The sequence below is a fragment of the Polypterus senegalus genome, chromosome 3 (assembly GCF_016835505.1).
Source record: "Polypterus senegalus isolate Bchr_013 chromosome 3, ASM1683550v1, whole genome shotgun sequence".
Lineage (NCBI taxonomy): Eukaryota > Metazoa > Chordata > Cladistia > Polypteriformes > Polypteridae > Polypterus > Polypterus senegalus.
The window spans coordinates 11,079,778-11,222,508 of record NC_053156.1 but is presented as its reverse complement, the minus strand read 5'-3'; the positions used below and the strand labels follow the sequence as shown (position 1 = coordinate 11,222,508).

General features: G+C 47.7%; 6 protein-coding genes across 7 annotated transcripts in view; 4 read left to right on the top strand and 2 right to left on the bottom strand.

The window, feature by feature from the left end:
* Positions 1-10,281, top strand: part of os9 (OS9 endoplasmic reticulum lectin) — a 113,823-nt gene extending 103,542 nt beyond the window's left edge. Inside the window, 1 exon segment of the mRNA XM_039749597.1 lies at positions 9,288-10,281. Within this exon segment, the coding sequence (XP_039605531.1) occupies positions 9,288-9,434 (147 nt within the window). The 3' untranslated portion in view covers positions 9,435-10,281.
* Positions 10,282-22,899: 12,618 nt separating this feature from the next.
* c1galt1b (core 1 synthase, glycoprotein-N-acetylgalactosamine 3-beta-galactosyltransferase, 1b) lies at positions 22,900-41,131 on the top strand. Its single transcript, XM_039746598.1, has 4 exons — positions 22,900-23,356; positions 37,602-37,853; positions 37,944-38,608; positions 40,474-41,131. The coding sequence occupies exons 2-4, from the start codon at positions 37,634-37,636 to the stop codon at positions 40,714-40,716; spliced, it is 1,128 nt and encodes a 375-aa protein (XP_039602532.1). The 5' UTR covers positions 22,900-23,356; positions 37,602-37,633; the 3' UTR covers positions 40,717-41,131.
* Positions 41,132-41,286: 155 nt separating this feature from the next.
* tac3b (tachykinin precursor 3b) lies at positions 41,287-52,157 on the bottom strand. Its single transcript, XM_039749596.1, has 7 exons — positions 51,926-52,157; positions 50,759-50,883; positions 47,840-47,939; positions 41,941-41,973; positions 41,796-41,849; positions 41,631-41,715; positions 41,287-41,547 (listed from the first exon to the last, which is right to left on the bottom strand). Exons 1-7 carry the CDS (start codon positions 52,155-52,157, stop codon positions 41,529-41,531), a joined length of 648 nt encoding a protein of 215 aa, XP_039605530.1. The 3' UTR covers positions 41,287-41,528.
* Positions 52,158-81,242: 29,085 nt separating this feature from the next.
* Positions 81,243-84,771, top strand: apof (apolipoprotein F). The gene is made up of 2 exons (XM_039746597.1): positions 81,243-81,350; positions 82,288-84,771. The coding sequence occupies exon 2, from the start codon at positions 82,308-82,310 to the stop codon at positions 83,523-83,525; it is 1,218 nt and encodes a 405-aa protein (XP_039602531.1). The 5' UTR covers positions 81,243-81,350; positions 82,288-82,307; the 3' UTR covers positions 83,526-84,771.
* Positions 84,772-97,344: 12,573 nt separating this feature from the next.
* stat2 (signal transducer and activator of transcription 2) lies at positions 97,345-134,697 on the top strand. 2 transcript variants are annotated; one of them, XM_039746596.1, is made up of 23 exons: positions 97,345-97,734; positions 129,546-129,677; positions 130,402-130,549; positions 130,639-130,737; positions 130,814-130,906; positions 130,990-131,068; positions 131,143-131,210; positions 131,288-131,439; positions 131,525-131,683; positions 131,758-131,847; positions 131,930-131,989; positions 132,078-132,098; positions 132,181-132,274; positions 132,357-132,404; positions 132,486-132,569; positions 132,648-132,746; positions 132,824-132,959; positions 133,046-133,098; positions 133,180-133,274; positions 133,354-133,493; positions 133,581-133,769; positions 133,858-133,915; positions 134,009-134,697. In XM_039746596.1, the coding sequence occupies exons 2-23, from the start codon at positions 129,547-129,549 to the stop codon at positions 134,460-134,462; spliced, it is 2,550 nt and encodes an 849-aa protein (XP_039602530.1). In that variant the 5' UTR covers positions 97,345-97,734; position 129,546; the 3' UTR covers positions 134,463-134,697. The 2 variants fall into 2 exon arrangements, with proteins under 2 accessions (XP_039602530.1, XP_039602529.1); XM_039746595.1 differs by having other exon boundaries at positions 97,346-97,582.
* Positions 134,698-134,790: 93 nt separating this feature from the next.
* Positions 134,791-140,312, bottom strand: LOC120524823 (polypeptide N-acetylgalactosaminyltransferase 6-like). The gene is made up of 11 exons (XM_039746594.1): positions 140,049-140,312; positions 137,315-137,836; positions 137,037-137,209; positions 136,803-136,952; positions 136,492-136,726; positions 136,289-136,406; positions 135,997-136,197; positions 135,788-135,919; positions 135,574-135,675; positions 135,339-135,491; positions 134,791-135,191 (listed from the first exon to the last, which is right to left on the bottom strand). The coding sequence occupies exons 2-11, from the start codon at positions 137,797-137,799 to the stop codon at positions 135,078-135,080; spliced, it is 1,863 nt and encodes a 620-aa protein (XP_039602528.1). The 5' UTR covers positions 137,800-137,836; positions 140,049-140,312; the 3' UTR covers positions 134,791-135,077.
* Between the last annotated feature and the right edge of the window lie 2,419 nt (positions 140,313-142,731).

Sequence of the window (142,731 nt, the reverse complement as noted above, 5' to 3'; positions counted from 1 at the left end):
GTCTTGGTGGGTTGCCAAGGTCTGGGGTTTTGGCAGGGTGAGGAGAGATTAGTTAAACATTCTTTGGATGTTTGACTGTGGGGATGGCATTCTTTGGGTCACACTCGGCATTTCTCTTCCTCCAAACATGTTGGGTCAAGTTGATGCTCAATTTTGGTTTCATCTGACTACAGCACTTTCTCTCGAACCTTCTCTGAATCATTTAGATGTTCACCGGCAAACTTAAGGCAGGCCTGTGCAGTGTGTGTGCCTTCTTGAGCAGGGGGACCTTGCAGGCACCATTACAGCGTAGTGTGTTACCAATGGTATGTGTTGTGACTCTGGTGGTCCCAACTGCCTTCAGATCATTAACAGTCTCCCCCCGTGTAGTTTTGGGCTGATCCCTCACCTTTCTCATCATCATCCTCGCCACCCCATGAGGTGAGATCTTGCATGGACCTCCAGACTGAGGGGCGACTGATGGTCATTTTCTATTTCATCCATTTCTGAATAATCACACCAGCAGTTGTCACCTTCTCCCCGAGCTTCTTGCTGATGGTCTTGTAGCCCATTCCAGCCTTGTCCCTGACGTCCTTTGATAGCTCTCTGGTCTTATAGTGGAAGAAATGGATTCTGTGGACAGGAGTGCTTTATACACATCATGAGTTGAGATCAGGAGGATCTGTGATTGATTGGTTGTAATCTGTGGGAGCCAGAATTCTGCCTGGCTTGTAGATGATCAAATCCTGATTTCACTCAATGACATGCAAATCAATTGAAAACTTTGGGGTGATGTTTTATTTTCTGGATTTTTGGTTGATATTCTGTTTCTCTTTCTCTGTTAAAATGAAACTACTATAAACATTAGAGACTCTTCATTTCTTGGTAAGTCAGCAGGGGATCACATACTTCTTTCCCGTCCACTGTACTATGTCCTGTTTCACGTAATGCAGTGTGCCCGTTGCTGTTCTGCAGAGTGGTTTGTCACAAAAATGACCTTTTGTCACCAACATTATGCACAAAAAGTGCACTTTATGTCCCAGTGCTAAATTGCCCACCCCGGCCTTGTCTATTCTGGCCCCCCTTCAATCACTGGAAGCGGTGCTGATGTTTGTCTGAGTACGCGGACTCGGCTTTCACTGCAGTTATAACAGGGACTCTGTACTCTCCCAGCAACCCCTCACAGAATCGGTCAGACAGCTTCTCTAAGTCCACAAAAGACTGATTTTGTGTGGACTCCCGTGCCCCCCTCCAGGATCCTCATGAGGGTTCAGCATCCACACCACCTGCACTTCAGTTGAGATCATCCACCTGAAGCTAAGTGGCCCGGCCAGTACAGTGGAACCTCGGGTCACAAACGTCTCGGACCACGTACAAATCAGGTTACGACCAAAAGGTTCACCAAACTTTTGCCTCTGTTCACGACCACACGCTCGGTATGCGAACAAGCCAGTGATTTCCACTCGTGTTCAGTCTCTCTGTGCAGCGAGCGTGCGAGAGCGAGCGCGAGAAGGCAGTTAAAGAAGGTACCGGGCTTGTTTTTAAAGAGACTGCAAGATTAGTTCTCTCTGTTCAAGGTTTTATCAGTTGTTGTTATTCAATGTTTTTATGTTTAGTTTACTATTACACTGTGCATTCTATGGTATGATTAACTGTTTTTGTGCTTAAAAATCTTTAAAAAATATATATTTACATACAGTTCATACGGTCTGGAACGGATTAATTGTATTTACATACAATCCTGTGGGGGAAATTTACTTTGGGTCACAACCAAAGAGTTTTGGAGCAAATTACGGTCGTGACCCGAGGTTCCACTGTACTTTGGTGGGAGACCAACCAGGAAAAGACTGGGATTGCTGCATGGCTGTTGGTGAATCCAGTTTGGTGCCTACCCTTTTGTCTGAACAACAGCATTTATTTCTATAGCACATTTTAATACAAATAATGCAACTCAAAGTGCTTTACATGATGAAGAAAAAGAAAAAAGACAAAATAAATAAAATTAATGAACACTAACATAGAATAAAAGTAAGGTCCGATGGCCAGGGAGGACAGCATAAACAAAAAAAACTCCAGACGGCTGGAGAAAAAATAAAATCTGCAGGGGGTCCGAGGCCACGAGACCACCTGGCCCACTCTGGGCATTCAACCTCACATAAATGACCTCAATCAGTCCTCATGGTATTAAGGTTTCTCATGGAAGGACTTGATGATGACGGTCACGTGGACTTCTGGCCTTTAATCCATCAATGTAGGACATCACGGTGCTTTGATCAGGTAGTGATGGTGCAGAAAACCGGGAAAAGAACAGAAGAGAGAGTAGGGGTCAGTACGGATTTTAGAGTCACCATGAATAATTATGATAATTAATTAAATATGCAGAGCATCAGGATTAAACTAAAATGAGGTTATGAGAAGGCCATGTTACAGTAATGTGTTGTCAGCAGTTCTTTAATGTGCTCCACTGTATCAGCCTGGTGAGTTCCTATTGGCAGGCTATTCCAGATTTGAGGTGCATAACAGCAGAAGGCCGCCCGCCTCACCACTTCTTTTAAGTTTAGCTCTTGGAATTCTAAGGAGACACTCATTTGAGGATCTAAGGTTAAGATTTGGAATATAAGATGTCAGACATTCCAATATATAAGATGGAGCAGATTATTGAAGGCTTTGTAAACCATAAGCAGGATTTTAAAGTCAATTCTGAATGACACAGGTAACCAGTGTTGTGACGCTCAGACTGGGGTGAGGTGCTCAGATTTTCTTTTCCTAGTTAGGATTCTAGCAGCTCCATTCTGCACTCGTTTGATGTCTTTTTTGGGTGGTCCTCAGAGGAGTGCGTTACAGTAATCGACTGAAAACAAAAGCGTCAACTCATTTCTCAGCATCTTGAAATGACATAAGAGGTCTAACTTTTGTTATATTTCTTAAGTGAAAAAATGCTGTCCTAGTGATCTTATTAATATGCGATTTAAAACTCAGGTCACAGTCAACAGTTACCCCTAAATTCTTTACCTCCGTCTTGACTTTTAATCCTAATGCATCAAGTTTATTTCTAATAACCTCATTATATCCATTATTGCCAATCACTAAAATGTCAGTTTTTTCTTTATTTAGCTTGAGAAAGTTACTACTCATCCATTCAGAAACACAAGTAAGACGTTGTGTTAGTGAAACAGAATTGGGGTCATCAGGTGCTATTGATAAGTACAGCTGGGGGTCATCAGCATAGCTGTGGTAGCTCACGTTGTAACCTGAGATAATCTGACCTAACGGAAGCATGTAAATCAAAAAGAGCAGCGGACCCCAGATGGAGCCGAGTGCAGTTTCTGTGCTGTGAGTTTTTCTGAAACTTATCAAGAATAGCAGGTTTATTGAGATGGTCATTTAGCTGCATAATGACTGCCTTCTCTAGAATTTTACTTAAGAAAGACGGTGCTAAAATTTTCAAAAGCAGAGGAGTCAAGATTATTTTTCTTGAGTAGGGGTTTAACTGCAGCAGTCTTAAGACAGTCTGGGAAGACCCCAGTATCTAATGATGAGTTCACTATGTCAAGAATACTATCAATTAGCACGTCGAATCCCGTGAACGTGGATCCCAATGCCCCCAGTGCAGTGACGGGGACCCGTACTGTAAACATGGTGCTGTCCTTCAGATGAGACCTAAAGCTGAGGTCCTGACTCTCTGTGGTCACTAAAAATCCCTGGGCATCCTTTATGAAGTGTAGGGAGTATTCCAAGCTTGGCCCACCACAGCCTAGACATGCTGGCCCCCTAATCAGCCCCTGTATCTGATTGGTTAACTGTCTCTCTCACCCCTTCACCACCTAATAGCTCATGTGTGGTGAGAGTACTGGCACAAAAATGGCTGCCATCACATCGTCCAGGTGGATGTCGCACGTTGTTGGTGGTAGAAGTGGCTCCTCACTCACTATGTAAAGTGCTATATACATGTTAAGAATTATTATTATGATGATGATGTTTTGAAGTGGTTCTTGTTGTCTTCAGTTACCAGGTGTGAGTATTGGTCGAGACTCGCCGCTGCTTTATGCTTACAAGTTTAAAATTTTTCTGATAGAAATCACTAATGAATATAAAAAAGGGAGTGTCCAGTTACTGTAAGTTGCAGCCTGCACAAATCAAAGGGTTCAATGGAGCTCTTCAAAAGTGGTTTACTGTAGAGGGGATTTCACACTACTGAGATAAATATTGGGCATCTCAAAATTATTTACAGGCCCTGCGATTGATTGAGCTGTCATTCAAAAAACGTTCTGCATGTAATTCCTTTCAAGGCCTGCAGCTAACCTGTGGTGTGCAGTCGTGGCCAGAAGTTTTGAGAATCACACCAATATGAATTTTCACAAAGTTTGCTGCCTCAGTTTTTATAGGATGGCAATTTGCATCGACTCCGGAATGTTCTGACAAGCGATCGGGGGAATGGTAATGAATTGTAAAGTCCCTCTCTGCCATGACATCCCAAACACCACCGTGCATCAGCCCTGCCACCAAAGGACCTGCTGACGTCACTTCAGTGGTCCTCTCGTTGGCACAGGTGAGAGTGACGATGAGGACAAGGCTGGAGGTCACTTTGTCACGCTGATGGAGTTACAATAGCCCTCCTCTTGTGTTAGCTTTCTGTTATCATCTCTTATGTTAACGGGTCGGTTTTGACCCATGTATTAAATCAGCTATAAAATACACTAAAAACAATAAGCTATCATCCAATTTGTTTCTCATCTCTTGGTTACCTTGTTAGGCTTCCTTAGCCATGAAAATGTTGGTTTTAATACTTTGGGCCTTTTTTTGTCAGTATACCCCTTGATTTCAATTTAAAAAAATGGTAAAATGAACCTCAAGAGAATCATATTAATAAATAAAAGGTGGTTGTGTTACCTGACTAATACTGAGGGGTATAGAACACATCTCTTAAATAAGTTTGTTTTATTTATTTTTTCATTTTAATATTTTTTTTTTTATTTTTATTTTTATTAATTTTATTACAATCCATACAAAGCAATCAAGATTTTACAAAAAGAGAAATTGAGTTAAGAACAGATCGATCCCCACCCCTGAGAGAGAGATCAAGCCAAATAACGTTAAATTTAAGGCTTGTAAACATACCTAATTTAAAAAAAAATTCTCTGTGCTTTATGAATTTATTTTAAAATATTACTGATTAGATCCTGCCATGTTTTGAAAAATGTCTGTACAGATCCTCTAACTGAGTATTTGATTTTTTCCAATATCTAATAATATAACACATCGGTTTCCCACTGACTTAAAAGAGGAGAGTTTGGGTTCTTCCAGTTTATCAGAATAAGTCTGCGTGCCAACAGTGTAGTGAATGCAATCACAATTTGTTTGTCCTTCTCCACTTTAAGCCCCTCTGGAAGACCCCCAAACACAGCTGTTAATGGGTTAGGAGGGATTGTGAGTCCAAGGCTATCTGAAAGGTAATTAAAAATTTTTGTCCAGAATAATGTTAATTTGGTGCAGGCCCAGAACATGTGACCTAGTGAGGCTGGGGCTTGGTTGCAACGTTCGCAGGTTGGATCATGTCCTGGAAACATTTTGGAGAGTTTTAGTCGAGACAGATGTGCTCGATATATAATTTTGAGTTGTATAATTGTATGCTTTAGCATATGGAGCTCGAGTGAATTCTCTGCATTGCTACTTTCCACTCCTTTTCTGATATATTAATTGAGAGATCTTTTTCCCAGGGTCCTCTTGGATCTTTGAAAGGGAGGGACTGTAAAATGATTTTATATATTGTAGAGATGGTGACTAACTCCTTGAAATTGAGCACTATTTTTTCCAGCGTGGATGAGGGTGCAAGATGAGGAAAATCTGGAAGGTTCTGTTTAACAAAGTTCCTGATTTGAAGATAGTGAAAGAAATGTGTAGCTGGAATGTTAAATTTGGAATGTAATTGTTCATAGGATGCAAAGACGTTGTCTATATAAAGATCTCTAAGCAAGTTAATTCCAAATTTTTTCCAGATATTAAAACTGCATATGTTTGTGAGGGTTGAAAGAGGTGGTTCTCTTGCAGAGGTGCCACAGATAGAAGCTTCTCCGTCTTAAAATGCTTTCTACATTGGTTCCAGATTCTAAGTGAGTGGAGCACAATTGGGTTATTAGTGTACTGCCGATAACGTGTGTTTGTTGGAGCACAAAGCAAGGAATACAAAGAAGTACTGCAGGATTTTACTTCTATTGTGGTCCAAGCCTGTGTATGTTCTTCTATTTGTGTCCAGGTTCTTATTGCCTGTATATTTTCATTTTAATATTAATAACTAAAGTGACATCTATGGTGTTACGGGTCAATTTTGACCCATAGATCTTTACATCAAGAAAAGGCAAAAAAATATTTTTTTAACAATAGAACTTTAATATAAACTGAAAAAATGAAAAGCAGAACAGGTCATGACACAAAATATATATTTGCATGGTCAAATAAACAAAAAACAATCAAGAAAATCAAACAAATAGAAATCAATTACAAGTTCCAAAACTAATACAAAGCTAAATCAGAGGAAAAACCTGCTTGTGTATGTGTGTGTGTGTTTAGAGGCATGTGTGGCAAGAAGTGACACTTTCTGTGTGTTCTCTGCTGAGATATTTCTTGCAGTTGAAACTCAATCCATTTGTCTTTCTGTCCTTACTGCTTGGGCAGACCTGACACCTCTTTCTGAGGACTCTTGATATCATTTGAAATGTCTGAAGTGACATTGTTGCCCAGAAAATATTTCTGCCTGTTGATGCGTCCCATAGACTATCAGTGGCCTCATTGCAGGATCTGTACACTCCAACAAGAAGGACACCAATGAAAGCATCCAGGTATTCCTCATCAATGTCTTTCCACATGTCGCCATGGACTTTTTTTCCTTCAAGGTTCGTCATAGTAATGATGATTCTTTTTAGTGACAATGGCATAAATAGCTCAAAACATGTCTTGATGTCACGGACTCTGGTCAGAGCAAACCTTGTGATTCCAGGGGTCATTTGGATGACATTTGCAGCAGCTGCCCTGCCATGTACATCACGAGGTACTGAGCTCCAAAAGATCTTACCATTTTTGGACTTGAATCTTTCAGCAGGAGCAGCTTCAGCACCAGTGACCTCCTCATCCGACTCATCAGATGTGTCTGTGTCTTCTGGATGATAACCCCACATTGTCTTCCTTCTCAGAAACCTGCTCATCTGAATCGCTATGCTGCTCTGTGTCCTCTCCTTCATTTTCACCAAAAATATGATCCAGAACTTGGCTCACTGGAAATCTTCTTCTCATTTTTGCATGCTGCAAATTGTAAATGTGCACTCTGCAAGTCAAATGGCCACTCAAATGAGTGAATTCACCTCACATGTCTGGACATGGCCGTCTTTGTTTGTTTTGTTTTTGTGCAGGTATCCTGGAAAGCCACGCAAAATGAGAAAACTCACATGATTAGGAGAGGAGCTGCTTGTCAGTGTGTCAGCTGACAGTGCATTAGTGGCTCTAATTATTGCTTTATCATCGTATTATCATAACTGGGTCGAAACCTACCCTAACAACACAAAGGTCATAATTTCAACCAGAGCATTTTATAATTTAGTAAAAATATTTTTTTTTTGCTTTATTTTGTTGAAATAGAAGTTCCTGACAAAGTCACCAGGGCAGAGCTGGCTCAGGCAGGCAGGTGTGAGTGAGGCAAAGACTTTTGGAGGATGGCCTGGTGGGTATCAATAAGGGCAGCAAAGAAGCCATCAGGGACGTACTGATATTCTGGGATTGGACTGCTGGGGTCAAGTCATTTTCTCAGGTGAATCCCCTTTCCGATTGTTTGGGGCATCCAAAAAAAAAAAGAAAAGGTGAGCGGCGCTACCATCAGGCCAACAGTAAAGCATCCTGAGAACATTCATGTCAGCCAAGGCAGTGCAGGGCTCAGAACACAGGCATGGATAAAGAATGGGAGCAAAACATCAACTGAGAGCAACTTCTGGCAACCATCAAAGAACAGTCTGGTGACCAACATGATGGAGCACCGGGGCCATAAGGCCAGAGTGACAGCTGAGTGGCTCAGGGAACAAGACATCAACATTTGGAGTCCATGGCCAGGAAACTCTCCGTTGAGAACTTGGGGTCAAATCTCAAGAGGACAGGACTGTCTTAACGTATGGGCATGCCTGGTAGTTGTCCCGTGGGTCCCATGCTAATCTACATATGTTGTGACTGGTGGACAAAAAAAAAATACCACCAGTTCTGATTATACAAGAATGGGCAGTGCCATCAGTCAGGATTGGGCCCAGAAGTTGAGTGACAGCCTGCCAGGGCGAATCACAGAGGTCTTGAAAAAGAAGAGCCAACACTGCAAATATGGACACTCTGTGCATCAACGTCATGTCCTTGTCAATCAAAAGTGACAACTGAGTGGCTCGGCCATCAAATCATCGACATTTGAGGTCCATGGCCTGGAAACTCCCCATTGAGAACTTGGGGTCAATACTCAAGAGGCCAGTGTTGCCTTATGCATTGGGCACACTGGGCAGTTGCCTGGGGGTCGCATGGTGTGACTTGCTGTGTGGTTGTGTAGGTAGGGGGGCTTCAGTGCACTGCTTTGCCTGGGGGGTGCTATAATGCTGTTAAGATGGCCCTGAAAGAGGCGGGTGGACAAACAAAAAGCCACCAATTCTGATTATGCAAGAGTGGGCGGTGCCATCAGTCAGGATTGGGCCCAGAAGTTGAGTGACAGCCTGCCAGGGCGAATCACAGAGGTCTTGAAAATGAGAAAAGGGCCAACACTGCAGATATGGACTCTCTGGGCATCAACGTCATGTCCTTGTCAGTCAAAGCCTTTGAAACTTCTGAAGTGCTTGTCATTCTACTTCAGTATCTCATCTGACATAAAGCTCTAAAGACACTGAAGTAGCAAACCAACACTGGGGTGACTCTCAAAGCTTTGGACCCCCACGACTGTAGACTTGTGGTGGTATTGCCACCGGGCTCTGGGACACCCTGTATGCTCCCTGTAATGGCCGCAGGCCCACAGAGGTTTCGTTATCAAAACCCACCGCAGTTTCCCTCTTGTTGAATTTTGGGAACTCTTTCATTGCAAGCTCCTTGTGTACTAGAAAGGCGCTATATAAATAAAATGTCGTCTTCTAATTGGTCTGCTCCTGAGGTTTCATAGTCAGGTCAGGCCCACGTTTGACGTGGCTCAGATATTTCACTGTCCTCTCTGGACGGCTCAGCGGTTTCTGTCCGTTCCTCCTCACTCTAATGGCCATTCTTGTGACTTTTGTGTTTTTCTTTCTTTCTTCTCTTCTTGGCAGACGAGTGGCACAGAGGAGGTTTACAAAGAGCAGCAGAGGCAGCAGGAGCTGGAGAACAACTACCAGTTTGTGTGGGGAGAGAAGGCTCAGGAGGAGGCGACGACGGGAGCGTCGAGTAGCACGGACCCCGATGACGTGGACTTCTGAGACCCCGAGCTGGTGCGGTGCGCTTTTGGTTTTTTTTGTTTTGTTTTTTCCTCTTTTTTTAAATAAACGTTTCGGATGCGTCTGCGGAAGTGGCCTGCTGCCAATCTGAGGCCGCCTTCCGGCTCCCGAGGAGGTCTTACACTGGATACGTGAGCAGACGACGCTGAGCCACCTCCACGTGAGCCAAATGTCGACAATATTTGCACTTGTTGTGATTTCCGGAGGGGGCAGCGGCAGAAATTAAGGAGAAATTTAGAAGGCCACCTCTTGAAGAACACAGTTGTCTGTGATGAATTGATTTGCCCAAGTGGGCGGACCTGCCATGCCAATCACTCACTCGTTGGATACCCATACCCTTCGGTTGCTGTGGTCGACGGGCAACTGAGCCAACTCTTGAAACTTTTCAGCTCGTGGTGAAGGATCCCCCCCTCTGCCAGGCCTGTTGCCGCTCTGTAAAGTTTTGTGAATGTTTGTGCGGCGCATGGACTTGTGTACATATACCGCCATCCTCCTCTTCCTCTCACCAGTAGCCTGTGTGCTAACAGAGTCGTGAATTTGTTATTTAAAAAGAGATGGCAGGGGAGGGTGTCTCTAATATTTGTCCCCATCTTCTTCAGTACACAATTTGGGCTGAGGTGCCACCTGGACTTGAGCTTACCCCAAAAAGGAGCAACGTTGGCACACTTGGCGAGGGCAGTGGCACCGCTTTCATACATTCCCGCTAAGTGAAGCTCTTTCACATAGAAAACCTCTGCAGCAAAAAAAAAAAAAAAAAAGTGTCACATGGAGTAAATGATGGCGAGGCCTTGGCACTGATTAAATGGGTCACATGTCGCCCTTCCAGTCTGCAGGCTGGCTGCGTTCTCAGTTTTTATTTATGTAATAACCAGGTTCAGATTTCTATTGAAATTACATTTGTCGGTTTATCAGAAGTGTTGGGTTTGGGGCACCGCAGTACCTCCTTGGGCCTTTTTGTCATCCAAGGGTGTGGGTGGTTTGACTGGCATCTCTTAACTTACCCTCCTTATAGCAGTGGTGGCCTTATGCGATGGACTGGCACCTCGGTAGTGGTTGGAATTTTTCCGTTGAAGTTGGTGGTCCCCCGTGGCCCTGAAGTGGATGAAACAAAATTAAAAAAAAAAAAAAACGAATAGAGGAAGAGACGCAGGTGGAGTGAGATAATGGAAAACTTGCCACCCCAGAAGGTGTACCACCGTTGGGTCACTCGGATAGAAACCGCATGAGTCAAATGACCAGTCTGAGGCCTCGACACGTACAGTAAGGTGTGACGATGTGGACGTGGGATCAGTTTTTGACAGAATGTGCCCAGACAGTACTGTTGGCACCTTAGCCGTCTTTGCCCCAATACGCTCGCCACACTTTTTAGTTTGTCACTCCAACTTCTTCAACCCGTCAAAGCAGATCTGTGAACCACTCACTCGGCAGCTGCTTGAATTCATTTTTGTCCCTTCAGGTATCTTTTTTTGAAGAGGTGATCATCATGGGGGGCTCAGGCCAGGTCAGTAGAGCCTTGTGACAAACAGCGTTCTCCTCAAGTCGCCCTGTGAATGCCCTCCTCCATGGTGGGAGAGCAGCTCCTGAGTCCGCGAGTCCAGAAGTGGTCCGTGTAGCGATGGTTGCTCTCATTTCCAGGTAGTCCAATGATGAATTCTGATAAGCAGGCGAGGTGATGGCTTCTGACGTCTGTGGACGCGGGGGTACCGTGTCTTCGTTCTTCAGGTCGGTCTTGTCGCTCTTGTACATAATGGACCCAAGTGTCACCCGTAGTAACAAACTGATCCCTCCTGAAAGGGTCCAGAATGGCTTGTGAAGCAACCACTCGATTGAGTGAGACATTTGGGACCACCCGTCTGGCTGTCTGTGGAGATACATGAAGGGGTCTCTCTTCAGCAGGCATTCTTCAATCCCCCATGATCACGGAGGGAGTGACATCCTCGTTTTCTGGTTCTCGTCCCTTCACTTGGTCTCCCAGGATGTTCTTCATCTTCTGTGCTGAAGTGTCCCATCCTAAATCAAGCCACCCAGTTTTTGACTGTGGACACGTCACCTGATGTCACTTCCCTGACGTGTCATTTTAAATTTGTACAGCTGAATTCCCTTTCAGGATCCAATAAGCTGTTGATGTGGCATTGCCATTGTTTGGTGACACTTTAGTCACAATGGTGACATTGACGTGTGGATGTGACACACTAGGTCAGGTTATTCCAAAAATGGGTCTGATAGGGAAAGCCAGAGCTTCATGGCAGCAGGGCTGGCCTCGTTCTTCGGGCACATTTAAAGAGCCGATCTCCCACCAAGAGCAGACCACCCCAAGTCCAGTGCCCTCTGGGAATCTGGAGTGGCTCTTGCCAGGTGGACCCTCCAAGACCCCAAAGCACACACACTACACAGCCATTACTGAGTTTAGCTCCGAGTCTTCTCACTGGCAGCCCTCATTTTAAACCCTCCCAGACACCTTTTAACAACCAAGAAGGAATAAGTGGCAAAGAGAACAAAGGAATGGAATAATGGAGGAGGAATCTGAAAAATGCTCAGGCTTTGCCTTTTGATTGGCAGTAATTTACCCATAATGACAGAGGGCCATGTCATTATGCATTATCAAGTGTGCAGGAGGTGACGGGTTCTCCAATGTCTTCATCAGTCAGAGTATACAACCCTGGGCAAAACTGATGGCGTCATCCCACCTGCAGGGCAACTTCACAGCAAACGAACAAATTGGAGCAGCGACACAAAACAAGGTGAAGGGCATCAGAAATAGTAAAGGGAATTGAAAGATACCGACCAGGAGATGGCGGACGCCCTCAAGTCACATTTTAATGAGTTCCTCATGAGTGAGGAAGAGGATAACCTCAGAGCAGTAACAGGGACTACTAAGGAGCTACTGAGAGAGAGAAGAGCTGCGCAGATTAAACAGGCTGACATCAAACACAGCAGCAGGACCTGATCAGATTTACCACAGCCATCTCAAGGAGGCTAGTGGGCACCCATAGAGACCCTTGACACGTACGTATAGGAAGTTACTGGGCACTGGAGAGATTCTGAAGGACTGGAAAATGGCAAATATCATCCCATTATATAAAAAGAGTGACGGGGCAGATCAGAGCAACTAGAGGCCAGTAAGCTTAACATGAAACATCACAGGACAATGAATGGTAGGATTTATTAAGGAGAAGATTGAGCAGCACATGGCAAGGACAGGACAGTCAGTGTGGGGTCAGACGAGGGGGTCGCGTTTCACTAACAGACTGGAATTCTATGAGGAACAAGAAAAGGAGACGACCAGAGTGGAGCAGATGAGGTTACTGATCAGGACTGTCAGAGAGCATCAGATGAGGTGCCACATGAGAGGTGGGCATCAAATAACAAGTGGGAGTGCAGGGTAAGGTGTGCAGAGTCGGCTCAGACACAGGAAGCAGAGGGTGATGGTGCAAGGAACCTCATCAAGAATGGGGTGACATTAAGGGTGGTGACCAGCAGGGGGCAGTGATGGGGCTGCGTCTATTTTTAATAGATAGGAATATAAAGAATAAGCTGGTTAAGTTGGCAGATAATGGAGAATCCATTGAATCATCACAGAGGGACTGAGACAGCAGCCAGACTTGGGCAGGTTTGTAATGTCAGTAAATGTAAAGAATTACACACGGGAAGTAGAAATGTGAGGTGTGAATACGCAATGGGGGTCTGAAAATCGAGAGACCACCTAATGAGAAGGATTTAGCAGTTGTAGTGAACTCTAAGCTATGGACTGGCAGACAAGCCATGAAGAAGGCTAACAGAATTTTAGGTTATTTAGCTCCCTGATGTGTGGAGTTCAAGTCACAGGAGGGTCTACTCAAGTCTTTATAACACACTGGTGAGGCCTCATCTGGAGTCCTGTGGTCAGTTTGACTCCATAAAGACACAGCAGCACTGGAGAAGGTCCAGAGAAGAGCGACGAGGCTGATTGAGGGTACAAGGGGGTGAGTTATGAAGATGAAAAGAGCTGAGCCTTCACAGTGATGAAGAGGAGACCTGACTGAAGTGTTTAAAATGATGAAGGTGATCAGTGCAGTGGATCAGACGGTGACTTTAAAATGAGAAGAAATCGAAAGTCCGCCTTATGAGTAGAATTTAGGAGTCACAGTGGACTCAACTGTCAGTCAGTGTTCAGAAACCATTAAGAAGGGTGACAGACTGACTGGTTATATAGCGCCTTGATGTGTGGAGTACAAGTCACAGGAGGTTTTATAACACACTGGTGAGGCCTCATCTGGAGTCCTGGGGTCAGTTGATGACCCCATAAAGACACAGCAGCACTGGAGGAGGTCCAGAGGAGAGCAACGAGGCTGATTGAGGGGCTACAGGGGGTGAGTTATGAAGATTAAAAGAGCTGAGCCTTTACAGTGATGAAGAGGAGACCTGACTGAAAGGTTTAAAATGATGAAGGTGATCAGTGCAGTGGATCAGACGGGGACTTTAAAATGAGGTCATCAAGAACACGGGGACACAGCTGGAGACTTGTGAAGGGTGAATGTCACACCAACATTAGGACGTTTGTCTTTACAAATGTAGCCCTCCCACCATTTAACTGGCACGTTACCTATGACATAGGATGAAATTTCACTGGTGGGATCCACATTAAACACCTGCCAATAAATTACAATAACCAATGGGTCCAATGAAAACAGTTATTATTTATAATTTTTACACTAGTTCAAAGTAATGCTTTATAAACACTCACTCCTTTTTTTATTAATTATTTGAATGCAACCACCATGTAAGCACTTCACACAACAACAACAAACAAACAAACAAAAACATAAAACACATTTATATAAACACACCGCTTATGGGATATTATCACAGTTCAACTTAAATTTGTCTGAGTTTCAGCACTAGTAAGGTTCACACCTAGAAATCAAAAATAAATATATAGATAAAACTCGTTGGCGCACTTAGTTGGAGCTCCTATGCAGGACATAACTTCACGTGTACTCACGGTGTCCTTGCAGAACTTGTTCCTCACACTTCTCACTTTCCTCCTTAGTTAAACACAGGAATCTCACAGTTCAGTCTGGGATGACGCCAGCAGCCTCGTCTTGATGCGCGATTTATTTGCGTTCCCTGATTAGTTGTTGCCTCCTGTGATATTTCTGACACTGCTTATTTGCATTTTCTCCTTCTGGGATAAATCATGTCGGACGTATTGCGTGCCAGCTGTGCCTCTCGGAATGCAGCTGTGGCGGTCCTGCAAAAAGTCTTTATCACCGAGCTCTGTATCGCTTAAAGAAGGGAGAGCGCGCGACTGTGCAGCCGCGTTTTTTGTTTTACAAGTCAGACGCGAACCTGCTTGGCGCGCAAGTTCCCTTCCCGCTCGAACGTGGCACCGAAAATCGCGCGCGCACTTAGCGTCAAGTAAACACTTCTGAGTTTACTATACTGCTCAAAAGAATTAAAGGAACACTTTTTAATCAGAGTATAGCATCAAGTCAGTGAAACTTCTGGGCTATTAATCTGGTCAGTTAAGTAGCAGAGGGGGTTGTTAATCAGTTTCAGCTGCTGTGGTGTTCATGAAATTAACAACAGATGCACTAGAGGGGCAACAATGAGATGACCCCCAAAACAGGAATGGTTTAACAGGTGGAGGCCACTGACATTTTTCCCTCCTCATCTTTTCTGACTGTTTCTTCACTAGTTTTGCATTTGGCTACAGTCTGTGTCACTACTGGTAGCATGAGGCGATACCTGGACCCTACAGAGGTTGCACAGGTAGTCCAACTTCTCCAGGATGGCACATCAATACGTGTCATTGCCAGAAGGTTTGCTGTGTCTCCCTGCACAGTCTCAAGGGCATGGAGGAGATTCTAGGAGACAAGCAGTTACTCTAGGAGAGCTGGAGAGGGCCATAGAAGGTCCATAACCCATCAGCAGGACCAGTATCTGCTCCTTTGGGCAAGGAGGAACAGGATGAGCACTGCCAGAGCCCTACAAAATGACCTCCAGCAGGCCACTGGTGTGAATGTCTCTGACCAAACAATCAGAAACAGACTTCTTGAGGGTGACCCAAGGGCCCCATGTCCTCTAGTGGGCCCTGTGCTCACAACCCAGCGCAGTGGAGCTCGATCGGCATTTACCATAGAATACCAGAATTGTCAGGTCCACCAATGGCACCCTGTGTTTTTCACAGATGACAGCAGGTTCACCCTGAGCACATGTGACAGACATTGAAGGGTCTGCAGAAGCCATGGAGAATGTTATGCTGTCTGTAACATCATTCAGCATGACCAGTTTGGTGGTGGGTCAGTGATGGTCTGGGGAGGCATATCCATGGAGGGACGCACAGACTTCTACAAGCTACACAAAGACACCTTGGCTGCCATTAGGTATCAGGATGAAATCCTTGGACCCATTGTCAGACCCTATGCTGGTACAGAGGCTCCTGGTGCACGACAATTCCTGGCCTCATGTGGTGAGAGTATGCAGGCAGTACCTGGAGGATGAAGGAATTGAAACAATTGAATGGCCTTCACGATCCCCTGACTTAAACCCAATAGAACATCTGTGGGACATTATGTTTCGGTCCATTAGGCGCCAGGTTGCTCCTCAGACTGTACAACAGCTCAGGGATGCCCTCATACAGATCTGGGAGGAAATGCCACAAGACACCATCCGTCGTCTCATTAGGACGTTGTCAAGCATGCATACAAGCTCGTGGGGGCCACACAAGATACTAAAAAGCATTTTGAGGAGCAGAAATTAAGTTTTTGGAAAAATGGACTAGCCTGCCACATCTTCATTTCACTCTGATTTTAGGGTGTCTACACAATTGAGCCCTCTGTAGGCAGAAAACTTTTATTTCCATTAAAAGACTTGGCATCCTTTTGTTCCTAAGACATTGCCCTGTCGTTATTTGTATAGATATCCAACTTCATATTGAGATCTGATGTATCTAATGTGTTTCTTTAAAGTGTTCCTTTAATTTTTGTGACCAGTGTATTATACCCAACTAGCAGGGTGCTACACTCTCCCCCCCACCAAAAAAAAATTTGTTGTGTCCTCATAACGAAGGGAAATACATTGGATAACACTTAAAACCAAATATACTATAAGCAACATTATAGAACATTTCACAAGTTAAACAAACTAAAAACTATTTTACAGTTAGCCCTACTAAATGATGAAAGTATCATCTGTATTTAGGTGCACCTAGCAGGGGTATTCAATTAAAAGTCACTGAGGTCCAGTTATTCAATTTCGTCCAAGTAGAAGGTCCGAACCAAACTCTGTCTTGTGTCTTGTAGCCTTCCCCTTATAGCAAATAAATTCAAGGCTTTTATTTTAGATTAAAGAACAGAAACATAATAAAATAATTTTTAAAAAGTGCAAACAGAGTGGAATAACTCCTTTTCTCTTAAATTAAAGAGGTCCCAACCTGAAGAATTGAAGGCCTACACTTCAAGTAAAAAAGTCAACTCAGAAAACAATAACTAAAAAGTGCAAACATAGCATTGACTTCACATTTTCTCTTCTTTGTTCTTAAAATAAGGAGATCCCAGCCTAAGATAAATTGAGGGATTACTTTTCAAGAAAAAGAAAAATATTTCTGACTTTCTGGTTGCTGTTGTAGCTGACATCGGGATTTGTTTGATTTTTTCGCACCTCTCGTCTTTTTGTTTTCCCTCAAATAATGTCTCAGCAACGGCGTTTAAGCACCCCTTCACAACTGTCCCATCACTCAAAGTTTTTTTATGTTGCCCCAAAATCCACGCTACTTTTATTAAGGAACATTCGTTTGCACGTTGCTGGGTTGTAAATGTATGTGTGACTAGCATATGGAGGAATATTTCGGACAAAATGAAATAAATAAATGCGTAAATAAATAAAAGTACTTTGAAATGAGAGCCTTAATAAATAAATATGTCATGAAATGAGAGCATAAATAAATAAATGTGTCATGAAATATGTTTTTCGTTGCTTATTTATTTATTTCATTTTGTTCGTAACATTCCTGCAAACCGTCATGAAATAAAAGTGTCACTTTTACTCGTCAAAGTTGAGAGGGTGGGCTCTAACACGCCCTCTAGTTGCTGATTGGTGAATCGATAGCACAAGAATTAATTAGAAAAATGCTTACTACTGCCGATGAAATGGATTCTGCCGAAGATATTACGTATATTTTAGAGAGAATTGAAGATTTATCGGAAGAAATTACAATGCTGGCGGCCCTTTTAGAACTGAGTATCTGACTCTTGTTTTACGAGTAGAAAGTCAGTTGCATATTCGCAGCTCTTTTTCAAACAACTGTACAGCTCTGATCAGTGGTAAAGTTGTTCAGTTCAAAATATTAGTTGGAGCTGCTTTGGGTATTCCATGTCAAAGTACCTAAACTAATAGAGCCGGTGCAGCTTACCGTATATCAAACTGGCTCATTCGCCTTGTGATCGTCTTCTCCGATACACCATATAGATCTGCAATCTGTTGTACTTTTAAACCGCATAACAGAAGGTGTTCTATTGACTCAGCTGGAATGTCAAAGGATGGACGTCCAGAGCAGCGAACTGCGTCACCAGAACTGGAGTGTAGTCGAGTCCGGTCCACCAGTTCTTCGATAATTTCAAAAACAGTTTCATCTATATTGGAGTCTAAAAGGGCCGCCAACATTGTAATTTCTTCCGATAAATCTTCAATTCTCTCTCTGAAATACGTAATATCTTCGGCAGAATCCATTTCATCGGCAGTAGTAAGCATTGTTCTAATTAATTCTTGTGCTATCCATTCACCAATCAGTAACTAGAGGGCGTGTTAGAGCCCACCCTCTCAACTTTGACGAGTGAAAGTGACACTTTTATTTCATGACGGTCTGCAGGAATGTTACGGACAAAATGAAATAAATAAATAAGCAGCGAAAAACATATTTCGTGACACATTTATTTATTTATGCTCTCATTTCATGACATATTTATTTATTAAGGCTCTCATTTCATGACACATTTATTTATTTATGCTCACATTTCACAGTACTTTTATTTATTTACGCGTTTATTTATTTATTTCATTTTGTCCGAAATATTCCTCCATACTAGCAGACCTGGCGCGCTTCGCTGCACGTTTAACCGGCCAGTTTCGGCAGCGGATCGTGGTTTTTCCAATCTAGACATCCTGTCTTTGTCAGATTCTTTTAACCGCCTGGTTTCGGCAGCCAATCGTCCTTTTCCCAATCTAGAAATCCTGTCTTCTTTAGATTTGTTTAACCGCCTGATTTGGGAAGCAAATCGTTTTTTTTTTTTCTAACGTAGAAGTCGTTTCTTGTTGAGATTCGTTTAATCGCCTGGTTTTGGCAGCCAAGCGCTTTTTTTCCAACCTAGAAGACCTCTCTTGAGATCCGTTTAATGGCCTCGTTGATTGCATGTCTTCCAAGGTAGATTCAATACTTGCACGGAGTCTTCTCCCCTTTTATGAGTGACTGTGTGAGTACCGCGTGTACTAAACAGTAAATTAGTAAAAGGAGAAAGGACGGCAAGACCACGTCAGCTGCGGAGCTCAGCTCGGAGCGAAATGAAGTGAATGAAATGACGTGAATGGGAAGGGAGTTGATCACGTGACTCCCCCACCCGCCTTAACTCTCAATCCCTCCACAAACACACAAACACAGTCCCTCGGATCCCAACTCTCCTTTTTATATTATATATATATATATATATATATATATATATATATATATATATAGATGAGTCGGGTAGATCTGTCATACTGGGCTTGCAGTTCGGTTATTTTGCGTGCCCTCAGCTCGGACTTCAGGGGATAACTTTGCTCAAAAGAGCTGTGCTTTGTTTCGTTGTGGCGCTTCACGTTGCCGCTTTTAATTAATGCCACGTTTTCGGAGCATATGAGGCACACCGGTTTTGAACTGCTCGCCGGAAGAATGAACACATATTTCTCCATCCATTCATCTTTAAAACAACGATTTTCATCATCTACTTTCCGCCTTTTGGAGCGCGCCATGTTGTCTCTTAACTTAACCCTCGTCCTCTCTGCTGTTGTAAACTAACGATTTTATTGGCTCAACTGAGTGAAGCTATTGTCGTATTAACTGGAGTAGCAGCGCCTGCTATCAATAGCCACGACCGTCCAAAACAATGCTCCATGAAAATGATTTAATGTCGTGAATTTACCAGACTGGTCACGGGTCCGGATCTGGACCGAGGTCCGCCATTTGGTGATGCCTGGTGTAGAACAACATCGCACTGGACACTTAGTACCTGTGTCTGGCTCTCCATGGAAATCCTATTCTAAACGGTTTGGAACTTTCGTGATTCTCTGAGATCTTCTGTACGTTCCAACCTCTTCATTAGCAATTTGTACTGCCCCTCCATTTCCCACAGAAGAATCAAAGATCTCTGGGACACTAATTTTGTGCTCCTTGGGGAAAATTCCAGAGACCTTACTGTTCATCACCCTTTTTTTTTATGCTCTTAATCTGTTATCATCCCTTCAGGGTTACTTTTGGAGCTTGTTAGGGATTTCGTTCTTGGCTGTCCTGTGGCAACACTCTGAAGGACCCCTTTAGCCCTTTTATTTTTAAGAGTAAGATTTACACTTAAATGAAATACAGCAGTGTTTCTTCTTCTCTTATCTCTGTTTTGCATTTTCTTTTTGATTTTTCTTAACTGTACTTGAATGCTGGCAATTAGCAATCAGCAGAGCAGACGTGGGTGCAAATGGCCCTGTGTGCTAAAGGGCTGCCAGTTTAGCCACTTGTGCGCTGATTAGCAATTTTCTCAAATCACGTGGACATTAACTTGGTCAATAACTAAAATAACATTAACAGCCAGCACTGAGAGTTACTTTACTGTCCATCTTATTAGCTTATTGAACAGATAATCAATGAACAGCAAGATAAAACCAATGAACCCTTCCCTCTTCAAACCCACCTGCTCGTTTGCTTCATTCTGTCGAATGTCAGCTAAACCACTTGATGATTTTGGGGGTTTGACCCAAGCAAACAAAAACGGACGCAAGGTGTGTGTGAACAGCAGAGACCCCCTTAATGAAAGGGCAGGTGTCTCCATCTGTCATTCTGGGGGGGGCTTCGGTCCTCAGCACCTCCCTGACTTCCCCAAACAGCAGCGGCCGCCTCTCCCCCTAGAAAGTAACGATTCTGCAGTCAGTGTGGTGGGCACAAGTCTCAAAGAAACCCTCAGCTGGGCCTTCACTAAAAACGGCACCGCAGCGATGGCACTTCTCACGCCAACTAATAAAATTCAGTACTCCCAGCCAATCCTCATTCAGTTTTACAAAGCCACAAGTGAAAGTGTCATCGGATTCTCCATTGTATGAACCCCATAACAAATGGCATATGACAGAGACGTATGCATTGCGTTTGTCGTTCCAACAGATGGCGCATCACAAACATTAACACTGCTTTACAAATGAACTCTGAATACATCCAACAGGCAGAAAGCATAATATCTGTCTTAATAAAAGGGCAAGTGTCTGTATGTTCATTCTGTTACCATGTCTCTGTTATTTGCTGTTTGGTATTAGATTCATAAAATCAGTGCTAATGATTGTGATGTGCCATCTTGTTGAAATGAAAACCATTGGGATGGTCAATGCAATGCATTTTATTACCACAGATGTGTGTGATGCGCCATCTGTTAGAATGATAATAACTGGGGAGGAGGTGCCGAACCGAGCTGTTCAGAGAAGGGTGGTCAGGCACATCAACCCACACAGAGGAAGAGGAAGAGTTACAAATAGAGGAGCGAGTCAAAGGTTTTGTGTCTTGACTCCAAGGCCCTGGCAAGATGGAGTCTGGGCTTTGAAAAGTTTTAGACAGGCTGTGTGTAAAGGCAAGGCCGTTACTGTCCGTCACTCCTAAAGATGTTCATACATTTGCATTCATAAAACATGATCTGTTGTTTCAATGTCTTCATCACAAAAGGTGCAAACTGGTAGTCAGGATGTTTTCCTTCACGCAGGGACGCACAGACAGGTGGAACAAGCGACCAAGTAGGGGCCTTCAAAACTCGACTTGATGGTATCTTAGAGGAGTTAAGTGGGCAGGACTGGCGAGTTTTTGGTGGGCTTCCTGGCCTGTTCTCCTCCAGATTGCTCGAATGTCCTAAAATCATTGCAAGCGAGCCCATTTTTTTTTTTTTATTCGAGAAATGAATTTCGATTTGATTGAAGTGGGAATCATCTAACCATACAAATTGTCCGAGTTGTGCTATTTGAGGGTTTGAGGTCACGTCTCCCCAGTAAAAGCTGAGGAAGTCATGGAGTTGAAATTACAAAGCAATTTGTGAAGCATTGTGAAATATCGGGATTATAGAGCGATTGATTGATTGACACTATAGATTATCGAATAAGGAATCGCTTTAAGAATCGCCGTTAAACTGTTTACGGTAAATCGGTGCGTTACATTTTAAAACGCCATCTGTCAACGTCGTAATTAAGAGGCTGAGCGGAGGTCTAAACTGAAGTCGGGGACAGCTGGCGACTCCCACGGACAGGTCGATCGCCGCAGGGTGCGCCACGTGTCGTCACCTGGGTGGCTCTCGGCTGTCCGTCAAGCGCTAATCCGATTTAATCCGACTGGCAGGTCCGTCTGCCACACCTCGCGTCCTGGTCACAACTTCACGGAGACTGAAAGTTCTTGACGGAGTGCAAACTCGGCGCGCCTACACACATTTACAGTACAACAGATGTTTAGTAGGAGAACAGCCAGTGGCGGTCGCAGCCCATATGGAGCCCTCTGGTCACCTCCTCGGTGTCTGAAGTTGGCGAGGGGCGACGCAGGCGCACTTCCCGTTCGGTCGTCACGTAGTTAACAAGTGACAGTGTTTAGTCAGAGTCGCATTCCTAATTATGCCACAGCAGAGTCCGCTGCTGGAAGACGAGTTGTACCTGCTGTTACTGACTTGAGTTGACCAAAGTGGCGCGGGAAGGACGAATGTAATCTCTGCAATCTACGTGAGGGGCAGACGTGTCTCTCCGAATCTGATGTCATTTTCTTCGCCCGGTGTTCTGACGATTTGTCCTACTTTGTTTATTTATTGCCCGAAAGAGAGCCTGATGCAAAGATTTCACAAGACGGCCATTACTCGTGCATGGATACAATGGCCTGTACAAGATTAAAAGTCACACGTGCAAAATATACAAGTTATAAAATGTTGACAGTAAATACCTATGCAGTAAACTGTAATAAATGCATTAATCTAGTAAGGCTAAGAAAATCATACATATTACTGAAATACAGTAACACAAGCTCCGAGAAAAGCTGCGTAATTTTGGTCTGCGCATGCGTAGTATCCCTGAGTAGATCATTTCGATGGGTTCGTTAGAACACCGGCGTCAAGTATAAACTAAAATGTAGACACGCCCCTTTAATTACCAAATAAAAACGGCGCCCCCTGAGGTGTCGATCTCGCCTAATGGATTTCCTAGTTCAGATGACAACAAACGTTCTAAAGTTATGTTTTTTTAAGGCGCCCCATCCTTCAAGCTGCAAATCAAATCGTCACGAGCGCTAAAACTGCCGCACTGATTCCGTTCAACTGCAGCTGGTCTCGGCACACAGATTTCCTCGCCTCCAGGTTTCAAGCGAGTGCGCATGCGGCACCCTGCAAAGCCCGTTATCAGATAGTGGAGGCAGAAGCTGAAGCCAATCGGCGTGCGAGATTGAAAAGCGGGGGTGGATGGGGACGGGGCGCCGAGCTGTGATCGACTCCACTCTACACCAATGAAAGTCGCGTTTAGGATTGACCGCGACAAGACGGAGGGAGCGAACCGCCTGTGAAGGGGCCGACGGCGTCTCGCAACGGAAAAAAAGTGTCAGTGCGACGGAGTGGCGAAGCGGAAGGAGCAAACAGGCTGTCGGCTAAGAAAAGTGAATCGAACGCGGCACTTCGTGACCAGAGGTAAGCGCGAAAAAAAAAAAAAACAATGCCCCCCGTGCCGAGGCCATTGCAAACAGAGAGGCATCGATGGCTGCATCTCGTGTGGGGCAGGCCGCGTTTTCAAACACAGCAGCCGGGGAGATGTGTGTGTTTACCGCACCGAATGGACTAGCGGGACGAGGCGGCGCACTGTCTGTGTGAGGGATGGCTAACTTTTCGTGAAAAGTCCAGGGTACGTGGTTAAATGTCAGCCCGCGGATTAGCAGCGTGGACCTCTTTAAGCAGACGCCATTCCCCCTTTTTTTTTTTTTAAAGGCGCTATAGAAACTTTAAAACGTCACGGGGTCGCCTCGTATTCTGTCAGCTGAACTGGAGTGGCCAGTAGTGTGGACCACTCGTGCTGTCTGCGCCCGTGAAAGCTTCATATTTGAGAATGGCGACAGCTGCCACAGTTGTGTGCTGTTGTTGGCCGCCCCGGGGACCACTGTTGTCTCCGTTTGACTTTGCTTGCCGTAGGCGGTCGCGGTCATTTAACACTCCGTTTACCTGTTCATATCGGCCCAGGGCACCCCGAGTACTCCTTTAAGAAATGGAGGTTTTCCTTAAGAGTCTGCGAGAGAGAAAGAAGTGGACATGTGTCCCAATCCAACAAGCGTTTGCATGAACCTGGAAGACCGAAAGGAGTAACGAGCCACCGAATTAAACACCAAGTGTCCCCGTCATGGAGGAGTTGGCGGCTCATTGTGACACATGGCCAGTCCAGGAGCGAGTCGCGGAGGACCCACGGGGTTTAGGGAACTGTGTGAGGTTGGAGCGCTCGGCTTTCCGTTGTCTTTTCTTTTGAGGGGATTTTGGGCTTTGGTCCTCCTTTTTTTATTTCGATCTTCTTCTGGTTGGGCCAAGAGGCACAGATAACTGACATTTATTTAAAAATGTTTTAGAAGTGAACAGTGTGAAGGAAAATGTGAGCTCCTCGCTTCATTGAACAATCTTGACAGTTAAAGCAGGGATGGGCAAAAACGGAAGGAGGGCTCCAGGAAAGCCAACAAGTCACGAATCTGGTTATTCAATAGCAGCTGATCCTCCGTGAATTTGATCCAAAAAAAACAAAAAATGAGTGAATGTCTACGAGAAAAAGGTTGCGGGCGAAGACGTGAAAGAGAAATCCAGAGTGTCGTCTGCAAAAGTAACGCTCGATGAGGGTCTCCATTCTGGCGGCTACCCTCAAAGTGGAGGTCCGTGGGGGCCGCACAGACAAAAATGAAATGCATCAAGTTTTAAAAAATTAATTCTTGAGCGCCAGGAATAAATGTGTGTGTGTGTGTGTGTGTGTATATATAGATAGATAGATAGATATATAGATTCAGCATACGGTGTAAAAAATACACACACGATGATTTGCTGTATTGCATATTTAATGTCCCATATTGAAACATTAGCTGCGCTATTTTATTTTTTTTAATAGTTTAAAAGTTTATTTCTGTTCTCCACTGCAAGCAGTTCCTCTTCTGACCTTTCCGGTCTTCCCCCGAGTTTAGTAATCTCACTGAACATGAACAGGCTGTCCAGATTTGAGACTTTCGTTCTCATCGAGTTTTCCAAACATCTCGCCGATATTTGCAGTTTGTTTTTTTTGTTCTCGTTCGTCTGACTAAATCCTCTTTCCCAGTCGGTGCCACAAATGTCCAGAAGTGAGGACCCCCCAATAAGTGGTTGCAGTTCCAATTTCTCATTTTTCCTTAATTGGCGTCTTGAACCTCGTCGAGCTGTTTAAACGCCTCTGCCGCTCGTCCTACGAGTTCCGCTGCCCGGGTGCGGGTGCCGGGTGCGAGTGAGTCCTTCAGAGGGTCTTCGTCCCCACGTTGTGTTTATCCACACACAGTTTAGTAATCCACGTTTACACACATGGGTGGTCTTCTGGAGTCCCCCTTTGGCTGATGTCCGTCGTGAAAGCTTTTATAGGTTAGCGGTGGACTTTGATATTCAGTGCTGTGAGAGAGCAGGGTGCCAGTGAAGGTGCAGCAGAGGTGGGTGTCGTGTGCCCGCTGTGTGAGTTTTGGACTTTCTGAGTGTTTAACAGTACCGAGTTCTCCTAAGAGGGGACGAGTGGGTCAGCATCGGGAAAGGAGCACACGGGGGTCTGTTACAGCAGTTTATGTGTGTGTGTCACAAATGACCCCTACGAGTCCTTGCAGGGTAATGCCAGCTTTTCCGTGTGCGTTTTACAGTACGTGTGGTCTCGTTACCGGAGTTGTTCATTTAAAACGTCAAACTATCGGAGTAGCCAACAATACAATCAGACACTGCCATTGGGTGTGGGTGTGTCCCACCTGGCCCTCCCAGCACTCTGATTGGTCAGTTTGGCTAATGGTGGTAAGGATGACGATGGTGATGGGGACTCGAATAAAAAGTCCAATTCCCGACTTTTGTACGAAAACGGGAAGTCTGCAGCTTGAAGTTCCTGGGAGTCCCCATCACAGAGGACCAGTCCTGGCACTGCCCAATGGCGCCCCTCCTTTCTGAGGTGGCTAATGGGCGGGCAGTTGGGAGGCTGACCTCCCCCAGTGGAGATGCTGGTCAACTTTTTACAGATGCAGCAAAGCCACATGGCAGCCTGGTACAATGATGGAAACGGCACAGGACATCATTGGCACTGAACTGCCGTCACTTGAACGTCTCGCCGTGTGAGGAGGGGTAGAACTCGTTTAAGTGGACTCCGTCTGTCCGGCGGGCGCTTCACAGCATCCATCCATTTTCTAACCAGCTGAATCCGAATACAGGGTCACGGGGGTCCGCTGGTGCCAACCCACCGCAGGACACACACAAACACACACACGGGCCAATTTAGAATCGCCAATTCACCTAACCTGCATGTCTTTTGGATTGTGGGAGGAAACCGGAGCGCCCGGAGGAAACCCACACAGACACGGGGAGAACATGCAAACTCCACGCAGGGAGGACCTGGGAAGCGAACCTGCAGGTCTCCTTACTGTGAGGCAGCAGCGCTACCACTGCGCCACCGTGCCGCCCCGCTTCACAGCAATTCATACACAAATAGATAAAAAATAAAATAAAAAATAGCACTGCGCCAAGTGCCAGAAAGTCCGAGGTCCGTCACCGTGCAGCACATCCAGTGAGTTATGGGAGTGGCGTCCTTTACCAGCCTGGGTCGCCATAGTAACGTCTGCTGCTGCCCAGCACTTGGCACTCCATGTGGCGCCTTGCTAATATTTTTAGCGCAGGAACTTGAGCTCTTATTCTGTATTTATTGTACTCTTATCTGTACGGGGTTGTTACAGAAGTTCCTTTTTTATTGTGTTACGCAGTGACGATAAAGTGCTTGATGGATTAAAAAAAAAAGTTAAAATGGAGAACAAGGACGACAACAATGTGGGTAACGTGCTGAGCGATGTGAAGTCAGACAGGGCTGAAGTTATGAAAGGTGACCAGCAGAGGGCGGTGCTGTTTATCTCTCTGTATAGAAAATCCAACGCCCGTCTGTCTGTCCGCTTTTCACGACACAACTACTTCACGGATTTAGATTTATTTTATTTTTTTTTGTAGAATTTGCTGGAACATTCCGCATGATTTTGCAACTTCACTCATCGCGCTCAGAATCCGTTTGCCTGCGGGAGCGAATCCGGGAGACAGGGGGCGGGGCCTCAGGAACAGGGAGCTGGGCGGGGCCTGCCTCAGCCTCCGTTTGAGTCGCCGCATGTTGGAGTGCATCCTGCCTCCGCTCAGCTAGCGCTACCTGTTTGTTCGGCACACGTGCTCATCTAGAGATTAAGGAGTGACGTTTTAGACGGCGAGAGAGATAAGAGCCCCGCGTGTTTTAGATGGTAGCTGCTGATTGGCCTCGTGCTCTTCTCTCCATGCAGGGGGACGCTTTCCCATCAGAGCTGAACACGATCAGATACCCGCAACGTTTGACTTTGGAGCGTACCCACCTTAAGCAAGCTTGGCACCTTGCCAACTTTTTTTTTTTTTACATTTTTGGTAAAGCGATCACAGCTACATTCTCGCAAAACCAGAAATATTGTAAATGAAGAGGCCCTTGGATAGGAAAGCTAGCAATATTGATTCTTCTGAATGCCATTTGTTTTTTAAAATTGATTTTTAAGGTTTGTCTCCTTTCATGACTACACGGGTGGAGCCGCGAGGGACTGCTGGTGTATAATATAAAAGATTTGGATAGGAATAGAAGTAAACAAGCTGGTTAAGTTGGCAGAGGATACCAAGAGAGGTGGACTGGCAGATAATCAAGAATCTGTTAAACCATCACAGAGGGACTGGGACAGCAGACAGGCTTGTGGAAGATTTGTAATGTCAGTAAAAGTAAAGAATTACAAAAGTAAAAGTAAAGAATTACAAAATGGAGGGGTCTGAACATCGAGAGTCCACCTCATGAGAAGGATTTAGGGGTCACAGTGGAGTCTAAGCTATCGACTGGCAGACAAGCCATTAAGAAGACTAACAGAATGTCAGGTTATATAGCGCCTTGACGTGTGGAGTACAAGTCACAGGAGGGTCTGCTCAGGCTTTATAATACACTGGTGAGGCCTCATCTGGAGTCCTGGGGTCAGTTTATGACTCCATAAAGACACAGCAGCACTGGAGGAGGTCCAGAGAAGAACGACGAGGCTGATTGAGGACTACAGGGGGTGAAAAGAGCTGAGCCTTCACAGTGATGAAGAGGAGACCTGACTGAAGAGTTTAAAATGATGAAGAGAATCAGCACAGTGGATCAGACGGTGACTTTAAAAAGAGGTCATCAAGAACACGGGGACACAGCTGGAGACTTCTGACAGGTGAATGTCACACCAACATCAGGAAACGGAGAACAACAGACACTTGGAATGAGTGACCAGTAGTGTGGTGGACTTCAGGGACTTTTAGAACTCGACTTGATGTTACTTTAGAAGAATGAAGTGGACAGGACTGGCGAGCTTTGGTGGGCTGAATGGTCCGTTCTTGTCCAGAATGTGTGTTTTGTTTTTTTTTAATTCCTGTCTGCCCAGCGGTAATCGGTGTGTTTGAACAGCTCGTGTGACAACACCTTGGGTGAAAATGAAAGGCACGACAAGCCTGGGCTGGGCACGGCACTTCCTGCTCCTTTTGTGTTCAAATATTTCCTCACTGAGCTTGACGTTTGCAGGGGCTGTGGCGCAGCACGGAGGGGTGGCACACAATTCACTTCACCTCGTGTCCACCTGCCCACCTCAGGAAGTCGGCTTTTCACCATCTGTGCCGATCTGGAAGGAAGTGACAAGGGGCTGAACTTGGTGCTCAGCATGCAGGGTGGCATCGGTTGGACGTGCTGTTAAATGAAAAGACGTGAAGAAAACCTTCCTGATGTTTGTGTGACATTCACCCTTCTCAAGTCTCCAGCTGTGTCCTCGTGTTCTTGATGACCTCACTGTCTGATCCACTGCACTGATCACCTTCATCATTTTAAACACTTCAGTCAGGTCTCCTCTTCATCACTGTGAAGGCTCAGCTCTTTTAATCTTTCCTCATCACCCATCCTCTGTAGCCCTCAATCAGCCTCGCCGCTCTTCTCTGGACCTCCTCCAGTGCTGCTGTGTCTTTATGGAGTCATCAACTGACCACAGGACTCCAGATGAGGCCTCACCAGTGTGTTATAAAGCCTGAGCAGACCCTCCTGTGACTTGTACTCCACACATCAAGGCGCTATATAACCTGACAGTCTGTTAGCCTTCTTAATGACCTCTGAACTCTGTCTGTCTGATAGTCCACTACGACTTCTAAGTCCTCTTGATTTTCAGACCACCCACTGCTTGTTGCAGTTCAGTTCTGTGAGTCCATCCGGGTTTGTGGTCAGCTGGCACCTTTGATTCAATAAAAGGCTCACTGAACCTGGTATCTTCATGCCACCTGTGCCATCATGCAGTAGGAAACGACAAACTTTTGAAGACTTGAGGGAGCGGCCTGCTGTCTGATTTATTTATTTTTTTATTTTATTTTATATAAAGTTACGTTGTCCCCTGAACACGCAGTCTGGTAGCCGTGGCTTACTGCTGCTCCTCGTGTGATGGGATTGGAGCCCGATGTGGCTGTGCCCACTGGTCCAGTTCACATAACTGGCTGCTGGGGGTTCCCCTCCCCAATGGTGGTCTAATCGTAAACCAACTCTGCAGTCAACTGAAACCAATCCTCAACTGTGTGGCGGACGGCCAGGACCCTTGCCCAGCCGGGCCGCCTCTTTTGTGTATGGTCCAGAGGAACAAGCATGGACTGAACAGTACCTCCCCCGGGATGCTAGATGGCATCCACCTTGGGTGGCAGTGGTGCCTTGGAGTCCCGCAGGGCTCCGTGAGAGAAGGAGTTCTCTATGACCCTGTCCGGGCATTCCTAGTGTGTGTGTGATGGCGATTACTGCTTGAAATGACCGACTTTTAATTTTATTATTCCCATAGGACGGCAAAGCCCCATTTTCAGCAGCCATTCCTTCAGCGTCCTGCTGGTCACCTCGCTGAGCTTCTCCTCCTCCTTCAGTAGTCCTGTGCTAATGCTAGTTGGTTATTAGAGAAACCTTTGGCACTGCATTACCACCCCTGACATGTTCACCTGGGTACTACGGAGAGACTGGCGCCGTGTATTTGCTTACTAAAAGTGTTTGTGCTGCGCCATCTGTTGGAGAGACTGGCGCGTGTAATTACTAAAGTGTTTGTGCTCGCCATCTGTTGGAGAGACTGGCGCCGTGTAATTACTAAAGTGTTTGTGCTGCCATCTGTTGGAGTGACTGGCGCCGTGTAATTACTAAAAGTGTTTGTGCTGCGCCATCTGTTGGAGTGACTGGCGCCGTGTATTTGATTACTAAAAGTGTTTGTGCTGCGCCATCTGTTGGAGTGCATGGACACCCTGATACACCGACTCTTCTCCTTTTTTACTAGCTGTGCCACCCATCTGCCCCACACAGGTTGGCGTCTCTCTAACAGAAGTGAGTCGACCGCCTTTCTGACCTGATTGTCACATGGCTCGGTGACGGCCGCCTGCTGTGAACCAATCCTGTTACTGCTAGTTTTTATAATCTTCTTAAGAGGGCTGATAATCTTTGATTCGATTGTCAAACCAACAATTGTAAGCAAATGTGAGGACAGGTTCTTGTAAAACACCTTTTTGTGTGTGTGTGGTGTCTCGATGGTTTTGAGTTTCCTGAGAAAGTAAAGCCGTCTCCGCTCTTTCTTACAAATTCATTCAGTGTTAAGAGTGATCGGTGATGAGCCTCACAACCCATCTAAGACGTGTTAAAGTCCGAGTGGCTCACATAGGCCTCAGCATTAACGTTTACAGTGCGCCATCTGTTGGAGTGCATGCTGTATATGTGATGCATTTCTACAAATGTCTGTGCTGCGCCATCTGCTGGAATGACAAGAGACATGACAACCAGATGGACTCTATTTTTACGAGCTATGCTACTCATCTCAAACATTTTAAAATCCGTGTGATCATTCTAAACCTCTGTTAACATTTGCTCTGCACCACCTGTTGGAATGTATGCTGTAATGTGTGTAATGATGAAATACAATGCAGTTTATTTTTGTATAGCAGCCTAAAATCGCACAGGAAGTGCCGCGGTGGGCTTTAACAGGCCCTGCCTCTTGACAGCCCCCCAGCTTCGACTTGAAATGCATTGTATTTGTCATTCCAACAGACGGCGCATCACAAGCATTTGTAGTAATAAAGTGCATTACTGCATTTGCTTGTGCTGCTCCATCTGTTGGAATGACATGCAGTGTGTTTTATTACTGGAAACATTTGTGCTACACCACCTATTAGAATAACCGAGACTTGGTAACCTGAGGGACCGACAGATGTACAGACCCTTCCTTCTCCTTTGACTAGCTGTGCTGCCTATCTAAGTAATCGGTGTAGGCCGTAGTGTTAACGTTTGCAGTGCACTGCCATCTGTTGGAATGCATTTTATAAATCCTATAGCAAGAAAATGCATTGCATTGGTCTTTCCCGCAAATGGCAAATCGGATACATTTGTAGTAATAGAATGCCTTATTACAAATGTCTGTGCTGCACCGTCTGTTGGAAATGGCAGATGCCACACATCTCTGTGATGGTCCACTTGGTATGGGATTCGTAAAAACTGTGATGAAGTGCCTTACTACAAATGTCTGTGCTGCACCGTCTGTTTTAAATGGCAGATGCAATGCATGTGTCTCTGTGATGGTCCACTTGGTATGGGATTTGTTAAAACTGTTAGTTTGTGCTGGCCCATCCATTGGAGTGATTGAGACGTAGCGACTGGCCAGACACACAGACACTTGTCCCTGTATGAAGGTGAATTGTCCCCAGATCTTTCTCGTGCTCTACCCTCTGCCCTTTCTCCCCTTTAATTACAGACCACGGGAGGAGGAGAGCACCACAGATCTAAACCCTTATCCTTTTTTTTTTTTCTAAATTTGTTCATCTAAAGGAGCGATCACCGTGTTGCACAGACTCCTCAATAACCGACCCTTGGCTGTCCTCCTTATCTTGCTGAAGACTCTAAATGACAAGTTTCAGGATCACACAGGCCTTTCCTCGTCATTGTGTCATCGTCACTTCCTCAGAAGACCCGCGCTCTGAATGTTAAGGACGAGTAGACCAAGAGAGTGCCAGGGGTGTGTGGCACATTACACGACTTGAGAGCTCCGAGTGTGAAGCCGAGTGGCCCGCCGCACTCACTGGTCTTCTGTCACCACCAGATCGTGAGCAGTTAACCCAACCCTGACAAGGAGGGACGTTCAGCAAGTCCTTTTGTTTCTTTCCCTGTTGTGTGGTCGGGGTGTTGTTTCCAATGAAATGCCCATCACTGGTGGCACCTGCCCTGTCACGTGGCTGGCTTTGTTGCTTGGCTGTGCTGAGTGCAGCCAAGTGAGACACTAGAGTGAGGAGTGTCACCGGCTGAGCTAATGTGTCACACGTGGCCATCTCCGCTCGGCCATTTTTTTGGGGGGCTGAATGAGGTGTTCTGCCTTAGAGCAGTCCTGACGAGGATGGGCCATTCGGCACAATAAGCTCGCCAGCGCTGCCCAGTCAAGATCTGAAGGTCCCTGCTGTCCACCAGAATTCTTGGTCGGTAACTGCATGTGTGTCTCTGGTTCTTTACGCGAAGGAAAAGCTTCTAACGTTTGTGTGAAATCTGCCATTAAAATAAAAGCTTCAACACAAACAGGACACGGCGACAGCACTGGAAACTGTTAAAGTGACAGCTGGGACTCGATGTGCAGCCTCTAAGCTCTTCAGTCAGGGCACCTCACAATGTCGGTCACCTGAAAGGTGCAGACCCCCATAATCCGCCTAGTCCGTCTCCTCTCTGGACCTCGTCTGCTGCGTCCCTGCAGGTCAAAACTGTACACCGACCTCGAGGTGCACTACTAGCTGAAGTGTCACCTCACCTCACTTGTCCTTTTATTAAGGTGCCCCCTGGGAGTGCAGTACAAGGGTGTGTCTGTCTGTCCGGTAGCTATCCAAGTGTCTGCTATCCAACAGGTGGCGCATCACAGACATCGGCGCTGCTTTTATGAATTCCACCTCAAACCACATGTAGCAGAGACCAATATGTTACCTTTGTCATTCCAACTGATGGTGCATCAGACATCCGCGCTGCCTTTATGAATCCCAACGGAAACTGCGTATCAATTCTAACAGATGGCGCATCATAAACATTTACAATAAAATGCATTGCATGTGTCATTCCAACAGGTGGCGCATCACAGACATTAGCACTGCTTTCACAAATCCCAGCCCAAACTGCATTGAGCAGAGACCCCTTCAACAGCTGACGTGTGCTGAGCTTTCAAGGTGCAGAAATGGCTGCCGTGACCTCATCCAGAAGGGTGCTGCCCATTAGTGGTGGGTGAAGTGGCTGCCCACTTGCTCTGTAAAGTGCTTTGAGTAGTGAGACCAGCATGATATAAATATAAAAAATGATTAGGATTTTGAGAAATGCTCAAATGTTTTATGTCTCGTTTAATCGGTGATACGTACTGTAGGCCCAGTGAGCAGCGAGCAGCTTATGTTTTTAAAAATGTCACCTGCTGCCATCATTCATTCATTCGTGAGTGGGTCGCCTGTGCCAGTCTCTCTCTTGGCCATGGGGTCATGACCCAGGCTGGCATCATTCATTCGTGAGTGGGTCGCCTGTGCCAGTCTCTCTTTTGGTCATGGGGTCATGACCCAGGCTGGCATCATTCATTCGTGAGTGGGTCGCCTGTGCCAGTCTCTCTCTTGGCCATGGGGTCATGACCCAGGCTGGCATCATTCATTCGTGAGTGGGTCGCCTGTGCCAGTCTCTCTCTTGGCCATGGGGTCATGACCCAGGCTGGCATCGTCAATTTGTGAGTGGACCTTGGGTGGGTCACCTAAGCGGTCACCCGTGCTGCAGTGTGTGTGTGTGTGTGCGTGTTTGCCAGCGTTTAAGGGGCCGTTTTCAGTTGCTGCTGGTGGGTCGTCAGGGAATTTAAAAATCCCAAACTGTGCAGCGGGGGGCCATTAAGGCTGAGAAGTGCGGGTGTAGGGTTATGGATGGATGAATTCAGACGAACCCTAAAGGACCCTCGGAGAGTCGGAAGACATAGGAGACCCTGTGCCTCCTGTCCGTTTCTAGAACATTCTTCACCCGTTTTGTTTTCCTGTGACGCTCGGCCGAGAGAGAATACGAGCCGACTGGACTGCGCTGGCCGTGAATTGGCACACGACTGCGTTGGCGTCGCCTTAGAGTTGCTGCGAGTCGTTTATTTTCTCAAGTGCTTCATCGATTAACCCTGCAGCGATTTTGAGCAAATAACAGATGTGTGAATACCAAGTGATTTTAAAAAATAAAAAATTGATGTGTAGAATTTGAAAACCTCAGGATATGAAAAGACCGCAACGACGGATTTCCAAAATCACAGGGAATGTCTCGGTGGGCTTTAACGCCCCCCCCAAGCCTTGACACCCTTTGTAGGCGGAAAATAAAAATGGAAGATTTCCTGCCAAAAAGGCAAGTCGGAGAGTGGCACCCCATACACCATGCCGTACCCGTCCCACCCCATGCAGTGGGCATCCAACAATTGGAGTAAACAGAAGTGTGAGGAACTCGTTGGGCCGGTGGGACAGACTGACAGACAGCGTGATGCGTATTGGAGCTTGGAAATTGGGGGGGGGGATTAAAAAACCAGTAGTGAGATAAAAAGAAACGAGTCGTAAAAGACTAAGAGCGGAAAAGTGAATCGTGGGGCGCAGGGGAACTGGGGGGCAGCCATTAAGAAGGACTAAAGGACATTTGGGGAGGAATACAGCAGATAAGCAGAAAGACGACCCAAAGAGATTCTTCGTGGTAGAACATCAGTCAAGGAGGAGGTGAAGAGCATCAGGAATAGTAAAGGAGGGTTAAACGACACAAACAGTGAAATAACGGACCCTCTAAACTGACATTTGTCAAACGTGGAGACCCTCGGAGCAGTAACAGGGGCTACTAAGGAGCTACTGAGGGAGAAACTGTAGAGAGAGAAGAGCTGCGCAGATTAAACAGGCTGACATCAAACACGTCACCAGGACCTGATCAGGTTTACCCTCAAGGTTAGCGAGGACAGATTGTAAGAGACGGCCGGGACCCCCCTGAGATGGCAGGACGGGAGAAGGCAGACGCTAGACGGCAGCTGCCCTGGAGTGTAGCACCCCGCAGGGCATCCTGGGACTTGGAGTTCGGTATCCCAATCCCTGTTGGGTGCCACCAGGGGGTGCTGTGAATGGACCTGGGGAGTCGTACATCCCTCGTAGCCACGAGGACGGACATCCAGGATGAAGAAAATAAACTCAAGTTTTCCATCGAGCCAGTCGTGTGGCCGGAAGAGCAGAAACACTCACCGGGTCGGGCGCTATAAACACAGGACATGCTGTGAGCCCAGCCAGCGAGCCGGAGGTGTGGAGGAGATAAAGAGAGAGAAGAACTGCGCTTGGGATTTACTTGTCTGTTTATCTGTGGCTGTGGTGCTTGGGGGGGCACAAGAAGAGGAAGAAGAAGATTAAAACAACTTCTTGGTACTTTCACCTGCTGCCCTGAGGGTCTGTCTGTTGGGTTTAAAGAAGCAACAGTGACCTCTAGTGGCCACAAAATAGAAAGTCTTGACGCGTATTATTAGGCAGTCACTGCACACCGGAGAGACTCCAAAGGGACCGGAAAATGACAAATATCATCCCGTTATGTTAAGAGGGTGACGGGCAGATCAGAGCAACTAGAGGACAGTAAGATTAACGGGCATCACAGGGAAATGAATGGAAGGAATTAAGGAGAAGACTGGGCAACAGCTGGAAAGGACGGGGCAGTCAGCATGGCGTCAGACGAGGGAGGTCGTGTTTTACTAACAGGCTGGAATTCTATGAAGGAGACGATCAGAGAGGAGCAGATGAGATTATTGATCTGGACTGTCAAAGCATTTGATGATGTGCCACATGAGAGGGTGGGCATCAAACTAACAGAAGTGGGAGCTCAGGGTGTGGAGTGTAGAATTGGCTCAGACACAGGAAGCAGAGGGTGATATTTAGTCAGAATTGGGTGACGTTAAGAGTGGTGACCAGCAGGGGGCAGTGTGGGGGTCCCCGTTATTTGTAATCTCTGCTCTCTCTTGATTTTGCTTGCGTCTCTTTTTCTTTTTTTTTTTTGTTCATTTTGCTCCTTTTCTTCTCTCGTTCCAACGGTGTCCTAATTGTGACCCATGGAGAGTCATTGAGGGCACTAGGACCAGTCGAGTACCACTGGCGTGCAAACAGGATCAGTGCCAGTCTCTCCGTTTTAAAGCCACTGGAGCCTCGGGGATCCCCCAACACACACTCAGTACCAGGGCTGCACCCTTTCAGATGCTCGGACCCCACACATGCGTCCCTTTAATCCCAGTGCTGTTGTCCCCCTTACTCCTGATGACATTCAGTTATAAAGCTGACCTCTGGTTTTATTGCCAATCGCCGCTGAAGTTTTCTTTCGGTTCCACCGGGTGACAGTTCAAGTGTCAGAATGCCAGGGTGACAACTCCACTCTGGAGGGCGCGTTACACAGACTGCCGTGTCGAGCTGACCGATTGTCCTGAAATGCCACCTCAGCTCAGTGCGCTCTCGAGTGACGATGACGGTGGTTGTGACATCTGCGCTCATCAATTTCTCGAGGTTGCCCACCTCACGGCACTAATGGGACCCTTCGTCAAACAGCGCTGTTGGTCTAACTAACGGCGCTGCTGACTCTCCCTGCCCCGTGTGCCCTCTTCGTCTGTTGAGCTTGTGCCAGTGCAGACCACCACCCGCTCTTTACCTCTTTCAGAAATCTCTTCAGCGCCTGAGTGACATTTGCTCTGCATTGGCAGCCACAGCACTGAATGCTCGTCGTCGTATGAATTGGCAGGGTGGCATTGTGGGTGGGCAGGTGGACCCCAGAAACGCACAGCCTGCTGGCTTACTAACCAGTGTGTCCCTGGGGGGCTCCACTCTCCTGCCTAACCGGCCTCCCGACTGTCCTAACTGCATGAAGACCACCTCGGTCCATGTGAGCCCCCCTAAGGAAGGGTGCTATATGAGAATTGGGTTTACCAGGCAGTTCTCTTAATGCCCATCTTGACGTTTACTCTGTACCAACGTGCACATTGGTAAAGCTGTCTGTATGCCAGTGCTGACCCATCATGGTCCTGTTAGCTGGCATAGTGGGTGTGTCCCCAATACTTTATACGGTGCCATGTAGCGGGTAAAGGCGCTATATCGGTTACAGGGTCTTATGCCTGCACTGATCTCTCTCACACAGTGAGTGCCACGCTCCTCTCCGGCTCACGTCCTTCAGGTTTTCTGATGTGCCAAATCCGAGGAGTGCCTGAACAGAGAGATGCCAGGTTTGATGAGGAGGAGGAGGAGGATGAGGGCACCGGCCATTGACCGTGCAAATAAACACAAAGTTGTGCCCCCTGCTTGGACCACTCGGGTGAATCCTAGCTTGTAAATCTTTGGAAATTCCGGGCTGCTGGCGCTCAAATGGGAATCGGCAGTCGGATGCACCCAACCAAAGCTGATCCCACGCGTGCTCAAGTGGTGGAGACTGCAGAAGGGGCGAGATGTTTGACCCCCGAGACGTTTCTGAGCCACTCAAGTGGGATTGGTAGGTCAGAAAAGGGTCGCAGGGACATTGTGACAGAAGTGGGGTGGTGCGTTTTTGGGGTCACCGGTGTCTCTACTCTCCTAAGGTGCCCCCTCTTGACCCGCCTCTGCTATTTTTTTTTTCTCCCTGCAGGTATGAAAGTGAACTGCACCTGAGAAGGAAGGATGGCCAAGATGAGCTCCAGGCGCTCTTTCTTCCTGGGCTTCATGGTGGGCACCTGCACTTTGTACTTCTTCCTGACGCAGGTGCCCCTTAACAAGAACTTCTTCCACAAGATGAGCCTGCCGGTCGCCTCCAAGAACAAGGCCGTGGTGGAAAACGAGAACCTGAACTGGAGGGTCGACGGGCCGGCCCTGATCAACCTGGAGCACCCTCACCTGAAAGGTAGGCACGACTTGGCTGGCGATGACCGCCTGGCTTAAACCCCCACATACAAACGGTGCCCATTCTGTCTGTCTGTCTCCCTATTGGCAGGCGAGGACAGCCGTGTGGCCGATGACATCTACAACAAGGTGCGCATTCTGTGCTGGGTCATGACGGGTCCGGCCAACCTGGAGAAGAAAGCCCGCCACGTGAAGGCCACCTGGAGCCGCCACTGCAACATGGTGATCTTCATGAGCTCCACCGACGACCCCAACTTCCCCACCATAGGCCTGGACACCAAGGAGGGGCGCGACCAGCTCTACTGGAAGACCATCCGCGCCTTCCACTACCTGGAGCAGCACCACTTCAACGAGGCCGACTGGTTCCTCAAGGCGGACGACGACACCTTCGTCGTGGTGGACAACTTGCGCTTGGTCCTCGCCAACTACACCCCCGACGAGCCCATCTACTTCGGCAAGCGCTTCCGGCCCTTCGCCAAGCAGGGCTACATGAGCGGCGGCGCCGGGTACGTCCTCAGCAAGGAGGCACTGCGCCGCTTCGTAGAAGGCTTCCGCACCAACGTCTGCTCCCACACCAGCTCCGTGGAGGACCTGGCGCTGGGGCAGTGCATGGAGAAGATGGGCGTGCTGGCGGGCGACTCGCGTGACTCCCTGCACCGGGAGACCTTCCACCCCTTTGTCCCCGAAAGTCACCTCACCGGCAAGTTCACCAAGTCCTTCTGGTACTGGAACTACTGCTACTACCCCATTGTGGAGGTGAGTGGGGTGGGGTCTGGGACCACCCTGTAAGAGCTAGGGGGGCAGTGGGTGGCAAGACGGGGGTCGGGTCTGTGACACCCACTGGGGGTTAGTGGCTGTCGGTGCACTCTGAGGAGACAAGCGGCTGTGGCGGGTGACGCCCTGTTGTATTGTGCCCCTGCCATTGTAGTGCTTTCCAGTCAATCTGTGATTTAGTGCCATGTCTATGAATCCCACCAGTATAGCGTCCCCTCCTGGCCATCTGTGTGATGGATGCTGCCTGGGAAGCATACCCACCCTGGAAGGACAGGCTGGCACAAGCCCCTAGATGGCAGCCACACCCCCATCCCAAAGGGGCATCATGCCAACTCGGGCCCTGTTGGGATCCATGGGTGCCCGCAAAGTGGCACTGAAGGGGACTGCTTGTGAACCCTCCTAGCTTGGGCTCCAACATCACCCAGAAGTGCCTCGGAGCCACCGCTTCAGGACACTGGGGTGGGGGTTACATGCCTCAATCCCAGGGGACAGCGTGAGGAGGAGGAGGAGGATGAAGACGGAGAGCCGCAGAGAGCCCTGGGCTGAAACTGTGTGGTTGGGCCTTTGATGCGCATGCGCTGGAAGTTAGAGACGCTCATCGGGCTTAGCGCTTGTGTTTGTGGAGCTGCAGCGCCCCCTGGTGACCGCAGTCTGTCTGTGCCTCTCCGCGCTGTACGCGTTATTGAGCACCGTCTGTCTGTCTGTCTGTCAGAGTCCCCTTCTTGGCTGTGTCTTTTTTTGCCAGTCTTGTGCTGCCTTTCCTATCTAACTTTTCCATAAGCGCCCTGTCTGTCTATCATATAGCGCCTTTCCTATCTGTCTGCCCCAGTCATGCAGTGCCTTTCTTGTCTGTCTGTCTTTTTATCGCTTCTTTCACATCGCACCTCCCCACCCCCGGACAGTCGTCGTCCTATTGTCCCGTGTCCGATGTCCGTCTTTCCTGCAGTCGGCACCTCGCCATGATTACCGACTCCTGTGCCCCCCGTGTTTGTGCATCGGTACAGACGAGAGAGGACTTCGTATCCCAGTTCTCTGGCTTACCGTTGGCTGCTCCGTGATGTGGTGCCCTCCGTGGTGGCACACACTTTCGATTAATGGTCGAGGGGCCCTGGGTCTGCCGTATGTTAGGATGAGGCTGCCACCTGCTGGTGAGCGCTGCACACTACAACTGCCCCTTTCAATTCACAGCAGAGCGGTTACGGAGGCTGTGAGGTCCGAGGGCATCACCAGTCAGTAAGGAGTAAGCCAGTATATGCCAGGTGTCATCACTGGGCTGTTTCCGTGACTGGTCGCCAATACTTACACCTGACTTTAGACTCTTGGCACCCTTGTGTCATTTCTGGCCAGGTGCCTGCGCCACCTTCACCTACTCAAAGCTTCATGATGCTCCAACAATGATGGATGGACTAAAAGGCAGACGTCCACGTGACCATCATCATCATCATCATCATATCATCATCAAGCCCTTCCGTGAGAACCCTAATCCAAAGAGGACCGTTTCATTGATGTTAGGTAGAATGCCCAGAGGGGACTGGGTGGTCTCATGGTCTGGAGTCCCTGCAGATTTTATTTTTTTTTTCTCCAGCCGTCTGGAGTTTTTTTGTTTTTTCTGTCCCCCCTGGCCATCGGACCACCTTAATCTTATTCGATGTTAATTAATGTTGACTTATTTTGTTTTCTTATTGTCTTTTATTTTTCTATTCTTCATTATGTAAAGCACTTTGAGCTACTGTTTGTATGAAAGTGTGCTATAGAAATAAATGTTGTTGTTGACTGAGGGTGCCATGTTCAATGCCCGTTTGATTTGCGGTGCCCGCTGCTCATCATCTTCTTCTTTGTCCCTTCAGGGTCCCCAATGCTGCTCTGACCTCGCCGTCTCCTTCCATTACGTGAGCGCTGAGCTCATGTACATCCTGGAGTACTACACCTACCACCTGCGGGCATACGGCTACCAGTACCGATACAACCCCGGACTGCCCGAGAACTATGCCAGGCTGCCAGCCCACAAGGACACGGAGCAGGTGCCACGGACAGAGCAGGAGTCTGCCAAGAACAACTCGCTGGATGCCCGTCTGGAGAAGAGACAGTGACACCACTGGCTGCCAATCTGCTGGCCAGGACCTCTTTGGCTGATTTGTGTCTCCGCTTGGCAGCAGGATGGGTGGCAGTATTCGGCGGGGACTCTCTTTAAAATTAAAACTACTGTTCACTAATGTGAGCTTGAGCCACAGGACCAAAGGAGCCGGTGCCCCACAGCCTGGCACATCCAGCTAAACCAAAGAGGGTGCCAGACCTGGGTGTTGGGGTTGAAGGAGGCCGCTGGCAGCAGCCCACTCAGGGCACACTATGAATGTAAAAGGAGGAGCCAATGAGGACTACAGGGCACTGTTTCCACCCCCCTCTCCTAGAAGATGCTTTGCTGTGCCCCATCTTGTGCCCGCAGGGTGCCATCATCTGGTTCTACTGATGATAGGTGCAAAATTAAAGTGATTTGTGTCAAAGGTGTGCTGCCCACTGCTGTGATTTGTCTCTGCATGCCGTGTGTGTGGGGTGGAGGACTGCCAGGCATGTTCATTGAGTGGGCACAGTAAGCAGACCACCCCAGTGGACCTTGATGCCCCACAAAGACCCCAGAAAGAACACACAGGACGACCATCTTATTTAAATAAAAAAAAAAAACTTTGTTGCTTCTCGTTCATCTGAAGCCGCCGAGTGAAAGAGCAAATGAAAGCAAGCGAGTGGGACGGGGGGCCGTGTCTCTTCTGGTGACCCTCGTGCCAGGCCCGCGGTGACGAGCGACGGCCTCGTTCCACACAACACGATGATTCTGGTTTACCGAAGGGGCGCGGCAGTCGTTCTGCTGGGAGTGAGGAGTCCACGCTGGAGGTGCCCATTGGTGGTCCTACACACTGCGACGAAACCTGAAACAAAAGGGGGTGTCAGGGTGCTAGAAACGGGCTGCTGTGCCCCACATGGCTGACCAGTGGCTGTGCCCACATCTCACCTGCCTTTGCACTTGCGGGGAAAGAGGATTTCCATCAAGTCCGGGTAGGCAGCGGCCTCCTCCTTCAGCTGGGTGGGATCCTCTGCTGTGGAGAGTAGAGGGGGGCTTGGATTAGGTCAGGGTGGGAGTATATAGCGCCTATGGCTGCAAGCAGAGCCAGCTTACCTGTATCTAAGTTGCGGCGACCCATCAGCCCCACAAAGAAGTCGTGCATGTCCCCTGGAAGAGCCACAAGAGGTTAAATGAGTGGGTGCCACTGGCCGATGCCCACAGGACGCGGACCCCCCACTAGCCACACACTTATACTTACTTTTTTGTTGTGGCAGTGACGGCTCATCGAGTCCTAAAATGGAAACATAACAGAGGGTCACAGGGTGGCACTGTCTGTCCTCTCACTCTTTGGCTGGCATCTGGTGGGTGGGTCATTATTTTTATACAATTATGACACTTTGGGGGGAGTCGCCTAATCACCTGAAAAGTGCTGAGTGGCTAAGACAACAGCCTGAGGTGACACGAGGGCACAATATGGCATTGGGACAAGAGAGCGAGTGTTGTGGTGGGCAGACCTCCGCATGTGTCCCACCAGACTGCACCATTGGCTTGTGGCTCAGCCCCTCGAGTAACCAGCCTTCATTTTTTTTTTTGTCACTTGCTGTCTGTCTTTTCACTTGGCACAGGGCACAGTCCGAATGACTGCTGTCCTCTGCTTCTTTCCTGGTCGGGATGCCAGCTCGCTGTCCTTTCCCTTAAACTACAGGCGACTGCTGTTTAAATGGAGTGCCACCAGACGGCGCGCCTGAGCTCTTTTGATTTTGAAAATCCGATTGGCCGATCTGAGACGGGTCTGAAGGAAGACCACCAGAGCCTTGTGACTCAGACTGGAATTTCGTTTGCAGCCCCCCATCTCCAATTCGATGCTTCCAGTGGTGCTGACGGTGCGGCTCGGGGACAAAACTACCTGAGCGACACCTGAAGTTCACTGCGAGACAGTGATGGACGCGCCTCGTGACATCGCCTCCCCGTGGGCTGCCACACCTCCTTTATGCCTACTCAAGTTGGCACAGTGCAGAGAGCTTGACAAAGTAAAGACGAGCCGGGTGAGCTAACGGCTGGCGAGGCCACCTGGCGTATGAAATGAAACCCAGCAGCGAGGGGGTTGCGTGCGTTCTGTCCTCCCGTGCGACACAAGTGTCCTCTGTAGGTCGCCATTGCACCCGCTTTAGTTATTTGTAGTACTGTAGTGGCTCAATATTGAACTGAGAGACCGACAGCGCCGCCTGCTGTTTGTTCGTAAATATCCTACGCCTCCCCGTTAGGCCTGACCCCGCGCCTGCGCAGCAAATAAAATCCCGGAAATGGCGTCAAACGACAGGCACTTAGCGGCTTTTAACATCAAGTGGAACCCGAGGACGGCGACAGGCGCCCCCTAGAGGATTTGTGAAAGTGAGCAGAGCCGGCCATGCGGCCCATCACGTCACCTCGTAGACCCACTGCTTCGCAAAGAACCACCTTAGCCTGTTGGGGGTCTTTTGTATCTTCAATGGGGCATTCGGGCTCTAAAAACGTCAGGTGGGCAAAAAAGAAATCTGCACTGGCTAGCAGGCGACGGAGCAGGACACGGCAGGTCAAGGGACCTGAACTGAGCCGGGGGGACCCCTGGCGTTTCACAAAACTGCTAGCGGCTACTGATGGACCTGCTGAGCTAAAGAAATGAAAAGGTCCATGTAACCTTAAGGTGGGGGGCACTAGGGGGCAGCCCGCTGAAAAACCGCAATGGCACCTTTAGGAGTTGGAGGACGAATGCTGCATCTGAGTGTGTGTCAGCAGCACTGGGACATTTCTGTCCATCGGTTATATAGCGCCTTTCACATCTATCTGTAGCGTCTTTCATATCTATTTGTCTGTTATATAGCGCCTTTCACATCTATCTGCCTGTCTATTATGTAGCGTCTTTCATATCTGGCTAGAGTCTGTCTGTTTTTTCAAAGCCCCCTTCCTATCTAAAGCCGCCTTGTTAGAATTCAACGGGTCTTTGTCAGCAATGGGACCACGCAGCCTACTAAAACGGCATTTCAGAGCCGTGCCCCACCTTGTGCCACCCCACTTTCTTACTTTCTTCGCTACTTCTGTAATTTGCGCCTGCGCAGAAGGGCCGGACTGCTGCTTCTGGCGGACTTCGTTTCAGCACCGCGGACAGCGGCGTGCGGGTGGGGCGGCTGCGCCACCTGAAGTCGGGCGGTGCTCGAGTGGCCCCCAAAGTGCCCAGGTGTGCACGGAGAGCCGGTCAGCACACATACAGTAAGTGTGCGCACCGACCATCAGGGTGCAGGGTGAGGGGCACCAAGGGGCCCACTGTATTGCTTTTTTGCCTGAACTCCTTCGCGCGTGAACATCACGGACTTTATGGACTTTGCTGCATTCAAAGAGTCCGAATAAACCCGAACGAAAGGCTCGTGGGACTCAATCTCAATCAGGGAAGGCGCTATATAAGAGACTGTGACATATATTGAGATGCATCGTTGTCTGTGTTGCGCAGTTGTCAAGGCTTTGGATTTCCGACCCTGAGGTCGTGGGTTCAAATCCCACAACTGACACTCTGGGACCCACAGCAAGTCACTTCACCTGCAAGTGCTTCAATTGGGGACAAAAAGAAATGGAACCAAAGGAATGCCGTAAGTCGCCTAGCATAACGGTGCTCAGTAAAGGGAAGTTTGAACTACAATAAGAGTTGAACTTTATAAAGTGCCCACCCGAGACGACCACCCTGCACGGACCATCACAGACACATTGATCGCTTCTTGTTTCCGTCTTGCCATCCAGACAACGCGACAAGACAAACGAAACGACCGTGTCCATGGAAACGCCTCCCGTTTGACGTTTTCGGCGGGACTGAGCCAATGTCCTAGTCGAAAGAGACGGAAGACGTCCCGCAGACGAGCGCAAGTGCCGGTGACCTGAGGGCGAGTAGTAAACGAAAGGCGGCCGATCGGTGGCTTCTCAGATTTGAGAGACCACAAGAGGGCGCTGCGTGTAAATCCATTCTCAGCGTCCATTTGGGGCTCTCGGTCTTGAAGTTGAGCTTCGGAAGACGGAGACAACCGCAGACACTCAACGGAACACAAAAGGAACGGGAATGAAGCCGACTGGGATAAAAGCGACGTCACGACAGGGACTCTCAAACGAATACAGGGGGGCAGCATGGAGCGCGTTACAAGCGCCCAGTCTCCATTCACAGCCCACACACACGCATGTTGAGCCACAAGGACCAGTGAGCAGTGGTAGATTTGGGTATGGGCGACATGGGCAAGCTGTAAATACTGACTGGGGGGTCACGGGGCGCCCGCACCCCAAAACCATTCAGAATAGCGAATGTAACCTGAGCTGGTCAATCCATAGGGAGTGCGCTCCGGAAAGCAAGGGGGATATTTGTACCTGCTATGAACACAGAGGGGCTCCATCATTGATCCAAGCCCTCCCACCCAAAAAAAAAGAAAATTGGCTCCAACTTGACCTGAGGATGTCTGGCCACTGCTTGTCATGCACTCGGAGACTGGATCGATAATCGTGATTTGAGCGAACTCTTCATCTCTCTAGCAGTGCCAAAGGGGCACACTGTGTACTGCCAAAGGACCATGGAGTTTATTCTTAAATTTGAAATACGGGGCGAGACACCCAATTCATTTGCTATTTTTATTATTATTATGACATTTAAAGTTTCAGGCACTCCGATGGTCTCGTTATCAGTGGATTACCGCGTGATTAACGCACTTCCACGGTATTGAGGGAGATTTCTTGTACGTCACCTAGCGTCTTACAAAACTTCTTATCAAATAACTAGACAATTAGTTTGTTACATTTATTTATTTATTTACTTATTTATTTATGTACTAGCTGTGCAACTCATCTGAGCAAATCAACACAGACCTCAGCGTAAATGTCTGTAGTGTGCCGTACAATACATATGTCTGTTTTGATATGAGATTCATAAAAGCAACACTAATGTTTGAGATACGCCACTTGTTGGAATGACAAATGCAATGCAAATATCTCTGTTTTGTGCCATTTGATATTGGATTCATAAAAGACGTGTTAATGTTTGTGATGTGCCATCTGTTGGAATGACAAATGAAATGCATTTTATCACTACAAATATTTGAGATGCGCCACCTGTTGGAATGACAAGTGCAATGTATATATTTCTGTTTTGTGCCATTTGATATTGGATTCATAAAAGAAGTGTTAATATTTGTGACACACCATCTGTTGGAATGATACATGTAATACATTTTATCACTACAAGTGTTTGAGATGCTCCATCTGTTGGAATGGGTGAACACACAGACGCTTATCTTTTAATGAAGATGGATTTATGTATTTGTTTATTTATTAGTTTCCAGCCTTAAATCCCTTGATCTTTGAGAAAAATGAATGCACGTGCCCCATTAGCCCCGATCTCCTATTAGCTCAGTCTGCTCCCGTTAATTGTTTGGTTACTGACAGCATGAAAACACCAAGTGGGGGGCAACACCCCAGACACGGACCTTCAAAGACGAGCCCTCCCTTGGTGTTCAGAGAGCCGGGACTAAGCCCCCTATCAGTACCCTGGTATGAAGTAAAACATTGAGTTCCATTGTGTTCTTCATCTCCAAGCCCTTCCTCGTTATATCATCTCCTTTGTCTGGTGGGGAAAACTACGGATTTCGAGAAGGTCCTAGTGGCGACAATAGGACTCGGACCTGCCGATCGACCTGTTTAGGGGGCTTATGGACTGAAACTACTAAATTAAAGCCGAGGACCTCAGCCATAGTAGAAAGTGGGTGCACCTCCGGCTCCACGTTGACCAAAATGGTAAGGGGCCATCATTTTTTAGGGGGGGGGCCCAAAAACGCAACACATACTAGTATAGCCGAGAGTGTTTTAGGGGCTCGACATGATATCTGCCTGGGAAGGTGGTGGGGTCAGCTAAATGACCCCCTAGAGCTGAGCCCGGGTGGGGGCGCCCGCGCAGTGTGACCTCCACGTCCTCTTGAAGGTCTCGGTGATGGAGGACCCCAACTCGTCTTCGTTTGTCTTCTTCACCCACAACATCTCTTATATTGGGACGTGAAGCGCGTGCGGTTTATACTTTCAGCTCTCCATCCAGTGAATAGTTTGGTGGGGTGGCATGGGGGCTTTATTCTCTTTTGATAATAAACCTGTCTCGTCTACTTGCTCCGCTTTTCTCTTTTGTCTTTAAAAACAATAAGCAATTGTTTTCCAAAGGCTATTCAAAGGACCGTGGCGCGGCGTCTTCATTTAGGATTCACCGGTCAGCCATCCCGCAATCGAGTAAATACTCCTGATTTTAAAATCGTTTGTCGGTGTTTTATGATTTAAAATCATCTCTCGGTGGTCTCAATCGTCATAGCGGGGTATTAAAGACCAGCCTACTATACAGCATGTGCGGCGCGATGGGCGCCCGGGCGCTCCGTGCGTTTCATTCGGCGGCGCTGTCCGTGGTGCTGAATCCGAGCAGATCAACATCAGGCTGGGGTGTCAAAGGGCACTTTACTGGGCTGGGAGGTCCCCCGAGGGTCCATTGCTTGACAAACACACAGCGACAAACGTTTAAAGGAAAACTTCTATCAGCTTAAGACGATCTGCCTGTCTGAAATGAAGACCCCCCAGAGCTGTACTGGTTACTTTAGGGGGATTTTCATTACACACGAAGTCGCTTCTTTGGACAAAACAGACGTCATTAATGTAAAGCGGACGTGAGTGACAGATCGAGAAAACCCGAACTGAGACCTTTGTGGTCGTGCGCTGTGAGGCCACTGGGATGTCACCAACCTGTCATCATCTGCTCATGGAGCCCGTTGCGCATCTAAACGAGAAGGTGTGGACGGACCCTCTGTGGCTTTGCTCTGAACGGTCGCGTTGGCACCGTCACTTTGGAGGGTGCCGCTAGGTGGGCCATCACAGTCATGGCAGGGAATTGTATGGGAGTCTCTTTAGCCGAGCCGACCTCCTTCGACTTGAATCGCCTTTTACTTTTTTATTTCTTTGTCATCTGCCAAAGCACATCTTTACATGGCGGCCAGTTACAGAAATAAAAGCTGTGGTTGTTGTTTTAAGTCAGCGGCCTGGAACAGCGCGGCCCATTTCACTCAACGAGTAAGCCGCTCGACCTCCGATGGTCCCCAAACTGGGCTGAACTTTCCTGTACTCACCCGCGTTTCTCCTTCCCATGAGGCCCACGAAGCCATCGAAGGAGCCGTCGTAGTATCGCTTCAGAAAGGAGCGGGGCAGGCCGTTGAGCCTCGAGCTTTCCTGCAGGGAAAAGGAGAAGACAAGACATGAGAAAGGGCGGGGTGGCAGGGGAGAGGACGGTAGGATCGTCTTGAAACTCCATAGAACTTTTGAGAAGTCCTCCTTTACGCTTGAAACGCGAGGATTCAATGACGTATGCTGCTATTATTATTACTATTAATATGAAAAATATTATTATTATTATCATCATCTGACTGACGCTCTGAAGGCGTCTTGTAACTTTTGAGACTCAATAATTTCGTGTTGTTTTTCCAAATGGAGGTCAAGCAGCTGAAGTAACTTGATCAGTCAGGGTCACACGGTGTCGGTAACGCGGATTGTGAGGATGAGCGCCTTTAATGGAGGCAGGCGCACCTGCAGGCATTTCAAAGGTGCACTCGCCCCCTCTTCACACAGCGCCTTTCACATCTTTCATGTTTATAATGTTGAAGTGTGACACTCGACTGACAGCGCGTGGTGGTCGTACGGAGGGGCTTCATAGCTCGCAGGAGAGCTTGCGCGTGCCCGACTTGTGCTGCCTCTTTTATCCTGGACGTGCGTGTCGTCTTTTCTGTGGGGCTATTTCGGTCCATCGATATGATTATGATTATTATTATAACTTACTATTTGGGTTTTTTCCCAGACGACCTGAAACCAATTGTATCTCTAAAATGTTCCATTTCTTCAGTTTTTCCTATTGGAGCCCAGATAGGTGAAGTGACTTGCTCAGGGTCACACAGTGTCAGATCTGAACCCACCACCTCAGGGTCGGAAGTCCAAATCCGTAACCATTATGCCACCCTGATGGCAATAGAATCTGATACAGATCAACTGAGGGTCGCATCGGGGGTCTTAATAACTAGCAGGAGAATTTGCGCGTGCCCGACTTTCGCTGCTACTTTTTTAGCGGACATGCATTTTGTCTTTTCTGCGGGTCTTCGTTGCTCAACTTCTAAGTCTGCCAGGTATTATTATTATTATTATTATTATTATTATTATTAGTTTGTCATGTGGTTGCCGCGGCAATGCGCTGTATCAGCACGCGTTCCTAACCTCTCTCTCTATTATTATTATTATTATTATTATTATTATTATTATTATTATTATTATTATTATTAACTCAGCCACAGGGGATGCACAAGCCAGAGTGTTTCTTCGTGCCGGTCCCAAGCCCAGATAAATGGGGAGGGTTACGTTAGGAAGGGCATCCGGTGTAAAATTTTGCCAAATCAATATGCGGACAACAGCACAAATTTCCATTCCAGATCGGTCGAGCCCCGGGTTAACAACAACCGCCAGCAGTACTGTTAGCCAACGGAAATTGGGCTACTGTTGGCCGAAGAAGGATTATTATTATTATTATTATTATTATTATTATTATTATTAGGCTTTATCCAAAGCGACTTACAAAATTTGAGATACAATTGGTTACATTATTTTGTGTTTTTTCAATTTGAGCCCAGGCAGGTGAAGGGATCTTCTATTCAGGGTCCCACAGTGGGATTTCAACCCGTAGCCTCAGGATTTAAAGTCCAAAGTCGTATACGCCACCCTGATGGATAAGCGCCTTTAATGGAGTCTGATGAGGCAGACGCAGCTGGGCATTTCAAAGGGGTCCTCGACCCCTCTCTATACCGCATCTTTCATATTTATAATTTTGAAGTCTGCGTTCAGCGGGCTGGCACTGTGAGGCACAGTCAAACCCACTGCGAGCCACTAGGCGGGATGGATACACGTCGCCCCTCGATATCCGAGCCATCGGTATTATTAGACTTCGACGAGCTATTGGGTCCCCCTCGGTGTCCGGAGCACGCGCGCCCCTTGGTGCACATAGCGCGGACTTTACGGAGCGCGCGCACCTAGGTGTACGGAGCATGCGCACTTTTACTTTTCATAAACGGCTCCCAGCGCGTATTGGTGCCCATTCAGTATCATCAGAGTTTAGGAGACCAGGAAGATTGAGGGGTCCACCTCGGTGTCCCCCCGCGCCCTTTAACTTTCATAAATGGCACCACTCAAATAATGGCCGCCCGTGTCGCTTCGTGGCTCTGCTGTGAGGGGCTTTCTAAGACAGTGAATGCGCATGTCGTCTTTTGTGTGGGCGCACGTTGGTCACCTTGTAAGATTCATTAGTATTATTACTTCTTCTTATTATTTGGTTTCATCCAAGACGACGAGCGCAGGCAGGTAAAACGACTTGCTCAGGGTCCCACTTGTAATGAGATTTGAACCCACAGCCTCGGGGCTCCTTAACTCACCCTTAATAAACGTGCGTGAGGCGGCGCTCAGTGAAAGGCGCTATATAAACCGAGCTGAATTGTATAGATACAATATAGCGCCTTTCACACACCTAAACGGTGAAGTCTCTGGTTGGGTGAATCGGTGTGGAGCTGCAGCTGCGTATCGAGGCGCCGCTTTATGTCCTTAGACATTAGCCATTGTAGTTGTGGATGTGCTGCCATGCATTTCTAAGAGACGGCGCCATTTCTCTAACTGGATTTAAACATAGCGGTTCGGTGAAGACCACCCATCGTCCAAACTCAAGTTCGATTTGTCATCTTTAAACTCGCCATTTTGCTTTAATTAAAGACAAGCGAATGAAAAACGCACCGGTGCTGGCCGGGTGACAATCCGCTTCAAGTTCGTCTCGCCTGTCACTTATTTGGGAAAGAAACCCAACCTTTGAGAACTCCACGAGAAGAGGATCAAAATGCGAATTTGGTGCGATTTTAACCGGAATGTCGGTTTTATTTTGTTTCATTTTATTATTTAAATTTTGAGACAAGACGCTGACACGACACACACGGCGGGGCAGTCACCATATCGCGCCCTCTTCTTACCTGCATGTCGTTGTTCGGGGTCTCCTGTACTTCTTCACAATTGGAGTGACACGACCTGACCAGCATCAGAAAGGACAGGACCGCCAGGACCGTACAGCCCCTCATGGCGCTCGTCTTTGGCACAACTGTGGGGGGATAGAAAAAAAAAAAGCTGTGGATCTGCCGCGCACATTTTCCATATTTTCCTAACAATCTGACGCCTTACACCGCCTATTGATTCATTTTCTTTAGCTTCTAAAAATGGAACGCAGACGAATGAAATGACTTGCTCAGGGTCACACAGGCTGAGGGTCCAACGCCTTACACACCGCCTGCCTAAGAGAGGGCATAGCGGGGGCAGCGCCCTACCCCCCTACTAAAGGTACGACAGTGATAATACGCGTTCATAGGATGATTAGAAAGCAGGAGTTTATTTATAGTCATTCTGTTCTGGGGGCGCTCTAGAGCTGATTTGTGGACCCCACCCCACGCATTTCCCCAAGGCACCAAGCGAGCGTTTCCTTAAGCTGCTCTCTTAAACGGCATTTCACCTCCGAGTGCTTCGTCTCCAGGTGGCTTTGTGAACGCGCGTGCGCGCCCGTGTCGAGACGCTCGCGCGCTGGCAGGTGCTCATATGTGTGCGCGTGCAGGTGATGTGTAGTTTTGTGTCCTTGTCTGTATGAATCCCAGATTGTGTGTGTGTTTCATTGTTTTATTTGTCTTTTTAGCAGAGCAGAAGCGGCTGACTCAGGGGGCACCGCGAGGTCTTCCTTTGCAGCTCACCGCGAAGCTCAACAGGTGCTGGAGATGGAGACTTGCGCGCTGAGCACCGCTCTTTTGCTCAGGTGCCCGGTGCCCTGGTCACTCATTTGAACCGTTTTAAATCCAGCGCCCTACATGATGCCAGAAGGCGCTTACCTACTAAAAGTCCCCTCTTTTCCCTTTACTAGTGTATTTCCAGTGTACCCCGTTTGTGCAGGGTCGTCAAGCCCCGCTTTATCGTCTCCTGTTCATGCGCTACATCCGAATTAACTCTTGCAGCTCAATGAGAAACTACACTACGAGATCGCCACCCCTCGCCCCGGCATTGCGTAGTGCCACCCACAGATGCTCACCTATACCAAGGTTACCTGCCAGGCATGGGAGCGCTGTAGCCCCAAAGCTTGTCTGCTGGTTGAAGCCCCTCACCTGTGAGTGCGGGGATCCGCTCGGCTCCGGGGATTCTGCCTTCCAATAAAAGCGGCTGGCAGCGCAGCGTGGCGTGGCTGGTTCTCTGTTCAGCCCCCTTCTTCTCTCCGTTCCCCCGCACCCTTGGCCCTATTTGTAGGGCTGCTGCCTTGACTGACAGCTGGGTGCTCCTCTCCTCCAATAAGAGGCGCAGCCGAGGGCGGGGCCTCCCGAAGCAAACCCCCACCCCCATCCGGCGCCGTCCGTCAAGGGCTTGTCTGTCAAAAAAACTTGGGCGAGGGGCCGGTCGCGATCTCTGACCGCGGAGACCACCGCGAGGCCGGCGAATCGCGGGCCCACACACGGCCAGCGTTACGTTGACGAGTTGCGAATCCTGACACAACCTTCGTCAGGCAGCTGGAAGCCACGCGGGAGCAGAAGGCGCCGTTTACCTGCGGCTCCACGTTATTACACACGCGCCGTCATTCATTTTCTTTTTATCGATTCGTACTTTTATTCTGCCGCCGACAGATGATATCTAAAGCAGCTGGATTCTTAAATTAGATTTAGGATTCATTTTCTTCTTTTTGATTATCAGGATTTGCTTGTGTGTGTCGCAAACGCCACACGCCCGAATACGCTTGACAGGTGAAGATGAAAGGCGCCGGATGGACACGCTGTATGTACAGCTCACCATGCCCCCCACCCAGTACTTCAGAGGCCCCCTTTATACAGTGATGGGCCCACACGTCTACAATGCATTATTACCAGTTAAGATTTCCATTTGAGAGGGGAAAAAATATATAGCGCCTTGTGTAGTGCAGAAGTGCTGAGCATTTGAGATACAACAGTTGCATTTTCTTTTGTTTTTCCAATTGGACCCCAGGTAGGTGAAGTGACTTGATTAGGGTCCTGAGCCCCCTTTATGAGCGTCTAGGTATAAAGAAAAAGTGGGTGGGCCGTCTGCTTATTTCAGAGCCCTTTGAGCTTGGGAAAGGCGCTATATCAATAAAATGTATTACTGCTAGGAATATTCTTCTTTGAGCCAGTTGATATAGTGGGCATGTAGCGCATGGAAGGGGGCTTGGAATTAACAATATATATTGGAGGGGGGGCAATAAATCAGAGACATGAGCCTCTAAAGCCCACCAACACTACTGGCCACGCAATATTCGTAGTGGGGCTTGAACCCAAAACTTTATGGGTTACCGCAGCGCCAGTCATTAATGGGTGTCTCGCTGGGCTTTGGGCGGTGGTGTGCGTTACAAATGAAAAGAAGGTCTTTGATTAAAATAGTAAAAAAAAAGTTCTTAAAACCAGTCAGTCCACTGTGCCCTCAAAATGTCACCTGGTGAAACACACCTGGGTCTGCTGCGAGTGTTTTACAATAGTGGCCTAATTTTGGGTGGCATGTTTAGAGGCTTAAGCCCCTGATCGTTTTGCGCTCAATCCCACCGTTGATATGACGCTGTTCTGCGATTTATACGTTGGTAAGACGATCGCGAAATTTCATTGACGACCACCGCTCTTTAATTTTAGATCCGAGTAAGTTAAATTCCAGGGGGTGCTAGATCTTCATATATATGCAGACCCTTCAAACGCCCCTGCTTTAGAGGAAACAGAGAAGCCCCCTTCTTGTTCCATAAATGGTTAGCTTTGTGTCCCTCTCGTTCCCGAGTCCCTACTCGGCAATGGTCAAGAAGCGGGGGCGCGCATGTACACGAGCACACGCATATACACATGGACGCGCTCTAGCATTTCTGGGACCCTGGGCGTCGCTTCCGAGCATTACTTTTCTGGGTGGGGCTGGTGGGAAATATATATATATGTTTATCGAGCCCATAAACGTAAATTATAGCGAAGTGCGCGTGGATGTTTGGAAGGGTTACTTGGTATTTCGAGCGCACACAGGAGGTGCTGGCCCTTCCAGCCTATTGCCACCTTTTGCCACGACGCCTTTACGCGCTGCGCGCTGTTCCAGGGTGTTCGTACAGCACCCCAGTCCTGGCATGGCCGTTACGGGCTGAACGCCAGGGTCTCATTGGGCTGCCACCTGCTGCGCACCCCAAATCCCACATAACGCAGGGCGTTGGTTTCCGAATCCTTTGATTAGTTGAGTATGGGAAGGGCGCTATATAAATAAAATGTATTATTATTAATATTCACTGAGTATGAAAGTAAAGTCCTATGAATAAAATCAGTCATTATTATTATTATTACTTCTCTTTGAGCAGGGGAAGGCGATATATAAATCAAATATATTATTATTATTTGAGTATGGGAAACGCGCTATATGAATAAAATGCATTATTATTAATATTCACTGAGTATGAAGGTAAAAGCCCTATGAATAAAATCAGTCATTATTATTCCTCTTTGAACATGCGCATGGGGAAGGCGATATCCATCCCACTATATCATAACTACTGTGGCACGGGGGTCTGCTGGAGCCAATCCCAGCCAACACAGGGCGCAAGGCAGGAAACAATCCCCACCGCAGGGCACACACCAAGGACACTTTAGGATCGACAATGCACCTGACCTGCATGTTTTTGGGCTGTGGGAGGAAACTCCACGCAGGGAGGACCCGAGAAGCGAACCAAGGTCTCCTAACTGCGAGGCAGCAGCGCTATCCACTGCGCCACGGTGCCGCCCCAGAAGGCGACATATAAATCAAATATATTTTTATTAGTGTTATTCTTTGAGTATGCGAAAGGCGCTGTATGAATAAAATGCATTATTATTAATATTTACTCAGCATGAGGGTAAAGGCCAATATGAATAAAATCAGTCATTATCATTATTATTACTCCTCTTTGAGCATGCGCATGGGGATGGCGATATATAAATCAAATATATTATTATTATTTGAGTATGGGAAAGGCGCTCTATAAATGAAATGTATCATTATTATTATTAATAGGATTTCTCTTTGAACAGAGTAAAGACGCTATACAAGCGAAGTGTAAAGTTCTTCATATCTCTTTTCCTCTCTGATCCCCGGAGGCGGCGGCTGAGCGCTCGGCTCACATGGCGCTCGCTTGACGCGCACTCAAAGCTCTAATCAAAGCTGAAGTGGATGGAGCAGATCCGACGTTAATTAGGCGTGCCTCCAGTTTTTCAAGGAAATCTGAGAATCTATTTTGGTCCTCAGATCTACGGAGGTGGCACTCACTTGCACCCCCCAGTAATGGGAGAGAACGGCTGGCACGACGGCGTCCACTTCTAGTTCAGTCGCTGGCATTGCCACCCCGATGGGGTCGCCAGATAGCGGGGTGTTCGCTCGCCGTTGCCAGCTGCACCTTTTCCTAGCAGGTGTAAAGGAGCGCAAGTGGAAACAGAACCTTCGGATACCCCCCGCCAGCGGCGAGCTTGTGCGTCAGCCCCCCAGAAAGCCCTGACAGGCGGGATGTCTTAATTAGAGGTTGTTGCGCGACGAGTTGCCACTGAGTGGGCTAATGACAAGCGGGGCCGCAGCTCTCATTTACACTTCGGGGGGATCGCGAGAGGAGCGGCGGCGGGTCGCGCGGTGTCATTACACAAATTGCCAGCAATAAAGTGGAGCATTATGGAAAGAAGGGGAAGACGCGGCGACGAACGGCACTCGGTAACTCCGGTGGCCCCGTGATTGACACAAGCGCTTATGCGTTCTGTAAGGGGGACAGAATTGCTTTTCAGCTTTGGAAATTATCCGTAAGTGGAGGTGACAGTGCCGGGACAGGCTGCCTGCCGCTCGCCTCTTCCAAGTTTAGAGGGGACTGACAAGTATCCCGGCATGCACCTGAATCGGCACGCTGTCGGGCTTGTTTGTATGGCGCCTTTGTCAGAGCCGACCGGGACATCGGGACAGAGACGGGACAGGGTGTCTTGGCTCAATGCGTCTAGGGGCTCCATCTTCATCTGCGGGGGCAAACGGAGGAGAGCACGGAGCCCGCCCACTCACCAATGATTTCCTGCCCCGTTTTATCCACTCTATGAGGCAGGACAGCCAGGAGAACTGCAGTCACTGCTGGTCGTGGCCCCCTAATTCAGGGAGTGTGGTGGGCTGGTTAAGACTTTGGACTTCAAGCCCTGAGGAGTGTGGCCTGACATTGTGCTTCTGACACTGAACAGTCCTGGGAATCCAAAAAAAACAACAAAAAACATAATGCAACCAATTGTATCTGAAATGCTGTAAGTATATAGATAGGAAAGGCGCTATATAATAAAAAGACAAGCATGAAAGGCGCTTTATAATAAATAGATAAAATCTGAAAGGCACTCTATAATACACGGAGAAGAAAGACACTAAGATAGATAGATAGATAGATGTGAAAGGCACTATATGATAGATAGATAGATAGATAGATAGATAGATAGATAGATAGATAGATAGATAGATAGATATGAAAGGTGCTATATGATAGATAGATAGATACGTGAAAGGCGCTATATGATAGATAGATAGATAGACACATGAAAGGCGCTATATGATAGATAGATAGATAGAAAGATAGATAGATAGATAGATAGATAGATAGATAGATAGATAGATAGATAGATAGATAGACACATGAAAGGCGCTATATGATAGACAGATAGATCGAAGTGCTGTAGTGGTTATGACTTTGCACTTCAGACTATGTGGCTGTGTGTTCAGATCCCACTACTGACACCTGTCTGACTCACTTCACCTGCCTGTGCTTCAGTTGACAAGAATGCAAATCAAATGTCACCAATCATATCTCAGTGTTTAAGCGGCCCTGGATGAAGGCCTCAGAATGATGATGATAATAATAATAATGATAATGAACATATTGACTCAGGATATAGCGCCTTTCTCCTGTGAACACTGCCGGCCCAGAGTTCATTTTCCACGATGTCCCTGTTCTTAGTGTAACACAAACTGATGTGCTGAGCTGTCTGGGCCACACCTTGAGCTGACAGCACTGTGCCACTAGGGGGACCCCTCATTTTCTTGTCCTCCAATTCACTTGGGACAGACAAGTACTATATAGATGATGATGATGATGATTATTATTATCATCATTGTCACCTGATCTGCTCCATTACTTTCTTCTATAAGTGCCCGGTCCCAGTGACAGGCCTGTCATCTCAAATCAGCCGCTGAGGTCAGCGAGGTGGGCATCACTCACAATCAGGGGTCTGCTTTAGCGAGATAGTGATGCATAACCCCGCCCCCACCCCCACCCCCACCCCACTGCTGTAAAACATTTAAATGTTGGGTGGGTCGAGACTTCGAAGTGAGCTGCTGGTGACGCATCAGGAAGGCGCTGACACATCAAGGGCCCTCTGCTGGGTAAAAATAAGGCAGTGACGAGCCGCGAATGTCACTGCTGAGAAGCTGAGTCAAATGACACAGACATCAAAGAGCCCGGGGGTCTCAGCCAAGTCTCTGATATAGTGCCTTGCATAGTGAGTAGTGTCACAAAGTGAGCAGATTTAAAAGGCACAGCAATAGAGTCCACTGAAGGGAGGAGACCCCACGGCCTGTCAGCTTCTCAGCAGCTTCAGAGGGTCCAAACATTTACTTGGGGAGGCAGAGGCACCAGCGGGCTTACAGGGCACCGTGTCTTCACCAGTAGCAGTGAAAATCCACAGAGACTTCTAGAACAAGGGGGCAGAGCGTGTGGTCACGTGGTTTGTTCGTGGGAGTCGAGGAGACATGCAGGGCTTTGATGTTTGGATTTGCTGGAGTTGGACCAAAAGCCAGTGCAGGACCACCACGGTGCGCAGACTGAGCCGGGTCTTCTGACGGTGGGTAAGATGTCTGCAGACAAATTCAGCCTTTTAACAGAGCGGAGATGAAAGCTCAGGTGTAAAAGGAATGGCAAACCGGGTGACTCCGAGGCTGCTTATGGAGGAGCACAGGTGTAGTCGGCAGGATCCGAAGAGGCCATGAGACAAAGTCCAGACGATGTGGAGCCAACAGAGAGTGGACACTGCCCTCGAGAGAAAAGCGGGCGACTGAAGGTAAGGACAAGGAGGAAGACCACCGAAGGGATGTGGCAGAGATGTGCAAGGGCACAGGCGGGCACCTCAAGGTTCATCTCTTTGGTTCACTCATTACTTCATGTATTCATCGTTTTTTTCATTAATTCTTCAGTTCATTTATTAAATCATTGGTTCATTCATTCACTGCTTAATTCATTAATTCAGTATTTTTCATTCCTATGTTAATTTATTCATAGGGTCACTCATGCATTGCTCTCTTTGTTCATTCATCTACTGGAGATCATTTGTTCTTTTATTAGTTCATTAACTCATCACTTGATTTGTTCCTCCATTCATTCATTCATTCGTTAATGAAATCATTGGCCTGTTCTTTTATTAGCTCATGAATTCGTCCATCAGTTGATCTGTTAATCAATCATTCATTCAGTTCATTCGTTCATTTTCAGTTCTTTCATTCAGTGGTTCATTTGTTTCTTCCTCATTCATTAATTCATCCTTTCATAAGTTCACAGACTCATTCATGCATTCATTAGTAAAGGCATCGGTTCATTCATCAGTTCATCCATTCATTAATTGGTTGGTTCCTTCATTCATTAGTTCATTTACAGTTTCATCCATCCATCCATCCATCCACTCATTCTTTCATTAGTTCATTCATTCATCCATTTATGTGCCCACTTATTCATTCGCTCATTCATTCACAGGCTGATTTGTTCATCAATTTGTTCATTCATTCATCTGTTCTTTCATCCATCGGCTCCATCTTTATGTTCCAAGCCCACCTATTCCGAAATGGAATCACTGGGGGCTCACTGTCTCTATTCTCAGCACCAATGGCCATGAGGCAGATGCCAGTCCAGTGCCAGGCACCCTCACCCACTTGGACCTGGTCACTTTCAAATCCTCAATCAGAAGAAAACCGCCATCTTAGGGATGAAGAAGGAAATCAAAGCACCAGAAGAAGAATGCCAGGCTGCCATGGAGAGAAGCCCACTCAGACTTGGACTGCCCCCCCCAGTCCCCGGGCTAAGCCCAGTTCCATGGTGCCACCCTATAAATGAAGTTGGAATGGGTGGGGAGGAGGAAGGGTGGGCGACAAGGAACAGGAGAAGAGGGGGGAGGACTGTGGTGCCCTTCATGGCGTGCTGGCACAGCCCCAGAGTGGGGTAAATGGCCTAAGATGGTGGGCAGGCAGACAGTTGGGTGGACAGCTTGTCTGATTAATTGCTGTCGAGTGTCCAGCTTTCTAACAGATGACCTGCTAGGTGGCCTGCCCACAACATTTTTTATTGTGTCATTTCAAGAGCAGCCCCCCACGACTGCCCCCAAATCAGATGAGCTTGAAAGGCAGCACCCAGTCTGGCCACTGTGCTGGTCTGACTTGAAATGACCTCAGATAGCCGCGAGTGTCCAGTCTCCATGACGTGCTGAAGCTTGGTGGTCTCCTGGCTAATGTCGCTGACGTTACCTTTCACTGGTCCTTCTTGGGGTCTTTAAAGTTGTCAGGCTATTTGTCTGCAGGGTGAACTTAAGTGGCTTTGTAGGACAACATGGACTGCACTTCTGACCGTTGGCCAGGATGGGATGGTCATTTAAAAAGAGAGACCAGCGGCCACCACGCAGTCACAGGAAACATCAAAGCTCAGAGCTGCACGTCTCCAGGAGGGGGCACTACGGTGACCTCAGCACCCCCTTTGTCACAGTGCCAGCTTCCGACCCATTTGTGACACTCAAGAATATGATAATTAACCCATAAATATTCAACATTAAAGTACCACCTTCATCACCCGAACCCAGTGATTAGCACCACGTTCAGGGCACTGGTGATGACGCCAACTACAGGGCATCCAAAAACCCCAAAGCTGCCCCTCAGACACTTTCTACAAATGGCATTAAATGGATCGGGTGGATTGCCCTTAAAGGCACCTGGAAAGGGCTAGATGGGTGGCATCACATAGACTATTTTCTTATGCCAAGGTGGACTGCCCTGGTACAATGTAATGTTAGATAAGCCCCCTGGCATCCTCTAACAGCAGTGCCCCATAAAACTGCCGGGCACAGTGACATCAATCAGACACAAATCGATTTAACTTTAGCAGAGCTGTGACACGGTTGTCGCCTGGCACATGCGTTGGCATCTAGATGACAAGTTTTCAGGATCAGCGAGACAGTCTCCTCGTGTGCCCCCTGCTGAATGCTCATCCCAACTCATGCCAGTCATTTAACAGAGAGTCATCAGGTGCCACCGCTCACTGAGCTCATTGTGCCCGATTGCTGTTAAATCATAAGTGACGTTTTTGATCGTGCCGTGACTCTGAGTGGTCCTGTCATGGACCCCTCTGATTGGTCACAGTGGGTACTAATACAGGATCGAACTTACTGACACCTCAAAATGAATTCTGAATTTATGCAGAACAGGGGGGTGCAAAAGTCCAACCATCACATTTACGAGTAAAACCTGCAAAACGGGGATTCATTGTGGGGGTCCGTGAGGAATCGGGGGGCACGCTACTGCAGATCCTTGGGGACTTTGGCCCAACCAGCACCTGTAGGGGGCAGCACTGCCCTCATCAGCATGCACCCCCAACCCCTGACCCCCCCACACACGTCTCAGCCCACCTTATTTTCTGTAATCACAAAGCTGCTGCTTGTACTTTTCCCTTTCTCTTGACCCCATGATTGAGAGGCAGGCAGCAGCCGGTGGTCCGCAATCTTCGGGGGGCTAAGAGAGCCGACTAAGTGCTGTAATCGGTGGGGCGGGACGAGCTGTTTGAAAGTCCGACGGTGTCCTCCAGCTCTGCACTTATCTCCCTCTGCCATTAAGATGCAATCGAGTCCCGCGACTGACCACCCTCCGAAGAGCGGCGACCTCGTGGTTTAGTTTTCATTCTTGGTTGCCCCCCCCACCACCAAAGCCCCTGACAGTGTCCACGCGGCCTCACTTCAAAGGTGCTATACATACTGCTTACCTGTGCTGGCATCTTCACATTTTATAGCGCCTTTCCCTTCCCAGTCCCATCTCAAATCTGGCTGCACCGTCAACTTACTGTGTGACAAAAGGGAAGCCACTACGGTGGCCCAGAGGGTGACAAGTGGAGGGAATCCCCAGCGCCTCAAAGGCAGAGAATGGCGACGGACCCCACGAGCGAGCGCAGCACCGCGCCCTCCTAATCCCCCTTTCATGTGCAAATGAGGGCGGAAGGACTTCATTAGCTAATAGCCAGCGCCGCTTGGTGACGATCAAAGACCGACGAGAGGGCACTTCCCACAAGGCCACAGGAAGATCTTGGCTAATTCTCAAAGGCTTCATCGATTTCTTTCTATTTTCACTCTCCGCCAGACGGTGCAGGAGAAGCAGGGGGCAGGAGACGGAAGAATGGGGTAGCAGGGCACCCGAGACTCTGCCAGCCACCGCAGTACGTCACCTCAGCTCAGTGATATATAACAGCGGTGCCCACTAGCCGGTCAGCAGCTTATTTACTGGTCGGGAGGGATGATCAAAGGGTGCGACTTCCGCTTCCCCTCTTTGTGACCATCATGGGCGCTCCCTCAGAGACGTCACAGTCATCACCCTCAGCAGGACATTGAACAGGGAGGGAGGAGCCTAGGGAGACCACCTGTGTCCCGAGTGAGAGATGTCCAGCGATCACAACAGTGTCCCCTCCCCTCGCCTGCGTCTTTGGTCTCCATCCCTCCGCTCCCATGGAGGGGCTTCATTGGTGTGTAGCATTGAGCTCTAATTTTAGACAGCTCCCTCTAGAGGAGGATCATCAGCTGCACCTCCAACTTGCTAAGTGATTAAAAATTGAAAAGGGGAAACGAGAAAGGGGTGGAGCATTTGAGCCCAGCCGCTCCAATCTCAAGCATCTCTAGAAGTAGGAGGTGCTTATTGGCTCATGTGGCTTTACAATTGAAAATGGGAGGAGCTAGAGGGCCGCAAAGAGGCCACAAGAGTTAAAGTGTAATATAATATAGGGCTGCAGCGCCCCCTAGAGGCTGAAGTTAAAGACACACAAACATGAAGTGCTATTAGTGCTGGAAAGACAAGTAAAGGAGTGGCACTGCCAGCCGTTGTGTCTGCCTCACATTCTAGCTGGGCACAATGAGCTTTCAGCGCTCATCGTGTATGCCAGTTTAAAGCAGGCATGAGTTTTAGTACCTCACCCTGCTTCTGGTTCATTCTGCCATCCCTGGTCTCCATGTGCTGCTACAAGGTGCTATAAAGGTCCAAGAGTTACATTGTTGAAGGGCAGCTTTAGTCCAGGTCAATAGCCCTGGTGTGCCCACACTACCTTCTGCCATGGCACCTCCATCACCTCCCTTTGTTCTTAACCTGACCACCTCACAGTCTTCTCCCATAAGTGAATATGCTGTGCCCTGGCGCCACCTCTGCCCTCCTGTGTAATCTGGGATGCTAAATCTGCCACACCTATAGCACCCTGTCAGGTGGACCATCAAAGAAGCACAATCCCAAGATAGCCTTGGAATGTGCAGTTTTTACCAATTATGAAAGGTGCTATATAGAAAGTAAAACCAGAAGGGAATAAAAACAAGATGACCAGCAAGTCTGCCATACATCTGCCACCCCAAACAGGGACTGAGGCCAAGTCTGCCCAGCAAATGGACGACAATAACCTGCTGAAGTTCTGTCAGTTCACGAAATTCCAAACTCAAGCGGTCATTCATCGTCCAATCGTCCACTGTCTAGAAAAGATAATAAGGCTTGAGGGATAACACTGGCACAAACCCTGGCCAGGATGCCAGCCCATCCCAGGGTACACTCACTCACATAACGTCGATTTAGGGCTGCCCAGTCACCTGTGCTGGATTTGAACCCAGGTCCAGAGAGACTTATTAATCGTTAGCGATAATAATCGATAATCTTATAAATTAAATATGTGATGAGGTCAATGCACTGACCATTCGCGTACCCCCCCACCATGTCTACTCTCTATAATAGACTGAAGGAGTGAAAATAAGAAGTCTTCCCACAGTGGGCACCAGCGTGTGGTCCACTCACTGAAACACAACCACCCAGGTCCATTCAGATTTCACACAGAAGGGGTAATGAATCCCACCCTAGAGATCGGTGGGCTCAAAGACCCTCAGACTCAATCGGCATTAGTGAACTGCTTAGCCCCATCCATTTCTGGTCCCCATTCTGTGGGCAATGCTGTTGAGGGGCCACAAAGACCCCAGAATGGTTGAAGATGTCAGGCGGCTCATCAGGTAACAAATCGGTTAAATTAATAAAATGAAAATCTCATTGACCGCTGGAGGTCATTTGGGTGTGCTGTGACTGCTCTCACCAGCTGATGCCTGATGCCAGGTGGCCATGGCACGGAAGGCCATTTGGGGGCAGTCTGGCTCTCACCAGCCCCTAAATTCTTCTTTTGCTGTTGCTCTGGCTCAACTAGTGGACCCTCAGAGGGCACTCACAAGCAGGCACAGCTTTCTTTCTTTCTTTCTTTCTTTCTTTCTGTCTTTCTTTCTTTCTTTCTTTCTTTCTTTCTTTCTGTCTTTCTCTCGTTCTTTCTTTCTGCACCCTTCAGATCATTAACAGCTGTTAGAAGACCACTTATTTTCAGCTGCCACCATCTTGGCTGAGCTCAGGTTCAGGTTCAGGTTCAGGTTCAGCTTCGGTTCCCCTTTCTTCTAAAGCTGAGCCTTTTGCTTTAGGACAGGCCTGCTCATTGATGTCAGGACATGTCATTTGACACACACACATCTGTGTGACTTCCAGGTCTGCTGCCACCCTGCTCGGACACAGATGTGCAAGTAAGGGTAATGCCGCATATGCCTTTCTTCTATTACAGAAACAGAATGGGAGCTGCTTGTGTAGTATTGACATTCATTGTGAAAGGCGCTATATCCACATTTCCACTGGCAGTTGATATGAATAAGAAGAACTGGGGCTCAGTTACCTGCTTAGAAGGACTAGAGACGGTGAAGAACTAGCAGTCCGGAGTCTGAGGGGCCCCTTTAAAGGGTCCTGTGTGGAATGTCACCGGAAGGGCTGCAATGCAGGGTGGAGCCAGCAGGGTCCCAACACCCTTCACCTTCATCCACATTGCAGCCTATGCAGCCAACTGTGGGCACGAATAACCAGTCTTAATATTTTATAGCGCCATCCACAGTGAGCACCAGGTTCCAGGCGCTGCATTGCTGTATGTCTTTCAATTCTGGACAGGGTCTGTCCTCAGGCCTTCCTTGTCCTTGAATCCAATTTACCCCCCAAATTGACCTTCCAGGTCATTGTGTGGCACGTAGTCTCAGTGGCTTCGGCTGAAAACATTCAGTGGGCACCCAGCTCGGAATTTACCAGACCTTTTTTGGTCAGCTGGCCACAGCAATGGACCCCACCGGGAATTTGGCAAGCTGTCTGAAGCAGTGTGGCCCCCTAGTGGCAAAGCAACTGCACTGCAATACACCAGGTTGACTTGTCAGGCATCACCTTCACTAAGCGAGCCACAGGACCCATAGGGGTGCCAGGCATCATTTAAATATTTAAATGTCAAGGATGGCAGGCAGTGTGAAAGGTGCTATAATAAAATCAAGTCACCAAACACAGAGGATTTAGAATGAGTTTGCATATAGCGCCTTCCTCAGTCACATCTCCCTCCTCTATCGCTCTCTCTCTCCTTGTGACCCCATATTTACTTTCCAGTGAGTGACCACTAAGTGTCCACTACTTGAATCAGAGCAACAGCAGCAGAAGTAGAAGACTTTGGGTAGGGGCTGGTGAGGGTACCCACAGCGCCCCCAAATGCCCTTCTGTGTCATAGCAACCTGGCACTGGGTGATGATCACTAAGGAAGGCACTATATCACAGCACCAGACTGTTATTCAATAGACTGATGACTGGCATGTGACCTGCCAACATGCTACACGTGATTCATGCCAGGCAGCAAGTGATGGTTCAAAGATCACCACGATGGACATTAATTTGGCAGATGAGAACGTCAATAGCAGAGCAAGCGAAAGGCCAGCTGCTCATCTGCTGCCCGGCTAATCAGCCCTTCTGTCTTCATTGTGGGAGACAGGCTGACGTGAGGGCCACGTGCTCGGTGGGCATTAATCCGGGGTCTGATGGATGGGCGGCCTGAGGTCACGCCATTCCTGGAAGAGCTGCATGTGGTCTGTACAGCTGGGCAGTCGGCCTGGAGAAGTAGCCCTCTCACTGGCCGATGTCCTCCTCCACAGACAATTAAGCGAGATAAACATCAAGTGAGTCATTTATGGCACTTCCTGCAGTGGCCACCGGGAGGCGATGAGGAAGGCGTAAATATGCGATAAGACGAACGGCAAATATTTGTGTGTCTGCACGCGCCCCTCATAAAACGAAATTGAAAAGCAAACGAGGACCCTGGCAACGCATGGCACCCGCGTAAGCACACTGAGGGGAACTTCCTGGGTTTGGAGGCCCAATGACGCACAGCGCCCCCTAGTGAGAGCACCGCAGATCCCGTCCAGCTCTCTGCTGGGTTTTCATGAAGTACGGCAATCAGCATTGGGCTGATGTGTTAGGTAACCCCTGGCCACTGGTTCAAATCGTCAGCAGGCTCTCACTTTGTTAGTGCGTTCTGAGTGCTCCAAAGAATGAGCTTTCATATAGCGCCTTTCACAGTCCCATCTCAGCCGCTCGCTGTCTTTCTCCCTTGACCCCTTTATATAGTGCCTTTCTTGGTCTACTGCAGTTCTCTCCCACCTTGTAGCCCCTTCTTCACTTTCCCCCCACCTCTGCTGAGATTGCACGTTCTCCCTGTGTCCTCATGAGCGTAAGAAAGTGTGGCCTTTGGCTGAGCTGTCACCCATTCATAAGCAGTCATGTGGCCCCCTGCATGACATTACTGGTTTAGAGGTCAGTGGCTGGTACAAACTGGGCAGAAGTTTCAGGTCGGACTTTCAGCTTCAGTGCTACAGGCATCAGGTCAGTGTCAGCAGCTGCCACTAGGAGGCGTCATAACCCCCACTTGACAGCAATCCCACTCCAGTTTTTGGAGGATACTCCACTGAGGACTTACCTGGGTCACTCCAGGACAGAATGCCATGCTGCTGAATAAATGGACTTGGCAGATGATCTGGGGTGATGGGCACTAGAAGGGCAGGAGTGGGCAACTGCAGAGAATGATGAAGGAATAAGATCTGTGTGCCCAAAAAGTGCCACTCTTGACTAGTAAATGTGAGGTAAGGGGTCAAAATTCTGGGCACTGAGAAGACACCATCCTCATGAGCCTGGCACAGACCAGGAGGATCAGTTAATGTGTGCCAGGGCAGCGCCAGAGGAAGGACATCCCTGTCTCAGCTGCTTGTCATCTCCTTCACTGCAGTGCAGAGACTTGGTTTACACTCAGTGAGGCCCAGAATGCCAGCGTAGGCACCAGACCATTTCCATTATGTTGCACATGTCACCAAGTTAGTCAATGCCAGCCAGTTAAATATTGATTGGGTTCCACCTATGCCACTTTCACTTGCCTTCACTCTGCCCTGTGTACCAGTTACCTTGAATGGTACTAGACTCAGTTCCGGACTGCATGTGATGCCCTCTTAATGCATGATGCCAAGGACATGTGTGGTTTTCAGTCACCAGTTTATTGGCTGCTTAGGCTCGTCCTCAGTTAGTGACACACAGCGAAAACAAAATGGACGAGGTTTGCAAGGAACAGATGGCACAAGAAGAGATTGAAGACTATTCTACCGACTGGCACTTAACCCACCAGAAGAAACCTGTCACTCTGTTAAACTGGGCACTTTCAGCTGTCACTCATGGCGTTTTTGTTTACTTGGCCAGTGCCCCCTGATTTCACTCCATGATCACATTGGCATGATGCCCAATAATTTTTATTTTCATTTCCTTTAATCGTAACGCCTGCTGACTTTGGTTCTGCAAATGTTGGCACAATTCCTGCTCCTGAGCTCACTGATCTTTTTGATATGCTCTCTTAAAGTCATTGGTTTCACCAGCTGCTTGTGCTGGCGAGATGCCCATCAACCTTAATCTCTCTTTAACTGGTACAATAGTCTTTATTTCTGTTAATGACATGATGTCTATTAGTTAGGGGATTTTGCCAATGTGATGCCAGAAGATTTCCCTGTTGCTTCATAGTGATGCAATACTCACTCAACATAAAGCCCCCATGCCCGCTGCTTTCACTGGCTGGCTCAAGTGGCCATGATGCTCATTGATGTCCTCACTGCCATGATGCCAACTGATGCCACTCCCTGTGCTGTGATATCTTTCTGATTTCCGTGTGTTGCCCACTGATTTCATTTGCTGTGACTATTGCCATGTTGGCATGTTGCCCACTATCTTAACTTATTCATTAAAGTTTGGCATGATGCCCATGTAAGTGACCAGTCTAGCTAATTGATCTGATTGAAAGAGTAATAAGACTTTGACATTGCTGATTGCGTGTACTTTGTGTCCAGACCGTCACGATTCCCACCGGTTCCAGTTGTTGTGCCCACTGCCATGACTACCCTTGTACTGGTAGGGCACACAATGACCTGAAATGCACTTCTTGCTCATGCTGGCATGTTGTCCTCACATATTGTTTTTTTTTTTTAATTGACTACTTGCCACGATGCCCGTGCCAGTGATAAATCCCGCTAACTGCTCTGATTGAGCTGTAATAAGACTTTTGACCAATCCGAGTGCCAATGTTTCCAGTTTGACCATGCCACCTTCACCGTTAGAAGCAGAGCCCCATAGTCCTGCCACTTGGAGTGGACAGCAAGAAGTTAACGGCTCTGGCTGCCCGACTGGCTGCGCGTCACTGTCACCGCCTGATGATGGGCTGTGGGGACCCAGTGCTGATTACTTTTCAATCACCGCCGTCCTCCTGACACCAGCTCACCTGCTAAGTGTGCCCTCGAGAGCTCTTGTGCGGCTCATTTTTGGAGAACACAAATGTTCAGCGGCAGTTCCAATAAAGCCGGAGCCCCAGGCGCCGAGCCGCAGTAATCACTTCTGTCCAACGTGTCATCAGGCACTTGAGCGAGACCTCCAATTCAGGCCGGCCCCCCGCCTAGTCAGCGGCTACCCTACAATTTAAAAACAAATGGAGTGCCAACTGCTGGAGGAGGCTGCCGTGGTTTGCTTAAGTCGTGTCGGGGTGCCCTCTCTAGCTTTGCTCCTCCCCTCTGTACCCACCGGAATCTGCTCGGAATGCCCAGGGCGATGACCTGTGAGGATCGTTTCCATCTGGGGTGCCAGGTCGGTGGTGGTGCGGGAGGGAGCAGCAGGTTAAACACCATCAGCGATGTCACCTGGGGTCACTGGGTATTTTGGGTCTTTCAACATCAGACATCATCGCACAGGTGACCCAGCCAGGGCTGATCGGACGCCTGACTTGTGTCCCTGTAGCACAAGCCCATGGGTCGTTCCTCCTCATCCAGGGCCTCGGTGGCTGCTCTGATGGCTCTACTCCTTGCCAACCCTGTGATGCCAAGCAGTTTTGCAGAGTGAGTGGCAACGAGTCCCCTGCATGTGACTTTGATGTGGTGACGCTGAACTCTCCTTCCTGTAATGTGACGCATGCTCTCCCACCATCTGCCTCAGTTTCTCAGTTCTGTCTTCCCAGGATATTCTTGGCTCCATCATGACAACTTCTGACCACCGGACCAGACCCACCCTCAGCTCTGGTGCCACTGGGAGGGGTCAAAGATCTTGAGCTGTTACCCCAGATTGACCTTGAGCCACCGTGGGTGGGCCTCCTAACATTCTCTCCTGTAGCGGTGGGCCTTGACAAAGGTGACAAATAACTTGTCTGGATGATGGCTTTTGGTGTTGTGCCACCTTTAGTACTTGGTTGTGCCACCTGCAATAGTGGGCTTCTACTGAGGATGTGTTCCGGAATTCCAAAGAGAACAAGAAGTTGCCCGCTCATGTCCCAGACAACGAGATCGTAATTGATTGGGTCCTAAACCTGATGTGCTACCAAATGTCTGCCCAGGTGGTCTTCCTCCCCAGGGTGCACTCCCACCTGCTCCAAGCTGCCTTGGCGCCTGGTGCTGAGCAGTAGGTGATGTTTCCCTCGCCTTTGGCCTACTTAGACCTGCCCGTCCAGGTGCCCAACAAGCACTTGGTGTCTCAGCTGTTGCCACTGCATTCTAATGTGGGGGGACTTCTTAAAAAATAAGGGGCATTTTGTTTTTCATTTACATTGTCTTCATGTAGAAACACATTGAAAGTCCTCCACACCACCAACGCTCGGTGAAGCGTCCAGTGATTGGCGACCAACCGTGCCTGTCATTGTCCCACCCACTCATCTGTAATTGGCTGGAGGTCAGAGTGCTTTGTGACTGACAGGTCATCTGCTTGCCCCGCCCTTCCTGTGGGCCAGTTGAGCTCTTTTGCTTTAACCAGGCGCGGCCGATAGACCCTCGTCTCCTTCGTCATCCCTCTTATGCTCTTCTTCAGATGTTCTGAGCCCCTCCAGATGCCTTTATGAACAAATTCAGAGTTCCCACTTAACAGGGGACAGGCCTGGTCTGAGCTTCATGAGGTTAGAGTTTCATCCCAGTAGAACAAGTGGCATTTGGGATGAGAAGCAGAAAAGGGGGGATACAGAGCACGAGTGTATACGAGGGGTCTTTATGAATGAATTATTTTGAGATACTCTTGCTTGTGATGGAGACTCTGATAAGATGCACGATTGGATTTTAAGGCTCGACGCCATCTTGAGACCATGTCAGAGCACAGAACGCCGTCTTTAGATGTTCACAATGGGGTCTCCTAGGGGACTTTAAATGCAGTTAAGGCCATTAAACTTTAATATCATTAAAAAAGTCATTAGCATGACTGCCTATAAGGTTGGATATTTTAACCTGATTTTGATAAAACAAAAGGTGCCCATCATGTAAATGCCAGCCATCCATCCATCTTCCTAACCTGCTGATGCAGTGCAGGGGCGCAGGGCATCTGGAGTCTCACCAGGCAAGCAGGGCACAAGGTAGGAGGAGGCAGGGCACAAGGTAGGAGGAGCACCTGGACAGAACACACACACACTGTAAGGGACAAACAGGTGACCCAGCCGAGATGGACCCCACTCTCTCATCAGGCCAGGTCACCATGATAAAGGAAGGTCCATGAGGGAGCGCCAGGACGTGGACATGGAAGGACGCTGCATAAGCATCTACACTCAGCTACACAGAGATATACTGGGCTTGGGTGTCTGCCTGCCATGGGCACAGCATCCCCCCCATACACTAGATGGCAGCCTCCTGTCTGGTGAGCCCCAGTATGTGGTCCCACGGATTGGGTTGTGTGGGGGGCCACCAGGGGCAGCTGTCAAATACTGACTGTGCAAGGAGCGGTGGTCCTGCCTAACCTGGAAGTGCTTCGCAGAGGCAATAGATTACGGAGTTCACAGAGATCCTTCCACTTGACCCAGAGAGATGGAGTCAGGAGTGGAGTGGAGGAGTAAAGGGAAATGGAGAAAGAAAAGGAAAAGGAAAGGAATTGCTTGTTCTGGGCCGTTGGAAAGGAAGCTGGTGGAAAGGTACTTAAATGAGAAAAACATTCACTGGGAACCTGAGACTTGTCTGTGCAATGGTGTCTGGGGTTTGGGGTTCAGTGGTGCCCCCTACAGGCCACCACACTTCGGGGACAATGTAACAACTCAGATCCACCTAACCTGCATGTCTTTGGACTGTGGGAGGAAACCAGAACATCAGGTTTGTAAACCACAAGTCTCTGTAGTATGCCATTTGGTATGAGCTTTGTAAAAGCAGTGTTAATGTTTGTGATGAGCCATCGGTTGAAATGGCAAATACAATGCATATGTCTCTGTTATACGTCATTTGATGGAGGACACATGAAGGCAGTATTAATGTTTGCGATGCACAATCTGTTGGAATGACACATGCAATCAATTTTATTACTACAGAAATTTGTGATGCACCGTCTGTTGGAGAGACACATGCAATGCAATGCATATGTCTCTGCTATATGTCATTTGATATAGGACTCATAAATGTGGTGTTAATGTTTGAGATACACCATCTGTTAGAACGACAAATGCAATGCATACTGTATGTCTCTGCTATATGTCATTTGATGCAGTACTCATAAAAGCAGAATTAATGTTTGTAATGCACCATCTGTTGGAGTGACATATGCAATGCATTTTCTTACTACAAATGTTCCTGATACACCATCTGTTGAAATGAAAAATGCAATGTATTTTATTAATACAAAGGTTTGTGATGTGCCATCTGTTGGAACGACAAATGCATCGCATATGTCTGTGTATTAAAGCTATTATTATTATAATTTTATTAGTATTAATATTTGAGATGCACCATCATTTGGAATGTTGAGCGTAGTGTTTTTTTTACTACAGATATTTGTAATGCGCCATCTGTTGGAATGACAAATGCAATGCATTTTATTACTACAAATGTCTGTGATGTGCCATCTGTTGGAATGACAGATAGTTACCAGACATTTGGTTCCATTATTTTTTTTTTACTTGCTCAGTTACTTGCTCAGGCTCACACAGGGTGAGTAGTGGGATCTGAACCGTCAACCTCCATGTTTTAAAGTCCAGCATGTTATCTAGGGGGGTTCCTCCGGGTTCTCCGGTTTCCTCCCACAGTCCAAAGACACACAGATTAGGTCCATTGGCGATTCTAACTTGTCCCTAGTGTGTGATTGGTGTGTGTGTGTGTCCTGCGGTGGGCTGGCGCCCTGCCCGGGGGTTCTTTCCTGCCTTGCGCCCTGTGTTGGCTGCGATTGGTTCCAGCAGACCCCCGTGACCCTGTAGTTAGGATACAGCGGGTTGGATGAAGGATGGATGGATGTTATCTAGGTTCATGTTATCTAGACCCCATAACTGCCCCGCGTTTTGCTCACTCCGAGCACACCTGTACCAGGAAATCGGTCCCACTGCACCCCAAAGCGAATTACCGGTAGTCGAATAAATTGATCACATAACGTTTTCGGGAAGCTCCGTGCTGCCAAATCACGCACTTTGCAAACTCCTTTTTCGAGTTTTCCAACGTGTCCGCGTCAGCGTGCACGAGGTGTGCGGCTGTAATCGGAGTCCCAGCTGGCGGGCTGATGCCGGCTCATCCCCCGATTCCTCCCGCACGTTCAAAGCGAAGCAGTCTGCGGGGCCGCACATTCCTGAGATTAAACCTCCGCGGGGAGAAGACGAAGGGCCGCCGAATGTCACTCGGGCCGCTAAGAGCCACCAGCTGGCGCGGCGCGCACCACGTGACTCACATAGCAATACCCCGCCGGGACTCAATCGCGACGGCCAGCGTGACGGCGTCAGGGCAGAATTGAGTGGACAGCGGGAACGCCGACCCGCCGCTTGTCTTGATTACTTAAAACTGCAAATCTCTTTTCCATTTTCGGCGTGCGCTCGAGATGAGTGGCCGTGGTAAGGATGGCAGATTTGTCGGCGCGTGGCTTACCTGCGCCTTGGGCTGAGAGTACAAGAGGAGGGAGCTCGGAGAGCGGGGCACCCCAAAAGAATCGGGAAACCAAAGTGGTGATAAGGGGAGCAAAAACTGGGGTCGAGAAATCCAGCAATGCTAGAAAATGGCACCCATTATAATAAGAGAGGAGAGTTAAGGCTTAGGACTTCAAACTATGGGGTTGTGGGTTCAAATCTGACACCGTGTGACCCTGAGCAAGTCACGTCACCTGCCTGTCACCAACTGGAAAAAAAACAACAAATTAAAGGATCTCTCGAATGTTCCTTGGATAGAATTAAATTATCAGGGGTAAGACTGATGATGATGATGATATACATTATTCATCTGCAAGAGGAAACTGTACTTTTTACCTGACCCTAACAATAACAAAAATAACAACTCAATATGCCTCACTAGCTTACAACATGGGCACATGTGCCCCCACAGAAAAAACAAAATGTACACCCTGGGCACCACAAGCTTTCTTATGAGCTAGAAAACCCCTCATTGTGTGAACCCCCGGCCCTCACACTTAAAAATTCTAAAAACTACAGATGGGGAGCTATATGAAAGGCGCTCTACACAGACAAGCGCAGTCCCCCTTGGAATGCCCAGGTGTGCCAGTCTAATTGGACTCCAATAAACATGCTTATCCATCAGTATAGTGTTGTGGTTAAGGCTTTTGACATTCAAAACCCTGAGGTTGGGGGTCTAAATCCCACTGCTGACACCACTGTGTGACCCTGAGGGAGTCGCTTCACCTGCCTAAGCTGCAATTGGACAAATCAAATGAAATGCAACCAATTGGATCTCAAATGCAGCCTTGGATAAAAGCCTTTGATTTTTACTGCAGCTGCCAGACTATTGTGTTTCAGACAGAAACCCCCCCAAACCACCACCACCTCCCACCAACTGGGGTTCTAAAGTCTCATTTGTATGTTTTTTAATATTAAGAGTGTGAAATGTTTTGTTTTTATGTCTTATGTTTTATGATCCATATGATTTGTGGGTGGGCCACCAGGGACCACCCTCTGCCTTGTCAAGGTGGGGACAACTCACAGTCTCTTGCGGTTCATTGGATGCACTCGTGGTGGTGGTGATTTTCCATTATGATTATTATTATTACTTTGCTTTGTGTGTGAGTGTGTGTGTGTGTGTGATTTCCTGAATTTTTGAACCCTTGCTCTGTTTTTGACACCCCCTTTGGATTTTGTGTGTCAGGACTTTGCTTGCTTTGGATTTGCCTTTGGTGTTTCAAGCAATCCCTTGGTCTGTATTATTACTAGACAGGCCTAAAAATGCTTAAAATGCCCACTAGAGGGGGAAATACCATTAAAAAAAACCCTGGTTAGTCCCATAAAGGGCAATGTGGAATCTTAATAAATAAACGATTTACTTTACAAAAATTGTCCTGTAACAAAACGGATCAAAATGCAGAATACATGGGAGAACTCATCAGCACCACGAGCGCATTCAATGAACCGCAGGGGAATGGGGCTTGTCCTCACCTTTATAGGCGATGGGGATGGGTAGGTGGTCTTGCCTCTTGAAGGACCACCTAGAAAGTCAAGGGACCATGGTAAAAGTTGCTTAGATGGAAAGAAAACTAAACAACCAACAATATTAATGTAAAACAAATGAAGAAAATAAACACCAAAGAGACCCCTTAACCCCTGCCAGGGGTTGAATTGTGTCTGAAATCCAACAGCCTCTTGTGTCCTTGAAGCTTAATTTGGTCGATTAGCATATTTGATCAATTTATTTATCAAAATTCTAGGCGGTCCTTTTCATTGCTAGCCAGGGTTTCCCCCTTTAGTTGGCACTTTCAGTACTTGCTGTACCCTTGGGGGACTCCTAACAGAGGGTCTCATATTACGCCGGGCAGGCGCTCGCAGCCTGGTGGTCTTAACAGATTTCATCAAAAGCAAAGCACTGAGACTCAGAAAAGACAAAACTCTCAAAGGGACCACCCTGTTGGGGACATCCCACACCTTTGCTTTATTGTGGAGTGCTCCTCAGGTGACCTTATTGTCACTCTTTCTTGGGACAGGGGGTCCCAGATCCCCAAAACAGCCCCCTGTCACAAAACAAAACAACCCAGAGAGAAGGTTTACACTTTTATTTATGCATTAAAGATAATTGAATTCATTAAATGAGCAAACTCCATTTGCATAGACAGTGGGGAGCCGCTTTGACCACCAGCAATGTGCGGCGCCCACCTGTATGATGTGACGGCTGCCATTTATGTGCCAGCGTGCTCACTGTTCACTAGCTATTAGGTGGAGAAGGGGTGAGAGAGATAGCTACAGAATGATTGGGGGGCCAGAATGACCAGAGCAAGGTGGGCATCGGGGTACACCCTACTGTTTACAAAGGATGCCCAGGGGTTTTTAAATGACCACAGAGAGTCAGGACCTCAGGTTTACGTCTCACACTATTTCCGTCACTGCAATGGGATCCACAGACAGACCACAGGCTAAGCACCCCCTGCTGGCCTCACCTGTACATCTTCCAGCAACATCCCAAGCTTCTCCAAGGTGGTCTTCCATCCAAGTCTTAGGCGGGCACAAACGGATGACCTCTTCTGAAGCGCCAGTGGTATGGCCAGGCCAGAAGACAAAGATTTAACAAAAAAACAAAAGACATCAAAATATCGACAGTGCAAAGGGTCCACAAAAGAAAAAGTCTCGTCCCACCATAACGCAGAAACCCAACATTGAAAACGAGAAGGTGGAGCCACTCGACCGCCTCTGCCCTGGGGACTCTCTGTGGCTGTTGGCACCTTAGCCGATCTCCCATAAATGCTCAAAGACAGGCAGACATGTCCTTCACATATGAAGACCCCCGTGGCCACAGCTGTCATTGGTCAGCCAAGTGGTCAAGTGGCCAAGTATGCCCAGAGGGGACTGGGTGGTCTCATGGTCTGGAATCCCTGCAGATTTTATTTTTTTCTCCAGCCGTCTGGAGTTTTTTTTGTTTTTTCTGTCCCCCCTGGCCATTGGACCTTACTCTTATTCGATGATAATTAATGTTGATTTATTTTGTTTTATAATTGTGTCTTTCATTTTTCTATTCTTTAATATGTAAAGCACTTTGAGCTACTGTTTGTATGAAAATGTGCTATAGAAATAAATGTTGTTGTTGTTGTTGTTGGTCACCATGGCTCAGGTTCACTTTCTGTGCTTTTAATCTTCTCGTTGGTATTGGAAATTTTATTTCACTGTGTCTCTGTGTCCTATGGATTGTGTTCTTCACTTATTAATTATGTCAAAAAAACAAAAAAGAGTCGTGTGAAAAAGTAAGTGCACCCCATGGAAACTGGGGCTGTTTGGAATGTATTTGATTGGGCAAACAAGAGATCTTCATGCGAGCAGAGCAAACAGATAAAGATGACCTACTTGAGCAAACGACACATCAGACTGACATGAGGTCTTCATTCTCATCATCTAAACGACCAAATGCAGATTTGTCACGTGGAAAAAGCACATCCACCCCTGCTTCAACTCCATCAATCAAACTCGAATCAGGTGCTCCAGGCGAGGGGCCTATGACAAGAACCGTCTTGTGGAGTCTGCAGGTGGACCTGACTGTCTTATTTAAATCGCAGACATTGAGGGTCCGGCGTCCTCTTGGCTATCGACGAGTGTGGTGTCATCATGCCAAGATCAAAGGAGGCCTTCAGAGAGAAAGTCGTGGGCACCCAGGACTAAATGACGATGATTCCCTTATGGTGGTATGATGATCAATCATACCACCATAAGGGAAATCACCAACAAGATCTCAAATGACTGCAGGGCTGGGCAACCAAACAAATTCAGCCCAAGAGTTCACCGTGTGGTAATAAAAGAAAGTCACCCCAAGAACACCAGAATTTCAAGGTGGGGCTCTTCAGGTAAGCCTTGGTCTTATGGTGAGTCTACAATGAGCAAACGTGACCCACAATGTGAGGAGTGCAGGGAAAAAGCCTTCGCTGTCCATCAGAGGAAGACAAGAGTCTGGCAAAGTCCAGGCCTTCTGGAGCAACGAGCTCTGCAGAGACGAATCAAAGAGAAACCTGCTGGCTGCTGGACAACATTTCAGGAGAAGAAGCCTGGCAGTGGAAATGTTCTGGTCTGGGTTTGCTTTGGGCAGCTTTCAGTCCCAGAGCTGATTCTGACTTCAACTTCACATCAAAGTGCGCTTGAGGAGAACGTGAGGCCATCTGCTCGAAAGTTGAACTTGAACAGGAGAAGGTGATCTGAAGCACACTAGCAAATCCACAATCCATCAAGGAACAGCTCCAAAAGAAAACGGTGAGGGTTATGGAGAGGCCTGGTCGAAGCCCCCCATTTGAATCCCCTTGAAATGTTAAAGCCGGTAGGACATGCAAGAAAACCCACCGACATCTGGCAACTGAAAGCGACATGCACGGAGAAGTGGGCAAAGATGTCACCAAGTCAATGTCACAGACTGCTGGGCAGTTACACAAAACACCTACAAGAAGTCCTGTCTGCAAACTGGTGGGAGGGGCACAACATCTTCTGAGGCCAGGAGACCACCAGAATAAATGACTGAGAAGGCAAGTGCTTCTTGTGTAGATCACCTTTACCAGTAGGCTTTGTCTGCATGAAGATCTTCTGCCTGTCTGTTCAAAGATGGTGAAGTCAGTTTCCATGGGGTGCACTTACTTTTTCACACAACGGTCAGTATAAACAGATCAGCCACACCATTCAAACAGGTGACAGAAAGTGACAGGTGAAGTGAAGAACATGTGGCACCCATCAAGGGGTGGCACCAAGTGACCAGTCAGCTCTTGAAGGTGACGTGTTGGGCAGGTGTCAGATTCTGAGTGACTCTGACAAGGACCACCTTATGATGGCCGGAACTGGGTCAGAGCATCTCCAAAATGGCAGGTCTTGTGGGGTGGTCCTAGTATGTAATAGTTAATACCAACTAAACATAATCCAAGGAAGGACAACTGGTGAACTGGCATTGGGGTCATGGCTGCCCGAGGCTCATTGATGTGCATGGGGAGCGAAGGCTGACCCGTTTGGCCTGAACCCACTGAAGGGCTACTGGAGACCCTCATGTTGGCCATGAAGTGACAAACGTCAGAAAACACAGTGCATTGCAGCTTGCTGTGTATATTTGGACAGGTTAGAGTACCATGCTGACCCCACTGAAAGTGCCTACAATGGAGATGTGGGTGTCAGGACTGGACCACGGGGCAATGGAGGAAGGTGGTCTGCTCTGATGAATCCCATTTTCTTGTAGATCATGTGGACCCCCAGGTGCGTGTGCATCATTTATCAGTGAACAGATGGCAGCAGGATGCATTATGGGAAGACAGCAAGCCTGTGGAGACAGTGTGATGCTCTGGTCAAAGTTCTACTGGACAATCTTGGGTCCTGACATTCATGTCGATGTTACTTTAATGCATACCACCCGCCTAAAGCTTGTTGCTGAGCACGTTCAGTCCTTCATGGCCGCTGTATTCCCCGATGGCAGTGGCCTCTTTCAGCAGGATAATGCACCATGCCACATGGCAGAGATGGTTCAGGAATGGTTTGAGGAACACGACAAAGAGCTTCAAGGTGTTGACTTGGCCTTCAAACTCAATAGAGCTCAATGTGGTGGAACATCATGGGATGTGCTGGAGATACAAATTCCATCCATGGGGGCCTCACCTTGCAACTCACAGAATATAAGGGATCTACTCTGGTCACCTTCAGAGGTCTTGTGGAGTCCATGCCTCGACTGGTCAGCACGAGGGTGGTCTTCTCCATGAATGGCAGCTGCTTTAGCGAGGTGCACATTTAAAATGGTGCAAACACCTCCAAGTAGACAGCAGACATGATGTCACATTTGAAGAATCCCATGGAGGGGCCTGGTGAGCTCTGTTGGGCTGAAGGTCCTGTTCTCGTCCACATTGGCCTAATGTTCTCACGTACAGGTCGACCAGAAGGCATTGTATGTAGAAAGTGTGGTGCTGCCACCATCTTTGATAATGGAGTGAGTTGGTCTCATGCCAGCATACCATGTAATCCTAACTGTATACCAGCTGGAAGGTGGTCACAGCTGTCCTGTCACTTGGACTCGAGGTCTCCGTCACTCGGCCTGATGGAGGGAGGTGGACGGGCACAAACAGGCCGATCTGTGCACCCCCCATTAGATGACTCCCAAGGCGCTGCTGCCCGTATGGTGGGTCACTCCTGTTGTTCCTCGGCACACGTGTCGCAGTCCCAAATTAATTTTGCGTGGGCTGCAAACATAAAAGGCGACAAAAGAAAGAAGACGTCTTCAGACCCGCTCAAGTCATCCCTGCCGCCCCTCCCGCGAGTCGGTGATGTGTCACCCCTGAAGCCCCCTGGCCCATTGTGCGCTGCAGATAAGCGGCCGCGCCGCACAAAGAGGCTCACAATAAATCCTGACAGACGCCGAAGTGAGGACGCAGGGTGTTAACCAGCAAAGAAAGAGAAGGAGGCCTGCAACAAAAGCCGGGCAGATCTTACTAATCATCAGAGGCGCAAACAGTCCACGGGGGAAAAGCGGAGACTTGGACGGAAAACACAAATCACAAAAGCGGCTTTGTTCTCATTGAGGATCCGCGCGGCGCGGGGGGCGCTGAATGGGAGCGACGATGGCTGACCACTCAGGCTGCACTCTGCCAGCAGTGGCCCCGACACGCGCGGAGACCGCGAGCACACCCACACGCGTCCACGTGTACTCCAGCGCGCGAGAGCCCGCGTCCACGCTTCCGTGCTCGGGCTCACACAGGCATATGTGATCACATGTGCGCGCACACTTACACCGAATGTTGCCGGCTCGACAGAAGCCACGTTCATCTGCACACACACACACACATCCCACGGCAGATCGACGAGCTCCACTGTATGAAATTCATAAATCAGAATTAATGAAAGACGGCGGAGAGAAAACCTGCGCGAAAACATTTGTCTCTGTCTTGTTTAAAAATGTCAAGGCCACTAAAGGCAGCGCGTGTGTGGGCTGCACAATATCCCGCTTCCCTCCATACGAGCTGCGCGCTAATGAAAGCGGACGGCAGCTGCACAAGAACAACAAGAAGGAGAAGGCAGGACGAGTTCAGGCCTCACCTGTGACCAGCGGGGTCACTGGCCGGACGGACAAAGCAGGCGATGACCACCCAGCAATCGCGGCTTAATATCTTGAGGATCTTGACCCCCGGTGACAACCATTCCGAGTGTGGCCGGCCGAGCCAGGTGACGGATGGACGCGGTGGAGAATAAGCGATGTCACTTAACAATAAAGAGACGGATGGAGAAAATGATGGGTTTATAATAATGTCAACCGGAAGTGGTCCACAGAGCCAGGGGCTCACTTTTGGATAACATGCCCGTTTTGGGGACGGGGTAGCGGAACGTTCATGGCGAAGAAACCGAGCCCGAGCCCACAACCCCCCCCAGCGGGTGGCTCAGATGATGAGGAGGACTTTCCGAAGCCCATCTTCAGCTGCGCACTTTAGGAAGATAAAAGCCGCACAATTTCCAGATGAGGGAAATTAAATAAAGTGCGTAATTAAAAACAAACAAGAAATGAGCGATAAGAGACAAAGCTGATGAGCCCATAAAGGAAACTCAATTAAAATGAGCGGCCGCGCCCCCCACGCTCTGCCCTCCGCATCCTGAGGCTGATTAGAGGCGCATCGCGGGGTCATCGCTGGCCAGTGGCTGCCGATCGTATATTATATAGTGCCTTTCACATATATCTATCTATTATGTGGTGTCGTTCACGTTATCATATAGTGCCTTTCACATCTATCTACCTGTTATATAATGAATTTAATGAGAAATTAAATGAAATAATTAATTTGGAAAATGCTCTATCTTTCAGAATGTTCAAAACTTCAGGTTACAGCGACATCTGGTGGCCAAATGGTGCTTAACAACAGCATCCTGGCAGGCAGTCAAGATATTACCAAATGAACTCTATTTCCGCTATCTATCTATCTATCTATCTATCTATCTATCTATCTATCTATCTATCTATCTATCTATCTATCTATCTATCATATAGTGCCTTTCACATCTATCTATCTATCTATCTATCTATCATATAGTGCCTTTCATATTTATCTATCTATCTATCTATCTATCTATCTATCTATCTATCTATCTATCTATCTATCTATCAGTGTCTCAGACAAGGAAGGTAGAAAAGCCAGTGACTGGGGACAGGAAAGCACTGTATTTAATATAGCACCTTGTTAGAGCTAATTCCATAGTTGTGTGTTGCTATTGTGCCCAGGCTCAGCCTGTCACAGCCATTTGTGGAAGGGCCCCAAGCAGATGACCTTGCGGTCTGCGGTCCAAGTCCTCGTTCACAAGGCCACACAGCCTGCCAGGTCACCAAGGCCGGACAGCGGGGTGACACGGTCATTGGATTCTGGCCTGGGGGCGGGTGGTAGGCAGCTCGCCGATTGGTCAATGAGCACTTTGTGATGAAAGCCGAGCTGCAGCGCGTGTCACATTATGGGGGTGACGCTGCCCTCTAGTGGCCACTGCCGCTCTGCTCCTCTCAGGTTTCTCCCAATAAGCTCGTCTGTCTCATCCACTAAGGGTTAAAGAAGAGACAGGCATCGAAGGAGATGCACTGGCACACAAGGGCTGGCATCTGCCCAAAGACAGAGGCAGTCACCAAGAATCACAGCTTCTAATTTTGAATTCGATAACAGGATATAGTGCCTTTAATCACAAGCACACAACTCAAAGTCACTCTGTGGACCCGCTTTGCCTGGCATGGGTTCAACCTGCTTGTTTCCTATGTTCTTATTGAAAGAAAAAAGCCCAGGCCTAGTGCCAGTGCCACTTCTAAAGACACCATTGAAGGAGGCCAGCTTCAGGGATAGAGACAGTGCCACTGGAAATCTGGGTCACACGCCAAACCTGCAATCCCCCGTCCCCCACCCCCATCACTAATCAATATGCCAACCCTGGCCTTGTGTCTCTGTAGGCAGGACTGGGCAGTGTCACTCTGTAACTGATTAAAAGACGGACGAGACACAGACAAGGCGACAGCTCGCACACCGACGTCTGCTTTGATTTCGGTAAGTTGATGCACTGTTTGAAAATGTTGGGAAGCAAGCGTGGCAAGGGTGGCACAACTGAGGCAAAAGGGGGGATCGTGTGACCGATTACCAGGGGAGGGTGACGAGCAGAGGGCTCGGGACAGCAGCATAAAAAGTAGAAGGAAGTAGGAGAGGGGGTGGGGATCAGCTGCCTACACTGGGTAGGCACACCAGCCAACCTGCCGTGTGCTGGATACCCCTAATATGCCCCCTAGTGGTTAAGCAGCTGAGGCTTACTGCTTCGGAATCACCTGGGCTCCAATACAGAACAAAGGTACTGTAGACAGGAGGGTGAAAGGCGCTATAAAAGGTGGATGGATGAATGGTTGACGTGTGTCATGTGGTCAATAAGCTATGCCCCTCTTCTTTCTTTCAGCTGGCATCACTGATTGATGAGGTGCATAGCCTTCTCCTCTGGTAATGCTAGTAAGCATAAAGACATGGCATGTTGCGTGGCACTGTGTCTTCCCTGTAGCTCCTTATCATACACAACACAATTCTAGGCATTTTTCACCAATTTCAGTGCTCCCTGGATTGGCACAAAATGCCGTCCACTGCATTTTAACAATGCCCTGGTCAAAATCAGGAGTGAGTGGTGAGGCTGAGATTCGACAGGCTAGCAGCCTTCACTTTCACACAAAATAATCTCAAACCCAATTAATTCACTTCAGGCTGAACATTAGGGGCCAATCCTGGATGGGGTGCCAGGATGCAAAAACCAAAATAAATTAAAGGTATAAGACGCCCTCTGGTGGCAGGCCTGGGCATTCGGCTGTCTGATTGGCTCTCATTTGTGAAAGGCACTACAAATTCCTGGATGTGAATGGCACCATATGGGCAGTCTGCCTGTTCCGCTCCCCACATCTGACGCGATGCCACCACTTCCACACTAACAGTGTCCCATCTCTCCTGGCAGACACTGTCCTTCTTGTGGCCATGAGTCCTCGGCTGAGATGGCTCCTCCTCTGCCTGCTGCTACTTTCTGACCACCTCTGCCGGCCACTCAGCGCGTCCCCACTGGTCAGACGATCAGCTGCTGTGGGAGAAAACTCTGCCAACTTCTCTGGCACTGCCAACCTGATTCAGCAGACCAGCGAGCACCTCAAGAGTCGGGCAGCTCAGAGGATCGCCAGCCTGAGCACCCAACTGCAGACCATGAGGTCCAGTCTGGTGGACCTCAACGGGAGTGTCACATGCCAGGAACTGGCTAATGAACCCTTCAGGAACTCCTCCAAGTGGCCCATATTTGCCAGGGATCTGGTATCAGTGGCATTGGTGCCTTTGCTTGGTGCCCTAGGGTGCCTTCAGGAAGCTGAGATGCTGCTCCTGAGGCTCTATGAGGACTTGGGGGTCTCTGATGCTGAAGAGGTGCTGCTCCAAGTCCAAGAGCTCATAGAGGGTAAATGGGGTAAAGTCGTGCCCACTGCTTCACACCCAGACCGCCGGCAGGAGCACCAACTGAATGCCCTATTCTTTAACATTGAGCAGATTGCCTCCCAGTTTCCACAGGACTTAACAAGCAATGAGATCCAGGATGGCATCAGCTGGACAGGCAAGGAATGCCAGAGGTGGCAGCAGGTGAATGGCACACGGCTGGTGGGCAGTGCCATGCAGGAGCATCACTTGCTAGCAAGTGCAATCCAGGAATGTGAGAACCTGGGCCCTCAGTGTGCCGGAGTGCGTGGCAGTGCCACTCATGGGCTGTTCCATGCTGTCTATAGAAAAGGAAGCTGTATTGTGCCTGAGGTGGGCACAGAGTCCTGGATACTGGAGTGCCAGGATATGATGCAGCACACACTTGTCAAGAGAAGCCTGCAGAGCGAGTGCATTGACCAGACGGAGGAGAAGGTCTCCAGGGTGGTGGAGTGGATCCCAGCTGTCAGCACACTCTACAACCTGGGCACGGCCGTTTACTACGCCGCCGCCCAGTGTACCGAAGTCGCCAAGGAGCGGGCGATCCTCCTGGCTGTGGACGTGGGCACCGATGCCTTAATGGCCATCACTGGGGGAACGGCAGGCATAGCAGGGTATGCTGTGGGGGCTGGCGTCAAAACTAGCCTCAAGGCTGGCATTAAGTATCTGATGAATATGATGAAGCAGGATGAAGATCTGGTGTTTGAGGAGCAGGACTGGTCAGCAGTAATCATTGAGTGACCAGCCAGTGGTGGTCATGGAGTGGCCAGTTAGTCAGAGTTATTGAGTGACAAATAGCCATCGTCACTGAGTGACCAACTAATCAAAGTAATTGAGCAAACATGTAGTTGTAATTATTGAGGGACAGACGGCCGTCATCACTGAGTGACCAAATAGCTTTAGTTATTGAGTGACCATGATCATTAACAGTAATGGACCAGATAGTCACGCGGGCCAATATCTAATGAGTGTCCAGATCATCATTGTCACTGAGTGATTGATGGCCAGAGCCATTTAGTGACCAGTTACTTGTAGCCATTGAATGATTAATAGGCATTGTAATTAAGTAAATATTGTCTGTCGTGACTAAATGACCAAATAGTCATAGCCACTAAGTGACCATGGTCAATAACTCTACGTAACTAGACAGTCATGGTCATTGAGTGACCAATGACCATAGCCACTGATTGACCAGTTAGATGAACTTATTGAGTGACCAATAGTAATTAATACTAGTTGACCAGATAATCATAGTCATTGAGTGGCCAATGGCCATTACTATTGAGTGACCAGTGAGTCAAAGTCATTAAGTGACCAATGGACATCATCCCTGAGTGACTAAATAAAGTGACCAGTAGCCATCAACACTGAGTGACCAATGGACATTGACCATGAGTGACTAAGAGTGACCAGTAGCCATCACATTGAGTGACCAATGGCCATTGCTATTGAGTGACCAGTGAGTCAAAGTCATTAAGTGACCAGTGGCAATCATCCCACGAATGACTAAATAGAGTGACCAGTAGCCATTGTCCCTGGGTGACCAATGGTCATCATCCCCGAGTGACTTAATAGAGTGACCAGTAGCCAGCATCACTGGGTGACCAATAGCTATTGTCCCCCCGTGTCATGTGGTTCTCGCCCACTCTTTTGTTTTAGTTGTACTTTTAGAGTCAAGCTGATCAAGTCAGCTGAGAACCCTGATGGACTTGGTGTGATGACCCTGATGTCCTCCTTAATGTCCACTTCCCAGATGTCCAGCTTCAGCCCCCACCTTTAGGAGTTTATTAAGAAATGCCAATAGAAGGCCACATGGTTTTGTGACCCCCCCGGACCACCCCCGGACAGTTTTATGGTCAGGTGTCATTTACCTTCGCTTTGTGTTTTGTTCTAACCTGCCTGGTTGTTTTGTGGCTTTCTTTGTACCCTTTGATGCTAAACATTGTGAAAGGCGCTATATAAAATAAAGGCTGAATAATAACCTGAATCGAAGGTGCGGCTCCATCCCCAAAAGTTGAGCTTGCTGTTGTGGTGGCACTGCATGACAGTTCCTTTGTCACTCGGTTATTTGAAAGGTGCCATGTACTGTAAGTGGCAGATGGCCTTCTCATGTCTAAATGCTGTGCTGTGCCCGTAGGAAGAGCGCTTCTCAGTATAAGAGAAAATGGGGAAAATAAAGAGAGTGTAATAAAGTGCAACAAGTGCCTCCCTCACTGCACCCCCTGCTGTCTCATTCAAGGACCCCCATCTCCCACCCTTGTTCCTACACACATCTGTAAATGTGGCGTGTCACTCTAGTCTGTGTCCATCTGTCTGTCTGTCCCCACTTCCATGTGCCTTATGCTAATTATATCCTGGGGGGCTCGACTCGTCCTCTTGAGATGGCAGGTGGGTGCACACATGGAGTCCTCTGTGGGGTCCGAGTTACCAGCACAGCACACCCTACCATGAGCCTAAGTGTCACAATTATGTGGACAGCTAAAGGACGCTGGTGCACCTCAGATGTCAACGGGCATATGCTAGAATGACATGAGCGCCATCACTTCAGTGACAGCCGATGACACGAATGTGTGACATGTGGGCTCAGGGACGCACACTGGACAGTAAGGGCAAGGAACTCCAGATGGATGCCAACACACGGCCCCCCTCGTGGGCTTCACCTGTCACCCATCCTGGTTTTCTTCACGTTGGTCTTGAGGTTCAGTGTACCAGCCTACCATTGTTACTGTATTGTGCAGAGGAGAGTGAAAGCCCCCGTGAATATCTGACCAAAAGAAAACACCACAAGTACACTGAAAATAACTTTACACACAGCATAAAGACCTTGAGTCTGAATTTAAACATTTAAAGACCCCCTGATGCCTCAAGAGTCTCCCAGAGCAAAAGCTCAGCAGTCCTCCTCCCGCAAGGCCACCAACCACAACTTCATCCCTTTGTAACGTGACAGTAAAGAGGGGGTGCTGACCAACAGGGGTCACTCTAAGCCACACCAGGCCTGACCACCAAAGTGCAGGAGGAGAAACACAGCAGCACACGTGGAGAGCACACGCTGGCACGAGAGCACTCAGGTGGCACCCAGAAAAGCTGATACCCTCAACCCACTGCAGAATGGTCCATATACAGACCCCCGAAATCCACAGCACCCACAAACGGGGGTGTAAAAGACAAACGTCAGGCTCAATGTCCGAAAACAGAACAAGAACATCTCTAGGGGGAGCACAACTGCACCTCAGGGGGGACACCCGTTCGGTGAGTACAGGTGGGCATCAGGGACTTGGTGAGGGAAACTGTTGGATATAATGGAGCTGAGGGTCTGAGTGAGGAGGTTCTGACAGTTAGAAGGTCCATAAACTCCTTTGGGCTGGAAAAATAATGAGGAAAGGAGCTATATGATAGATAGATAGATAGATAGATAGACGTGAAAGGCACTATATAATAGATAGATAGATAGATAGATAGATAGATAGATAGATAGATAGATAGATAGATAGATAGATAGATGTGAAAGGCACTATAAGATAGATAGATAGACGTGAAAGGCACTATATAATAGATAGATAGATAGATAGATAGATAGATAGATAGATAGATAGATAGATAGATAGATAGACGTGAAAGGCTATATAATAGATAGATAGATAGATAGATAGATAGATAGATAGATAGATAGATAGATATGAAAGGCACTATATAATAGATAGATAGATAGATAGATACTTTATTAATCCCAAGGGTACACTCACATACTCCAGCAGCAGCATACTAATAATAACAATATTAAATATCAGAGTGATAACAATGCAGGTATAACAGAAAATAACTTTGTATAATGTTAACGTTTACTCCCTCGGGTGGAATTGAAGAGTCGCATAGTGAGGGGTCTCCTCAGTCTGTCAGTGGAGCAGGATGGTGACAGCAGTCTGTCACTGAAGCTGCTCCTCTGTCTGGAGATGATCCTGTTCAGTGGCTGCAGTGGATTCTCCATGATTGACAGGAGTCTGCTCAGCGCCTCGCTCTGCCACGGATGTCAAACTGTCCAGCTCTGTGCCTACAATAGAGCCTGCCTTCCTCACCAGTTTGTCCAGGCGTGAGGTGTCCCTCTTCTTCATGCTGCCTCCCCAGCACACCACCGTGTAGAAGAGGGCGCTCACCACAACTGTCTGATAGAACATCTGCAGCATCTTATTGCAGATGTTGAAGGACGCCAGCCTTCTAATGCAGTATAGTCGGCTCTGTCCTCTCTTGCACAGATCATCAGTATTGGCAGTCCAGTCTAATTTATCTTCCAGCTGCACTCCCAGGTATTTAAAGGTCTGCACCCTCTGCACAGTCACCTCTGATGATCACGGGGTCCATGAAGGTCCTGGGCCTCCTAAAATCCACCACCAGCTCCTTAGTTTTGCTGGTGTTCAGGTGTAGGTGGTTTGAGTCGCACCATTTAACAAAGTCCTTGATTAGGTTCCCATACTCCTCCTCCTGCCCACTCCTGATGCAGCCCACCATAGCAGTGTCATCAGTGAACTTTTGCATGTGGCAGGACTCTGAGTTGTATTGGAAGTCTGATGTTTGTTGGCTGAAGAGGACCGGAGAAAGTCCAGTCCCCTGTGGTGTTCCTGTACTGCTGACCACAATGTCAGACCTGCAGTTCCTGAGATGCACATACTGAGGTCTGTCTGTAAGATAGTCCATGATCCATGACACCAGGTGTGAATCTACTCTCATCTCTGTCAGCTTGTCCCTAAGGAGCAGAGGTTGGATGGTGTTGAAGGTGAAGTCCAGAAACGTAATTCTTACTGCACCACTGCCTATGTCCAAGTGGGAGAGGTACAGTATCTTCCCTGGAACACAAGAAGGCGACCTCCCTGGTCTGCATGGGGACCACGGGAACAGAGCTTGGATGCTAATCCCTGTAGCGGGCGCCTGGATAATTATGGAGCCTTAGAAGCCATCACTTCCACCACATTGGGAAGTGCTGCCTGAAGAAGATCAGGAAGCACCTGGAGAACATCTGGGTGAAGTTTAAAAGAGGCCGCCTCACTCCATTCGGGGAACCGGAGTCAGATGGAAGAGGATGGAGCTTGTTAGTGAGGAGTTGGAGGCAGCAGAAGAGAGAGAGAGAAAGAGAGCCTTACTGCTCCTATTGTGTGCCCTGTGGTGTTGGGTTGGACATCTGGAGTCCGTGTCTTTCTGTGTCCGGGTGTTCAAGGTTCACACCATATATTCCGTTTTTGAACCTTGCAGCTACTGGTATTGTAATTTTGGTACGCTGAATCTTTTCATTTTTATCTATCCATCAATCCATCCATTTTCCAACCCGATGAATCTGAACACAGGCTCACAGGGGTCTGCTGGAGCCAATCCCAGCCAACACAGGGCTAAAGGCAGGAACAAATCCTGGGCAGGATGCCAACCCACCACAGGGCACAACCATCCATCCATTATCCAACCTGTTATATCCTAACTACAGGGTCAAGGGGGTCTGCTAGAGCCAATCCCAAGCAACACAGGGCGCAAGGCAGGAAACAAATCCCGGGCAGGTCACCAGCCCACCACAGGGCACACGCTAGAGACAATTTAGGATCGCCAATCCACCTAACCTGGACTGTGGGAGGAAACCCACGCAGACACGGGGAGAACATGCAAACTCCACACAGGGAGGACCCGGGAAGCAAACCCAGGTCTCCTAACTGCGAGGCAGCAGCGCTACCCACTGCGCCACCGTGCCACCCTAGTAAAGAAACGAAAGAAAAAAATTACACAAATACTAAAATAAATAAGTTAAAGGAACCGATTAGAAGATAAGCAAATTGCAGAAAAATAATGGATATGCAAAAATGAATAAATTATTAATAAAATTGATACCAAAGTTACTCATATACAGTTAAAAGCAAGTGTGTTTTAAGTCTTGATTTAAACATTTGGGTTGATGATGCTGACCTAATTTGAATTGGCAGAGCGTTCATTTTGGTGCTAGGCACGACCAGCCCTTGTCTTCATCTTAGACTTTGGCACAACCAACAATTGCTGTTGAGAGGAACGTAAAGAGCGCACTGCTGTATAACGTACCAGCAAATTGGCCAGATAGGATGGGGCAGCGCCATTTAGCGACTTATAAACCAAAAGTAAAATTTTAAAATGAATCCTAAATTCAACTGGGAGCCAATGAAGTGAGGCCAGAACTGGAGTAACAGGCACAACATACACAAGCAGGGTCAATATAGCAGAACAAAACCCCACATCCTACATGACTGAACACGCCGAGTAAACCCACCAGAAAAACCTGCAAATTCAGAGGCAGGGAACACCCGGGACTCCATTGCTGCCAGGCAGCAGCGCAACCTCCACGCCACCGTGCGCCCACATGATTAATAACTGCTTTAATGCATTTCATTATGCAAATAATATCAAGTATTTATCTTATCATTCTAAATGTTCAGGGAGCAGGAATATCATGAAGTGAATGGATTCTGTGAGGCGATCGCTGCCGGCACCTCCTCTTAGTGCGGAGGAAGTCAGTTTAAGAAACGCGCAGTGATTAACAACTGGGTCGGGAAACACTTAATATGAAGCATTTAATGTTCTATACAACTTATGACGGGGTTTAAGAAAATCTAGTAAATTAAATATTCATTTTAAGATGAAGTTTAGTTTACGATGTTCTGCTTTAATGACAAACTACGAGAATAAAATCAACATGTCGGACTTTAATCTCGACAGTTAGGTTTTTTTTTCACTGTGTCCGTATTTTTTTTTTTCTTCACCGTGGCCCTTATAGGCTTCCGTACTTTCAGGAGCGATCCGGGCTCACTGTCAAAACCGGTCGTCATAGCTCCGCCTCTCGATCAAAAGAACACAAGATCTTCCCTCTGAAAGGGGCGTGGCAGGCGGCTCGGGAGGATGACCGGGGGAAGATGGACAAGGCCGTGAGCCACCAGGACAGCCGCGGCGCGGTTTTTTAAATGTTCGAAGCCGCGCACGAGATGCAGATCGTGCGGCACGGAAGCAAGCAGCAGGCTAGCAGCTGATCCTCCAAAAGAGGAGACGAAAAGTTGTGCTTGTTTCCCATTGTGTCACTGTCTGTTCAGGGGGGGGTTGGTTTCGGCAGCCGCGTTCACAATACGTATCACTCGTATTGCAAGACCTCGCTCGTTTATCATGTTAACATTTATTACATTTTTTTGCTCATCTTGCAAAACACTAATGATTCGCAATCCAAGGTTTTACTGTGGGTGATTTTTTTGCCAATGAATAAATGTACTTCAATTAAAGGTTGGATTTTTCTCTTTTATATGTGTTGTGAGCCTATATTTTTTGGAAAAAAAAAAACACACCTTAACCAGGGTGCCAATAATTGTGGAGGGCGCTGTACAGAAAATCTAACGTCTGTCTGTCTGTCCGCTTTTTCATGAGAGAACTACTTTACAGATTTAGATCGGATTTTTTTTCTAGAATTTTCTTGAACATTCCGGTTGATTTTGCGACTTCTAAGTACAGCATCACAGTTCGCTTGCAGGAGCGACAGTCCCGCTGATCCGAGGCCGAGGCGGGGAAGCGTGACGTCAGGAGTGGGCGGTCTTCCTCTGTGTTTTGGAGCGCACCTCGCCTCCGCTCAGCTTGCTTATTGATTTTTAAAGTTCGTCCCGTTTCGCTACTACATGGGGCCACGGGGGACAGCTGGTATAAGAATATAAATACAATAAAGTGTGTTTATTCCACAAAGCACCTTCCAGTGAACACGTTTCCAACAATTAGTCACAATTTTATTAATATATAAAATTCTTTTCGCGTTTGAAACGGAAATTACGTATGACCACAGAACATATTATAATACACTACGTGCGCATGACCGAAAACAGCGTAACCACATTCAACTCATTTTCTACAGATCATTAGGAAATACAATTTGTGTTTTCAGATGACATCGTTTGGCACCACGGCTGCTACCAAAGAGTCTGGCTTTATGCCGACATTTAAAATAAGGGGGCAAATCTATCACAGAATTGGGTCATTAATACCGTTGCCTGATGAGAGCCACAAATTCCTTTGAATGTATTTTTTTTTGGGAATGAAGACGAAGAAGCAACATTACGCTGAGATACAATTCCTGGTACCAAGAAAGAAATTGTTCTTGACATTCAAAAAATTATGCATGAACATAATGCATTACTGAAAATATTTAAGACCGCTCTCGAAATAATGCCGACAGATCAATACAAATGGATCATTAGAGCGGATAAAATTCCAGTTAATGAGTCTGACCGAAGATTTAACGCACCTACCATTAATGAAGTAGCAATTGTGTTGGTCGGAGAAGACGTCGCCACCGGAGACATTGTCCTTCAAAGACGTCAAGAAGGCTTGGAGCGTATTTCAGAAACGCACAGGTCAAAGGATGCTCTGCAATATCCCATCATTTTTTGCAAGAGAGAAGATGGGTATGACTTTAATTTAAAGCAAATTAATGGGCAAACAAAAATGTACTTTACCCGAAAGCACGGCAGTACTACTCAATGTATCTTTACTTCTTAAATGTTAATGTTTTACTTTTTAAAAATTTATACGCTTCCTATATGTCACATATTCTCATATGATAATGAACTGCATTTTATTTTTTTGCCTTGCACTCAGTGAGCGAAGCAACTGGGTAATCAGCTAGTCTTATATATACAGATAAAGCAGGCTGTCACGATCTTGCGGTCTTGTATGTACCGGTATGTGATCAAACAGTTGACGCTTAGTAACCACAAGGGGGTGCCAGAGAGCCAGCACTACTGTCCACTAGCTCATATATCTATATACTGTATATATACTAGCAAAATACCTGCGCTTCGCAGCGGCGAAGTACTGCATTAAAATTTTTATTAAGAAGAAAATGAAACCTTTTTAAACTGAGGGAAAATATGCCAATAATTATCTGTTAAGGATCTCTTTGTATACCACATTGTGAGTTTGGCCCTCCGGTTGTAATCTGACCAAGCTGTGCGCTGAGCTTACTCTTGAGCATGTAACGTACAGTCGGCCATGTGAACAGTAATCTTGTCTCAAATCTCACAGCTTGGATTGCTGCTGTCATAATCGGTTTGAGTTTCATGGTTTGTTTCAATGACGACAGTATTTGTAGGACTTGTTGTGTTGAAGTGACATTCGCCATCTGTCAAGCGTTGTAAGCACACAACCGGTTTCATCGATAACTTCACATCCAGCTTTTGAGAGTTTAAACATTCATAAACATCAAAGTGTCCACTACTGAAATCGTCACCTGTCAGTCTAAGATGTTTAAGAGGCATTGGCGGTTGTCCAAAGGTGTAAAATATTTGGCCATTTCGGTACACTTGAAAGCGACAACCGAACAATTCAGCGGCAGCCATCAACTCACATGCAGATCCGTAGGTGAAGGGCTTAAGCATTTCACTCTTCTAGTGCTCCTGTGTAGTCTAATTATCTCCTGTACGTCATCAGTCCACACCTTGAACCTGTCCAGTCAGTCAATACATAAGACACAATGGATATCAAGAGTGAGCCTGATATGGCTGTGCAATATGTAACACAGAGAATGGAAAAGGCAGGTGCCATCTCCGGGCATGGAAACCACTCGGTAAGTGACAGTTCTCTGATTGATGGTGATCACCTCGATAGACATGTTAATGGGGTACGGTTGGAATGATAAAGGAAATGGGTACCTGAACAATGTAAAGTAAGTCTAAAATACCTACACAATAACTATAATCGTAATAAACGAACATTAAAACAGCGGAGAAGCCATGGATTAAATAAAAAGGCTGTAGTTATCAGCAGGGAGACGTGAATCTCATGGTGAAGCAAGGAAGGGAATGTAGAGACCGGAGCGACGGACGGCCTTATATAGGCAGGCAGCCAACAACGTGGGAGGCGTTGGGATGGGGGACCCAACGCCGCCTCCCACGGTGACCGAGCTGCAGGCTATGGACGTTTATATGTATGTAAGTAGGATTCAGTTAGCGTTGGGCACCCGCGTACCAAATTTCTTGAAGATGGGCCCATAAGTAACAAAGACTGTTGAAAAGTTCAATATGGCGGCCAACAGTGGCGTCATACCACTGAAATACGTACGTACATCGGTTTCGGTTAGTGCAGGGAAGCCACCTACCAAGATGGGGCCATGAATAAGAAAGTTCAACATGGCGGACGTTGTCAACCATTATGACCGTTACGTGTAGAATTTCGAAATGAAACCTGCCTAACTTTTGTAAGTAAGCTGTAAGGAATGAGCCTGTCAAATTTCAGCCTTCTACCTACACGGGAAGTTGAAGAATTAGTGATAAGTGAGTGAGTGAGTGAGTGAGGGCTTTGCCTTTTATTAGTATAGATATACTGTGTATATATATATATATATATATATATATATATAAAATCCAACATCTGTCTGTCCACTTTTCACCTGAGAACTACTTAACAGATTTAGATCATTTTTTTGCTAGAATTTGCTTGATTGATTTTGTGACCTCTAAGTATCGGAGTTCGCTTGCAGGAGCGATATATTCGCGCTAATCCGAGACAGAGGCTGTGGGCCGAGGGGAGCGGGAAGCGTGACATCAGGAGTGAGGAGTCGCTCTGCCTCTCGCCACCTGTTGGAGCGCACCTCACCTCTGCTTAGATTATTGATTTCTAAAGTTGGTCCTGTTTCACTACTAAGTGGGCGGAGCCGCGCGGGACGGCTAGCTGATTATATGCAGATCACCAACTTTAAGACTCAACTCCTCTGTAACGTCTGCTTCACTCCCTCCCGTATTCCACCACTCCGGGGATTTGTAGCGGGAGACGACCACTGCGGCCCGTCTGAATTTACTGTATCAACATTTATAAAAAAACACCACATAGCACAGTGGGCATAGAAAAGACCCCCCAAATAGTCAAGTTGTGGTGCTTTGCAGCCTGAAATGAAGACACAGACAGAAAAATAAAATAAAATTCACTCCAGCTGTGTGTCCTCAGCCAAGTGACAGATATAATAGCCAAGATAAAAAAATAAAAAAAGCAGAAACACTGAGGTGGTCTTAAAGGGTCACCCCCTGTGTCGGAACCTCCTTTGCTTTGATTCCAGCCCTGAGTCTGTTTGCTTCTTCTCTACCAACTTTGCCCATCTAGATTGTGTCATGTGAGCCCCACCATCTTTACTGAACTGCTCAGGCTCAGTCACACTGGGTGGTGGCCACTACTGGACCACCACAGATTGTCAACTGGGTTTAAGTCTTGGCTCTGGTGGGCCCACACCAGGACATTCACCTTTACAGTTTGTCCTTCAGCCTCCGTCTGGTCAACTTTGCTGTATGTTTAGGGTCATCGTCAGGTTGGAAGGTGAATCTTCTTCTCATTGACGACGATCTGGCAGAGGGCAGCACGATTTCCTCCGGGATTTCATGGTATTTTGCCCCCCCTCCATTTTTCCTTCTTTCACTGCAGGGAAACGTACTCCCTGTTGTATGGGACTTCAGTGTGACCCGGCGGTGCTGCCAACGGGCAGTAAGCCTGGCACCAGAAGTACTCCCGGGTACTCAATAAAAAGGGACCACCCTCCCTTACCCAGGCAAGTCGGAGCTGGGAGGAAGGAAGGCAACACTGGACAGGAGGAGGGCACCGGGGGGGTGAGAGGAGAGGAATTGTGAGGAATTGTTTCTTCATAACTCACCCCCTGTAGCCCCTCAATCAGCCTCGTCGCTCTTCTCAGGACCACCTCCAGTGCTGCTGTGTCTTTATGGAGTCATAAACTGACCACAGGACTCCAGATGAGACCTCACCAGTGTGTTATAAAGACTGAGCAGAACCTCCTGTGACTTGTACTCCACATATCAAGGCGCTATATAAACTGATAGTCTGTTAGCCTTCTGAACACTGACTGGAAGTTGATAGCTTAGAGTCCACTATGACTCCTAAATCCTTTAATCTTTCTTCATAACTCACCCCCTGTAGTCCTCAATCAGCCTTGCCGCTCTTCTCTGGACCTTCTCCAGTGCTGCTGTGTCTTTATGGAGTCATAAACTGACCCCAGGACTCCAGATGAGGCCTCACCAGTGTGTTATAAAGCACAAACAGAACCTCCTGTGACTTGTACTCCACACGTCAAGGCGCTATATAACCTGACATTCTGTTAGCCTTCTCAGTGTTTTCTGAACACTGTCTGGAAGTTGATAGCTTAGAGTCCACTATGACTCCTAAATCCTCCTCATAAGGTGGGATCTCGCTTTTCAGACCACCCATTGTGTATTCAAACCTCACATTTTGACTTCCTGTGTGTAACTCTTTATATTCACTGACATTACAAATATGCCTCTCTGTTGTCCAAGTCCTTCTGTGATGATATAATGGATTCCAAATGATTTGCTAATCCACCTACTTTGGTATCATCTGCCAACTTCACCAGCTTGTTCTTTATATTCCTATCTAAATTCATCCACATATCCATTATCCAATCCATTATATCCAAACTACAGGCTCACAGGGGTCTGCTGGAGCCAATCCCAGCCAACACAGGGCGCAAGGCAGGAAACAAACCCCAGGCAGGGTGCCAGCCCACCGCAGGGCACACACACACACACACACACACACCAAGCACACACTCGGGACAATTTAGAATGGCCAAAGCACCTAACTTGCATGTCTTTGAACCCAGGTCTTCTAACTGTGAGGCAGAAGCGCTACCCACTGCACCACTGTGCCACCCTATCTAAATCATTTCTATATCCTGTATTAATCATAGCAGCGGCCCCAGCACTGCCCCCTGCTGGTCACCACTCTTAACGTCACCCAATTCTTCATGAAGTTCCTCACCCCATCACCCTCTGCTTCCTGTGCCTAAGCCCCCATCTACTCACCACACCCTGTACTGGCACTTCTTATAGTTTGATGCCCACCACTCACATGGCACCTTATCTAATAATAATAATAACACATTTGTTATATTTATATAGGGGCTTTTCTCACTACTCACAGTGGCTGAACCACCAACCACCTGGCTGATGCGACGGCAGTCATTTTTGGCACCAGGATGCTCATCAGCCCACATTAGTGAAATCACACTAGTGACTGTCACTATTTGTCACCTGTTGTGTCTTGACTTATTTTCTTGTATCTGATTAATGATGTCTTATGTTTTGTACTTTCCTGCTGCAAACCAATTTCTCTCTTTGATAATCTGGTCTCCTTAACTGAGGGGTAGCCCGGTTCATATTTGCGTAAGTAAAGCCCACGGCCATGACTATAATATCTCCCTCAGATCCTTGCCTTTTTAAATTCTTAAAGAAAAGCTCATTAAAATCGGCGTCTGCATTGGGGGGTCTTCAACACGCCGCTAAAGTAAGGCTGCTATCCCTAATGCTTGCTTGTCTTTTCTCTTCTGCTTATCTTTCCTATAAACTGTGTGGCCATTTCTGTTCTGCTCATCTCCATCTTTGTTATTTAGTCAGGTTTCTTTAATTTCTATATAATCAGAATTATGCTTAGCTACATATAACCTCAATTCAATTCTGTAGCACATTTTCATTCACCGGATGAAGCTCAAAGTACTTTAGAATATGCCAAAAAACATTAATAGTAGTAAAAAAATGAACACTAGATAAAGCAGGGCTATCTTAATGGCATCATAAGCCCCACCAGGCAAAGGGTGACAGCAAAACAGAAACCTACTTAGACATCAGGAACATCGTGGGCTCCTGTGCCCATAAGTTATGATGGCCCTGGGTGAGAATAACAGATTGGGAGCATGCGCAGATAGCGCGTTGCTGCACCCTCCAGCCCACCTGGTTTGGGATCGGAGTGCAGTGAATGACACCGCAGTACGTATTTTTTTTTTTTAAGTGGCCGGAGTGCCAATAACAAATAAAAAAGAAATAATACGCACTTAAGTAAAGTAGATTTAGAATTAATACAAGAGTCGGATTGTTTTGCACAGAATGGGTCTTCAGCTTTCCAAAGACGCGTCCGATAATTCCGCTTGCACAAAGGTAAGCAACGTTTAATTTGTCCTATTTTATTTTTACACTTTATCTTTAAATTAGAATTTAAGTTACGAGGTAATTAGTAAATATTAGTAAAACCCTTCGTTTTAAATTTTCCAGTTAATAGTTAAATTGTTTGCGTTTCTGGTTATTTAACTGGGAACGTTTTAAAATAAGAAATAAAATGCACCCCAATGGACGCGGCTGTTTTCGCACGTGGTGCCCGCCCATACCGATGCCTGCCTACGTCATTTCTCGGAAATCAGCTGTTTCGTAGTGACGCTTTGTACCATTCCCAGCGCGCATGCTCGTCTTCCCCAGCCCCTCTTCTATTTGCCAAAACTGTAAGGATGACAACAAACCTTAGCCAACCGCCGCGCACCTTCTATGTAACCGCCTACCGGCAACGTATAGAAATTGACAGTTGAAAGAACAAACCAAAAGTCTCTAAGTGACACTTGTGTCCGCCCTCTTCTAGTGATTGGTTCACAGAGAGAGCGTCCTCCCGCCCAAACAAAGAAACGGCGCGGCCATGTGACGCCATTTCGGCTCTGAGGATGAAGTGTTTGAGCGCGGAGTTCGTTGTAGTCTTAGAGCCGGAATGGCGAGTGTGCTGCGAATTAGCGGATTGGTTAAGGCGGGCCAACAAATTTCGTACAGAGGGAGTTTTCGGTAAAAAAAAGTGAATTCACAGGACGCTGAAAAAGAAAGTAAATGTGTCGCCAGTGATCCCGCAGCAAAACACCGTGAAGTGAACACATCGAGGCGCGAAGACACTGACGGTCAATCGGAGAAGTACAGCGGACCAAGAGAGCCGGCGTCCCAAAGGCAAGGACTGGCAGTGCTTTCAGGTGGTGGTGTAGTAGGAAGTGATCGGCTGGTGTGGTGCAGGAGCGCACGGGGAGAAGACGGGGCCTGCGCGACACCGAGCTGTCCTGGCGACGCGCCGAGATTTCAGGGAGCCCAGAATGAGCCGACCGGTGAGCTTAGCGGGTCGGCGCGGGGCGGGCTAAGTGGCAAAAGTGATCAGGAGTCGGTGGAGCGGCGTGAAATCTGGCGTTTGAGCAGGTCGTCGCATTAGGTATAAAGCGAGTCAAGAAACGGGGGAAACTATTATACAACATCTGTGCTTCAAGTGCTTTACAAGGTGAAAACAAAAAAAAAAGAATTAGATACGAATAGTAACGCATAAATTGTATATACAAGTGAGTAATGCACGTAAGATAGGTCTACACTCACAGGCCGCTTTAGTGGGTACACCCTGGCAGTACCCGGGTAGACTCCGGTTGCCATAATTCATTACATGGCTTGAACAGGTGCTGGAAACATTCCCCAGGGATTTGGGTCCATAGTGACATGATAGCATCACGCAGTGGCTGCAGATTTGCTGGCTGCGAATCTCCTGCACCAGCACATCCCAAAGGTGCTCCACTGGATTAAGATCTGCCGACTGTGGAGGCCATTGGAGTCCCGTGAACTCCTTGTCATGTTGGGGACGATCTGAGCTTTGTGACGTGGCGCGTTAATCAGAAGATGGGGACACTGTGGTCATAAAGGGATGGATGTGGTCAGCAACAATGGCCGGGATGACTGGCCGGTCATAGTCCACAAAACACACTTTAGTCTTGGAGCTACTAGAAAGGAAAGAAAACGTCTGCCTTGTTGGTCCCAGTGCCGGTGAGGCGCAGTACAGGCATATTGTTGTCAGTGTATATGCGTGTTTCTTCACACACGTCAGCTGATGCTCAAAGTCCTCGGGAGTTGTTCAGCATTGTTCATAATTGAGCTGAGTTTTGTTTGAATTCTCTCCTGCACTACGACCTCCAGAGGGCCCAGAGCCTGCCCTTTTAATTAGCCCGTTGATTCGGTGGTCCGCTCTTGACGTGACGTTACCAACCCAGTACACCATGTCGGCCATCACCGAGTCACAGAAGTATCTGCATTAAAGGAATAACGAGTCTGCTCAGCCCCATATTCTTTAGTTCCTCTGTGTCGTTATATGGACCCCCAAGTACTTGTAGGAGTGGACCACCTCTACGTTCATAGTGAGCAAATATGGAGGCTCTCTGGTGAGGTGAAAGTCATTAATCAATTCCTTGGTTTTGATCATTCTCAAAGTTCACCCCCCGACTCCTCTCCTTTGTCTTGTCCCAGATCCCCATATGTTCAGAATCCTCCCAGAATTCCTGTTGTAGTTCTAGTCAGATGTGGACAGAGTTCAGCAGACTGGGGCTCACACAGACGTGGTGGTCTGCCCCACAGCATCAGGACCCCACAGGCTCACCCATGTGCAGATCTCTGGATGGTATTGAAGGCACCAGAGATGTGAAACAACAGAATCCTCTCAGCGCGGCCAGCTTTGTGGAGCAGATGGATGATTGCGTCCTCCAACAACCAGCCATCCATCCATCCGCTATATCCTAACTACAGGGTCATGGGGCCAATCACATCACAGGGCGCAAGGAAGGAAACAAACCTCAGGCAGGGTGCCAGCCCACCACAGGGCACACAAACACACACCCACTAGGGACAATTCAGAATCGCCAATGCACCTCACCTGCATGTCTTTGGACTGTGGGAGGAAACCAACGCAGACACGGAGAGAACATGCAAACTCTGACCTGGGAAGCAAACCGAGGTCTCCTAACTGTGAGGCAGCAGCGCTACCCACTGAGCCACCATGCCGCTCCTCCAACAACACCACCATGTATTTCTGTCGCACATTTTCATATCAATGATGAGCTCAAAGTGCTTTACATGATGAAGAAAGTGGGGGAAAAAAAGACAAAATAAATAAGAAAATAGAATTAGGGAACACTAATTAACATGGAGCAGGGGTGTTGAACTCCGGGCCTGGAGGGCCGCAGCGGCTGCAGGTTTCCATTCTCACCCTTTTTCTAATCAGTTTTCACTGCTAATTAACTTTTTTCCCTTCATTTTAATAGCCCTGATTTGAAGGATTCAGTGCTCTGAATTAATTATTTGCTTCATTAAATGAGAGCCAAACAGAAATCAAATGTGAAACAAGTCAAAAGTTGACCAGCTAAACTGGGGCTTCAAACTCCCAACTAATTTCATTCCAACCAGTTCCTCAATGAGAAGCCGATTCTTGCTGTTAATTAAACTCGTTATTTAATCCCATGGCTTGTTGCTGCTCTCATTCTGCCACAGCAGACATTTCCAAAACTGAAAAAAAGAACACGTAAAATGTTTTGGGGACCTGAGAGATCAGCCTTACTGAGACCGTCACCTTTCTTTATTTTCAGGTACTGCATGATGGGCACAGGTGAGCTGGTCATGTGGCACCTTGTTTTGTGTCTCATTATTGTTTGGCAGCTAATTAAAGAAAAAGAAACAACTAAGGGGCCAGAATCACGTTAATTAGAGTTAAGGCAAAAGAATTATACTTCTTAAGGAGTAATTAGCAGTAAAAACTAATGAAGAAGATGGTTAGAATGAAAACCTGCAGCACTCCAGGCCTGGAGTTTGCCACCCCTGACGTAGAGTTAAAAGTCAGGTCTGATGGCGAGGGGGGACAAAAACAAAAAAACAAAAATCTCCACACAGCTGGAGAAAAAAATAAAATCTGCAGGGGGTCCCAAGGCCACGAGACCACCCGGCCAGCCCCCTCTAGGCATTCAACCTGACATAAATGACCTCACAATCAGTCCTCATGGTATTCAGGGTTCTCGTGGAAGAGCTTGATGATGACGGTCATGTGGACTTCTGGCCTTTAATCCATCAATGTAAGGACATCACGGTGCCCTGATAAGATGGTGGTGGTGGCGCAGATCACAGAAAACCGGAAAAAGAACAGCAAAGAAAGTAGGGGTTACTACTGATTATGGAGACACCAGGAATGGTATTGATAATCCAATGCATATACAGAGTATCAGGATTAAACTAGGATGAGTAATGAGTTTGTTCAAAGTGCTCCACCGTATCAGCCTGGTGACTTTCTATCAGTACACTCGTATTCCAGATTTGAGGTGCCTAACAGCAGAAGGCCACCTGCCCGCCTCGCCACTTCTTTTAAGTGTAGCTCTCAGAATAATAAGCAGACCCTCATTTGAAGTGTAAGGTGTGAGGCATTCTGGGACATGGGATGGTGTGAGATTATTGAAGGCTTTGTAAACCATCAGCAGGATTTGAAAGTCAGTCCTAAATGACACGGGTAACCAGTGTAGTGACGCTCAGACTGGGGTGATGTGCTCGGATTTGCCTTTCCTAGTTCAGATTCTAGCAGCTCCATTCTGCACTCGATGTCTTTTTTTAGGTGGTCCTCAGAGGAGTACGTTACAGTAATCTAGTCGACTGAAAACAAAAGCGTCAACTCATTTCTCAGCATCTCGTAATGTAAGGAGAGGTCTAAGTGAAAAAATGCTGTCCTAGTGATCTGATTAATATGTGACTTCAAATTCAGGTCAGGGTCAATAGTTACCCCTAAATTCTTTATCTCCATCTTGACTCTTTTATCCTAATGCATTACGTTTATTTCTAATAACCTCATTATATCCATTATTGCCAATCACTAAGATTTCTATTTTCTCCTCATTTAGTCTGAGAATATTACTACTCATCCAGTCAGAAACACAAGTAAGACATTGGGGGTCAGTGAATCAAGAGAGTCGGGGTCATCAGGCGCAATTGATAAATACAGATGGGTGTCGCCAGCAGAGCTGTGGTGGCTCACGTTATGCCCCGAGATAATCCGACCCGATAGGCAGACTGCAGGGGGTCCAGGTGGTCTACCACAAGAGGCCTCTTATAGTCCAGGAGCAGCCTCTTGGGGGTCTTCACGATGTGAGATCTCGGTGCCAGTGGTCTGTAGTCATCAGGTGAAGAAGTGGTGCCTACCCTTCTTTTGAACGGGACCACTGCAGTGTGATGCTTGGAATGAAACACACACACACCAAAAAAAAAAAAATAACAGAATCCAAATATGCCAAGGAGCAAAAAAAAAAACCACAAAACTTTGTGTTTTTTGTGGGGTCCCAGGAGGGCGTGCTTATATATACTGACGCATACTGTAATTGAAGCCCCTCGGGATGATAAAAGAGGAAAACTTAACACGGAGTTCCACCTCAGACGTCCATCTCCTGAAACGGACGAGACCAAAGCCCCTGGGCGTTCTCTTTGTTGGTTCTTTACCAGACTCTCTCTTTTTTTTATTTAAGGATTTAATTTTTTGAGGATTGAACGCAGTGGGGGGGGCGCGTGGCAGGTTTGGGGTATCCGCTTTGAGTCGAGCTCTGAAACGTGAAAGGCGGCTGCAGGGGACGTTGAGCCGGTGGTGGCGGTGCTGGGCAGAGAGGAACAGGAAAAAAGAGCAGAGAAAAGTGAGGCTTAATTAAGATTTTCGATTCTTTGAAGAGGATGATAAGTCTGAGCCCATCTCAGTTTATTAACAGTAGAAACGAGAAGGTCCAATTTTAAAAAAAGTGGGTTGTAATTCATTCTAAATGACACGGGTAACCAGTGTAGCGACGCTCAGACTGGGGTGATGTGCTCGCATTTGCTTTTTCCAGTTCACGTTCTGCACTGATTGATGACGTCTTTCTTAGGTGGTCCTGTGAGGAGGGCATCCCAGTGATCTGCACGACTGAAAGACAAAAGCGTCAACTAACTTCTCAGCATCTCGTAATGTTATAGGAGGCCTGACATCTCGAGTGGGGCCCTCGTAATGTGGTCGATGTCTGATTTATGATGCCCGCCAACCCCCTCTTTCCCTCTGGCCTTGACTTTTCTTGACACCCTCCTGCTTTCCATTTTTCACTGACAGTTCAGTTGTTTTCCTTATTTACAATTGTGCTTGAAAGTTTGTGAACCCTTTAGAATTTTCTAGATTTCTCCATAAATATGACTTAAAACATCATCAGATCTTCACTCAAGTCCTAAAAGTAGATAAAGAGAAACCAGTTAAACAAATGAGACATAAATAATATTATACTTGGTCATTTATTTATTAAGGAAAATGATTGAATATTACATATTTGTGAGTGGCAGACGTATGTGACCCTTTGCTTTCAGTATCTGCTGTGACCCCCCAATAACTACAACTAAACGTTTCCGGTAACTTCTGCTCATTCCTGCACACCGGCTTGGAGGAATTTCAGCCCATTCCTCCGTCCAGAACAGCTTCAACTCTGGGATGTTGGTGGGTTTCCTCACATGAACTGCTCTCTTCAGGTCCTTCCACAACATTTCCATTGGATTAAGGTCAGGACATTCACTTTATTCTTCTTTAACCATTCTTTGGTAGAACGACTTGTGTGCTTAGGGTCGTTGTCTTGCTGCATGACCCACCTTCTCTTGAGATTCAGTTCATGGACAGATGGCCCGACATTTTCCTTTAGAATTCTCTGATATCATTCAGAATTCATTGTTCCATCATTGAAGGCAAGTCGTCCTGGCCCAGATGCAGCAGAACAGGCCCAAACCCTGATACTACCACCTAGGGCTGTGTGATATGACCAAAATCTTATATCCCGATATTTCATTTCATATCCCGATATCACAATATAGTACATTTTCTTTGTATTCAGTAAATAGTTTATATAATCACCACTCCTTTAATTTTCATTTAAATTAAAAAAATCAAAAATGAGAAGTACTCAACTTGTAATTATTTCTGTTCTTTTATTTAGAACATTTGAGCAAATGTTTGACTTAGAATGTAAACATAAAATGTTAATGTATCAAATATAAAACACTTTTCAAAAACAAATTACTAAAGGCCCAGTATAAAATACTGCTATTTAAAATGCCTGACATAAACAAAATGTGAACTGTAGCAGCAATAACTCTCACAACATATATTAAATACTAGCAAAATACCCGCGCTTCGCAGCGGAGAAGTAGTGTGTTAAAGAAGCAATGAAAAGAAAAGGAAACATTTTGAAAATAACGTAACCTGATTGTCAATGTAATTGTTTTGTCACTGTTGTGAGTGATGAGTGTTGCTGTCATATATATATATATATATAAATATATATATATATATATATATATATATACACACACACACACAAACATATATATATATACATATCTATACATATACACATATATACATACATATATATCTACATATGTACACACACATATACACACACAAATACATATATATATATACATACATACACACACACATATATAAGCATATATATACATATACATACATATCTACATATATACACACACAGCTATTTCAGATCAGTGCAATACGCTGTTTGTTAAAACGGATTGACTCCGCTCTTACGTGCAATAACAAATCAAATCATTCAGTTGTCTTTGCTCAGATGTCATTTTAGAGCTGGACGCCTGGCATCATTTTTGGCCACAGGTTCGTTTCTGTTTGGTGTGAGGTTCTGTGTTGTGGAGATTCTCAGGATGGATTGCAGGTGCTCATCAGTGAGGCGACTCCTGTGTGCTGTTAGTTAGTCTTTATCACTGACAAGAGCTTCTCACACAGATATGTGCTACCAAACATGCACAAGGTTCGAGCCGCATGTAGACGGACTTTTTGTTCATCAAAGTCACCAAAGCGCCGTGCAAACTCAGTGCGCAATAACTCTAGTAAGCGGTAAGTGTTCAGCAAGGCAGCTGAAGCGCTGCATTATGGGATCTGTAGTTTATTGTGTTACCAGCGCTTCATATACCCGGCCATTAACAATAATACAGTATATAAAATGATCTCGGGCGGATATAATTACACGCCGGGCGGATGTGGCCCGGCCCTTGAGTTTGACACATATGGACTAAATAGAACTTGAAAAGATATATTTTTCAAATGTGATCACGCAATTCAGATAGAGTTGACGCAAGACTACAGCCTGCATGCCTCAATAAGTCATCCTCCCTCGCTCTTACTTTTTACCGTTCATCTAATGAATACACTGAGTATGGCTTTACCAAAACAATCATTGATGGCGAATAAAGTATCCATTATTCGAGTATGTAGAGCGGGATATATATATATACATATATATATACCAGCGTATCGCAGCGAGAAGTAGTGTGTTAAAAAGCAATGAAAAGAAAAGGGAACATTTTAAAAATAACGTAACATGACTGTCAATATACAGTATTTGTTTTGTGAGTGTTACTGAGTGTTGCTGTCATCAAGGATTTGATTATCATTATTTCTTTCAATCAGGTTCGTATTTGTAGGATGTGTTGTGTTCAAGTTACATTCCGTGTTTGTCAATCGTTGTAAAGATGACAGGTTTCATTCATCGATTCGTTTCTTACTGCATCAATAAACAGCTCGTCTTCTTCTTTATCTGAGACCTGACACACTGCATGCACGGGTTTTTTTACACTGTCTTCCTTTAGCGGGACATTGACTTTTCCACCGTGTGCTTTGTTTCCACAGTAGCTGGATTTATGAATATGCTTATCAGACGCTTCATATTTTTGCTGCCTTTTCAATTGTGTAATTCGGTTTTGTTCAGCTCTTTGGAACTGTTGCTTTTATCTGTGCACTCGCGCAGTTCACGTGAGCCACTTCGGTGTACATGCATCGAAGGTTCCCAGCTGTGCTGGTGCCATCTTGTGCTATGTCCATGGCTGTATTTAATGTTACCTTAGTCCTGGCACTTAAAACTTTCTCTCACAGTTTCGCTGAGTTTGTGTCAAACACCACCCTGACCATCTCATCTTCCTCTCCATAAGCACAGTCCTTCACCCGTGAATATTTACCCGTGGCAGTTTGCTATTGGATTGCCGCTGACGGACGCCTTATATGGGCAGGCACTAAATTACAAGCGCCAGCGCAGCCTGTCTATGAACTTAATTTAAAGTGTAGGTTTACATCGTGCTTTGTTTCAGTAGCAGAACTCATGAATATGGTTGTATATGTCACTTTCGCTTCTTATTGTTTCGCTGCCTTCTCAATTATATAATGCATGTTTTCTTCAGCGCTTTTTGAGGTCTTCCTGGTTTTCTATGTACTGCGTGATTACGTGGGAGGCGTGATGATGTCACGAAACTCCGCCCCACGGCGTTCAAGCTCATCTCCATTACAGTAAATGGAGAAAACTGCTTCCAGTTATGACCATTACGCGTAGAATTTCGATATAAAACCTGCCCAACTTTTGTAAGGAAGCTGTAAGGAATGAACCTGCCAAATTTCAGCCTTCCACCCACACGGGAAGTTGGAGAATTAGTGATGAGTGAGTGAGTGAGTGAGTGAGTGAGGGCTTTGCCTTTTATTAGTATAGATAAAAGGATCAAAGCACTAACAACTAAACTATATAAGGCAAATAAACCCTTTAAACAAAATAAATACAAGTCTAACATTAACTGTCAAAACCAAATGTAAACATTGTACTTCAAACTGTAGCAGCAATAAGGCTTACAACAAAAATATATTAAATATATAATATTAAATATAATATTTTTTAGGCTACATTCTAGTAAAATGGTAATTTGCACATCGTAGTGTGGCAAATCTCCGTTAATGAGTTACAGCTGATCGCCCCGTGCGTGGGACTGGACGGCGCTAACGTGTTGATGCCATCCAGCCCCAAGCACAGGCGATCCGCGTAACTCGTTAACGGAGATTTGCCGTGTTAATGCAGTTGTGGCGTAAACGTAATGTAGCGTTCTGTTCTTTATTGTAGAGTTCTGTTCTGCAGTTTGTGTTCTGTGATTTACATCCCTAAATGACACGGGTAACCAGTGTAGCGACGCTCAGACTGGGGTGATGTGCTCGGATTTGCTTTTTCCAGTTCACGTTTTCACTGATTGATGACGTCTTTCTTAGGTGGTCCTGTGAGGAGGGCATCCCAGTGATCTGCACGACTGAAAGACAAAAGCGTCAACTAACTTCTCAGCATCTCGTAATGTTATAGGAGGCCTGACATCTCGAGTGCGGCCATCGTAATGTGGTCGATGTCTGATTTATGATGCCCGCCAACCCCCTCTTTCCCTCCGGCCTTGACTTTTCTGACACCCTCCTGCTTTCCATTTTTCACTGACAGTTCAGCTGATCGCCCCGTGCGTGGGACTGGACGGAGCTAACGTGTTGATGCCGTCCAGCCCCAAGCACGGGACGATCCGCGGTAACTCGTTAACGGAGATTTGCCGTGTTAATGCAGTTGTGGCGTAAACGTAATGTAGCGCTCTGTTCTTTATTGTAGAGTTCTGTTCTGCAGTGTGTGTTCTGTGATTTACATCCCTCTCAGTTATTTATTCTGTTGTCCCTGTTATTTCTGATGGACTGTAATAGAGTGGAAGGTAAAGGAGGTTCCGGAGGGATTAAGCGCTGTGAAAAAGGAGGAGTGGACGACGATCTTGTCGCCCCTAGCTAAGAGAGTTTGTTTTTGGATTTCTGTCTGTTCGGCGTGGTTGTGGCCAACAGCAACCATTTTTTTTTTGTTTGTGTTTAATAAAGAGGGAACTAACCAAGTGACCGTCTCGGATCGTCATTACGTCTGGAAGACGCTACAGTAATTTTAACAAGATTAACGCTGACAGCAAACGCTGCATGGAAAATTATGCCTTAAGCAAATTGTTTTGGTAGCAATTAATCTTCCAAGCTTTTAAAATGCTCGTTTAAATAGTCCCTTTACAACTGTAATATCCTACGTGGCCTGCCTCTCAGTTGTAAACTCTCTGCATGCTCGCTCACGTGCTTTTTGCGGAGGTGGTAGAAGAGGTTTGTCGTGTTGGAGTCTGTGGTAGCGATCGGTCTGCAGCATAATTTGCACAGTACCGTTTTCTGGTCCGTGTCAGACTTTTCAAATCCAAACCATCTCCATACTACAGAGGTAGCCCCTCGTTTAGGAACAAGGTCCTTCTGTGTGGAGCTACCTGGTGTTGCCTCGTCTTCATCAGCCATGCTAGTGTGTCTGCATCCACGTGGTGGCCATCAAAACAATGAAAAAAATATTGCCATAAACAGTTTATTTTGCGACACCACGAAACAAACGATAGCGTAATGTGCAGCGATAGACGTTTTCATATTGTCATCCGATATATATCGTTATATCGAACAGCCCTACAGTACCACCAGCATGTTTCACAGATGGGATGAGGTTCTTATGCTGGACTGCAGTGTTTTCCTTTCTCCAAACATTACGCTTTTCATTTAAACCAAAAAGTTCTATTTTGGTCTCATCCGTCCACAGAACGTTCTTCCAATAGCCTTCTGGTTTGTCCACGTGATCTTCAGCAAACTGCAGACGAGCAGCAATGTTTTTTTTTGGAGAGCAGTGGCTTTCTCCTTGCAACCATGCCATGCACACCATTGTTGTTCAGTGTTCTCCTGATGGTGGACTCATGAACATTAGCCAATATGAGAGAGACCTTCAGTTGCTCAGAAGTTACCCTGAGGTCCTTTGTGACCTCGCTGACTATTACACGTGTGCCTTGCTCTTGAAGTGATCTTTGTTGGTCGAACACTCCTGGGGAGGGTAACAATGGTCTTGAATTTCCTCCATTTGTACACAATCTGTCTGACTGTGGATTGGTGGAGTCCAAACTCTTCAGAGATGGTTTGGTAACCTTTTCCAGCCTGATGAGCATCAACAACTCTTTTTGTGAGGTCCTCAGAAATCTCCTTTGTTCGTGCCATGATACACGTCCACAAACATGTGTTGTGAAGAGCAGACTTTGATAGATCCTGTTCTTGAAATAACACAGGGTGCCCACTCACACCTGATTGGCATCCCATTGATTGAAAACACCGGACACCTGACACCTCACCTTCAAACTAACTGATCATCCGTGAGGTTCACATACGTTCTGCCACTCACAAATATGGAATATTCAATCATTTTCCTCAATAAATAAATGACCAAGTATAATATTTTTGTCTCATTTGTTTAACTGGTTTCTCTTTATGTACTTGTAGGACTTGAGTGAAGATCTGATGATGTTTTAGGTCATATTTATGGAGAAATCTAGAAAATTCTAAAGGGTTCACAAACTTTCAAGCACAACTGTAGTTTAAGGACGTGACTCCTGGGTGTAGGAGTGGCTGAGACGGCCACCCGAGACCCCTTAGAGAGGACCACAGAGCTGGACACGGGGTGTTAATGACGCTTGGCACTCGGTGAGTTTTAGCTAAAATGGCGGACCGTGAGGCCAGTCCCATTTGCTGTCACCCTGTGCCACTGAATGGCATGTCGTACGGTGAACAGATGACACCTTGTTACTCCTGCTCTTATTAAAACTCGTATTTTCGTACATTATGCCCTTTTTTTTGTTTTTGGCACGTGACCCTTACTTGCTCAGCAGCAGCTCCCTTTTTTCTTGTACCTTTTGGTGTCCATTGTCCATCCATCCATTTTCCAACCCGCTGAATCCGAACACTGGCTCACGGGGGTCTGCTGGAGCCAATCCCAGCCAACACAGGGCACAAGGCTGGAATCAATCCCGGGCAGGGAGCCAACCCACCGCAGGCCACACACACACACCAAGCACACACTTGGGCCAATTTAGAACCGCCAATCCACCTGACCTGCATGTCTTTGGACTGTGGGAGGAAACCCACGCAGACACGGGGAGGACCTGGGAAGCGAACCTGAGTCTCCTATCTGCGAGGCAGCAGCATCACCCACTGCGCCACCGTGCCGCCCCTTGGTGTCCATTGTACTAAAGTTAAATACTCTGAACATGTGAAGAAAATTAACTTGAAAAAATCCACCGCCACGGGCTTGTACCATTTAGAATGGGGGGGGTCACTAACCTCCCCATCTCCCCTACAATGGATATCTGCACACAAAGTGGGCTTATACCACTTGGGCAAGGGGGCCGTATCTGGTGGGTGAGCATTTAAAAGGCTGGGCACAGCAGCTGGACCGGTCCAGAAATGTCACCGGGCCTTCCCGATGGCCACAAACTTCAGGAAGTTTTTCTTCACACAAAGAACGACAGACACTTGGAATGAGCGGCCAAGTTGTGTGGTGGACAGGAGGACTTCAGGGACTTTCAAAACTCGACTTGATGTTAGTTTAGAAGAAGGAAGTGGAGAGGACTGGCGAGCTTTGGTGGGCTGAATGGCCCGTTCTAGTCTAGAATGTTCTAATGTTCTTCACTCGGCCCCTGCTGTCGGTCGTCTCTGTGCCACAGCTCTGTCTCGGATTATTTAAACTGGCCGGGCGCCTGTGCAGCGACTTTTGGACTCTGGTGGGACACACTTGTGTTTCATAGGGGGGATTCGTCAGAGGGCATCCGACTCCGACGGGAAATTGCTCCTGACCCTGCACTCTGACCCCACAAAGGTCATGCAAAGGGACCCTTGGGGGGTTAATAAAGTATATTCAAGAAAATGAAGGGAGCCCTTTATAATCTGAGTATCGCATCAAGTCAGTGACACTGGTGGGCTATTGATCTGGTCAGTTAAGTAGTAGAGGGGCTTGTTCATCAGTTTCAGCTCCGTTGGTGCACGGGGGGGGGCACCAATGAGATGACCCCCCAAAACAGGAATGATTGGGTTAACAGGTGGAGGGAGGCCAGTGACATTTTTCCATCCTCATCCATATTTTCATTCGTTTTGCATTTGGCTACAGTCAGTGTCACTACTGGTAGCATGAGGCCATACCTGGACCCCACTGAGGTGGCACAGGTAGGATGGCACATCAATACTACGTGGCATTGCCAGAGGTTTTACTGTGTCTCCCAGCACAGTCTCAAGGGCATGGAGGAGATTCCAGGAGGCAGACAGGCAGTTACTGTAGGAGAGAGCTGGACCGGGCCCCTCGTAGAAGGTCCTTAACCCATCAGCAGGACCCACCGGTATCTGCTCCTTTGGTCGAGGAGGAACAGGATGAGCACTGGCAGAGCCTACAAAATGACCTCCAGCAGGCAGGCAGGCCGGCTGGCCGGCCACTGGTGTGAATGTCTCTGACCAAACAATCAGACTTCACGAGGGGGGCCTAAGGGCCTGACAATGTCCTCTAGTGGGCACCGTGGCGCTCGACTGGCATTGGCCATAGAATACCAGAAGTGGTGCCCCGTGGTTTTAACAGATGAGAGCAGGTTCACCCTGAGCACATGTGACAGACATGAGAGGGCCTGGAGAAGCCATGGAGAACGTCATGCTGCCTGTCACATCGTTCACCATGACTGATTTGGTGGGGGGTCAGTGATGGTCAGTCTGAGGAGGCATATCCATGGAGGGACACACAGACCTCTACAGGCTAGACAACGGTGGGCACCTTGACTGCCATGAGGCATTGGGATGAAATCCTTGAACCCATTGTTAGACCCTATGCTGGTTCCTCCTGGTGCACCACAATGCCCGGCTGGCCTCATGTGGTGAGAGGATAAAGGAATTGATACCACCGACTTACCCCCGAAACTCGCCTGACCTCAGCCTAATAGAACATCTCTGGGTGGGACATCATGTTTGGGTCCATCCGATGCCTTAGACTGTCCAGGAGCTCAGTGATGTCCTGGTCCAGATCTGGGAGGAGATCCCCTAGGACACCATCCGTCGTCTCATTAGGACATTGTCAGCCAGAGTGTTTCATACAAACTACTGAGTACCATTTGGAGTTGCTGCAATGACATTTTGGCCAGATGGACTCGCCTGCCCGCCCCATCATTTGTTCCCTTTGATTTTCGGGATGTCCCTCTGCCAGTTGATCATTTTCATTTCCATCCTTTCGTTCCTCACACATCACCGTATCAGTCCATAGCAGTAGAGAGAGCTTCTGATGTGTGCCTTTAATTATTTTGAGCAGTTTATATATTTCTATGCCAGTAACGGCAGTGAATCCACTTGACTTGACCATTCCTAGTCTTCCTCCTCTTTCTTTCTCTGTCTCAGTTTACCATTCGTTTGCTCAGAGGTTGATGCTCTTGCTGAGCAGCTCTTCTTATCTCCACCTTAGCTGCCTGCTTCTTCTCTTCTTCTGTTGGCATCTTTTCACGTTCAGACTGATGAAGTCTGTGTTTGTGTTGCAATTACTTAGTACGTTTTCTTTAATTTTTCCACTTATGCTGGCACTTAAGTCTTCAATCTGCATAAGATATGAAGAGGTAGGAGAATCGATGACGAAGGTGGTAGGGAATGAGAATGGCGCCCGTACGCATACAACGCACTGCCGAGAGTTGATTCTACAATAAAATAAAATAAGAATAAAAAGAGGAATAACCTTGGAAGTTAATCATCAACCCGAAAGCGGATGGTAGACGTCACGTAGCACACGTGTATCAAATTTCAGGTCAATCGGTCAAATTGTTTGTGAGCTACAAGTGATTTAAAATCCTGGACGGACAGACAGCCACTGTAGCGTAATATATAAGAAGATGTGTGTGTGTGTGTGTGTGTGTGTGTGTATACTGTATATATTGTGAAATCGAGCGGCCCGGACACACACAGGCGGACACTGTTTCAGCCATCACCACACGTTTATTTACACTTCTAATATACTCAGCAAAAAAAGAAACGTCCCTCTTTCAGGGCTGTGTATTTCAACAATAATGTTTTAAAAATCCAAATAACTTTACAGATCTTCATTGTAAAGGGTTTAAACAATGTTTTCCATGCTTGTTCAATTAACCATAATCAATTAATTAACATGCACCTGTGGAATGGTCGTTAAGACCTTAACAGGTTACAGAAAGTAGGCATTTAAGGTCAGAGTTCTAAAAACGCTGGACACTAAAGAGACTTGTCTACCGACTGTGAAAGATGCCCAGGGTCCCTGCTCATCTGCGTGAACGTGCATTAGGCCTGCTGCAGGGAGGCATGAGGACTGCTGAATAAATTGCCATGTCCGCACTGTGAGACGCCTAAGACAGCGCTACAGGGAGACAGGAAGGACAGCTGATCATCCTCGCAGTGGAAGACCACGTGTAACAACACCTGCACAGGATCGGTACATCCGAATATCACACCTGCGTGACAGGTACAGGATGGCCACAACAACTGCCCGAGTCACACCAGGAACACACAATCCCTCCATCAGTGCTCAGACTGTCCGCAATAGGCTGAGAGAGGCTGGACTGAGGGCTTGTAGGCCTGTTGTAAGGCAGGTCCTTACCAGACATCACCAGCAACAACGCCGCCTATGGGCACAAACCCACCTTTGCTGGACCAGACAGGAGTGGCAAAAAGTGCTCTTCACTAATGAGTCACAGTTTTGTCTCACCAGGGGTGATGGACGGATTCGTGTTTATCGTCGAAGGAATTGAGCACGTCTGGGACCTGTTGGATCGCAGGGTGAGGGCTAGGGCCATTCCCCCCAGAAATGTCCAGGAACTTGCAGGTGCCTTGGTGGAAGAGTGGGGTAACATCTCACAGCAAGAACTGACAAATCTGGTCCAGTCCATGAGGAGGAGATGCAGTGCAGTACTTCAAGCAGCTGGTGGCCACACCACATACTGACTGGTACTTTGGATTTTGAGCCTCCCTTCATTCAGGGACACATTGTGAAACATTTTTAGTTTATGTCTTATGGTGTTGACTCTTTTAGTGTTCATACAAATATTTACACATTAAGTTTACTGAAAGTAAAAACAGTTGAAAGTCAGAGGACGTTTCTTTTTTTGCTGAGTATATATACAAAGTCTATGTGCACCGCCACCAAGCCCCCTAGTCCCCCAAAGTCCAGGCTCTCAATAGTCCTTTCTCCACACACAAATCACTCGGGCCTCTCCTCGTCTTCCTCCTCACCCGACTCCAGCCTTGATTGCAGGGCGGCGGCTGATTGTCGACCGCACCCAGCCACCTGTGACAATATATATATATATATATAGATACAGGGAGTGCAGAATTATTAGGCAAGTTGTATTTTTGAGGATTAATTTTAATATGGAACAAACACAGTGCTATCAGTCAATCCAAAATGTTAATAAACCTGAAACCTGAATGTTTCACAACGGAAATGTGAGTGTGAACATCATCAGGGGAATACATATGTGCGCACAATTATTAGGCAACTATTAGTGTGCAGATTTATTATGCAACTAAAGGAAAAATGAACATTTTCCCATCTCACTTGTTTATTTTCATCTGTTATAGTGAGAATAATAAACAAACACCTCAAAATTTACAAATAAACATCTGACATTTAAAAAAAAATAAATCAATCAATCAATGACCAATATAGCCACCCTTCTTTCCAATAACAGTCATAAGCCTTTCCATTCATGGAGTCTGTCAGTTTCTTGATCTGTTGACGATCAGCTTTTGTGGAGCAGTGACTACAGCCTCCCAGACACTCTTCAGAGAGGTGTATTGTTTTTCTCCCCCGTAAATCTAGCGTTTAAGAAGTGCCCACAAGTTCTCGATAGGGTTTAGGTCAGATGAGGAAGGGGGGCCATGTCATTATTCCTTCATCTTTAAGGCCTTTACTGGCTGGCCATGCAGTGGAGAACTTCGATGCAAGTGATGGAGCATTGGCCTGCATAAAAATCATGGTCTTCTTCCTGTATCACTGTTTGAAGAAAGTGTCTTGAAAAACTGGCAGTAGGTTTGGGAGTTGATTTTGAGTTCATCTTCAATGCAAAAGGTCCAACTAGCTCATCTTTAAAAATACCAGCTCATACCAGTACCCCACCTCCACGTTGGAGTGGAGCTCTGTGCCCATTACTGATCCACAGGTCCATCCATCTGGTCCATCAAGAGTCACTCTCATCTCATCGGTCCATAAAACCTTTGAAAAAAATCTGTCTTCAGATATTTCTTGGCCCAGTTTTGACGTTTCAACTTATGTTTCTTGTTCAGTGGTGGTTGGGTTTCAGCCCTCCTTACCTTGGCCATGTCTTTGAGCACTGAACACCTTGTACTTCTGGGCACTCCAGGTAGGTTGCAGCTCTGGAATATGAAAGTACTGGAGGATAATGGGTTCCTGGTAGCTTCACGTTTGATTCTTCTCAAATCTTTGGCAGCTAATTTGCGTCTTTTGTTCTCAACACGTTTCTTGCGACCCTGTTGACTATTTGCAACAAAATGTTTGATGGTTCTGTGATCACACACCAATATCTTAGCAATTCCAAAAGTGCTGCATCCCTCTGAAAGACTTTTTACAATTTTTGACTTTTCAGAGTCAGTTAAATCTCTTTTTTGGCCCATTTTGCCTGAGGAAAACTAGCTGCCTAATAATTCTGCACACCTTGATATAGGGTGTTGATCTCCTTAGGCCACACCCTCCCTCATTACACAAATACACATCACCTGACGTGCTTAAATCCAATAAGCATTCAAGTTAATACAGCTTGGAGTTGGAATATACGCATTCAAAATGATGATATGGTCAAAATACTCACTTGCCTAATAATTGTGCACACAGTGTACAGTATATACATACTAGCAGAATACTCGCGCTTTGAAGTGGAGAAGTAGTGTGTTAAAGAAGTAATGAAAAAGAAAAAGAAACATTTTAAAATAACGTAACATGACTGTCAATATACAGTATTTGTTTTGTGAGTGTTACTGAGTGTTGCAGTCATCAAGGATTTGATTCTCATTATTTCTTTTAGTCAGGTTCGTATTTGGAGGACGTGTTGTGTTCACGTTACATTCCGTGTTTGTCAACCATTGTAAAGATAACAGGTTTCATTCATCGAAGTGTGGCACCATTGTGAACTTGAGCCCGGACACAGGCAGACGGACATCTTAAGTTCACCACACACTGTTTATTTACAAATATTATTTACAAATACAGTGGAACCTCGGTTTACGAGTAACTTGGTTTACGAGTGTTTTGCAAGACGAGCAAAAATTTTTTTTATAAATTTTGACTTGATAAACGAGCGATGTCTTGCAATACGAGTAGTATGGATACACTTTGTCTGCTGAGCGTCATGTGATCACAACTGAGCTGATGGTTCTTCTCTCTCTCTCCTTATCTCGCCGCCCCAGCGTCTCTGTTTACAGCGCTCTCTCTCTCTCTTATCTCGCCGCCCAGCGTGTCTCTCTGTTTACTACAGCATTGTGACTGTGTGTGTGTGTGTGTGTGTGTGCGCACTGTGAAGTGCGAGTCCCCGTCTTGTGCCCCAAAACACGGCTGAGTCTCAGTACTTTAACAACACCAGCTTTATTCAGCTTGAAACGGCAACAGTGCTGTTATTTATTGTAGCGGGATCTTTATAATGTTCCATGTATGACCCATCGACAGCAGTCGCTTATAGCATGTCTGCGATCTTTTTGGATGCACTTATACGACGAACTGCTACAGCACTGGGAGACTGCGATTACTTTGGGACGCTCTTCTGCATGTCGTCCTGTTGGGTGGAATCCCACATGAGTTTAGAAACTCGCTCACACCAGCCATGATTCTTTTTAAAGGTAAATTGTAGGTTAATTTGTATTATGTTTTTTACTTTATATTTTGTACTAATCATTTTTATATGAATAGTTTTGGGTTGTGGAATGAATCATCTGAGTTTCCATTATTTCTTATGGGGAAATTCACTTTGATATACGAGTGTTTTGGTTTCCGGAACGAATTATGCTCACAAACCGAGGTTCCACTGTAATGTGCACCACAAACTCCAGTGCCTCCAGCATCGATCCTCCAATGTCCAGGCCTCACAGTCTCAATGCCTCTCTCCTGGCCGCCCCCAGTCCTCTCTCCAGCTCCGTCTCTCTTCCACCCGACTTCCGCCATCGACTGAAGGGAGGCGGCCCCTTAAATAGGAACCCGGATGGGCTCCAGCTGCACCCCGGCACTCCTCCGCAGACATGCCCCAGTGTGGCGGAAATGCCGGATGCGCACCCGGAAGCCCTCCGGGTGTCCCCTGTCTTCTTCCCCCCAGCACTTCCTGGTGTGGTGGAAGTGCTGGGCTCCAGACTTCTACAGGCACCGGGGCAACGTCTGCCGGTGGCCACGGGTCCCTACAGGGCTGGGCTTCCAAGCCCTTTACCCGTGGCCCCCAACATAACCAGGGCGGACGCCCCCTCGTGGTCTGGAGGATGCCACTATATATATATATATATATATATATCTGTATCTGTCTACTGCCACGCATGTCAATCTGGATCAGTCCTCCGCTAAACACAAACAGATTTCTTATATTTTTATTTCTCTCTCTCTCTCTCTCTCTCTCTCTATATATATATATATATATATATCTCTCTCTCTATATATATATATATATATATATATATATATATATATATATATCTCTATATATATATAGAGAGAGAGAGAGAGAGAAATAAAAATATAAGAAATCTGTTTGTGTTTAGCGGAGGACTGATCCAGATTGACATGCGTGGCAGTAGACAGACATGTATCTGTATCTGCTCACTTCTCCTGTCATGCAGTGACCCAGCAGCAAAAACACTTCCAATGTTGCCCACTAGAGAGGGAAACGCCACCAAAATACCCTCCTAGATTCCCAAAGGGCAGAATGAGAAGTTTATTCTCACAGAAGCCTGCACAGACACAGAGAGTTGCCTGAATGGCGAGAGTAAACACAGAACACACACAGAGTCCCAATATGGCATCCACAAAATCCAAGTCAAGGCTGAGCAGAGGTTCATAAAATGAGTTACACAGTCCTAATGCACAAGTCCAAAGACAAAGTCGAGAAACGTAGCAGTAGAGACACAGGGGCTCTCAAGAAAACTGCCACTCGGTGAACCGCCGGGAATTATGGGAGGCCCTCCCTTGAATAGGGTGGAAGGTCACTGCTGGTGGCCCCACCCACACAGCACAAGGGCCATAACTAAAGCCCCTCCCCTTTCCCAACATACAGCTGTAAAGATGTGCATAATAAATGAAGTAAACATTCATACAAATAAATCGCATAAAGAAAACCAACAGGAAATGACACTTGAAACGTGGCGTCTCCTTGGCCTTGTGATGCGTCGCTTTGGACTGGCTGCTCTTCTTTACGCGGCTGCTTGTCCCATCTGTTTCACTGTTCAAAGTGGAAGTTGAGAGTTTTCTTGGCTCGGTGGAACGGAACTCCTTAAAATGAAACTGGAACCGAAACCGCCATCCTGCTCGCGGCCGCTAACGGCTCCTTTTCAGTCCCTCGTGGTGACGATGTCATCGGACCTCCTTCTGCTGGCAGTCTTGGGTGTCGTTTGTTATTCTTCTACCCACACGCAAGTTAGGGTCGTCATTTTTAGCCCCCCTGTACATTTTCTAATTTGAGTGGCTGTTGTGTTTTAAGTGTTTATGAGATTTGCTTCCAAAAGATCAAAGGCACGACTTCTAAGAAGTTTGATGCAACTGTTCTGCTAAACAAGGAAAGCACAAAAAGAGCAGGGCCAGAATTATTAGCCCCCCCAATGCCAATTAATAGTCAATATTGCAGCCCTCCCGACTCACAACAGATGGCAGCCTCTCCCAGTAGTTTCTCGCCGGACCCCTGAGGCACTTCAGACCTTTCCTCCATTGCTGGGGCTCACGCAGATTAGATGGCTTCTGAGCTTGGACCTTAACCGCAATGACAGGCGGCCAGCGCCAATACCAGCTGAATGGAAGAACCGGGCATCTGCGCTGGCATCCGGGCCGGGTAGTGGCTGTGGCCACCCATCACTCCATGCGCTCTCGCCAAAGACCCTCAATAGGACCGAGGCCTGGCCTTTAAGGCGGCCGGCCACCCCAAGAGCCTGATTTGGTGTTAATAAAGACGTTCTGCGCCGACCCATCCAGGCTGGCAGCAGATTTTGTCAAAGTTTCTCTTAAAATGTCAGTGCCATCTTCCATCTTCATTATGCCATGTAAGCCAACAAGGGTCTCCTGTGTGTGACGCAGCCCCACCATGTTGAAGTGTGGGACGCCATGTTTTAAGGGTCAGAGGCCTCTGCATTCGCTCACCAAACACAGGCCGTGTGCCCAAACCTCTGGTCAGGCCCAGGGAACGACTCCCAAAGTTCATCTCCCTGTTTCAAGTGGTGCTGGGCAAACTTGAGCCCACCTTTTAATATGCCAGTCTGTGAGCCAAGAGAGTGGTCCTCAGCTCCCTAAATGAGCACAATCAGCCGCCCGCTTCACCCTTCTAATAAACAACGTCAGACTTGTTTGTGCAGGGAGGCGCTGAAGTGACCCTGATGTCCTGAGCCCTTCTCTCAGTCCGTTGGGGGGGGCGATTGGACCGCACAATGTGTTCAGGGTCTTCTTCTAGTATTTCGTATTCTAATTGAAAGCTTTGTGCTTCGACTGTCCAGCCATCCATTTACTGGCACTTCTGCTAAGCCAGGGGTGTCCAACTCTGGTCCTGGAGGGCCGCAGTGGCTGCAGGTTGTCATTCTCACCCTTTTCATTTTAATAGCCCTGTTTTTAAGGATTCAGTTCTCTGAATTGACCCGTTTCTTCATTAAATGGCAGCCAATCAGAAATGAGACGTGAAACGAGCCGACAGACGACCAGCTACATTAGAACATCAAACTCCAACTAATTTCATTCCAACCAGTTCCTCAATGAGAAGCCGATATTGAATAGCAGGACTTGTTGCTGCTCTCATTGTGCCTCAGCAGACTTTTCTGTCAAGATGTTTTGGTGACCTGAGCAGACCAACGTGACGGAGACCCTCACCTTTCTTTATTTTCAGGTGATCTGCTCGTTTTGGGTCTCATTTCCCTTTGGTGGCTCATTTAGGAAAAAGAAACAACTAAGGGGTCGGTCCGAGTCACGTCAATTAAAACAGCAGCAAAAACGGCTCACTTATTAAGAAGACAGAATGAAAACCTGCGGCCCACCAGGGCCTGAGGTGGACACCCCTGGTCTAAGCACAGATGCCCAGGTGCCCCACTTTCTCCCTCCCACATCCGCCAAGATGTTCCCAGGCCAGCCGACTAGTGTGGTCTCTCCAGCATGTCCTGGGTCTGCCCCATGGACCCCTACCAGTTGGACATCCCTGAAATACCCCCCCCTCCACACACACACACACACACACCAGGAGGTACCCTAGTCAGATGCTCAACTGCCTCTTTTGATGCCAAGGAGCAGCGGAGGCCCAACGAATGCCAGTGCTCCTCACCCCGTCTCTGAGGCCGAGCCCAAATGCCCGTGAAGCAAGTTCATGTCTGCCGCTGATACCCATGACCCGAGTTCTACTGGTCCCCACCAGTGACCGCAGATGAAGGTAGGAGCGGAGACCTGCCAGTAAATGTCGACTTCCGGCTTAAATCTCCCGCTCCCTTTCACCCGACCCCACAATCCTTAAAGTCTTCCACTTGAGGCAGACCCTCGCCCCCAGACATGGACTGGACAGGACCCTCCACCCTTTTCTGGCTGACCTCAGCTTTGGAGTTGCTGGGGTCCTCGTCGTCTTCCGCTTCACACTCGGTTGTAAACCACTGCAGGTCAAAACCTCAGACAGGCCAGCAGGACCCCATCATTGGTCATCAAAGGGGGTCACTCCACTCCATGGCCCTCCATAAAAATTAGGAGCCAAATCAGTGACAGAAAGCCAGCCATAGCTGGGAGTGAGTGGGACTTCCTGCCGGCAGTGCAAACCAGGCTTTCACTCCAGCTGTTGGTCCGCAGCAGGGTCGTACAAAGTGGAGACGTGAAAGGCGACTGGTGTGTTTTTCCGCCATTTGCACCGCGTCCGCTAGTACAGAATTAAAAACTCGACCTGGAGGAGCGCCAGACAGATGGCTCACAAGCTCAATGATCTCCGTGTCCCGCCCTCTAACCATGATTAGCCAATCAAAACACAGTACCCGCTAGAGCCCGCCCTCTCGCCTCTGACTGGCGGGAGTGACAGGTTTCATTTCGAGGTGTATTTCAGGTTGCATGAAAGGAATAGATGAAGAAGGAAATGCAAAAGGAATTGGTGATCAAAAGCGTGTGTGTCAAGACTCGTTTACGCTCACGTGTCGTTTTGTTCTTATTTATGGTCACGTTCCTCAGCATGTTTATTTGTTTGTTGTATTTTGTCCAAATGATTCCACACAGCAGGGCACTATGGAGAGAAGTGAATTTAGGTGCAGAGGTGTGGGCACGCGGATTCTGCCCATTCTCGTTCTTCACTTGCCGGTAGTTGATCTACGCCTAGCGTGCGTACGTACATACGTACCTACATACTCTCAAAGACGAGACAAAGGGCCACACAAAGATTTGGGGCAGCCACCCGTATAATGTGCCTTGGCTGCAAAACAGGGTTGAGTCCAAAATAGAACTGCTGGTATGGAGACAAGATGGCGGCTTTAAAGGCCAGGACAGGAAGTGACGTCATCAACAGCACGAGACCCAGAAGTGATGAGTTTGGGGACCGGAAGTGACATCATCGATAGCGCCAGACCTGGAAGTGACGTCTTCGAGGACCGGAAGTGACATCATCGATAGGACCAGACCCGGAAAGTGACGTCATCGACAGCACCAAACCCGAAAGTGATTTCTTTGGAGACCGGAAGTGACATCAACAATAGCATCAGACCTGGAAGTGATGTCTCCGGGGACCGGAAGTGACATCATTGGCAGCATCAGACTCGGAAAGTGACGTCATTGACAGCACCAGACCTGGAAGTGATGTCTTTGGGGACCAGAAGTGATATCATCGATAGTGCCATACCTGGAAGTGATGTCTCCAGGGACCGGAAGTGACATCATTGACAGCATCAGACCCGGAAGTGATGTCATTGATAGCACCAGACCCAAAAAGTGATGTCATTGATGGCACCAGAACCAAAAAGTGACGTCTTTGGGGAACGATAGTGATGTCATCGATAGGACCAGACCTGGAAATGATGTCTTTGGGGACCAGAAGTGACATCAACGATAGCGCCATACCTGGAAGTGATGTCTCCAGGGACCGGAAGTGACATCATTGACAGCATCAGATCCGGAAGTGATGTCTTCTGGGACTGGAAAGTGACATCATCGACAGCACTAGAACCCGGAAAGTGACGTCATCGATAGCACCAGACCTGGAAAGTGACATCTCCAGGGACCGGACGTGACATCATCGATAGTGCCAGACCCAGAGGTGACGTCTTCAGAGGCCCCGGCACTGTGCAGGATTTCTCGAGAATGGTCTGCAAGGGATTGAGAAAGACTGCTAGTGCACCTCGCTGCCCCTGGTCTGGCGTGGAAATACTATCCCTCAGACGCTTTAGCTGTCTCCTGCTCACACGTGTGTGACAATACGTACACGCTTACCTACTTACCTACTCTCAAAGACAAGACAAAGAGCCACAAAAAGATTTGGGACAGCCACCCGTGTCATTTTTCCCCAGCTGTAAATGGTTTGAGATTAGAGCGCAGATGTGTTACAGGTCTGAGTCCAAAAACTACAAGTGACTTGATGTGAGGTAAAGATGGCGGTTTTCAGGGAGAGTAGCGGAAGTGACATCCTCGGGGCCCGAACCGGAAGTGATGTCATCAAGACCAGGCGAAATTTCCTGTAATCTGTCTGCAGTGGATCAGTGCATTCTGCCACCCCCTGGTCTGGCGTGGAATTACAACAACAACACCATCTATCACACATTTTCACACAAGTGCTTTACAGGATGAAGACAAAAAAAAAGACAAAATATAAGAATAAAATTGGGCAGTACTAATTAACATACAATAAAAGTAAAGTCCGATGGCTGGGAGGACAGAAAGACCAAAACACTCCAGGCGGCTTGAGAAAAAAAAAATTTTCTGCAGGGGTTCTGAGGCCACGAGAAATGACCCTCATCAGACCCCTTAGGTGCCTCCCATGCCAACGTGTGTGACGGTACATGTGTTCTCACGCCCATGTAATTTAGGGCAGCATCACAGCAGGGTCACTACTGGGTGGGCCCAACCTTGGGCATGGTGCCCTTTGTGCCACAGTGCCCACTCACGCAGAGTCTATTCTGAGTTGCCAGTTTTAGTTGCCTGAACATCTTTGGGATGTGGGAGGAAAGCCAGGCAGGCGCTGGGACAACATGCACTTACTTGGCACCTGTTGATTGATGGTGGCACCTGTGTGTGCCAGTTAGGGCCAGGCAGGGTGATGTAGCGAGTTCTTGATTGGATATCTCAGAAAAATTAGTCTGCAAAAGCCGATGTCATAATGGTAGGCACTTCTTCTGAACGTTAAGTACAATCCACATACTCTCCAGGATGGCTGTGTCTTCCCATGTCGCCTGGTGTTGAGGAGCGTGGGAAGAAAAAACAAAAACCAGGAACTCGGATCAGAAGGTGAAAGAGTTGAGAGCAGACGTGATTAGTGCCGCTGTTTACAAATGGTTGGGTTGTCACCTGAGGTGACAGTTCAGGCGGCACAGCAGCTAAGCAAACATTGGCGATTAGGAGGTGACGGCGCTGAAGCATTGAAGATGACGAGTGGAGTGAGTCCGGTGGACAGAGACGGGGACTTCAGGATGAGTTCATCGGGGACACAGTTGTGAAGGGGACATTTCATACAAATGTTAGGAGAAGTACAGACGCTTGGAATGAGATGACCAAGTCATGTGGAGGACTTTAGGGACCCTCAGAACTGGGACTGGCGGGCTTTGGTGGGCTGAGTGGCCTGCTCTTCTTATTAGGACAACGTAAACAAGAACAACCCGTTTGACTTTCTCGTATACGGAGTATTGGAATCGTCCATAAATTCGATTTCGGGATTTCGACAAATCTTAACGTTTTAGACTTCCCAGAGTCTGAAAATACCATTTATGGAATTCTGTGCGTGTAAACGCGATGACTCGAGTTCGCTTTCACTTCGGTCAGCCAAATTTTGCATACAAGTGTTCGGTATTTCGATCAACGTTTGGGTGTACTTTACCTTTTATTCATGCAGCTGCAGGGTCCGATTTCATTCAACTTGACTTTTATAATAATAATTGTTCAATGTGTTATTAATTTAATTTGATTTGTTGTTGATGGTTCTTGACTGCACATAAGATAAAAATATCATCCTTGTCTTGCGGTTTACTCCTCAAATCCCCATATCGGAGTATACGAGAGAGTCGAGGGGCGAGCACTCCTGATTCTTTAGACCAGTCAGTTCTCGTACCTTTCATCTTCCGTCTTAACCCCCCCCCCACGTTAATCTTTCTTCCACATCTGTATCAGACCCCCTATTCCCTTGAGCCTCCCCTTTTCTGCTACTGAGAAATGTGTCCCTGCCTTTCTCACATCCTGCATGGACTCCTTTAGCTCTACAAGCTGCAGCCCTGCTGCCATACTCGTCACTCACAGCACATCGTGGGATCGCTGGCTCTGGTGGTCTTTAGAATACAAACTGATTTCTGTGCGTCTGTTGGGCGTATTCGGTATTAACAGCTGCAATGTGCCATCTGATGGAATTTGTTCTGGTATTGCGTGGAGTAATACAATGCGGGGTGTCTTTCATTCCAACAGATGGTGCATGAATAGACCTCCCTGAGTCCGAAAATACCATTTATGGAATTCTGTGTCTCTTCTGTGTTCACTTTCACTTCGGTCAACCAAATTTTGCATACAAGTATTAAGGTACAAAACATCGATTTCTTTCGACATTTGAGCTCTTTCCACTCGCCAGAAGTGGTACTTGGCCTTTTATTCAAGCAGCTGCAGAGTCCGATTTAGTCCACTTGTCTGATATTTGTTCAATATGTTATTAATTTGATTTGATTTGTTGTTGATGGTTCTTTAATGTCCATGATATCAAAATATACTGATTGCCCTGCGGTTGACTCCTCAGATCCCCATATCCGAGTATACGAGAAAGTCGAGGAGAGACCACCCCCGATTTTTTTTAGACCTTTTCAGTCAGTTCTCGTAACTTTCATCCTCCATCTTAATTCGCCCCACGTTAATCTTTCTTCCACATCTTTATCAGACAGTTCACTTAATCCTTCCCTTTTCTGATACGGGGAGAAATGAGGTTGTAGGAACCTCCCATAGACTGGGCACTCAGATTTAGACAAACTTCTCTCGATTATAAAAGGAACTCAGAGAGACGAGACGTTCTGCCAAGAGGTTTTGATAAGACCCGCCCTCCTCTGAAACGTTTACAGCCACGCCCACTCACTTCTCGTTCGCGTGAATGCTGCAGGCAGACACAGTTCCTGTGCTCGGAAGTAAAAGACAAAGAGTAGATGACAGTCGTAAAGAATTCAAAAACGTTGCGCGATTCACACGCATAGCAGGTTAGCGATAATGAAAGTACGAACATTCAAAAGTAAAGAGCGCATTAGCGGAAATTATTACTCATTGAAGTAAAGGAACGGCAAAAAGTGATCGAATATATGGACATTGGTGTTATGAGAGAAGCATGCAGATATTGTAAGGCTTAAACTTGTAGATCGTCTAATTCGTGTTGCCTCCCAGTGACGAGGCGAATGAAAAGATTTGTTGTTTGGTGAATGTGAAATCCACATACGCGAGCTGCAGACACGCCAACTGCCTGGCACGTAGCGCGAGCCAAGCGATCAGGGGGTGAAGCCGAGCCCCCTTAGGGTGTAAATATATTCAGTTCCCAGTTCTTTGAGGGTCTTTTTGAAGGCCCCAGCCATTTTTCTTCATTTGTGGTTCCAGATTCACAACAGAATGAACTGCCACTATCAAACAAAAAAACGTCCACTTAGCCGAGGCTCTGACCGTGCAGCACTCTGTGGATGGAAACGGTTTTCTGTTTTGTGCCAATCAACTGTGAGCTATCGATCGATCGTTTGAATCTGCCAGGGACTCTTCTAACCGCCATTTGCTATCAAGTAACGGAAAACCAAGATGCTTCTGCACTGATCAAAACACATCGCGGGAGTGGGCCGTCTGTGCCTCGTCTCACCCGGTATACTGATGAGCTGATGCGCAGGCCGGGGGGGTTTGGTCGAGCGAATCAAGCAGGGGGCAAAGCCCCCCACCCCCAGTTTAATATACCTTAAATAATAAAGAGAGAGAGATAAGTGAAAGAGAGCAAGGGAGAGAGAGTGTCAACGCCAGTCAGGAGTGCAAAAAAGGGAAAGCCTGAAGACGCAGCAGCTGATGCTCAAAATCAAAAATTTGTCCAACTTCCAGCACAGCCGCTGACGTCACATCAGTTGTCACTAAAGCTGGCAGCTTACCGGACTAGTGGAGTAGCCTTACGTGAAACAGTTTTGATGTTGAGTGTTTAACAGACTGCATATCAGAGGTTACAGCGCCCAGCTGACACATGGCGGAGGGTTGCTTATTAATTAGCAGACATCAGGACCTCCACCCGTCGTTAAAGGCCGCCAGCACATGAAGCGCACCGAGGACGCGTTTGTCACTCACCAGCGCACACAGGCGGCTCTCCGGCTTACCACTCAGTGATTGGCTGAACTGAAGCACATGGGACCTCCAGAGAGAACTCTGGTGAACTCCAACTGGTGGTGCACTTAAATGGCAGCAAACATCACTGATCACCGAGCTGATGGCTTCTTGGTGTCTGCCAGTCAGTGGGAGGACAGCATGAAGTTTAGTGGAGGTGACAGTCACACCGTCATTGATTACAAGTAGCAAAATATTCAGCTTCATTTGGACCGGACATTGACTGCGTTAGGTACGTTTGTTAAGTGGCAGTGGGGCTGGTGATTAGTAGTCGTCATCGTCATCGTCATAGTTGTTATTAGTGGAAGTTATATATTACATATCACTAGCAGTGGTAGTGTTCTAGTTATTATTATTATTATTATCTATATTAGTAGTAGTAGTTGTATATATCATTATTTTTATTATTTAATATTAATTATACTAGTAGTATTTACTATAGCAATGGTAGTAGTATTTATTAGTAGTAGTACTACTATTACTAGCTGTATTTTATTCACTTTTATTAGTAGTAGTACTTGTTGTAATTTATTATTATTATTATTATTTTGTTAATATAATAATTTTATTAGTGTTGTATTTTACACTATCTATACTAAGAAAAGGCAAAGCCCTCACTCACTGACTGACTGACTGACTGACTTGCTCGCTCATCACTAATTCTCCAACTTCCCGTGTAGGTAGAAGGCTGACATTTCTCAGGCTCATTCCTTACAGCTTACTTACAAAAGTGAGGCAGGTTTCATTTTGAAATTCTACACGTAACGGTCATAACTGGAACCTACTTATGTACAAACTGTATATACGGCCATAGCTTGCAGCTCGGTCGCCGTGTGAGGCGGAGTTGCGTCCCTCACCACCACGCCTCCCACGTAATTGAGTGCCTGCCCATATAAGGCCGTCCGTCGGCAGCAATCCAATAGAAACACTCTGCTGCTAAATATTCGTGGGTGAAGGACTGTGGTTATGCAAACGAAGATGAGATGGTCAGGGATAGACTAGTGTTTGGCACAAACTCGGCGAAAGTGCGAGAAACTTTTAAGTGCCGGGTCTGAGCTAACATTAAATAAAGCCGTGGACATCGCGAGATCGAACGAGAGAGCGGCTCACGTGGACTGACTGTGAGAGCTCCAAAGAGCGCTGAACAAAAAACGCATCACACAATTGAGAAGGCAGCAAAAGAATACGAAGCGAGTGACGCATACGAGCATATTCATAAGTGCAGCTACTGCGGAAACAAAGCACACGGTGTAAACCTTAAGTTTAAATGAAGTTCATAGACAGGCTGCGCTGGCGTTTGTCATGCCTACGAATAATCGATATTCACGAGATACAAGTTTAATGAGAAGACGCAGGGTATAAACGAGACTTTAGATCACTTTGTAATGGAGTTAAAATTGCTGGTGAAGGACTGTGTTTATACAAACGAAGATAGATATGCAAATGTTACATTATTTTTAAAATCTTTTCTTTTCTGCGAAGCGCGGGTATTTTGCTAGTAATTAGATAATTAGCAGTAGTCGATTATTAGTAGTGTTATAGTAGTAATGGTATTTATTATTTATATTAGTAGTAGTAGTTATATATATATATACATGTATATCATTATTTTTATTATTTTAATATTATAATTATAATATATTATTATAATAGTAATATTTTCTATTATAATTAGTAGTAATATTTATTATTAGTAGTACTACTATTACTAGTTGTATTTTATTTACTTTTATTAGTAGTAGCACTTGTTGTAATTTATTGTTATTATTTTGTTAATAATAATATTATAATAATTTTATTTGTATTGTATTTAACACTATAATTAGCAGTAGTAGCTTATTAGTAGTGTTATAGTAGTAATGGTGTTTATTATTATTTATATTAGTAGTAGTAGTATTTTTTTATTGTTATTACTACTACTGTTAATATTTTATTCACTTTTATTAGTAGTAGTACTTGCTGTAATTTATTGTTATTATTTTGTTAATAATAATTTTATTAGTATTGTGGTATTTTCCACTATAATTATCTGCAGTAGTAGTTTATTAGTAGTATTATAGCAGTAAGAGTATTTATTATTATTATTTCTATATTAATAGTAATAGTTGTGTATACCATTATTTTTATTTTAATATTATAGTAGTAGTATTTTCTCTAATAATAATAGTAGTAGTAGTAGTAGTATTTTTTATTATTATTATTATCACTAGTTATTGTTTTCACTTTTATGAGTAGTAGTATTTTGTTAATAATAATCATTTTGTTAGTATTAGTTTTATTTTACACTATAATTAGTGGTAGTAGTAGCCCTCCTTCTTTAAGATGCCAGTACACATGTAAGAAGAACTGGTGGGGATGTTGACGGAGGACTCCGTGTTTATTGGTCAAGGCCAAGGACCACCCCAAAGGGGGTGGAGTGTACAGCTGGACTCGGAGGAGTTCTTCAGGGTCCTACCAGCGTTAAGAAGCACAAAGACAAACACATGAGCTGCAGAGCAACCTTCAAAAACCCGCTTCGGACCCCCGCTGAACTCCAGCAGGCAACACCTGTCTGTTCACAGTCGACTTAATAAATTGTCAACATTATAGGAGGGGGTCTTCAGGCAGAAGTCATCCCAGCCCAGGACACAGAGTGGCACAATAACACAGTGGGGCCCCTCAAATCGAGCCAAGCAGGGGTGCATCACGACCACCAGGCTTGAGTGCATCTCGTGATATTTAGAGCTAACAAACCAAGACAGTGCCCTCTAGTGACAAGCAATGGCATTACAACAGGCTGAAACTCCCTGTACTGTTCCTTAATTAAATTCAAATATTGTGACATCCTTACAGGCAACACCCTTGTGGGGTTCTGGAAAGGGCACCTCAATAAAGAGAGCAGAGCAGGCAGGCAGGGCAGGGACGGGTGCCGCTGGCACTTTGTCTGACCCTCACGATGGAATTCCATCAGGTTCCAATTTAGAGGGGGCCCAGCAAGGTGCCCCTCAGTCGGCCCTCTCAAGTATGAAACAGTTCAAGGTTTTAAAAAGTCTGCCGTTTAGAATGTGTGCTTGGGATTCTGCCAGTTGGCAAACCTCTGCGTCCTTTTGTTGTAACAGAATTTCAGTTTCTAGACGGTGAAAGAATGAAAGTTGTGGACAAAAATACCACAAAAGCGGGGGGGTCACCAAGGCGAGAACGTCGACCTTGAGGACTCCAAATTCAGGCAGGCAGTGCGGCAGAAGGTTTTTTTTTTCCTTTTGTTTGTGTGTGTGTGTTTGGTGGGGGGGTGGGCTGCCCATCTGTGGAGAGTGGTGGGCTGCATCTTGATACCACCATCTGCCTTTGGACGCGGGAGCATTAAGGTTTTCTCCTCACATTTCTACTTCTACATGTCGCATAAACAGGAGTGACCACCAGAGGGCAGACTTCAGTGCCTTAATTGCCAGTATGAGAGCCACAATGGGACTGAAGGCTGCCCTCTGGTGGTCACAAGGGGTGAACGCCATCCCCTTCTATCATGTTCGTGAAACAGACCAGAAGATGGCGGGTACAAATAGGCCAAGCACGGGGGTATGGGGGTGGTCAGTGCTGGCTGCCGAGTACAAATCCCTTAGGCCTGCTGCCCTCTACTTACTGCCACATGCCCCCAGTGTTATATAGCGCCTTTCATCTTGACTCTCTCTCTCTTTCTCTCATAGCATGGCACAGTGGGAATGTGTGGTGCACCTGGACACAGTCTACCTGCAGAAAGTGGATGAGCTCTACTCCAGCGAGGCCTTCCCCATGGACGTCCGGTACTACCTGTCCCACTGGATCGAAAGCCAAGACTGGTATGTAGTTGGCAGCTTGCAAAATTGAGCCTCCACACAGACGGGCCTCAGCAGGTGGTCCCATAGCTGAGAACTGGCAGCCCACCCATAGTTGCACAGACCCCAACACACACACACACACACACATGCTACAGCCAAACGGCCGTTACTGATGGCCTGCTAAGGCCACATGTGGACAAGGACAGGCCCTGCTCCCATGACTGAGAGGTGTCACCTGGTGGTCCTCCCGTAGGGGCTCCAATTGCCCCCATCATGAACAGCCATCTGGTACCAATGACCCACACAACTGCACTCCAGCCCATAACTCAGAGACGTGGTCTGGCGGCCCACCGCGTGCCAACTCCCACCACATGCACACACGCCAGGAAGATTGGCCCACAAAAGCGGACTTCCCTCCAACTCTGCCCCTGTAGGGCGGTGTGATCTGGCGGCCCACCTAGCCACCACATGTGGAGCCCATCAGCTCACCGTTACGGACACGGCCACATGGGGACCACCCCTCTGACAATGACAGACTGCACTGCAGTCATGAGGGCGGCCCACCCACATGTAGACTCCCGCTCCTCGTGGTCAGCTCTTCACTAATTATTGTCCCTCCGTACCTTTGTGTGTCTGTGGATTGGCAACCAGGTCACCAAGACCCTCTGAGGTCGGCTACCTGACACCCCCTTCTGACGTAGGTGCCCACGCTCATGTGTGCCCGCTCTCTGTGGTCCTGACTTAGGGAGAAGGCCACCCAGGATATGTCCCTTGCCAGCGTCCTCTTCCACATTCTGCTCGAGAACCTGGACAATCAGTACAGCTTCTTCAGTCAGACGGAGGGCGGCTTCCTGCAGCAGTGCAACATCCGCAGGTTCAAGCAGAATTTCCAGGTGAGCGGGCAGGGCTTTGGTTTTGAGGGCGGGGCCAACCGCTGTGCCCAGGGAGCATCACGCCAGGTCTCGTGTGTCTCTTCTTTCAGGCCGTGTACCAGGAAGAGCCCTGCTCATTGGCGCGGGTCATCTGCATGCTTCTCGCTCAGGAGAAGGAGATCATCAAAGAGGCCCAGCTAGCTGAAAAGGTGAGGCGTGGCGGGCAGTTGTGAGGTGCCCACTGCCCACGCTGTGAGCTGCTACTGTATGTCTTGCCCGCTGCAGGTGCAGATGCTGCAGATGCAGCCGAGTCAGATGGAGCTGGACAACCAGAGGAACGTGGAGCGCAAGTTTGTGGACCTAAGGAGCCGCGTGCAGGTGGGTCTGCTCTTGCAGCGATGTTGCCGTCTGAGCTGCCAGCCTGGCGACACCTTGGTCTCACACGGGTTTGTTTTTGGCAGGAGATGGACCAGTCTGTGAAACTGCTGGAGGAGCAGCAGGACGAGTTTGATTTTAGGTACAAGATTCACTCGCAAGAAGGTGAGTTGCCCAGCCCATCACCCAAGGCCCCCCAGCCGTGGGTACCGTGGCTGACGATGCCCACTCCTTTGCAGGAGACCAGGGGAACAATGGGATGAAGTACCTGCAGGAGCTTCTGAACAAGCTGGATGCTTCACGGAAGGTATGGAGGTCTGGTTGGGGCGGGTGGGTAACTGGTGCCATGCCTTATTGTACCCTCTGCTGACCCTCCTTTCCCAGCATTGCCTAGCGCGGATGCGGGTGCTGCTGTCCGAAGGCGAGGCCCTGCTGAACTTCCTGGTCAATGAGGAGCTGAGGGACTGGAGGCGCCGGCAGCAGAAGGCCTGCATCGGGGCCCCGGAGGACGTATCTTTGGACATGCTGGAAAACTGGTGAGTGCGGGCAACCTCTCTAAGGGGACGTGGCAGGCAAGTCTGAGGGTGGTGGGTACTGAGAGCCTCCTGTGTCCTCTGCCAGGTTCACCGTGGAGGCCGAGTGTCTCTTCCACCTGCGCCGATTCCTGAAGAAGCTGGAGGAGCTGTGCGGGAAGGTGACGTACGAAAGGGACCCCTTCAAGGTGGAGCAGCCTGACCTACAGAAGCAAGCGGACCACCTGCTGACCACACTGCTCAAGAGGTATGGCTGTGCCCAGCGGGGCCTCGTGGCAGCTCTCGACTCGCCCGTGCCAACTGTTTATTTCATCTTGACAGTGCCTTCGTTGTGGAGAAGCAACCCATCATGCCTCAAGGCAAAGGTCCCCTAGTACTGCGGACCAGCGTCCAGTTCTCAGTGAAGACCAGGTGAGTGACCACGGCAAGCCCCAAACCCCCGAGCTGATCGCCACCCCCCAGGCCGAGGCACTAACTGCCACGTCTCTTCCAGACTCCTGGTGAAGTTTCCTGAGCTCAACCACATCATGAAGGTGACAGCGGTGATTGATAGGTAGGGGGCGTCACCCTCAGGGGTCTGGGGCGGGGCCAGCCCGTCACTGCCGCTAACGGTCAGCTTTGTCTTTTCTTCTCTTTCTCAGAGACGTTGTCAAGGAGAAGGGGTAAGCAGTCACTCCGTGGAAGGCCTGTGCCAGTCGGGTGGGCACTTTGGGTAAGCTGGTGCTGAAATTCTCGTTATTGTAGGTACCGCAGATTTAACATCCTGGGCACAAGCAGCAAGGCGCTAACCATGAGCGAGACCAGCAGCAGTGGCATGGTAGCCGAATTCCGGCACTTGGTATGTGATGGGCACAGAGGGCATTGTCACTTGAACCTGTCCTGATGCTAAATGCACCTTTCTGTCACTTACTGTTTCACAGACCCTGAAAGAACAGAAGGCGGGTGGTGGGGGTAAAGGATGTGGTGAGGTAAGTGATGACTTTACTGATGAATGGTGGGCATTGCTGCCAGTTTGTCAGTGCCCATTCATACCGCTCTCTATGTTTTAGGGCACACTAAGTGTCACAGAGGAGCTGCACATCCTCAGCTTTGAGACACACTTCAATCTCCATGGCCTCTCGGTGGATATCCAGGTGAGTTGTGCCCACTCCTCATGCCCAGCAGGTGGCTGGTTGCACTAAGCCTTGTAACATGCCCCCCTCGCCCCGCAGGCCTCCTCGTTGCCCGTGGTGATCATTTCAAACTCCAGCCAGCAGCAAAGTGCCTGGGCCTCCATCCTCTGGTTCAACACATTGTGCTCGGACCCCAAGGTGAGCGCCTGCCTGTCACCGTGCCCACCCTGCTGCCTGGTGCTGCACTTCACTTGCTGTGTCTTTGCTTCTTCCAGAACTTGTCCTTCTTCTCGAGCCCTATGATGGCCACGTGGACTCAGTTCTCAGACATGCTGAGCTGGCAGTTCCAGGGCAACACCAATCGTGGGCTCAATGAGGACCAGAAGCTAATGATTGCCCACAAACTCTTTGGTGGGTATCTGACTGGAAGGGTACAGCAGCTCGTGCCCATATATACCTGGACCCATCTCACTGACTGCTTTGCTTTTGTCATGCAGGTCGCCAGCCAAGCTACGACAATTGCCTCATTCCCTGGGCTCGGTTTTCCAAGGTGGGCAGAAATCAAGGGGGCTTTTAACCGCATGGCATTGCCCTCGGGGGGTACCTGACCAGCTTGTTTTTACACCTTCAGGAGAATCTGCCCGACGTCAATTTCTCTTTCTGGGCCTGGATTGATGGCATCCTGACCCTGGTCAAGTCGTACCTGGAGGACTTGTGGAATGATGGGTGAGTCTGAGGGTGGCAGTGCGCAAGTGAGGTGCCCGTATGGCATTGCCTGCTTGACTCAAGATCCTTTGCCCGGCAGGTATATCATGGGCTTTGTGAGTAAGAAGAGAGAGAAGACGCTGCTCAAGGGCAGGCTGGCTGGCACCTTCCTGCTGAGGTTCAGTGAAAGCTGCAGAGATGGCGCCATCACCTTCTCCTGGGTGGAGCATCTCGACAACGGTACCCTCTGTCTTAAACAAAAGGTCACCCAGCCTATGCCCCTTCACCCACTCTGACTCTTCTCTTCTTCCTCCCTCGCCCACCCAGGGAAGGCCAACGTGCGCTCGGTGAAGCCGTTCACCAAGCAGGAGCTCAGCCAGATCCCCTTCTCCGAGGTCATTCACCACTTCCAGATCCTGGTGGCCGAGAACGTGCCAGAGAACCCGCTCCACTACTTGTACCCCGACATCCCCAAGGATGACGCCTTTGGCAAGTACTACGCCCAGAGCAACCAAGGTAGGGAGCTCCATTGGGGGGCACATGTGGCCACGTGGTGGTCTCCTGCTCCACTGTTGCTAAGGCTGCGTCTGCTGTGTCTCCACAGGCGAAGAGTCTCGCATGAAGGCCTACCTGGGCACCAAGCTCATCGTTGTGTGCCCAGAGTAAGTTGTGCCAGGGTGTAGGCATTGGGGAGAGGAGTGGGGGGTACTGCGGTCGGGCCTCCTCATCTTACTCACTGCCATCTCTGCCCTCAGGAACACCACTGATGTGCAGACGCCTGCACCAGCGGACACTGAGCACCCGAAGGAAGGGGTGCAGATGAGCGCCAGCTTCTCTGCCCAAAAGCCAGCTTCTGAAGGTGAGGATCTGCCCGGGTGGCATGGGCACACACACTCCTTCGGGGTGTCTGACCAGTCTGCCAGTTTCCCTCCAGCTGACTTTTCTTTTGCCATCGACGATTTTGGGTTGATGCCCGCTGAGCTCCTGCTGACAGACACCCCAGGGAATAGCATCCAGCCCAGCGACGTGCTGCTCAATGACCCATTGATGCCCGCCCCCAGTGACTTTCCCACCCTGGAAGCAGGTTTGCCGCACAATGAGCCGACGCTGCTATTTCACGACTTTTCCGAGGATGGCACGTGGCCACTGGTTTCCGAGGCACATGGGCAGCAGGCCGGCTACAGTGTGCCACCCATCTTGCTGCAGTAGCCTTCCCAGCACGCACTGTGCCAGTTTAAGGAATTTTTGAGCTGAGGGAGCAACCAAGTAAGCAAGTTAACACTGAGATTGCACTACCCGACTGGACCACAGAAGCGCTCCACATGGTGACTGCTGGGCCAGTTGAAATCCTGCAGGTGGCACCTTGGCATGCACTTTTTTCTAGCATTTTTCTCTTTTCTGCCCTCTCCATCTCTTGTCTGTTCCTAATAAATTCTTTCCTGTAGCCCCCTTTGCCCTGTCATTTGTACCCGTTGTGCCGCGTCACTTCCAAGAACGTTGTTGGTTGTACCCTTCAAAAAGTGCCAAGGCATTGGAGTTTCTGGACCCAGAGTTTATTAAGCAAAGTGGTCCCCTCCTGATCCCAAAAAGAAGAATAAGTTAAGAGAGTCTCCCCCCAGTCTAGACGATTAGTAGGCACGTGGTGCCCATCCTCATAACAGTTGGCGCCAGTGCTCTTGGGCGGTCTGTTCTCCCTCTCCTGTGGTGTCCTGCTGGGAGGCACTGAGCCCCCTGTTGCACCCTTGTCTCCTTTTCAGCTGGCAACGAGACAGATGGCACCTTTTCACCGCAGTCCCTTGTGAAGGTGGGTCCAGGAACTCGGGTTCAACTGAATGTCCAGTGCTGAAGCGAGTCCGCTGGGTTACACGATGCCACGGCTGGCTTCCCATCGCTCACCGTCAGACAGAGCCCTGAAGCCGGATTCTTCACCAGGGAGTCCTGTCAGAGGAGGGAGGACAGCTGGTTAGGTGTGCTGTGCCAGGATGCCACCCCTGACCCCCTGCTGGCTGAGCCCTTTGGATGCGTCCCCAGTTTAACTGGATGCCCCCCCCATTTATATTTTACAAGTGGCACTCCAATACTCACTTTTTGCAGTTCCCACAGCTGTTCGGCTGCCACTTTGGTTCCTGGACCTTTCAGATGGCACAGCTCAAGCGTGAGGGTGCCCTTGCTGGTGTGGAGGCACAGCTCCTTGCCGATGTTGTGACGCAGCTCGTTGTGGGACGTGTACTCGAAATACTGCGTGACAAAACAAGAGCAATCAGCCCGACGGGCACCACCCCTATCTCCGTCCGTAAAGTGGATTCCAGTGCAGTCGTACCTGGTTACCCCCCATGCCATGGCAGCCATACATGATCAGGGGTTTGCCCCCATGGTTCTTCTCCCCAGCGTCCAGACACACTTGGCTTCCTTGGTTTCTAATCTGTGCAAGAGAAGAAAGGGAAAAATAAAAGCACAAGTGACCACCTGGCACTGCCAGGGAGCAAGAAAGCATTCTAGGATGTTCAAGTTGTGGGCGGGGGGTAGTATCTTACCGCTCCGTACAGGGTGGGCGTCAGGTCTGGCACAAAGGCCTCTGGGTACACGGTCTGCAGGTACCAGCTGAAGCTCTTACAATGCAGCCGCTCCTTAAGCTGCAGACGGGCCGAGATGTTGCCATAGTCCTTCTGCCAGGAAGAGGGCATGAGAGGTTTAGTGCCAGTTCACTGCCACGTCCCCCAAAGCAAGACATGTGCCCACTCACCTCTTTGGCCATCTTGGCCGCGTTGCTGTTGCGCCGGTAGTAGATCTCCTTGTACTCATCCATCCAGACCTCGGCCAGCCGCACCTGGTTGCGGGTGATCACCTGGGTGCCCTTCGGGAAGCTGTGGGGGCTTTTGGTGCGGAAGACGTGCCCAACCACCGAGCACGGGATGATCTCCAGCTGCCCTCCACACTGCCAAACCTGCAATGGCCAAACGGGAGCAAAGTGAGCCGATGTGCCTTGCCCCCTTGGCATGGTGCCCACCTCCCAGGCTTGATGCCCACTACATCACCCTGAAAGACATCTCCACGTTTTCACCCCCCCAGATCTCCATCTGGTCATCGTATGTGCCAATGTGCTCAAAGTAGGACTTGCTGATGGCAAATAAGCCCCCAGCGAAGGTGGGCGTCCTGGAATGAGATAGAGAGAGAGAGCAGCTGAGTGCCCGCTCATCCTTGAGAGGTACCCGCCCCATGCCAGGCAGGCCACACTTACTTAATGGGGTAGGTCTCATCTTTGCGCCGCTGCTTCTCATGCTCGGGGATGCCCTCCCAGCCAAAGGTCAGACTCCAGTCAAAGTTGCCCCGGTTGTGGTGGCGCCCGTGGCTGACAGGCTTGGAGAACTCGAAGGTATTCAGGTCGATGGTGGTGATGTCCGGGCTGACTACGGCGGTGGGCTCCTCAGCAATGCGACCCAGCAGGGGCTCCAGCCAGCCGTGAAAGCACTCACCTGTGAGAAAAGAAAATGGCATCAGGGTCCCCAGCGTGCCATGGATACCCCCTCCAACCTCAAGCAGGGCACTCACAGTGGGCATCCAGGAAGGTGAGCACCTCAGCCGTGGCCACGCGCGCCCCCAGCAGGCGGGCCGTGATTAACCCCTTCCTCTCCGGCTGCCGCACCACCCGGACGATCTGCAGCTTCTTCACATACTCCTCGAGCCGCGCCTTCAGGTGGTCTGTGGACACAACAGGCAGCGGAGCTCAAGGCCGAGACCACCCAGAGCACAGTTGGACCCTCCCGTCAACCAATTGCCACTCACCATCTGTGCTGGCGTCGTCCACCAGGATGATCTCCTTGAGCAGGGTGGCCGGAGACGTGTGCAGGACGCTGTAGACGGTCCTCAGCAAGGTGGACCAGGCCTCGTTGTGGAACACTATGATGACGCTAGTGGTGGGTAGCGGAGGGCAGCGCTTGAACTTCTGATCGATGCACCTGAGGAGGAGGAGGAGATCAGGAGGTCAGAGATCAGCGAGCGTTCAGCGGGTGGCGGTCAGAGGGTGGTCAGCTGCACTGTGGACACGACGCTTGTCCACTTACTCAGGTGGCCGGGTGTCCAGCCCCAGGCTGCGGTGCAGTGAGATTCGGTCACTGGCGTACTGGTTAAAGCAATGCTTCTCCATGCCTTTGTCCTTCTCCGCCTGCTCCGCCGCGTTCATCGAGTCCTGCTTGAACCCTCTGCCATCCGCGCCGGGGCTGCTGGGATCCTGAACGGGCCTCTCCACCAGGGGGCGCAGCTCTGCCTCGGTGTAGACGCCAGGCGCGCATCGCTGCTCCTCCACGATGGCCGAGGGCACCAGTGGCTGCTCGGGTGCTTTGATCTGCAGCGAGTCCCTCAGGTTGTTGACCGCCCCCATCATCATGTCCAGCATTTTCTCTTTCCTGTTGGCCAGGTTGCTCAGCCACGGCTCCTCGCCGCTGGCCCTGCCAACGTCCCTCTGAAGGATGACCACCACCACCATGAAGAACACCACCACCAGGGCCACTTTGAGAGACCCAAGACGCCTCCTGGACAGCAGCCTCATGGTGCTGGACGAGATGTGAGGAAACCTGCAAGGAAAGCTGGAGACAAATGCCACGGTCACTCCTAGTGTCACCACGCCCAAGGGCACATCCTGCTGGGTCTGGTCAATCAACTTTTAGCATAAAAGAGGAGCAAACAAACTGGAGGCACCTGTCTGACTGCGGCGCCCCGCCCTCCGCGCCACACCTGCACAGGTAAGCCAGGAGATACTTGAGGAAGAGGAACGTCCTCGACTGGAACTGCACTTTATATAGCGCCTTGCATAGGCACATTCCAGTAGGGAGACACAGTCTGTCGGTCCGCGGTCATGGCGGTCACCTAGTGGCTAACGCCATGTGTGACCCCGGGGCCCAAGTGCTTTACAAGGTCTTCACGACAGAAAGGCGCTATATGAAATACAAAGAGAGAGCACCGAGTCCAATCTCTGTCCCCGCTCGACCCCCACCTTCAGTGCCTAGCGCTTGCTAGATGCACATCTCTACTAGTGAAAGGCGCTATATGAAATAAAAACACTAAGCCTGAGCCCCTAGGAGTCGCCATCTCCAAGTACGTAGCAGTGAAGGGGGAGTCGCAAGGCTGCTGGGGTGGCTTTGCTACAGAAAGGCGCTATATGGCATTAAAAGTAGTGAGCCAGAGCCCCCAAGAGTCGTTGTCTCCAATTGTGACAAACCTACCAAGTGTCAGGTTGCAGTTGGGCTCTGAAGTTTGCAGGTGTATCTTCGCTAGAGAAAGGCGCTATATGAAGTAAAAAGCATTGAGCCGGAGCCCCCAAAAGTCACTGTCTCCATAACTACACGTTAGGCAGCAAAGGAGGGAGTCAGATGGTCACAGGGGTATCTTCACTAGCAAAAGGCGCTATATGAATTAAAAAGAGAAGCAGTACGGAGCCCAAGCCCCCCGAGTGTTGCTGTCTCCGTTATTACAATTTCACCTGCGACCTTCCAACTCCCACCTTCACTACCCTAACACTTGGCAGATGTGTATCTTGTCTAGAGAAAGGCGCTATATTGAATAAAAAGAGAGAAAGCACCGCAGCCCCAAGGGTTGCTGCCTACACCTGTGCCTTTCTGACTCCCCCTTCACTGCCTTCACTGTCAGATGCATATTCCGCTCATTAGCGCCCCCTCTCTGCTAGTCTTAACTTTGAAAACCTGCTCAGATATTTGACATCTTGGGATACCACCTTATTCCAATCTTCCTAGGACCCCCATGAAGAACCCCAAAGTGGCTCCCCTAGCTCCTCGTCACTTGGAAAGTTCTGAGCACAACTCTCAGTGGGCTTTGTCTGGGATGGCTGGTGAAGTTGCAAAGCTAGGAAAGGCGCTATATAAACAAAACTCATTCTTATGAGTGACAATCTTCTTCCAGTCTTTAAGGTGAGCTGTGCACCTCGCAAGGGGAGCCCCAATCTGTGGCGCCCCCTGCCTCTTACACCCAGTCCCCAATTCCTCTGTTTTAACACATTTAAACCTGCAAGTGGTCCAAGGTTTTTCACGCCGAGCATGCAGCTCACTGGCGCCCCCTATCGCACTGTGCACCTAAATGTGGGAGACTGACGTTTCCGGGTTCTTATTAAATTCAAATTATCGATCATCAAACCTACTTTATCCTGCTGAGCGTCATTTGTGTCCCTCACACGCACATCTGATTGAGGCACCAGTTAACCTTCTGGAATGTGGTGGGAGAAACACGAGAACATGCCGAGGAAATCCGTACAAGTTCCACACAGAGATTTTAACCCAGGACGTTGGACCGTTCGAGCAGAGTCTTCCTCCTGCGCTACAATTCAGGTCACCTCTTGAGTCCTGTTGGCCCTGTCGCCTGCCCAGGTCAAACGAGCGTCATCATCAAGCGTTAAAAATCAGGACTGCCAGCGTCACTGGGGCGCTCCCTCCCATTCAGTTCAACCGACACGACACCTTCACGTCACGTCACGGAGACGCCTCGCGCGACTGAGTCCACCTAAGGGGATCCTCGGCCTTTGACCGAGAAAGAACAAGCCGAACCGACTCGAACCGCACGAAAATGAGCCGAGGCCGCGCACGTGCCACCTTCGGACCCGTTTTAGGGGGTTTGGTTGGGGGTCCCGACAGCGGGACTCACCACACACGCCGAATCGCAATATGTGTGCCCAACAGTCCCAAGTCCTCGGAACCCCCTCCAACCACCCCCACCAAACCCATCCCCATTCCCGCGTGAAGTTTCGCCCTGGCACTCGATTGGGCTCCGCTCAGCCTACTGGGCACTCACCTTGTGGGCTCGTGCCGCCCGGCACCTGCCGGCCTCTTCTAAAGCTTCGTTCGGACTCCTCCGGTTCGAGCGGCACCTGCTGGGCTTCACTTCCTGATCGGACCGCGTTTGGCACTCTGGCACCTGCTGGACCTCGAGTTGTGCACTAGTTCGAGAGGAGCCGGCCGAACTCAGGTGGCGACGCGAGGAGCTCCCGACGTAAGACAGGTTCGACCTGCCAGCCTCCTCTGTGTCACTTGAAAAGGCGGAAGCAACTCAGATCCGCCACACACAAGGAAGCTGAGAACTGACAACGCCAGCGCAAGACGTGCCGGCCTCCAGGGCACCGCATCCGGGGTGCAGGGGAGCCGCCGGGGCGCCAGAGCCAGCATGTTCGCGAAAGTGATAGCGGGCCAGCAAGTCGACCAGCCCGGCCAGGATACTGTGACACGAGGGAACCGCAGAACGTTCCCGGGTTCATTTAAGAGCAACAGGTGCAGGACAGCGGAGAAGCGTGTGCGACAGGATGTCGCGCGGTCCTAGCGCCTTCCACTATCTATATATGCGAAGGAATGACGGGCGAAGGCAGCCCGCAGCATATAGCGCCTTACGCGACGGCCGGTGCGGACCTCGGATAGAAAGATGGGCGACGACTGGGACTCGACGAGCGCTCTCCTTCGATGGTGGCCGTTGCCGATTAGTCTGAAGCGCTTCGGCAACCTTGGAGTCGCAGAGTGCCTGCTGGGACTGGCACCGGCTACCAGTCCTAGATGAGCGGCTTAAAAAAAATGGATGGACGTCGGTGATCGTGTCGGAAGGACATATTGGGATATTCGAATCTCGCTACTTTCTGATTGGCCTTTGTCACGTGTCTGTGTGTGCGGGACTCGGCGCGGTCTGCTAGGAATGGCGCTATATGAAATGGCAAACCGGACCGAACCGAATCATCCCGCTTTTAAAGGCCGCTAAAACCTGAGCAGGGCGCCTAATGTCTGAACTGAGTATCGATAGGCCTGTGAACGTGGGGGTAATAGTGTTAGTGTTATTAGTGTTAGTATTAGTGCTATTAGTATTAGTATTAGTGCTATTCGTATTAGTGCTATTAGTATTAGTATTAGTGCTATTAGTATTAGTATTAGTGTTTATTAGTGTTTGTATGGATAGAAATGTCAGTATTCAAATTAATGTCGATATCAGAACCAGGATTTCTGTTACTGTTAATAGACATGTCTTTGTGTCAGAGTTAGCTTTATTAATAAAATTAATATTGATGTCAGAATTAAATCAAATTAATTTCGATTAATATGAATATATTTAACACTGCATATAATTAATATTGATTAATATTCTGTATTGTATATTATCTAATATTTATGTATTAATATTAGCACCACTCTTGGTGTTAACCAATATGTATGTATATTAGCATTACTGCTAGTATCAACATTTGAGCCAATTTATGAGTATAAATATCAGTGTTAATATTTGGGTATTAGTGTTGCAGTTGAGGTGTAATTATTGTTTTTGGTATTGAAATTAATATTGAAGTCAGTATTCCAGTTAATTTTCATGTTTTATTTCCAGTGTGAGTATTAGTATTAACATCAGTATTACGATTACTGTTTTTAGTAATATGAATAGTTATGAATGAGTTACATTTGGTATTAAAATTAGGATAGATATCTATATTAACATCAATGTATTACTTATACTGTTTGCATTGATATTAATATGATTGAGCATTACTGCATAATATTAAAATTAAGTATAAACGCCAATGGAAGTATTAATAGTGTTAAGAGTATTAATTTTGATGTGTAAAATTGATATTGATATAGTATTGGCATTACTGTTGGCATTAATTTAGATATGTATGTACCCCTACTCTCTTTTCTGTTTCTTTTTCCGGTTTCGTTGTGGTGGTGGCCTGCGCCACCTCCACCTACTCAAAGCTTCATGATGCTCCAACAATGATGGATGGATTAAAAGGCAGAAGTCTACGTGACCATCATCATCATCAAGTCCTTCCGTGAGAATCCTAAATCCAAAGAGGACTGTTTCATTTATGTTAGGTAGATTGCCCAGAGGGGACTGGGTGGTCTCATGGTCTGGAATCCCTACAGATTTTATTTTTTCTCCAGCCGTCTGGAGTTTTTGTTTTTCTGTCCCCTGGCCATTGAACCTTACTCTTATTCGATGTTAATTAATGTTGATTTATTTTGTTTTATAATTGTGTCTTTCATTTTCTATTCTTTAATATGTAAAGAAAGCACTTTGAGCTACTGTTTGTATGAAAATGTGCTATAGAAATAAATGTTGTTGTTGTTGTTGTTGTTGTTGTATGTATGTTTGAGTATTAATTAGTATTATATTTGTTATTAAAATGAATACTGATGTCAGGATTAATATCAATATACTAATTTTTATTTATACATTTTTATATACATATTACAGTGTGTATGTATTTACTATATATACTATTGTACATTATTACTATCAACTAATATAATATATTATATATTATCAATTAATACTAATTAATACTGAGGTTTACCAATGTTAGTTTCAATATTAATATGTACTGTATATTAGTATTGCTGCTAGTATTTCAATTAATATTGATATGAGTATTGAATTCCAAAGTTAATATTATTATCAATTGAGTATAATTATTACAATTGATGTGTAAGTATTGGTATTAATA

What these genes read in the sequence shown, in the direction of transcription:
- c1galt1b (XM_039746598.1), top strand. Translation starts at nt 37,634, where the DNA reads ATGGCCAAGATGAGCTCCAGGCGCTCTTTCTTCCTGGGCTTCATGGTG. An exon ending in GGAGCACCCTCACCTGAAAG is followed by an intron (nt 37,854 to 37,943) that starts GTAGGCACGACT and finishes CCCTATTGGCAG; the next exon opens with GCGAGGACAGCCGTGTGGCC. An exon ending in GCTACTACCCCATTGTGGAG is followed by an intron (nt 38,609 to 40,473) that starts GTGAGTGGGGTG and finishes TTGTCCCTTCAG; the next exon opens with GGTCCCCAATGCTGCTCTGA.
- tac3b (XM_039749596.1), bottom strand. Translation starts at nt 52,157, where the DNA reads ATGGGGGTGGGGGTTTGCTTCGGGAGGCCCCGCCCTCGGCTGCGCCTC. An exon ending in CATGGGAAGGAGAAACGCGG is followed by an intron (nt 41,974 to 47,839) that starts GTGAGTACAGGA and finishes TTTCCATTTTAG; the next exon opens with GACTCGATGAGCCGTCACTG. An exon ending in GTCACTGCCACAACAAAAAA is followed by an intron (nt 41,850 to 41,940) that starts GTAAGTATAAGT and finishes TGGCTCTTCCAG; the next exon opens with GGGACATGCACGACTTCTTT.
- apof (XM_039746597.1), top strand. Translation starts at nt 82,308, where the DNA reads ATGAGTCCTCGGCTGAGATGGCTCCTCCTCTGCCTGCTGCTACTTTCT.
- stat2 (XM_039746596.1), top strand. Translation starts at nt 129,547, where the DNA reads ATGGCACAGTGGGAATGTGTGGTGCACCTGGACACAGTCTACCTGCAG. An exon ending in ACCTAAGGAGCCGCGTGCAG is followed by an intron (nt 130,907 to 130,989) that starts GTGGGTCTGCTC and finishes TGTTTTTGGCAG; the next exon opens with GAGATGGACCAGTCTGTGAA. An exon ending in GATTGCCCACAAACTCTTTG is followed by an intron (nt 132,960 to 133,045) that starts GTGGGTATCTGA and finishes TTTGTCATGCAG; the next exon opens with GTCGCCAGCCAAGCTACGAC.
- LOC120524823 (XM_039746594.1), bottom strand. Translation starts at nt 137,799, where the DNA reads ATGAGGCTGCTGTCCAGGAGGCGTCTTGGGTCTCTCAAAGTGGCCCTG. An exon ending in CACCTTCCTGGATGCCCACT is followed by an intron (nt 136,727 to 136,802) that starts GTGAGTGCCCTG and finishes CTTTTCTCACAG; the next exon opens with GTGAGTGCTTTCACGGCTGG. An exon ending in CGGCCAAGATGGCCAAAGAG is followed by an intron (nt 135,920 to 135,996) that starts GTGAGTGGGCAC and finishes TCTTCCTGGCAG; the next exon opens with AAGGACTATGGCAACATCTC.